The following is a 102,021-nucleotide window of genomic DNA, read 5'->3' as shown; positions in this document are numbered from 1 at the left end:
GCTGGGCCTTCTCCTAAAAGGCACATTTAGCAGAAAAAGGATATTTTATCTAACATGAACCAAATAAAACAGGTCAAGTTTTAACTTTAATTCCCAGTTGGAAGCCGGGCATGTTGGGCCCTTGAAAACATGGGGCCCGTAGCAAATGCTACATTTGCTACTATGTTAATCCGCCATAGCTGGGAAGCCCGTGAGCAGGGCTTGAAGGGCTTTCTCCTATTTGTTGCCTCTCCCCTATCAAAACATTGTTTAAACCCCCTTTAAAGCCGTCTAAATCAGAGGCAATCACCACTAGCCCATTTTCTCAACCAACAGGCCAGTCCTAATTATTTCTTGAGCCTCTCCTGGAGCAGAAAGTGGGTTTGGCGCTGAAGGTAATTGATGACTTGCTAGAACTATGAGCTCATTAGCAGAGCATTTGCTTTGTATCTGGGAGGACGACACGGGCCCAGTTGCTGCTGGCACTTAAAGCATCTCAGGCTGAGGACCGAGAAGAACCTCTCTTGGCCTGAGCCCCTGGAAAGCAGCCACTGGTCAAAGCAGTCAACACTGGACTGGATGGAAGGTGAGTGGTCTGAAGAATACCAGTGGGAAGCAGCTTCCAAGAGAAGAAGCCGGAAGGAAATGCAAGCCTCCGGCAGGAAGAATCCCTGTGAGCATCTCCAAGCATCCAGGGGCACCTGGCCCTGTCCTCACTGTGGGATGGTGCTGCCTCAGGATGCACAGGAGGTCTGAATGCCCCCCCAGCTTCCTCACATGGAGAGACATTTAGCCAGCGGAGCCCTTGAGTCAGATTTCCTCCTGGTGCCACAGTCATGTGTTCTGAGGCCAAAGCTTAGCTCTCAGTGTTCATTGGTTCCCCTGCCCATCACATCAGGGACTCATCCTGTTTCAGAATCCTAGGCCTTGGCAAGGATAATGCCCCTTTGCCTTCCCCACCCCCACTCCCTGCTTTGTTCTGCCTCAGGAAATCCCACAGCCCACCTGGTAGGTCAGTCTTTCCCGATGGGCTGTCAGTTAATTTTGGGAGAGCGTCTGTTCTTGCCTGGGGAGAGGGAACCTATTCTGGGGCCAGGCTAGAACCGAGTCCACACATCTTGCTTCTGCATGGGCCGAAGTAGACAGTGTAATGAGAAGGGGAATTCGCTATCAAGCTTGGAAATACAGAGGAGTGCTCTTTGCTTCTGTTTAATGTCCAAACCTGTTCCCGACAGCTTCTTCTCTGCCTTGCATCACTCCATCCCAGTCCTCCATGCTGATGAATATTATTCTATCCTCAGTTTTGCAAGATGTCCAGATGAAGACGTCTTCAAAGCAACACACTCCCGTTTCTCACATTCCAGCACTGCCTTCCTGCTGGATAATGCACAACCACTGAAAAGATGTAAGCAAGACGATTAATATATTCCACATGGAATTCTCCAAACGATGGAGCAGATGCAGATGCGGGGGAGGGGGGACTGGGGCCAGTAGATGACTCACAATGCACATGGCGCCCTGGAAACTCTCCAGTTGGTGGAGAATGGAATGAGAGTGCAATCTAGAGAATCTTATTCCATCACCAGTTGAGGTTGAGAATCCATTATAGACTGCAGGCTGTATCCACAGACCTTTTTCCTGAGAATTAAATTCAGCACTTGGATAGGTCCTTAGCCTAGGGAGGCAGGCCTGGTGGATTAGGAGTGGGCAGCTGCTCTTATCTCAGTCCCCTCCATGCACTTGCTCCTTTAAACATAATACAATTCAGCAATAACAGCATTGGACTAGAAATATGGAGGTCCAGGCTCGAATCTTGGCTTGGCCATGCTCATTGGGCGATGTTGGGCTGGTCACTCTCTGCCAGGGTTGTTGTTACAAAGAGCAAATGGGAGCGGGGAGCCATGGGTGCTCTCCTGAGCTCCTTGAAGAAGGGCGGGATAGATATGCAATGAAGAACACAGATCATGATTCCTGCATGGAATGGGGGAAAGGATGCATCTACTCTACCTTTGGGTCATCAACAGGGCATGGGGGACAAGAGAGGACCCAAGGAAATGGGGGACACCCCAAATATAAGGAGATCAGTTGGCTTTAAAGTTATTTAATATTTGAATGAAATAATGTTAATTTTTAAATATAATATAACAAGTGCCCTCTGCTCCTCAGTCATCCCAGTGCCTTTATGCTCATTGACCAGAAAGCTGGGAGCCAGCAGCTAATTACTTCTTACTGCAGATCCTTGGGTTCACAGATGAGGTTGGACACAACACCCACCATCCCCAGCTGCAATGATGGAAAGCCACTGAGAACCCCGTCCAACTGTAATGTGTGAAGAGGAAACACACATTTCTTTTGCCACAGGGTACATACTGCCGGGAGCCACAGAAGGTCCTTGCTAACTGCAACTGAAGCTGAATCCAGATAAGACAGAGGTACTTATTGTGCAAGGTCAGAACTCCAGAGACAATCTTGATCTACCTGTTCTAAATGGGGTCACACTTCCCCAAAAGGAACAGGTTCGCAGTCTGGGAGTACTTCTGGATCCACACCTCTCCCTGGTTTCTCAGGTTGAGGCGGTGGCCAGGGGTGCTTTCTATCAGCTCCAGCTGATATGCCAGCTGCGCCCGTTTCTTGAGATCAATGACCTCAAAACAGTGGTACATCTGTTGGTAACCTCCAGACTTGACTTTTGTAATATGCTCTACATGGGGCTGCCTCTGTACATAGTCTGGAAACTTCAGTTGGTTCAAAATGTGGCTGCCAGGCTGGTCTCTGGGTCATCTCAGAGAGACCACATTACTCCTTTGCTGATGAAGTTACACTGGCTGCCAATAGGTTTCCGGGCAAAATACAAAGTGCTAGTTATAACTTATAAAGCCCTAAACGGCTTAGGCCCTTGGTATCTAAGAGAGCGTCTTCTTCGTTATGAGCCCCACTGCCCATTGAGGTCATCTGAGGAGGTCTGTCTCCAGTTGTCACAGACCCGTTTGATGGCTACACAGAGACGGGCCTTCTCGGTCTCTGCCCCGAGATTGTGGAATGCGCTCCCTGCTGAGATACGATCCTTCCCATCTCTGGCAATTTTCAAAAAACACCTGAAAACACATCTCTTCAACCAGGCTTTCCCAGCTTTCAAAAACATGTCTGTTTTTAATTTTATGGCTGTTTTTAAATCGTTACATTGTTTTAACTTTTATATGTGTTTTAATTGTTTTTATGTTAACCGCCCAGAGACAAAGGTTTGAGCGGTAAAGAAGTTTAATAAATAAATAAATTGGTAAATAGGCACCTTTTAACATGGTGATACTCTTTATTTAGCAGCGGGAGAGTAACTGGCCCTATCCACCCCCAGCACAGTATCTCCAGTTACTGTTGCTGGTGTCTATCTTATGTTTCTCTTTAGATTGTGAACCCTTTGGGGACAGGGTTCCATCTTATTTATTTATTATTTCTCTGTGTAAACCGCCCTGAGCCATTTTTGGAAGGGCGGTATAGAAATTGAATTAATAACAACAACAACAACAACAACAACAACAACAACAGACTGACTACAAACAAAGGCATGACAAGGTGGCAGGGATGATACACTGGAACATCTGCAAAAAATACAAGCTACCTGTAGCCAAAAATTGGTGGGACCACAAAATTGAAAAAGTTGAAGAAAATGAAGATGTAAAAATATTATGGGACTTCCGACTACAAACAGACAAACATCTGCCACACAATACACCAGATATAACTGTAGTCGAGAAGAAAGAAAAACAAGTTAAAATAATTGACATTGCAATACCAGGGGATAGCAGAATAGAAGAAAAAGAGATAGAAAAAATCACAAAATACAAAGATCTACAAATGGAAATTGAAAGGCTGTGGCAGAAAAAGACCAAAATAATTGGCAATTGGCACCCTGGGTGCAGTTCCAAAAGACCTTGAAGAGCACCTCAACACCATAGGGGGCCACAGAAATCACCATCAGCCAATTACAAAAAGCAGCTTTACTGGGAACAGCCTATATTCTGCGACGATATCTATAACCATTGACAATACAATTCTGGCATCCCAGGTCCTTGGGAAGGACTCGATGTCTGGATAAAACAAACCAGTCAATAACACCTGCCTGACTGTGTAAACAAGACATATTAATAATAGCTATCCCCCTCACATCATATACATTTAGTACAGGGGCGTAGCAAGGTTGGAGTGGGCCCAGAGACAAGATTTTAAAATGGCCCCCTCTTACTGAAGCTCAGCTCATGAAGTCAAGAAATCTTAAATGAGGCTGAATAGTGGTAACAAAAAGCAGAGTATAATTTATATTTTTATTTATATCCTACGTGCCACAATATAATATCATCCTAAATTATTTTTTGAAGGGTTTTGTCAATTGTGGACGATGCAAGTCATTGAATGGTACTAGAGAAAGACCTGTTGTTCTGGTAGCTCCAGGTCTTAACACTCACATCACTTTCAGAGGATGAATACAACTGAAGGAAGCCCGGGCGGGTGTGCGGCTGGGGGAGTCAGTCATGTGACTTGCCTCTGGGGGCCCCCCAAGGCAGTGGGCCCCCAGACAATTGTCTCCCCTTGCCCTATTATAGTTACGCCCCTGATTTAGTATACTACCAGCCAGTTCACAGGATTATTAGCTGGAGTAGGACACAAATCCTACTCAGTTTCCGGAGCTGTGCACACTCTCAATTGCTGGTTGTGTTAGCAAAAACCTAGGAGTGGGTGTGTGTGGGGTGTGTGAGAGCCATGAGTTGGGTCAGATAGCACTGTCCTACCCTCCACTTGCACCCAGCATTTTATCGAGAGTGGACAGAAAGTTGCTCTGCCCAACTCTGGAATTTGGAATGCTCTCCCAGTGGCCATTCGCTCCTCAGACTCCATCAGAGTTTTTAGAAAGCTGCTTAAATCTTGGCTTTTTACCCAGGCTTTTACGTGACCATTTCTATGCTGCTTCTATGTGTTTTTATTCTTGTGTCTATGTGTTTTTATGCTTGTATTTTATAGTTTTTAAATTAGATGTGTTTTGTATTTTTAGCTTAATATTTTAATTGTCATTTTTATTGCATGTTTTTAACTTTTGTAAACCGCCTTGAGGTTGTTTTTAATGAAAGGCGGTATAGAAATTCAACAAATAAATAAATAAATAAATAAATAAACAAACAAACTAACTCCTGACTCACAGATGATCACTCCCCTCCCCTCCCCCTACCTGGGTTTTTGCTAACACGCAGCTGGAAATCAGAAGTGCACACAGCTCCCAAAGTGGGGTAGGATGCTTGTCCTACCCATTTTACAATCACATGAACCGGCCATACATGTATCCCCCTACCTCATGCTTTACTGGGAACACTGAGCGGATTCTTTCAGCCGCTCTCAGTTCATTCCTCCTCCTGAAGGTATGCAAATTCAGTTCAACTCATTTACAGCACACAATTATAACCACTCCACTCGGATCTTCCTGCCATGGGCATATGGAGGCGGGGCAAGAGGGGGGATCCTCCCCCATTGAGCCAGTTCCTTTTGAATTCAATGGGGCATATTCCCAGGGAGGGGGTATTGGGTTAATGGCTTTGCCCCCACCCCGCTGAAAAGTCCTGCAGACACCCATGCTTCCTGCTTCTTTATTCAGTTGAAGTACAGTGGTCCCTCGACTTACAAACTACTCGACATAAGTATTTTTCGAGTTACAAACGGCAGTTTTAGATCCGGTTTTAGATGCGGTTTTTTCGACTTACAAATTTTTAGATGGGGTTTCCTCGACTTACAAATTTTTAGATGGGGTTTCCTCGACTTACGAATTTTACATGCGGTTTCCTTGACTTGCCTGCCTGTTTACTGCCTGTTTATTCTTGAAAAGAAATGTTCCTGTGCAGTTTGCAAGCCTTACTGGGGGTCTGGGTCTTTTTTTTAGGCTCCGGAACGCATTAATCCGTTCCCAATGCATTCCTATGGGGAACCGCTTTTCGACTTACGAATTTTTCGACTTACAAATGTGCATTCGGAACGGATTAATTTCGTAAGTAGAGGGACCACTGTATAGTTACACAGAAACACAGGCTTGGAGGCTGAAGAACTGGGCCAATTTGAGGTGACAAGAGAGGATGTTCTAAATGGTCCTGAAAAACTAAAAAATAACAAATGGCCAGGACCAGATAGCATCCGCCCATGAGTTCTGAAGGAACCCAAATGTGAAATTGCTGATCTAGCAAATATATGTAACTTGTCCCTACAATCAGGCTCTATCCTAGAGGACTGGCAAGTAGCTAATGTAACTCCAATTTTAAAAAAGGGATGCAGAAATTACAGGCAGTAATGGGCTGGATGAAGGATAACGAATTGAAGCTGAATCCAAGCAAGACAGAGGTGTTCATTGGTTACCTCTAAAGGTTACCTTAGAGAGATTTGGGTGTCATCAGCATACTGATAGCACCCTGCAACAAATCTCCTGATGATCTCTCCCATTGGTTTCATGTATATGTTAAACAACAACAGAGACAATATGGAGCCCTGAGGCACACCATACAAAAGATCAGATTTTGAAGAAGAGCAGTTTCCAAGGGACACCATCTGGAACCTGCCTGAGAGGTAGGAGCAGAACCACTGCAAAGCAGTGCCTCCTGCTCCCAACACCCTCAGATGCTCCAGAAGGATAGTATCTAAAATACTTTTTAGAAGTATTTTGCCCATCTCTGATTGACAGATTTCCCCCCTTTAAGCCTCAGGCCTCCACTTAATGGTTAATGGCTGATAGAATAATGGCTGACTCAAAGTAGCCCCATTGAAATTAAAAGGACCTTTGGCATTCCTTAACATGTTCTTTTAATTTCAGTAGCATAACTGTGAGTAATGTTCCTCATTATCTCAGTCATTATCTTTTCTTTTTTTTCTTCTGTATTCTCTACAAAGCAGGAGAGGATGGATTATTGGCATTTTTGTTTTAAATCTACTAACAGATCTTATGCCCTTTGGGATGCTTTGGCTAATCTATCTATCTATCTATACACACACACTAAAATATACATATGGAAAATATACCTGGATAGCTTTCCCTCCTTCCTTGCTTCCACACAATCACTTCTACCCAGGTTTTCATCCTACATTGCTTCCATACAACCGAAAATTGGGAGAAAACACAGCTCCCAAAGCTGGGTAGAATACAGTTTTTGATTTTGAACATTTTGAACAGTTTTGAACACTTTGAAACCTCTTTTTCAGAGTTAAAAACTTAGGAGTTAAAACTGTGGAATCTCAGTCATTATGAAACAGATTTGCACCAAATGCGGAGGAGTGGTGGTGTCTCTCGTCCCCTAGTTGACGTGTGCATGATTTCAGAGGGATTGGGTGGATACCTCTGACTTGATAAGCAACAGAATGTTCAGGGCTCATCATGGCGGAATGTTGAAAACACTCCGCATCTTAACTATACTGGCACAATTGTGCCAACAACTTGTGGAACCCGTGACAGAAATGTCCCAACAGCTCTGAAATCTCAGGTTTTGCATTGGTGGGGAAGGGACAGAACAGGGCATTGATGGGTAGCGGAAAGGTAAAATGTAAACTTTTGAGAACATTTGTTGAAAAGCAGCGGATAAGCATTTGTAGTAGTAATAGTAAATGTAGGGTTGGAAGGGTCTTGTTTGTTTTCTTGTTTGGTATAGTATATTTTGTTGCTTTTGTGACGGTTTTCTTTTTGATAAGTTTGTTTCTTTTTGTTTTTAGAATGCTGTCTCTTTGTTTTTATGTTTCACATTTAATCCCTCTTTCTTTTCATTATATAGAGACAATGAGGCGCTTCACACGACACACGTGCAAAGCGCCAGGAGGGTTTGTGTGGGGAGAGTGGGCTTAGCCTGCTCTCCCCACACACAACAAGCAGCCTCCAAGCCCTGGGCAGCCGAATTGGCTGCCCACATGGCTGCCGGCTCCGTCACGGAGCCAGCGGGGGCTGCCGGGGATCGGGGGCCGCCTTGCCCCTAGAAGTTCCAGGATGCCCCGCACGAGAGCGTGGGGCATTCTGGAGAGACCCCCGAGGCTGGGAGGCTGGCTGCACCTGCGCGGCGGTGGTGGCACATGAGCAAAAAACAGAGGTCAACAGAGTGCTTGTTCCATTCACCTCATTTAAAGGGAGGGAGAATTAGGCCAGCTAGCCACCTTGGGACCACTGGGCTTGCTTGTGAGCTCTGTGGTCCCCATGATCAGTAGATAGCCCACTTTCTACTGGTCGTGGGAATAGCTTCAATGGGGCTGTTGTTCACATGACAGTGCATAGCTCTGCCCGGGTTGGGCTGGTCGTGTGGAACGCTGGGATTGGGAGAGGGCTAGATCTGATGGGCTTCAGTTTCAGGAGGGGCATGTCTCAGCTGATCATCAAGAGAAACCTCTTAATGGTAAGTACCATTTGATAATAGAACCAATTACTGATGGGGTTGTGGGTGGGAACTCTCCCCCGCTGAAGGTCTTCAAGCACAGGCTGGCCAACCATCTGCTGGGGATGCTTCAGCTCTGGTTTTCCTGAACTGAGCAGGGGTTGACCCTCAGGATCCTTCCAACTCTAGGATTCTATGAGATGTTCTCTGTCATTCCCTGCCTGGACATTCTATGAATTTCTAACTAGCCTCATCTCTTCTGATCCAATGGTCATTTTGACAGTGAATAAACTCCCAGGCTCCAGCCTTTCAGGTGCTGCCAAATACCTCCATTTGGTTGTTTGCAGAAGAAGGGGGGGTGGGTCGCACTGGCAATCACTTGGCCATGTAAGAGAAACCTGAGAGCAGAAAGAGAGAGCTCAGCATCTGAGTTGTTTGCAGTGACCCTCCCTTGGGATCAAACCAGAAAGCAAATGTGGTACTTCAGAGCCACTTAGCAGGATGCTGGGGTTGTGGGAAGGGTGGGCTCTGCTGGAGGTTCCTGTCTCCTCGCAGCTGAGTGGGTAGTCGGTTCCTCCTCCCAACGGAGCAGCTCAGTGCAAGAGGTGCTAAAAGCAAAGCCCTGTACAGGGAGATTCCTTGGCCAAGATTGCTGCCTTCTTGTGTGCAAAAGGACTAATGCAGCCCTTAAGATACATTAACATCCCTATCTAGTGAGGGAGGCAAGGGCTGTGGTAATGCATGGCTGTGATCTCCTGGTGGCTTCTATTCTCAGAGATTCAAAGAAATGAAAAGAGAGTCCAGGAAGAATCAGGATTTGCTTGGGCTGCCGCCACAGAGCAGTGCTTTGGAAATGCCTTTCTCATAAACCTTGTGGTTCCTTGGAAACATGCCAAGGGTTTCTCCACGAGGAGACCAGCAGTGGTGGATGAAGCTCAGTGCAAGACGGTTCCACCCTGCACAGTGCAGCAGCTGGGGGGTGTTCTAGAGCACGGTTCCCAACTTGGGTCACCAGAATAACCAGAAGTTATTAGACTACAATCCCCATCATGGGACTGTCCTTAGGGCGTGGCAAGCAGGGCGAACACCCCGGACCCCGCTCTTTTAACTCCCATTCGAATTAACTGGAAAGGGCCCCCGCACTGGCTGATTTGCCATGGGCCCCACACCCCACCTGGGCTCTCTAAGGACAGCCCTGCCCCATCACCCCAATGACTGAAGGCCATTGTGGCTGGGGATGCTGGGAGTTGTAGTCCAACATCTGGTGACCCAAGGTAGAGAACTCTTGTTCTAGAACACACACTAAGGCAGGAGAGAGTTGCACATGGCTTGAGAGAGGCAGCACTCCCCATCATCACGTACATGATGAGGCTATTCATGCACATGTGCAAAAGCGGGCTGAGGGAGCAGAGCCCGCTTTTGCATGCACGTGTGAACCACCGAGATCAGACCCAATACCGGCAGCAGCATGATGTCAAACCCACCTATGTAGCCACCCTTGAAAACAAGGTTAAGGGAGTGAGAGCTCCCTCAACCCCTTTTTCTTGATCTTGCGGCAGCCGCGGCTGCCACACTGCGGGAAGGCCGGGGCGAGGAGGAGGGGTCCCCATGATGCACTGTGGCTGCCTCTGCTCAAAGAGGTTGGGAAGGTCTTCGAAAGAATGCAAGCGCTGGCAAGGTTGTTTGGCCAAAGGATGAAAGTGCCATTTGCAGCCTCTGGTGGAACTCCTCTCCAATGCCACCTCCCCTGCAGAAGAGTGAGGTCTCACTGGCCGGCCCCTGGCAGCATCACAGGAAGCTGCCGTATACTGAGGCTGTTCTCATGAGTAGCCAAGACCGGGCTAAGGCGGTCCTGGGAGCAGCCGGGAGCCCCGTGGCTCCTGGTGGGGTCACCCCAGCAGCAAACCTGCCAAGGAGCCCACCTCTTCAATGAGGTTCAAGGAGCCGTACTCCCTTAATCCTGCTTACCTGGCTGTGTGTCAGCACCGGCCGCTTTCAGCCAGCTGTGTAACACTGACGGGTGCCTGTCCGTTGAGGGCAAGAGCCACACAATGGACTGTGCACTTCGGCAGTACACTGTGGGATCTCCGGAGGCCAGGACACGTCATCCCGGCCTTTGGAGCTCAGCGTGACGTGCAGGCATTGCTGCTCCTCTGAGAGCACGGTTCACGCACCCAACAAAGAACTAGGTCGTTTGGGGGGAAGGTGAGTTTCCCAAGCCTCCCGCACACAACACCCGCCTGCCCAGTTGTGTGAACGGCCTCCCTGTGTCAGACCCTTGGTTCATCCAGCTCGGTATTGCCTGCACTCGCTGACAGTGGCTCTCCAAAGTTGCAGGCAGGAGTCTCTTCCCAGCCCTCCCTGGAGTTGTTGCCAGGGACTGAACCGGGGACCTTCTGCATGCCAAGCAGAGACTCCAACACTAAGCTGTGGCCCCATCCGAGAGGGCTCACATGTAGTCACCCATCCAAACGGAATCCAAGGCAGACCCTGCTTAGCTGAGGGGCAATTCAAGCTCACTACCACAAGACCAGCTCTGCTCCCCACAAGAACAATGGATGGTCAAAGGGCACAGTGGAGCACTGTGACTGGAAGAGCCGACGTCGTTTTCTTCATGTAAAATCAAGTCCAGAGGATGATCTAAATCAGGGATTCTCAACGTTGGGTCCCCAGATGTTATTGGACTTCAGCTCCCATAATCCCCAGCCAAAGGCCACTGGGGCTGGGGATTATGGGAGTTGAAGTCCACTAACACCTGGGGACCCAACGTTGAGAATCCCTGATCTAGATCAGTGGCTCCCAACCAGGGCTCCTCCAGATGTTGATGAACTACAATGCCCAGCATCCCCAGCCACAATAAATTGTAGCTGGAAATGATGGGAGTTGTAGTTCAGCAACATCTGGAGGAGCCCTGGTTGGGAGCCACTGATCTAGATCAGGGATTCTCATTGTTGGGTCCCCAGAAGTTATTGGACTTCAGCTCCCATAATCATCAACCAAAGGCCAGGGGTCTGGGGATTATGGGAGTTGAAGTCCAATAACATCTGGGAACCCAGTGTTGAGAATCCCTGGTGTAGATCATGGTCATGGTGTGTGGGAGAGTGTCTAACCCCACCCCCTTTTCACTTTTCATTTTTCAAGCTGCTGATAGTCCTGGAAGGGGAAACATAGGCTGCAGTTTCGGCACCTGATGCAGCTAATAACATCTTGGAGGGGGAAGATACAAATCAGGAGGAAAGAGGTTAATCCCCTTTCCCCATGCCAGAGCAGACATAAAATAATTAAAAGACACCAGGAACGACAAACATGGGACTTTCCCAACATGCCTAATTTGACCCTGCGTTTCCATCACAGAACTCCTCCTGTGATAAAGTGTTATTGTTACAGCTGTAACTTGATTAGTACTTCATTTTCCTTTTCATTGTAACCTGCTTTGAGAACAATTGCTGAAAAGTGGGCTACTGATTTGGCAAATGTGTAAATAAACGGATGCCCAGTTAGTTTATGCTCAGGGCATGGCTTGAAGGCAGCTGAGGCAGGGACGGTGCCAAAGCCGGAGTCTGCTCAGGGCTCCTGGTGGGAGGGCTGGAGAGCTGCACGAGGTGCTCAGCAGGTCTAGGTTAGGTCAGCACCTGGATGGGAGGCCCCCTGGGAATGCCAGGTATGCTGCCTTTAGTCCCACAGTGGGATGTGAATGCAATAAGAGGATTTATGCGATAGGAGGATGGGATCAACCCCAAGGGAATGCTGGCTTCATAGGAACAGAGGAAGCTGCCTTCGACCGAGTCAGACCCTTGATCCATCTAGGTCAGTATTGGCTACTCTGACTGGCAGCGGCTCTCCAGGGTTTCAGGCAGGATTGTTTCCTAGACCTACCTGGAAGTTTTCCACACAGAGCTTTTAAAGCCCTTTAACTCGCATCTCCTCCGGAATGGAGTCCACATATCAGCTGGATTTACCCCAAAGTCCCTGTGAGTTATCGGGGAGCAGTGCACACACAATTCGGGTTTTTCACTGCACGTCAGAGTGTAGCCCGATTTAAATCCGGAGTAAAAATAAATAAATCGATTATTTGTGTTGCTTTGGGGGGACAACTTTGAGTCTGCAGTAAAGCCTCCCAACAAACTTGCAGTAAACCTGCTCTGCCACTAAGCTATAGCCCCATCCACCCCCTAAGGGGAATATCTTAGAGTCCCCATCCAAATACAAACCAGGGCAGGCCGTGCTTAGCAAAGGGGACAAGACCAGCTTTCTTTGCTTGAGGTCATGGTTTTGGGAATGAAACTCTTCCAGCTCCAGCCCTTCATCAACAACATAATAAACTCGGGTTGTTGAAAGTGTAAACAGTACTTGTTTGGGATGCAAAGTACGTTCCTCAGATGTTGATGGCCGTTCGCAAAAAAGGAAAAAGGAAAAAGAGCAGCAGCAGAGAAGCCAGAGGCAGGAGCAGAGCGGGACATGGCTGCCTCCCATTTCAGGTGCTCTTAAGGGAGGGGAAAAGCAGGAGGCGGTCAGATCTGATCTGTCGGGCACAATCCTCTCTCCAGGAAGTTCTCCTGCAGAAGCCCCACCGCTGTGAATGGGAACTGCACAAGGCCAGCGTGCTGCATTTCAACACAGCTTGCGCAGGCAGGAGATCTCTCCGGAAGGTTACGCCTCATATTAATGGGGGAAGGTCTCCTCAGGGCCTCCCCCATTGGCCTCTCCTGCTTCAGGCAACAGCACAGTGTCAACGCCACACCCAAACCGAGCACCAGCTGGCTCCCGCTCCCCTGCCAGCACTTGCCTGTCACCTGTTTCACGGCCACCTGTTTGGTCCTTTCTCTTTCCAGTAGCAGTTTAGAGTCATATCCTCAGTTAGGCGAAGTCGGGTCACCCTAACTTCACCGGAAGCCTTTGAACAGCCATCTGGGACATGGTTGCAGAAGATGTGCAAGGGCATCTGCCAAGGCCGAGCTGCAGCCCTCCGGAGCGAGGCTGAGCTCGCCTGTGTGCCCCTCCCAAGTGAGGCGGAGAGCTGTGCCCCCCCCCCCACCAGGCAGGGGGCACAGAGGGCCCCCCTGAGTAGGGAGGGGCCCCCGCCCAGGCTGTGCACACGGCAGCAGAAGGTGGCATCGTCTTGGTCCCCTGAAAGGCTCCACACAACGCTTGCATGTATGCTGTACGTTCAAGGTCATTTGCAGGAGAATGTTGGGCACTCCAAGATGCATTCTTTTCTTCTTTTTCTTCTTCTATCAATGATGAAAATGCAATGTATAATGTAAAATGTTATACAATGTATAAGAAAAATCAGCAGCAAGAATAAAATAAATTAAAATAAACTGCAGAGGAGAGCTGGTCTTGTGGTAGCAAGCATGATTTGTCCCCTTAGCTAAGCAGGGTCTGCCCTGGTTGCACATGAATGGGAGACTAGAAGTGTGAGCGCTGTGAGATATTCCCCTCAGGGGATGGAGCCACTCTGGGAAGAGCAGAAGGTTTCACGTTCCCTCCCTGGCAGCATCTCCAACAAGGTAGGGCTGAGAGAGACTCCTGCCTGCAGCCTTGGAGAAGCCGCTGCCAGCCTGTGTAGACAGTACTGAGCTAGATGGACCAGTGGTCGGACTCAGTATATGGCAGCATCCTATGTTTCTATGTAACTATTCATCATGAATTCATCTGGCAAACTTTACTGGCTATCAAACATAACTAAACTTAGCCACATTATAAGATATTAGGTCATTTTGGTCAGCTAAAAGGTAATTAAGATAAAATAAATCAGTACTAGACTTGGAAAAGAATGTTCTGAAATTCAGTCCCGCCCCCTGCTGAATATTCTGCACCTGCAGCAGCATAAAATGCTAAAAGAATAAAACTGCACCAGTAAATTCTCAACCACAGATATTCTCAAAGAAAGCCAGCGTTCCAGTTTGTGAAATCCGATTGCTTCAGGGCACAATGATGGTTCTGTGAAAGGTCAAATCTGTCTTTTACATATGAATGGGTGCTGATTATTGCCGGCAGTTAGCAGCTTAGCACCAGGAATTAGTTTCTTTCAGCAGGGGAGTTGGGGCCAGGTGATGTAGTGGTTAGAGTGTTGGACTAGGACTAGGGAGACCCGAGTTCAAATCCCCCTTCAGCCATGAAACTCACCAGGTGACTCTGGACCAGTCACTTCTCTCTCAGCCTAACTTACTTCACAGAGTTGTTGTGAGGATAAACATAAAATCATGTGCACCACTTTGGGCTCCTCAGAGGAAGAGTGGGATATAAATGCAAAAATAAATAAATAAATAAAATAGAAAACGCCTTCTCTGAAAAATGCAATTTCTTTTAAGGTATGGAAGTAAGAATGTATATATTTTTATTAGTTTGATTCTGGATTAATCTGAACATGGGATTGTTCATCAGGGTCATCTGGTTAGCTGAGTGCTTGAGAAGGAGAATTGGATGGGAGTTCTTTCCCCGCTGCTCTGAAGACTGTGGCCATGCTCAGATTTATACAAAGAGATTGGTACCTTACGACTCTAAAGTAGTATGGTTTCCCTGTGGATCCCAGCTGCAGCTGGACTCCAGTGCCCATTGCCCAATCATACATTGCAGCAGGGAATGATGAGTTTCGGAGTGATGGGCCTTGGAGTCCAGCCACAGCCGACGAGCTTCAGAATGGCCACCATACCCCGAGCTGGACCATGGCTGCCAAACTTTGCTCCGCCTGCAAGATACCATTTAGACACAGTTCCTCTGGGATATGACGTCGTCCACTCTTCTTTGCACTCTGCGCAGAGACCGGCACAGCAGCCTCTTTCTTTCCCCCACTTATGTTCTGGGTCCCAGCAGTCTTGTCAGCAGCCCTGGCTCCCACCTGTTGTCTCTGGGAACTCAAAGGTCCCTGGGAATGGTGGGGCTGCTTTGCCGCTCCCTCCTGCTGCCAGGAACTTGTTGCCCCCTCCCACCCCTCAACCGCCTGCGCATGAGAAATGGCAGCAGCAACTCTGGGATTTGTCCTCCTTGCGAAATCATGGCAAGTGCTGGAGGTGGGGTGGGGGGGGGTACGGGGGTGGGGGGGCACACCTCTCAAGAGCAAGCAGTTTGGCCTCGTGTGATGGTGTTTTGAGCATTAAATAGCCACAAGGGGCCTGATCAGGATTACGTCCATGGCACATGGGGAGGGGGCACTTAAGCCTTTCTTGCCATACCATGGTCCCGACAAAATATGTGCCCCCAAAGCTGCTGTTGATGCTAATAGATGTCTCAAATGTCACCCTTGGTCAGTGCTGAGGGCCTCACATTATGAGGGGCCTCTGGATTTTTAAAAAAATGACTAAATTTCAAGTTCTGTATTTTCATTGAAAGCTACCATATTTCTAATGCAAATATGCTTATTGCAAGATAGACTCATTCATTCATTCATTCATTCATTTATCATATTTCTATACCACCTGATATGTACATCTCTAGGCGGTGTACATAATGTAATAATCTTACAAAAACAGTTTTCATTGCATCTTTGTGAAGTAAAAAAAAGAGCTTTATTATTTCTATTTCCATTGCCCTTTTTGTTAGAATAATATTATTTTTGAAATGCTATGGGGCCTTTTAAGCTTGACATAGCTTAGACCCTCAGCGCTTCATAATCCAGCCTTGCCCTTGCTGGTGATAGTTCATGTTAAATTAGCACTGGAAGAAGATTCATCAGTAGTTTACTGCAGTTTCCCCTGTAAGTGATGTGAATGTACTGGGAGTGGGGAAAGACTACTTCTGAAGTGAAGTGAACCAACTGGATGGATGTCAGTGCCGCTGGTGATGATGGTGTCTGTGTAGGGGGGTGGCGAAGGAGAGAGGGAGAGAGAGGCCACCTTCAGACGGAATGCGGAACAGCGGGTCCAGTGGTCCTGCGGTTACACACAGATGCTTTCCCGTCCACATTCAGACATTCAGGAGAGCAGTCAGCAAGGCTGCAGAGAGACGGGGAAGCTGGCTGTGAAGGCTTCCTTCTTGACAGAAGGGCAGCCCGCACAGCCAATCGTGCCAGAGTGAGGGAGGAGCTTCCTTCCTCAACTCTGGTTCCACGGGGCTGAAACTGCAGTGCCAATGTTCGGATGTAACGCTGGCATCACAAAACCAGAGTTGAAGGTGCCCAAACTCCACTCTGAACTGAAGGGAAACAGTGGGTCCCTTTTTGTCTCTAACTCCAGTTTCCTGAATTTGGACATACAGTTAAGGAAGAGCAAGAATTCAAATCTGGTAGAATTTTCTGGCTGAATTTGGACATAATAGGAAACCAGAGGTCCCTTCACACCGCCAGATTCCTATTCAGAAACTGAAATCAGCCAGAATTTGGCCAGAAAATCCCACCAGCTTTGAATTCTTGCACCTTTCATTAAAAAAATTAAGCACCACGCCAGAAGGATGCAAGTTCGGGGCAACTGAAATGGAAAAGGTAGAGCAGAGGTGGCCAACCTGAGTATCTCCAACTGCAGAAAGACTACAACTCCCATCATTCCCCAACACCATTGAGGCTACAGATGATGGAAGTTGTAGGCTAATGACAGCTGGTGAGCCTTAGGCTGGCCACCCCTAGGACAGAGTGCCCTTTGCAAAGGGAGCATCCTTCATATTCTTCCTCAGTGCAGAGGCATATGGGAATGCCTCTACTCTTCTCAGTAGGGAGATGAAGCCAAGGAGAACAGCTCTGGTTTGTTTCCTATCAGCGTGGCTGTAAGAATGCTATACAATTGAAGTGCATCAGGGCTCTTCGTGACGCTTGCAGTTTGGAAAAGTCCAGCATTCTCCAGATGAGGTGAGAGAGGTCCAGCTTCCTGCTCAGACCTGCAGTTGCCTGACAGTTTACAGCCAACACATTCCTCTGTGTGTGGAGGCACAACACCCAGGAGGCAGGGCAGAGAGAGGGCTGGAGCTGGGGTCAGGCAGGCAGGCTTGATATAAAAACCTGGGAGCCTGGCTGTTGCTGGCTTCTTTCCTTCTTCCCTGGCCTCTAAGACGGGCATGGCTACCAAAGTCGAGATGAGGGTCCCTGGGCACCCAGAAGCTCTAGCCGGGGCACGGGAGCACCTCCAGGCAGTGACGAGGAACTATAACACCCACCCGAGGCTCAGTGAGTATTCTTGGGGTGGGTAGCTTGGGCTCTTTTGCAGAGGAATGGGCACACTCCCACTGCCCCGCACTTGCATCCTTCTGGAATGGTGCGCTGCTTGCTCACCGATTATTTTATTTGTTCATTTATTGTTAGATTTCTATATTCCTTTCATTAGAATAATCTCAAGGCGGTTTACAATAATTTAAAACAACAAAACAACACAGAACTATTAAATAGTTAAATCAATACAAATATTAAATTGGAATATAAGAAAAAAAACATATCTATTTAAGAAGTTTAGATAGATAGATAGATAGATAGATAGATAGATAGATAGATAGATAGATAGACCCAATAAAACTACAAAACACAGCACAGAAGCAGAAGCAGCCAGAAAACAATACTCATATGATTTTACTTGCTTTCTAAATCTGTGATGGAAACAGAGGAGCAGATGCCCAGTGGGAGAGCATCCCAAAGCCCCCACGGGGGGCTAGGGCCAAGAAGGCCCCGCATGCAGGGCAGCCGAACCTCCCTCCTCGTCAGCACATGGAGCAGCCGCCCCTCTGGTGATCTTGTCGGGCCGGCAGCAACCCTTGGGAGCAGGCGGCCCTTCAGATATCGAGAGCCCAAACCCTGAAGGGCTTTCAAGGTCAAAACCAGCACTTTGAATTGGCAGCCAATTGAGCGATCCCGGCAGACAGCTCCAAACGACTTAACCTTGGCGCCCTGTCATAAGCGCCATCAATGTCAAGATCCTAGTCCTTATGGGTCCAGCTCTCGACCTCCTTCCTGGACTATGCCTCCTTCCTTGTCTTGCATCAATCACTACAAAGACCCATAGCTAGGAATGGTGTGGCAAAGGGGGCCACCACGGTGGTGCAGGGGAAAGGCCAGCGTCAGTCAGGGCAGCCCAGGTAGCCGAATCTCCTCAAGTGCCAGCTCAGAGCAGCCCAATCGTCGGTGGTCCCTTCTTGGCGAGGGCTCCTTCTGACCCTTCCAGGCTGCCCTCAAAGGTGGAAGCCACAGCATGTGTTGTGTGTGTGTGTGTGTGTTTGCATTGTGTGTGCAGACTGCCAGATCCCTGCCCAGAAATTCCAGACAGAGACTGGGCAGCCTCTGCCAGGGATGCAAATGCCAGCACTGAGCAGGGTGGCTGGGCTAGACGGAGCCTCCTGCATCCGATGGCGCTGGCGCTGTGACCTGGCCTGCTGCCCCTTTCTGGGCTCCAGGGGGCTGTGCGAGGAGAGGCTGCAGCGGCTGTGCCTCCTGTCCCAGCTCACCACTGGCCCCTCCACACAGCCCGGATTTCGTTTCTGAGCTCGCTGCTCTGTGACAAGGAAGGGAGGAGCTATGGGGGGGGGAGCAGTGGGGGACCAGGGCAGGAGGCGGCTCAACAGACACGTTACTTATTTATTTGTTTGTTTGTTTGTTTGTTTGTTTATCATATTTTTATACCACCCCAAACCCAAGTTCTCTGGGCGGTTTACAAGACAATAAAAACAACCAATACAAAGATGAACATATTCCAACAATTAACATTGAAAAAGCTAAATCTATTAAAACACAGTTAAGACACGTTAGCTTGCAGCTTGCAGTTACACCTATAAGGGCAGCAAGTAGGATGACGTCCGGGCTGCTGTCTGGCAGGCAGGAGGACCCCCAGGCTTCCCGATGACCCAGACGTGTGCAGTTTGTGCCTCCTTCTCAGGGTCTCCACTGCAGGAGGAGCGAAATCTGGGGGCAAGGAGCCAGAAGCCCAGGGGCAGGCCCGGCTGCTTTCTCACAGGCTCCACTCTCCTCATGCAGCTCCCGTCAGTCCCTTTCCCAGCACATGCCCCCGTCTCCGTCTCTTTCCCCTTTTCTTTCTCCGGGAGACACTGGCAGGGAGGGAGGGAGGGAGGGGGACACCAAGGCAGGATATCACTTGGGAGGCTGGAGATCTTTTTTTAAAAAAACAAACTGCCAGGAGCTGGGAGGCACCACTTTCTAGTGCGCTGGACGACAGCAGCACCCTTGAGGTCTCGGGTTGCCCTTGGCAGCCTGTGTGTGCCTGAGAGAAGGGACATTATTCTGCAAGGTGCGGCTTCTTCCCCTGCCTGGGCAGCCCAGTGATGGGGAAAAGTGGGGGGCACTGACGGAAGTTCTCCTTACTACGCGCTGCTCAGAGCGAGAGGGGTCCTTTCAGGTTCTGCTGCCAGTCACTTGGTTGCACATTGTGGGAGCAGTGCATTCGCCGGCTTGCACCAACACAGAGCTGTTGCATGTGATTGTGCGTTGAGAGGTATACAGAAGGCTGCCCATGCAGCTGTGTTTCTGCACAGGTTTCTGTGTGAGGCGGCGGGGCATCTTTTTATCTCCTGGGTTTTAGGGATTGGTTTCCAGTTGCCTGCCGGCCTGGTGCATATGTGTTGTGTGAAGCATGCCTCCCGCCTGTTTGCCCAAACAGGCTACATAGACGCGCCGGTCTTTAGCCAGCCAGCCAGCCAGACGACCTTTGCCAAGGTGAGCTCGGGCAGCAGCAAGGCCTGCCTTGTCCAGTTCCAGCCTGAAAGATTCTTGGCCTCGCAAGAAAGGAGCTCCTCAGACCGGCCCTTGCCCTGCTCTGACACACCCACTCTGGCTGCTTGCGGGGTTTGATTATTAACGGAAACAACTGCTAGCCGTGGAGGGCGGGTGTGCTTCTGCAGCCAGGTGCTTCAAGTACGGAGCGGCTGAGGTGGGTTTGTCTGTGAAAGGGCCGGGATACAGCATGCAACTCCTGTCACTCGGCGTGTAGGTGTTTCCGTCGGTGGGCTAGGTGCTCTCCGCAGAAATGACGCCAGTTTTGCTCAGAAGGTTAATAGCCTTTAAGTGGAACAGGCAAGACAGAGGCAGAAAGAGAAGCCAGGGACTGAGAGGAGGACTCATTGGGTGGGATGGGATGAGGAATAGAGGAACATAGGGAACTGGCATATACTGAGTCAGAACCTTGGTCCATCTTGCTCAGTATTGTCTACCCAGACTGGCAGCAGCTTCTCTAAGGTTGCAGGCAGGAATCTCTCTCAGCCCTATCTTGGAGATGCTGCCAGGGAGGGAACTTGGAGCCTAGATGCATTTCCTAGAGCGGCTCCATCCCCCTAAGGGGAATATCTTCCAGTGCTCATGCTTCTAGTCTCCCATTCATATGCAATCAGGGCAGGCCCTGCTTAGCTAAGGGGGCAAGTCATGCCTGCTACCACAAGAACAGCTCTCCTCTCCAAAAATTCAAGCATTATCATCTCCTATGACACTCAGGTTTCATGGTGTCCTGATCACTACAAAGCTATCATGCCCAGTGTCTGATGAGTCATAGGAACATAGGAAGCTGCCATATACTGAGTCAGACCACTGGTCTGTCTTGCTCAGTATCATCTAAACAGACTGGCAGCAGCTTCTCCAAGGTTGCAGGCAGGAGTCTCTCTCAGCCCTATCTTGGAGATGCTGCCAGGGAGGGAACTTGGAGCCTAGAAGCTCTTCCCAGAATGGTTCCATCCTTACAGGGGAATATCTTACAGAGCTCACACATCACGTCTCCCATTCAAATGCAACTAGGGCGGACCCTGCTTAGCTAAGGGGACAAGTCATGCTTGCTACCGCAAGACCAGCTCTCCTCTCCCAACCCATGAGAGCTGGGTTGCTGCTGAGTTGTAGGCTAGGCAGTGGGGAAAGTGGCTTGCATGTTGACTGGTCGGTCCTGTCTTGCTTGTTACCAGGCAGGATCTGCCCAGAGAGGAGCTACTCTCAGTGAACTATGCTTCTTCTTGCTGAACCCCTGAGAACAGGTCTGCTGTCCTGCTGCGCTTCCCAACTGGGAGTCACCACAACAGCTACTGTGACTGGGGAGGGCGGGAATTCTAGCACAACAGGGAGGGGCCCCCTGCTTGTGCGGACAGAAAGACCAGGGAGGCCTGGGTTCGAATCCCCGCTCTGCTGGGCGTCTCTGGGCCAGTCACTAACTTCCAGGACAATCTGCTTCATAGGCTTGCTGTGAGGATAAAGTGAGGGCGAAGCTTGTGAATGCAGACTTGATATCCTTGGAGGTCTGACAGGTTCAAAAATATGGCAAGAAGTAGCTTGCAAAAGGGGGAAAGAAGGGGTGTGAGCTTCCCCTCCTATCTGGAACAAACTCTCCCAGGGGTGCAATCTCAGTTGGTGGGCTGCAGGGCGGCAGAAGCTAGTGACGGTGGGGGGGGGGACCACAGCTGCCTCTCCTTCCTGGAGCTCTGTTTGCTCCTCTCTCTCCCACCCCACCCCAGCGTTCATGAGAGCTGCACTGCCTGCAGGCTGGCCATTCATCAGGAACTGCGCAGATCTACCTGATGGATGGCCAGCCTGCAGGCAGCACAGCTCTTCCGGTCCTTAGGAGGAACTTTCCAACTTTCCTGCTGTACTGAAGAGGGGATCTGGGGTGAAGCAAGGGTGGGAAAGGTTTCGCCGGCACTACAAGGCACTCTCCTTCACAGGTCTTAAGGATGCAGAGGGCCTGGCTGCCCTCTTGGGAGCTCTTGGTCCATAGCCCAGTATTGTGAACTCTGACCGGCAGCAGCAGCTCTCCATGGTGTTTCTCAGCACCCGCTACTGGGGATGCTAGGACTGAAACTGGACCCTGCTGCATGCAAAACATGTGCACACACACACACACACACACACCCCTGTGCTATAGCCCCAGCCCTTAGTATAAATTCACCCTAAGGCATCCCTCCATCACCGCCCCCCCCCCTTTGCAACTCTGTCCTGTTTTCCCGGTGCATAACTAGAGCTTCCTTCCCATCACGGATGGGCTTTCAGGAAGAAAGGGGGAGGAAGCATGACTGGCAGAGAAGGGGTGGAACCTTTCGAAGCCAGGTAAGGCCTTCCTGCAACTCGTAATGAATATATGGAATTTATTGCCACAAGATGTGATAGTCACTGGCTTAGACTGCATTAAACAGGGATTAGGTGAATCCATGGAGGACCAGTTTATCAATAGCTTCTAGTCATGAAGTGTAGGTGGAACCTCCAGATTCAGGAGCAGTATATGTCTGGATGCCAGTTGTTGGAAAGCAAAAGTGGGAGGGGGTTGTTTGCTTACACATCCCATGGGAAACAGGATGCTGGACTCGAAAGGCCACAGGCTTTCTTTATCTTCTTATAAGAAAAACCAAAGGCCTGTACAGATGTGGCTGGGAATGGTGGGAATTGTAGCCCAACAACTTCTGAGGACCCACAGCTGGAAACTTCTGGACAATTTGCATCTACCTCTGTCTCAGAGAGTCAACCTCTAGGAGACCCTGGGGAGGGAGAGGTCCTTCGAGAAGCCGCTGTCAGTCTGTGTAGTCAATACTGAGCTAGATAGACCAATGGTCTGACTCAGTATATGGCAGTTTCCTATGTTCCTATGTTCCTATGAACCCAACCGAGTTACAACTTGAAAGACAGTCCCAAAGTGAAAGCAGAAGGATAGGGAGAGGCACAAGAGGAGAGGGAACTGTCCCTGCTCAACAGCTGGAAAGCCAGAGATTTCCCTCCTGAAGCCGCCCCATGACTGCCAGTGGCGGATCTGAGCAGCCGGCCCACCACCCCCTTCCCCCCCCTTCCCTCCTACTCCCCCGTAACCTTGAAGACCCCTCTTCTGCCAGGCGTGAAGGCACACACTGTTCTTAATGGGCACAGGCACGGTGGGGTCAGGGGGTTACCACTGTGTCAGAATGTGTCTTTCCAATTGCGACCCCCCTCTCAAAGGGCCAACTTTCACACTACGGCAAACTAGCAGGAGGAGGGAGGGGGAGGGAGGGACCAGGTACCTGGAGACTGTTGAAAGTGGTATCAGGAGGAAGCATGCAGGCTTTAAAGCAATGCACATGCTGCATTTTATCAAGACCCGTTCAGAGCCATCAAACCGTGACATGTATGTTTTTATTTATTTTGAAAAACCTTGCTGTTACGGTATATGCTTCCAAAGCGGCTTCCAAAAGAGTAGAAGCAAAGCCACTCTAAAACAATCCAAACATCGCTATTAAATAAAGCAGCAGACAGCTGAGCATACTATACGAAGGAGAGCAGCTAATAATCTATGCCAAGGCCAGTAATTGCTGCCTAAAGCTTATAATGCTTAAAATGCACCGCTCTGGGCTCCTTGGAGGAAGAGCGGGATATAAATGTCAAACAACACAAGCCATAACTGGGGTGTCGCCACTGAAGAAGCCCAATCTCCAATTGCTACCCACCTAATTGCCACCTTCAGATGGCAGGAAATTAGATGCAGCTCTCTGCCCCTGGGGGGAAAAGTATCCTGAACTTTTGATGTATGTAGATATCAAACCAGCATCAGATTTTTATTTGAACTGAATGATTTCCCTCTGCTGCTTCCAGCCCCCAGGGGTAGATTTGCGGGTTTGCATCAGAGGGAAATGGAGAATGTGGGAAATAGCTGGACACACAAAGCTTTTCGGTTATGGCCCCTCAGCTCTGGAATGCCCTCCCAGAAGAGCTTCGCCATGCTCCCTCCCTTAAGGTTTTTTAAAAAAAGATTTTAAAACTTACTTGTTTGGAGAGGCTTTTTAATGTGTTTTACTACAGCCTCGTGGGTTTTTAATTTTAATTGGGTTTGCTTTATTTGTTTTTATTCAACATTGTGTTTTATTTGTTTTATTGTGTTAAATTTTATGTTACTTTCATTGTTTTGCCGTTGTGAACCGCCCCAAGCAGTATTATACTGGAGAGGTGGGATATAGATATTTTAGATCAATAAATAAATAAATAAATAAATAAATAAATAAATAAAGCGTACATACATACATATTTATACATAATAAATAATGCAAGTGCAGCATTAGCCTGAGTGCTGCCCATTATTAATACTTTTGCTTCAAGAAAATAAGAATCACAATAGCTAAGTCAAACCAAAGCAAAATAACAAGAGTTAGTAAATGTAACAGTTTTCAGAGTGTGGTTGGGAGAACCCAAGGGTCTGAAGGGCCCCTCAGTGGGAAGACGGGTGATGGCAGAGAAGCTTCCCAGAAAGGCGGCCCTGTGTCCAGCACTGCCCTCCTGCTGACTGTGCAGCTGCAAGGAAGAGTGAGGCATATTCTAGGGTGGGAGTAGTATCCATTCATGCTGAGCTAGAGTGAAGAAGACCAACAAGGTGTATGCCATAGGAGACTCCCCGGAATCCTTTGCGATGCACAGGCATTTCATTAATTTGTTTGTTTGTTTGATTGATTGATTGATTGATATACTGCCCTTCCAAAAATGGCTCAAGGTGGTTTTTTCATGGCAAACACTCAGGATACCCTCAGCCAGAGGCAATGTAGAAAGGTTCCCTGAAAATAGGAGTCCCTGAGCTAAGGCAGAATTATCCCTATATCAGATCAGATTAAGTCATTAAAAATGGTGGAAGTCATTCTCATCACTTTCCCCATTTTTCAAGAGGCATATTTCTTGGCATCACAGTAAGCCAGCATAATTCTGACAGAATTCTTTTTAAAAGCATATATTTTCCCCCATCAATAAAGCTCAGCTATCTAATTCGGCACTTTAGTTTCTGCTTATATTTACAGACAAATCATTCAGTTCAAAGACCCTGGAAACTGCAAACTGCCATGGTATCCGATATTTTGGTTAATTTCAACTGATCTATGGGGGGGGGGGGAAGTCACACACACATGTTCCTTTTCTGTGTATGCACCCTGAAAGGAAAACGGCCAATATCCTGTGTCTGGTTGGGTTTGTAGATTATTGGATCTTGCTTTTGTGCTCAAATGAACAAATCATGCATGTGTGTAGGAAGGGCTGCACATTGGTAACTGGAAACATAGGTTTGTTCTACACTGGATTGGTGCATTTCAAGACAATGTAGTTCTCCGTTTTTTCTTTTTATGGAGGATCAAGGTTAATGCAAGTGTAGTACCCCTGAAGTCTCCTCTGATGGGATTTTTGGGGCGGAAATTGCCCTTCTATCCAGCACCATGTATAGCAGCATTAATTGAGGGGATCTCAACCTTTGGCTGCTGTGGCTGGGGATAGGAAGCTGCCTGCTACTGAGTCAGACCACTGGTCCCTCTAGCTCAGTATTGTCTTCACAGACTGGCAGTGGCTTCCCCAAGGCTGCAGGCAGGAATCTCTCTCAGCCGCATCTTGGAGATGCTGCCAGGGAGGGAACTGGGAACCTGTAGATGCTCTTCCCAGAGCAGCTCCATCCTTTAAGGGGAATAGCTTACAGTGCTCACACTTCTAGTCTCCCTTTCATATGCAACCAGGGCGGACTCTGCTTAGCAAAGGAGACAATTCATGCTTGCTACTGCAAGACCAGTTGTAGTCCAGCAACATGTGGGGACCTGAGGTTGAGAACTCATATGAAATAGCAAGCGTATGAAATGGTTGCTCTTGATGCCTTAGTTTCCCTGTGCATGTTGTGTTTACAATGGATGTGCACGAGGGACAAGATGCACCCACCTCTGCCTCAGAGATTTAATTTCTAGGAGATCCCAGGGAGAGAGCTGAAGCCTGAAGAAGGACAGCAACTCACCTTGACAATGTTTAAAAAGGCCTCCCTGCCAATAAGCGGCAGGGGTGAGGGGGTGGGGTTGACCAGGCGCAGGGACCAGAAAGTAAGGACTGGTCCCTGGTCAAGGGCCAGTTGGAGCCTCTGATCTATAGGAGGGGTGGCCAGCCTAAGGCTCTCCAGCGTTTGTTGGACTACAGCTCCCATCATCAATACATTGCAGCTGAGGATGATGGGAATTGTAGTCCACCAACAGAAAGGGATCCTCAGGCTGGCCACCCCTCCACAAAAGCAGGGAATGCAGGCAGCCATGCTGCCTGGGCAGGGAGAAGAGGGGGCTCTCCTCGGCAGGGAGGGTGTGTTTCCTGTGGAGCTTGCATGCCTTTTGAGGCCCAGAGCCTAGTCAGCTGCTTCCTGCCCCCAAGCCCCACACAGTCATGCTTCCCTAGCAGCCCTCTTGGTGCGAGACGACAGGAGCCGTGGACAACAAGCAATCTGGCCCTTTGGGCCTCGCACCGGTGAGGTTGCAGGGAAGTTGCTAATATGGCCACACAGAGGTGAGACGGATCTCGTGTGCATTAATGGAGTCACAGCAGAGTGGCTCTGGCCTGAAAGGAAGCAGAAGAGTGTGTGAGCTGCAGAGCCAGGTCTTGGGGTCGTCTGTGGGAAGCAGCCCTCTTTCCACTGCAAAACCCCAAAGGAAGGAAGGAAGGAAGGGGGTCTGCACACTTCATCTGCCCCAGGCAGAGGAAGATTCAGGGTGCTTTCCAGATTGCAGGCTGTTCAGCAGTAAAATGCGTCGGCTTGGCAGAACCGTTTTGAAAACGTCAATAGCTTGCGCAACCCTCCTACGACGGGACAATAAAGCGATTTATTTCTAACGCACATGCAACGTTGTCGGACTAAAATGGAAGGCTAAGATGCAAAAGAAGGCACTGGAAATGTGAATGGCACCGTACTGAGAGCAGAGGGACTGCGATGTCAGAACACAGGCAGTACGGACGCACGCTTCGTGGACATGCAGTAGTGACGCTGTGCTAGTGGGCAATCTGGAAAGTGCCCTGGAGAAGCGGACTTCCCAGGAAGACAAGATGATGGGGGAGGCCAATTCCTCTTCCTTGGCCTGCGTGGCTGTGGGTGAGCCAAGTGCCATCCCGGCTTCCCAGCCGCCTCGCCTCCTGGCCTCTCCCATTCCTGCCCCCGGGGCTTCTGAGAGAGCCCTTCCTGGCCGATGGTGTCCTTGGGCTCCAGTGCTGGGTCAAAGGTTGACGTTGTGCTTGGCCTCAGTTCTCCCTCTGTGAAGCAGGCCTGAGAGTGGCCTCTCTCCTTGTGGGGCTGTTGTGTGTGGAGGTGTGTGTGTGCATGCACAATCACAACCACAGCTGCAACGTACTGCGCAGTCTCCCTCTTAATGGCTGCCTCCAGGCTCACCGGGCATAGCAAGTCCACCTCTTCTGTCAGGCCAACCCAAGCAGGAACTCCCAGGGGGGGTGTTGCGTCAGAGCCAGGTGCTGGCAGGCGGGAATCTCCCTCTCACCCCCCCACCTCCCCATCAGAGGTGCCAAGAACACTTTGTCTGCCTGGAAATGTGACCTGGGAGAGCAACAATTTCCTTTTCCTTTTCTTCTCTCCCCCCCCCACTTCTCTCTTTTTTGCAGTCGGGCTCATTTGGTTCACGCTTGGGTAGAGCGGTCATTCTTTGCCCCCCCCAGTCACATGACCATGCAGGTGTGTATGGGAACCCTCTGCTGCAGGCCCTAATTAGTGGCATAGTGCGCGGGCCCCTGCTGAGCCTTTCACAAGGCCCGCTCGGGTTGGCCAGGCCGATGTGTTTGACAGTGCAGCACAAACTGACACATCGCACAATGGGCAGGTTGCATAAGAGAGAGAGAGAGAGAGAGAGAGAGAGAGGGAAGGGGAGAGCAGAAAACTGGACACTCCAGGGACCATCGGAAAAGTTTGTGATGGAGAGTGAGATGGCCGCCTTGGGGCATCGTGGGTGCTTGGCTTCTATGCAGCACTCATTGCTCTGAGGAGAGGTTGAGTGCCATCAGCCAATCGGGACATGGCAGGGCCTCCCCAGAGCCTCAGTTTCCCCCAGGTCATCTCAAACTGGTGCATGTGCATGAGTCTGAACCACAACATGTGGCTGTTTCATGTGCCAAGACAGGTAAACTCTGCTTCTCAGTGTCTGTGGGAAGGTGTTCCTTGAGAGCTCAAAGGAGTGTCCTGGCTCAGAATCCAGGGGCCACTTCACATGATTAAAATGCTCTCTGGTGAATGTTCAATCCTAGATTTACGTAACGCGTGCAATTTCCAGTTGTGTGGACCCAAAGATTTTCAGCAATGTTGGATCGGCACTGTGCCAACCTGATGGTTATCTGGGACCAACGTCCGTAGTTCAGATCTAAGATTCATAATCCTGAGGAAACGTCGGATTTGCACAACCCCCAAACAATTCCAGGTTCACAGAACCATAAATTTGGAGTGTGTGTGTGTTCCAGATGAATCTAGGCTTTAATGTTTACCAGAGAACATTCTAACTGTGTAAATTGGCCATAAACTATGAACCCAGGTGACCTTGGCTTAAATCTTGCCTCACTCACCTGAAGATGCACTAGGGAAACTTAGTCAAGCCACTCTCTTGCAGCCTCCGTTCCCTTCTCTGCAATATGCAAATCACAATACTGGCCAACTCTACAGGGTTGTTGTAAGAATTCAAGGGCTTGAAAGCATGGTCTGAAGGCACATGGTAAACCCAGTTTGCTGAAGCTGAGCTGGTCTAGACCACCAGGAACTCCATACACCTTCTTAAGCTCCATGACGGGGGGAAAGGTGGATATCAATGAAAAAAACAAGCAAACAGAAGTGGTCAAACTATTTGGGGTCTGTGTTCCCTCTAACAGGGATTCCCAGATGCTGTTGACTACAACTCCCATAATCCCCAAGCAAAAGCCGTTGCATCTGGGGAGGGGGCTGTAGCACAGTGGCAGAGCATCTGCTTTGTACGCAGAAGGTCCCAGGTTCACACCCTGGCAGCGTCTCCAGGTGGAGCTGAGAAAGACTCCTGTCTGAAACTTTGGGGCGCTGCTGCCAGTCAGTGTAAGCAATACTGAGCTAGATGGACCAAGCATTATATATATATTCTCTAAGGCGTACCCATTGCTAATCCCATGTGTGGCAGCTCTCGCAAGAGTTTGCAAGCGAGCTGCTAGCAGGAGGAGAGGAATGCAGCAGTGCCAGCGGACAGGCTTGCAGGCGAGGTGGGAAACAAAACGGTGGCAGAGCAGGCAAAGAAAATGGCAGCAGGCGGTGAGCAGGGAAGAAAACGGTGGTGGCAGGCGGTGGTAGGCAGTGGCAGGCGGGCAGGCGGGCAAAGAAAGCGGCAGTGGCAGGCAAGCGGGGGAGAACTAGAGGCACAGATGTTCTGTGCCCAGCCCAGCTGGTTATACATTAAATTACCCAGAGCTAAAAGAATAGGACCAAGGCTCTGACTGAGCAGAAGGCCACTTGCTGTGTTCACTTCCTTAGCAAAAAGCTTCTGGATCCTCTCTCAGTTGCATATCTTCTGCACACGCATAAGGTCTTTTCTGTGTGTACAGGGAGTCCCTTGTATAATAACAACAATGACAACATTACAACTTTATTTGTTAGCTGCCCCATAACAAATTGTTCTCTGGGTGGCTCACAACACATCATTAAAACATGAAATAAAAACACATAATTTATTTATTTAACATATTTATTTAACATATTTATTTATTTAACATAATTTATTATTTAACATAATTTATTTATTTAACATATTACTTACGTCTCTGGGCGTTCTACAACAAAATAAAAACAGAAAAAGTAATATTAAATCATAACAGATCAAAAGGGGGGAAAGAAAATACAAAATACAATACAAAGCAATTCCAAAACTCTAAAATCAGTTAAAAATCGAACCTGAAAATCAAAGTTTAAAAGGCCTGAGTGAACAAAAATGTCTTCACGAGGCACCTAAAAGAACAAAGGGATGAAGCCAGGCGGACCTCACTGGGGAGGCTCTTCCATAAATGGGGTGCAACCACTGAAAAAGCCCTCTGCCAGTTGTAGCCACACGCCTCACCTCTGCTGGCACCTGGAGGAGGACCTCCGAAGAAGATCAAGGGCTGGGTTATCTTAATGCCAAAGAGTACGGAGGACCAAATCATATATTGCTGCAGCAGCAGTGCCCCCTTCGTGAAGAACACATTTATCAACTGTGAAATGCTAGGACAGGTGCTTATTGACTGAAATGTTGCAGAAAATGTTTCTCCTTCCCCTGAAGTTTGGCTCACTTGCTTGATTTATTTGTCTGTTTGTTTATCACATTTATATACTGCCCCATATACAATCTCTGGGCGGTTTACGAATGTTAAAAAATGGAATCCTCTGGAGGGCTCTTTTCTGCCAGGCATGCATGCTGAAACAGGTTGCATGCGCTGTCCGTTGTGCTTGTATGTGTCTATGTGGGCAGAGGTGCTCTTATCCCTGAGCCTCAGGGCCGATGTCCAGGGCCTCCACACACCCCTGGGGCCCCCCAAATCCACTTTAGTCTGTCCTGGGTGGTTTGTGCCCTCAACAACCTATGTGTTAAGAAATTATGCTTAACTTGCAGCAGGGGGCTTCCAAAGGCCTTTAGGTCCAGGCTCCCAAATTACCTAGGTGCACCTCTGTATGGGTGTGTGTGTGCAGGGTTGTCTGCTGAAGGGGAAGAGGGAGGGCAGGGCTGCAGAGGAAAGCACAGAAGTGCCCTGGAAAGGCCTCCTGTGATTTTGCCCAGCACATTGGACTGGATGGGGATGTTTTTATGCAGAGGCACTGATCCAGCCATTCGTCAGCACTTGTCTTTCTCTGCATGTAATTCCCCTGCTCGAAACATGGCAGGCCTAATCAGAGTATTAAAAAGCGCAGTTTCTACAGCACCCTTGAGGATCCCTCTCTTCTTTGTTTCAGAATGAAACAAACTTTCAATTCAGGAGATTAAGTGGAAGGCTCTGGGGCCTCCTCCAATTTTATGAGGACATGCTTATGATCCCTTGGTCTATTTATTTGCTTTGTTAATGGGCTGCTCTCCTACACAGCGCCCATTGCAGCAGACCGCTCCAAAAAGGCATTACAGATACCATCAAGAACAGCCCATACATTATACTGTATGTTTATGCAGGTGTCTGCAGGCATGCGCATGGCTCTGTGTGCATAACTGGATGAGTGTTCATTTTAAATGTGAACCTGCGCACAGGCCCCCGGAAATGCAGGGTACAGAAAGGAAGTGGACTGCTCTACTTACACAGAATAGAACAGACAAATAACTGCACACCTGTACAGAGTTGTACACATGCGCCATATGCATAGATTGTGCATGTGTTTAACATGATGTGTGGATAGGGCTAATAAAGATGACAAAACATCTTAAAATACCAATGAGAGGTATCCTAGTCATAAAACAGCCCTAAGAGAGCCTCTGACATAAAGGCTTCTCCCATCTCGGGTCAGGGGCAGTGCGTGTTCCCTCTAAGGGGTGCGCACATGCCTGTGCTCCCAAGTTTATTTATGTCCGCTCCGTTCATTTGAGATCCCGCTCAGGTTGAATCAGGAAGGCCCCGCTCTGAATGCACATGGTGCGCACACACAGCCTTGATACTGCCGCCCAGAACAACACTCATTCCACACACAGATGGAAAAAAATGAGAGAGCACACTGGTCAGGGGAAATTCTGTTTGCCAACACATCAATGGTGTCCACATTGTCTGTGTGGCAAGACTTGAGGAACAAATGGCTGGCATTCACACCTAACAGAGAAAACATCCAGGGGTACCCAAGCCTGAGTCCCCACATATTGGACCACAACTCCCATCATCCACAGTCGCAATGGCTGCTGTGACTCGAGATGATGGGAACCGCAGTCCAAAAACATCTAGCAGGGACCCAAGTTTGAGAACCCCTGCTTTAATGTGAGATAGCATGGCGATTACATGGTACAGCTCTTCCTGGACTGCCCCAGTTCAAACAGTGGGTGGAAAGTCAAGAACGCAGGAAAAGCTCTGCTGACGTCAGACCAAAATGGGTCCATCCAGTCCAGCATTCTGCTGTCCACAGGGCCAACACCAGATACCTCCGGGAAGCCCACAAGCAGGGTCTGAAGGGCAACAACCTCCCACCCCAACCAGCAATGGAGACTTCTTTCCCTTCTAAGCAAGGTGCTTGTAACCGCAACACCCTCTCCATCGCCTCGTGCACTGTTTCCACTGTGAGAATGTTTAGTGGTGTTACAAGGGAAAGCGCAATGCGGGGAAAGTAAAGGGTGCTTAAGCCTCATTGACTTCAATGGGGCTTAAGTCCTTCTCAAGGACTGACAAAACACCCCTCCAGTACTGAAGAAAGAAGAAAGCTTGTTTTGCACTAACTGGCACCACCACCAACTTCCATGAAATAGCCAGCAACACTTTCAAAATATGCATTTCCTAACACAGAAGCAGGCCACCTAATGGTGCAGTGGGGAAATGTCTTGACTAGCAAGCCGGAGGTTGCCGGTTCAAATCCCCTTGGGAAACATCTCTATTGAGCAGCAGTGATATAGGAAGATGCTGAAAGGCATCAATTCACACTGCGCAGAAGATGGCCATGGTCAACCCCTCCTGTATTCTACCAGAGAAAAACCACAGGGCTCTGTGGACACCGACACAATGGCCCAGTTTACCTTTAACAACTCAGAAAGTGCATGTACAAGGCTTTTATTGCCCCCAAAGATTTCACTGCCCCAAAGCAGAAGATTCTGTTTCCCAAAGTGCAGTGTGTGCTGCTAGCCAGGGCCAAGAGAGACATCAGGCTTGGGGGGCTGCTGGGAATCAAGGGGCTCTCTACTACTACTACTACTACTACTACTACTACAAATATTTCTATCTCACTCTACATCCAGAGTTCTCAAAGCAGTTTACAGAGAAAAATAAAACATACATAAATAAGATGGCCCCCTGTCCTCAAAGGGCATAGTAAAAAAAAAGACTAAACCTGTAAGCTTATATGTGGCACAAAGAAATACAAGGTATTCAGCTCCATGCTTGTAAATGTATCATCTTGCATGAAGGGATAAATCCAGCATGCAGATCATAAAATCTGCCACAATGGCAGTTTTGGAGTTAAATATTTATTGTATTTATTTTACAACAACATTTTACATTTCTATCCTGCTCTTCCTCTGAGAAGGCAAGAGTTGTATGTATGGTTATGTTTGCCCCCACAACAACTCTGTGAGGTAGGCCAGGGCTGAGAGGTAAGTGACTGGTCCAGAGTCACCCAGTCAGTTTCATGGCTGAACTGGGATTTGACCTCAGGTCTCCCTGGTCCTAGTCCAACACTCTAACCACTATACCATACTGGCTCTCTGTTGCTGGAGTGTCAAATTTCTGTGGGAAAATGGCACAGAAGTATTGGATTAATACCTCCTATCTCCACTCTGTGGTCCTGAACAAATTTCAGCCTTGTATGGTTGCTACTCATGAGTAAATTCAGGCCACTATGTACACAGTGACACGTGTTGTTTGGCCCAAAAAGCCCTGAAAGGGACTATACATGCAATACAAAAAAATTAAAAACCCAACAAATGATGCTTCCCATCTGGGGGGCTATTGAGCAGGGTCCCCAGACAGTGTTGGACTACAACACCCATCATCACCCTCCACAACATCTGGTGACCCAAGGTCGGGGGCTCCTGGCTAAGGCTAGTGCTGTCGCTAGCCAGGTTTCAAGATCCAGTTTGCAAGTCAGAAAAGGGCATCTCAAGGGGCAATGGGCTCACTCCACTCTTATGGGGCCCACAATTTCCCCTCCATTTCAAATTGTGTTGGCTAATTGCTGTTGCTAAGATAGATTGAAAGTCAGTCTTGCATATTTTCTGAAGCCAGGCTGGCGTTGGTATATTACTGTAGCAGAGAAAAGAGAAAACAAATCTTTAAAATGGACTTTCTCTACATTAATTAAATTAAATTAAATTAAATTAAATTAAATTTATATACCACCCATCCAGAAATAGCTCAGAGCAGTTCACAGTCTTTTAAAAAAATTGTTTAAAATATTAACATAAAACATAAAATAAAATCATTTAACTTTAAAATAAGACTCATTTCAAAACCACTAAAACCACTTAAATATTACTAAAAGCCAAGCTGAAGAGGTGGGCCTTCACAGCTTTCTTGAAGGCCTCCAGGTGGGATGATAAACCTTGACTGTGTTCCACAATCTTTATCATGAAAAAGGGCAGATCTTGCATATACAGTTGTAAATTACTCCCCATTTCTTTCGGTTTAATCAAAACAGCATCTATCCTGAGGTTTTGGCATTATGCAACTTTATTTAAATTTAATTGCCTGGTTAGAAGCCAGACAATCAACAAACACCTCCCCCCCACCCCAAATTAGTGAGCTGTTCTCATTATATCCCATATGATCCAAAACTTGCCAGTAATCTGGACACACCATTTAAAAAGAAAGATGAAGGACCTCTCTCTGGCCTGGGGGTTGGGACGAGCAGAAAGCAGATCCTTTGGCGAGGGAAGCCAGCACTTTGGAGAGGAGCCCTAAAGGGGCTCCTTGTCCTCCCACCCCAGTCGGAGTTGCGGGACCCACCCAACAGATGCCAGAGGAAGGGAAGGGAGGGGGCTGGCGGAGTGGAAGCAATTAGTGAGTTAGTGTAGTTGGGCTGGTTGTCCCCTTTGTCAGCACGGTCAATTTCCTCTGCTCCTTCGCCCGCCCCCCTGCCCCCTCTCCCCCCTGCCCCATGGGAGTTAATAGTGCACAATTGTCAGGGTTAATTCAGATTGCCAATGATGGGAGCCGTGAATTTGAGGCAGGGGCTGCTGAGAGGCCAGGCTCAAAGTCTCCCCTCTTCCTTGCAAACAGCCTCTCGCTCTCTCGCGCTCTCTTAATTTGCGGAATCAGCAATCATGCCCAACAGCTTTTCATCCACCTTTTCCCCTCTCCCCCTGACTCCCTTCACCTCCGCAAGGAAGCCACACAGCCCACCCACTCTGCCCTGCCTAGGAGGGGTTAAGGCCCCCCTGCCCATAACAACTCAATCCCTTAATGATCTGAATTAGTGTTTTCCGGTGGTGGGCCTTTCCTTTCTCCATCTTATTTTCCCTTTTCCTTTTCTAGCTGTCTTTAAAAAAATATCTCCAGCCTTCATTGCACAGAATTCACTCCAGCGGGGCAACTCTATCTCCACCCACATTGGCTGTGGGATAATTGGCACTGGACGGTAACTTCTGCCTTGTAGCTCTGAGAAGCAACGTCCACTTTCTGTCTACATGGCAGCCTTCACATCTTTGTGAGTTGCTCATGAAAGTGGGTGAAGACATTCTGTAGCTCTCTGGCCCGTTTCTGCTGGGCCCTTGGCACCAGAACCCTGGGTTCTTGCAAAGAATGCTGGGTGAAGAACATCTTGCTTCCACACTGCTTATGTTTGTAATCGAGAAGGTTGCTTTAATTAGTTATGCTTAATTGCCCAAACTTCCAAGTATGAATTCTTGCTTCATAAATGGAGAACATATTGGTGACTTTGCTGGGTTCTCCTAAAACAACTTAGCTTTTGTTTAGTGCCAGTGTGGTGTAGTGGTTAGAGTGCTGGACTAGGACCGGGGAGACCCGAGTTCAAATCCCCATTCAGCCATGAAACTAGCTGGGTGACTCTGAGCCAGTCACTTCTCTCTCAGCCTAACCTACTTCACAGAGAAACTTAAGTATGTAGTATACCGCTCTGGGCTTCATGGAGAAACAGCGGGATATAAAACATAATAATAATAGTTTTTCCAGATGTCCAGAGTGCTCCAGATCTATTATCTAATTGCAGTCCTTTACAATAACCCTGTAATATAAGTATAATTATAAGTAAGTATATAAGTATTATTAGGAATTACAGTATTTTATCTATCGATCTATCTATTTAACTTTTTTATTTTATTTTGGAGCATCCCCTAAACTAGATTTTATATTGACTTAGTTTGATGTGGTTTCATTGGTACAATAAAATAATGTTAATAGGAACCTAGGAAGCTGCCTTCTGCTGAATCAGATCCGTGGTGCATCTAGCTCTGTATTGTCTAGCAGCTTTCCAAGGTTGCAGGCAGGAGTCTCTCTCAGCCTTATCTGGAGACCCCAGGCAGGGAACTTGGAACCTGCTGCATGCAAGCAGGCAGGTGCTCTTCGCAAAAAGGTCCCATCCCCTAAAAGGAATATCTGATAGTGCTCACATGTAGTCCCCCATTCAAATGCAAACCAGGATGGAACCTGCTTAGCAAAGGAGACAATTCATGCTTGCAGCCACAAGGCCAGCTGTCCTCTGTGCATGATTTAATAATAATCTGCACTGGAGAGAATCTATTTATGTGACTTAACGGACTGCGCAAATCATCGCACAATATCCTTAATTTCATATGCTAGCGAAATAATGCTCAGGATCATCCAACACAGATTAGAGCCCTATGTGGAAAGGGAAATGCTGGATGTTCAAGCTGGTTTCAGAAAAGGCCAAGGAACAAGAAACATCATTGCTGGTGCACACTGGATAATTGAGAAAGCCAAAGAATACCAGAGAGAAGTCAATATGTGCTTTATTGACTACAGAAAAGCCTTCGATTGCATCAACCATGTCAAGTTGTGGAATATCCTTAGGAAAATGGGCGTCCCAGAACATCTCATTGTTCTCATGAGAAACCTAGACACAGAGCAGGAAGCCACAGTCCAGACGGAACATGGTGAAACAGACTGGTTCCAGACAGAGGAGTAAGACAAAGCTGTCTACTTTCTCCCTCTTTATTCAATTTATATGCTGAACATATACTGAGGGAAGCTGGATTGGAAGAAGATGAGTGTAGTTTTAAACTTGGAGGAAGTAACATCAATAACCTGAGCTATGCTGATGACACCACTCTGATAACTGAGAATGAGGATGATCTGCAAGCTCTAGTAATGAAAGTCAAGGAGCACAGTGAAAAAATGGGACTACGACTAAATGTCAAGAAGACTAAAGTAATGACAACGGGTACAGCAACCAGTCTCAGAACTGACAATGAAGACATTGAAGTGATGGATAGCTTCTGCCTTTTAGGCTCGACCGTCAACAGTAAAGGATCCAGCAGTGAAGAACTACGCCGCAGACTAGCACTTGGTAGGCTTGCAGTGAAGGCCTTGGAAAGGATACTTAGATGCTGTGATGTGTCTACACCTACAAAGATTAGAATAGTTTAGACAATGGTTTTTCCCGTGACACTCTATGGATGAGAAAGCTAGACTTTGAAGAAGCAAAATAGAAAGTATTGAAACTTTTGAACTTTGGTGCTGGAGAAGCCTTTTGAGGATACCACGGACAGCCAGGAAAACAAACAAATGGCTCATAGAACAAATCAATCCATAATTTCACTCATGGCACAAATGACCAGGCTCAAACTATCATACTTTGGACACATTATGCGAAGACCCAGCTCCCTTGAGAAGTCCATAATGCTGAGAAAAGTTGAAGGAAAGAGAAGAAGAGAAAAACCAGCAGCAAGATGGATGGACTTGATTACGACAGCAATGAATGCACCACGGAGAGAGACCTTAAAGGCCAAGCTGAAGACAGATCATCCTGGAGAGAATCTATCTATGTGGTCACTAAGAGTCGACATCGACTTGACAGCACTTAGTCAACCAACCAACCAATCAATGAATCAAAGAGTTGACACTGATTTGATAACACTCACTCACTCACTCACTCACTCACTCAATCAATCAATCAATCAATGAAACAGTCACATCTATCTGCAATTCTAGAGCAACTTCACACAGCCCACAGCATTTTCCCTATTGTCATATCTACTCTACAAGCATGCATGGCTTTTATACCACTTTAGCTGCCATGGCTTTCCCTAGGGAATGTTGTTGGAGCATATGAGGTTACCATACCCTGAAATTAATAATTGATCCAACTAGCCCCGCCTTGTCTGCTCTGGCTCGCAATGGGTATTTGGTCTCTTTCCCAGCCCTGCTAGCGAAGAAAGTGAACGTGGGGCATGCAAAGCTGCAGCTGCTCAGCTCTGTCATGGCCTCCTGTTTGCTGAGGGTGCTGAGAATCCTGTTAGAAATTCTCTGCATCCATCCACCCCCATGGAACTACAGTTCCCAGGATTCCCAAGGGAGATGAATAACTAGTAGACTAGTTTAAGCCCATTGCGTAAATGTGCCCTATGCCACTAGGGACACATTAACTATGGTTGGCTTCAGGGGTTGCTGGTTCAAATCCCAACCACAGCCGCACCTTTTGTGCTTCTGCTGGAAAGAGGTTTTGTTTTTGTGGCTGCATTTCCTCAATGGGCAAGCTGCAGATCGTTTCACCAGATGGCTTGGGAGGGAGTTATGTGGGGGTGCAGACAGGAAAGGGTGGGCAGTGTTGGATGGAGGCGGGTGCATTATGTGGGAGGCAGCTAAAGGCCTTCAACTGCCAAAAACTGGCTTCAACTTGCTGGGGGAGGCTGGGGGCCCAGTGTGGTCCCAGCTTCTTCCCCCAGGCTACTCTGTTGAGGAGCGGGTGAGGGACCGTGGGCGGGGAGGTGGAGTGGCTGTGGTCTATAAGGATAACCTTTCCCTTAACAGGATACCTGTTAGAGTGTCGGACCATATCAAATGTGTATACTTAAGTCTGGGGACCAGAGATAGACTGGGACTTCTGTTGGTGTACCGATTGCCCCGCTGCTCAACAGAGTCCCTAACTGAGCTGACGGACTTGGTCTCAGACTTGGTGTTGGAGTCCCCCAGGCTTGTGGTGCTGGGGGACTTCAATGTTCACTTCGGGACCAATTTGTCCGGGGCGGCTCAGGAGTTCATAGCAGCCATGATGACTATGGGACTATCCCAAGTGGTCTCGAGGCCAATGCACATTGCTGGTCACATGCTTGATTTGGTCTTTCACTCTGATCAGGGTGGTGTTCTGTGGGTGGGGAATCCTGTGATTTCCACATTGTCATGGACGGACCACCATCTAGTTAAGGTTGGACTCACAATCACTTCCCAACTTTGCAGGGGCGAGGGACCTATTAGGATGATCCATCCGAGAAGGTTATTGGATCCAATAGGATTTCAAGAAGCCTTGGAGGGATTTAGTGTTGGCTCTGCTGGTGATCCTGTTGATGCCCTGGTGGAGAATTGGAACAGCAAACTCTCTGGGGCAATAGTCATGATTGCTCCTAAGCGTCCTCTTCGACCCACATCAAAATTGGACCCTTGGTATGCAGAAGAACTACAGGGGCTGAAGCGGTGAGGTAGACGACTGGAGTGCAAGTGGAGAAAGACTTGGCTTGAATTCGACAGATTGCAACATAGAGCTCATTTGAAGACCTATGCTCAGGCCATAAGTGCGGCAAAGAAGCTATTCTTTACAGCCCATATTGCATCCGCAAGTTCACGTCCGGCGGAGTTGTTCAGGGTTGTTAGAGGGCTAGTGAGTGCCCCTCCTCCCTTGAATCAGAATCTCGAACCATCGATTACCCGCTGTGATGTGTTTAATGAATTCTTTGTGGGGGGAAATCTTTCGTATTCGGGCCAACTTAGACTCTGTCTTCACAATTACTTCAGTGTCTGATGTGGAGGTGTCCAGCGACTCCTCTTGTGTGATTAGTCTGGATCAGTTCCAGTTTGTGACTCCTGAGGATGTGGACAAGCTGATTGGAATGGTGCAGCCTACCACCTGTTCTCTTGACCCTTGTCCGACATGGCTTATATTATCTGGCAGGGGGGTTGTTGTAGAAGGCCTGGTAGAGATTATAAATGCATCTCTGAGGGAAGGTAGGATGCCTCCTTGTCTTAAGGAGGCAATCATTAGACTGCTTCTGAAGAAGCCTACCCTGGATCCCTTGGACTTGAACAACTACAGGCCTGTCTCCAAACTTCTGTGGCTGGGCAAGGTAATTGAGAGGGTGGTGGCCTCCCAGCTCCAGACAGTCTTGGATGAAACTGATTATCTTGACCCATTTCAAACTGGCTTTTGGGCTGGCTATGGGGTGGAGACTGCTTTGGTCGGCCTGATGGATGATCTCCTATTGGCAATTGACAGAGGAAGTGTAACTCTGTTGGTCCTTCTGGACCTCTTGGTGGCTTTCAATACTATCGACCATAGTATCCTTCTGGAGCGTCTGAGGGGGTTGGGAGTTGGAGGCACTGCTTTGCAGTGGTTCCGCTCCTACCTCTCGGGCAGGTTCCAGATGTTGTCCCTTGGAGACTGCTGTTCTTCAAAATCTGAACTCTTGTATAGTGTGCCCCAGGGCTCCATATTGTCACCAATGTTGTTTAACATCTACATGTAACCGCTGGGAGAGATCATCAGGAGATTTGTGCAGGGTGCTATCAGTATGCTGATGACACCCAAATCTATTTCTCCATGTCAGCATCATCGGGAGAGGGCATAACCTCCCTAAATGCCTGCCTGGAGTCGGTGATGGGCTAGATGAGGGATAACAAACTGAGACTGAATCCGGCTAAGATAGAGGTACTCATCGTGTGGTGTTGGAACTCGAGAGATGATTTTGATCTGCCTGTTCTGGATGGGGTCACACTTCCCTGGAAGGAACAGGTACGCAGTCTAGGGGTGCTTGCTAACCTCCAGACTGGATTACTGTAATGTGCTCTATGTGGGGCTGCCCTTGTATGTAGTTCAGAAAATAGAGTTGGTTTAGAATGCGGCAGCCAGGCTGGTCTCTGGGTCATCTCAGAGAGACCATATTACTCCTGTATTGAAGGAGCTACACTGGCTGCCGATATGCCGATAAATTTGTTGTTGGCGAGCATAGCCACTGAAGATTGGAGAACTGTCTGTAAACAAGAAAGAAACCTTATTAGGACTGCAGAAGAATGTTTGACATTAAACCAACTTTCACACAGGGTGGTGGTGACTGACAGCCACTGTAAGAAAGGTCTAGATGCTTTCATAGAGCAGGAGAAGAGATAAATTGCTGGCTGCTAGCCATGATCAGTGGCTGACATCCGGACTAAGGTACTCTACTCAGGAGTTACACAAAAGGACAACTTCATTTAAAATAAGCTATACCTAATGGCGCAGCGGGGGAATGACCTGACTTGGAAGCCAGAGGTCGCCGGTTCGAATCCCTGCTGGACTGTTTCTCAGACTATGGGAAACACCTCTATCGGGCAGCAGCGATCTAGGAAGATGCTGAAAGGCATCATCTCATACTGCAGGGGAGGAGGGCTCTGCAGGCGCCAGGAGTCGACACTGACTCAACGGCACACTTTACTTTACTCGGGGGCAGTTTAGTCTGGATGTCAGCCACTAAATGGAGTCTGCATCTGCAGTGGAAAAAGATTTCTGAATTTCAGCTGCTGGGAGGACTCATCTGGTAGACCAGTGGGTTCTTTGCTCCGATCTGTCACCTTCTTACGTGGAACCTGAAATGCTTAGAGTCCGACTCTGTCGCATCTTCCTTTCTGTTCTCCTGGCACGCAGCAATCCCCAGCACCCCACTTTGGGCTGTTCCTGTGTGGGGCTGCTGGCCAAATGCCTGGGAAGCAGGCAGGAAGGCCCCGCAGCTCCATCCCAGCCACAACGCCACGGCCACCCTCTTTCTTGGCTGATTGCAGGCAGAAGAGGACAGTGGCATTTTGCCATGTGCTCAGCTCACCTCCCACCCAGTCACTCTGCTGTCACGGCAAATGATGTCACTAGAATCCTCTGTGCAGCTGGGAGCATGTGCTGGGGGTGGGGTGGGGAGAAGAGCAGTAATCCCACGATAATTACACATTAGGCTCTCTGTGTGTGTGTGTGTGTGTGTGTGTGTGTGTGTGTGTTGGGGGCGGGGCTCGATCTGTGGCTAGGGGGTGGTTGTGTGACTGGGTGTATGGCGGTGATACGGAAGCTGGCATAACCTGACTCATGGGGTTGCCAAGGAAGAACAGGAGCTCTTGCAAAGCATGGGCTAGCAGAGGTCTTTGTTTTGAAAGGGGAGAAAGAGGGACTCGCAGCCTATTTAGGACACACGCACAGACCCCCAAGCCCCCTCCCCCTGGGCCTGCCCTCTGTCCCCTCCCAGCGGGGGCAGGCTAGGCCCCAGCGCACAGATGTGTGAGCTCAACAAGGTCGGCCTCGCTGAGGCCGACTGGGCAGGTTGCGACCTTTACAGAAATGGTGGCTGTACGTGTCAGGCCTAATGGAGTTGACGCCACCAGACGTGGGGTGCGCCCCTCTCGGGAAGCAGGCAGAGGCTGCCGGAGGAGGGATTTCTGACGCGGCTGGAGTGGGGGGTTGTGCACGAACGGAGAGTGGAGGCAGAAGCGCACATTTCTAGAAACACAGTTGGAAATCACGACGTTGTTCCGCCCGAGAGGAAGTATTTCATGGATCCCCAACCCCACCCTGCCCAGTTCTAGATCTTTTCCCTCATTTCTCCCCCGTCCCCACCTGAATAGAACATGGGGGAAATTGTGAACAAAGTAGAATCTTTTTCCTTCTGGGAGATTAATTTCCTCCCCAAGGCCTTGGGCAACGCATTTTGGGTACAAAGTATGAAATAGGAGGAGGAGAGTGAAGGGAGATAAATGATGTCAGAACAGTGGTACATCTGCTGGTAACCTCCAGACTTGACTACTGCAATGTACTCTATGTGGGGCTGCCTTTGTATGTAGTCTGGAAACTGCAATTGGTCCAGAATATTAATCCTGTATTGAAAGAGCTACACTGGCTGCCAATACGTTTCTGGGCAAAATACAAGGTGCTGGTTAAAACCTATAAAGTCCTAAACAGCTTGGGCCCTGGGTAGTTAAGAGAACATCTGTTCACCATGATTCCCAACACCCATTGAGATCATCTGGAGAGGTTCGTCTGCAGTTGCCACTGGCTCATCTGGTGGCTACTCGGGGAAGGGCCTTCTCCACTACTGCCCTGAAGCCTGCTGAAATAAGAGCCTAGCCTCCCCATCTCTGGCAATTTTAAAAAAATCTTCAAGGACGATTCTGTTCATCCAGACTTTTAATTAAATACTGTTTTAATAGTTTTAACATTGTTTTAAAACATTGTTTTAAAATTTTAAATTGTTGTAATGTTTTAACTTTTTCTGCTGTCATTGATTTTAACTATCGTTTTAATTTCTTTCTGTTGTCATTTATTTTGTTTTGTTGTAAACTATCCAGAGACGTAAGTTTTGGGCGGTATAAAAATATGTTAAACAAACAAACAAACAAACAAATAAGCAGAAACATTTCCACTCACCGCTTACCATATTTCCTTCTCCACGCCCTGCTCTGTCTCTAAAACACAGGTCCCACCCAGCTTTCTGGCTCAGGTCACAGCCATGCTTGGTGTAGCGCAGGTTGGCAGTGTGTCAACCACAGCACCCGGGACAGCCTAAAGAGGATTTGGGGACCTCCAGGGTGTGAGGAGGCCCTGGGTTTCCATGTGGAAGTCCAGGGCTGAGCACCTCTGCCCCAATATGTTAGATGGAAGTTGTGGTCCAACAGCATCTGGGGACGGGACCCCAGTTTGAGAAGCCCTGCCTTACTTCGACCTCCAGCCTGGTCCTTTATCCCCCAAGCCACAAAAGGTCCATGTTTTCCTTTTGGCTGCATCTCTCTTTGGGTGTCACCACAATAATTCCCTCTTTCCTTCTTTCCACAGCCTACTGGACGGTGTGCGGTGTGAATGGGCCACTGGTGGTACTGGACAATGTGAAGGTACTGGATTGCGGGTTTTGATCCTCTTTTTCAAAACAAAACAAAACACGGACTCACAATAAGGAGGACTGGCTCTAAACCAAAACAGACGTCCTGAATTATCTCTTGAGGAAAGCTCATAACAGAAGCTGCCAAGGCTGCAAAAGGAAACCTGCTGCTCCCCCCACCCGGCACATTCCAGCCCCCCCCCCCCGATGCTGCTGCTGCAGACAGTGAAGCGTCTCCTCGTGCAGGAGTGAGCACCCAGTGGCTCTGTAGCTGTTGTTAGACTACAACTCCCATCAGCCCCAGCTGCAATTGATTGTGGCTAGGGGTGATTGGAGCTGTAGTCCAACTACAACTGGGTGGCTATTCCTGATCTAGTGAGAAACACAAGAGATACGTCAACCAGCCTGAAATCTCTGGGGAGTGATGGGCCTCAAGCAGTGCCTGTGTATGGGTGGGGCATTCAGTGCCCAAATACTAGCCTGGATGTTACCAGCATATGCACCACTGTTTAACGTGGTTTATCTCCAGAAATGGATGTAGCTGGCAAATCAGCCAAAGCTGATAAAAAGCACTCCTGGCCACTGTCTCAAGCTGAGAAATCAGGGAGAGATTTGGGTCCAGAAGTACTCCCAGACTATGTACCTGCTCTTTCTGGGGGAGTGCAACCCCATCTGGAACAGGCAGATCTGAACCAGTTCCTAAGTCTTGACCTTCCACAATGAGCACCTCCATCTTGTTTGGATTCAGTCTCAGTTTGTTCTCCCTCATCCAGCCCATTACCACCTCCAGGCAGGCATTTAGGGACGTTAGGCCATTTTCTGATAAAGTTGACATGGAGAAATAGATTTGGGTAGCATCAGCATATTGATAACACCCTGCACTAGATCCCCTGATGATCTCTCCCAGTGGTTTCATGTAGATGTTTAAAAGCATTGGAGACCCTATGGAGCCTTGTGGAACTCCATATCGGAGCTCTTGTTTCCAGTCTCCAAGGGATACCATCTGGAACCTACCTGAGAGGTAAGAGTAGAACCACTGCAAAAGCCGTGCCTCCCACTCCCAACTCCTTCAGGTGCCCCAGGATACCATGGTCAGTGGTACTGAAAGCCACTGAGAGATCCAAAAGGATCAACAAAGTCACACTCCCCCTGTCAATTCCTAATTGGAGATCATCCAACAGGCCAACCAAGGCCATCTCAACCCCATAGCCTGCCTGAAATCTAGTCTGAAATGGGTCCAGAGAATCTGCTTCCTCCAAGACAGCCTGGAGCTTTCTCCACCGTCCTCTCAGTCACCTTGCCCAACCATGGGAGGTTGGAGACAGGTTTATAATTGTCCAATTCTGGGGGATACAATCTAGTGCCGGCCTCTTCAAGAGTTGCCTCCTTGAGGCATCCTGCCCTCCCTCGGTGAAGCTGCTGTTAAAGGCAGAGAGACCCCGCAGGGAGGTCCTTCCTTGCGATTTTTACTTCACTCCCCATTGGTGCCTGAGCCTCAGCTCTGGGGAAGAGAAGGCTCCATCCGTCCCTTCCTGTTATTGCAGAAGTTCTCACCCTGCCCAGTGTTTTAATCTTGGCAACTGTCTATTCAGACTCAGCTAGTGTTGAAACTCTGGGGTGTTAAAGTGTAGGGCCAACCTTCTCTGACAGAGGGATTTTCCTCTTGATTTCTGTTGGGATAGCATTAGAATCCAGGTCCTCAAATTAAAGCACTTCTGTAGCAGGACTGCTGGCCATTTCTCCTAATCTGCTGGTTTCAGTACAGGCAAAGATTTATCGAAAGAGTGACCTCTAGTGGCCAAAGATGTCCTCGTCATTAGAAATGTAGAGCAAGTAACACCCGCTGGCACTATAGGCCAGCAGTGATATAGCAAGATGCTGAAAGGCATCATCTCATACTGCGCGGGAGGAGGCCATGGTCAACCCCTCCTGTATTCTACCAAAGGAAACCACAGGGCTCTGTGGGCACCAGGAGTCGAAACTGACTTGACGGCACACTTTACCTTTTAACCTAAAAGAGTTATACACAGCAGTTTTCCATCTTGGGTACTCAGATGTTATTGGACCACAGCTCCCATCATGCCCATCCCCATCTGAAGACTCAAACTGGGAAGCCCTGATTTAGATAAGCATTCGCTCAAAACACTCCCTGGAGTAAGTTACCCAAATTGGTTTCCTCTGGATTGTAATTATTTTTGGCTGTTGTAATATTCTGTTTCTTGAACATTATTTTATTTAAATATGTTTTTAGGCACTTTCCTTGTGGATGTGTTTGTGATGATAGCTGTCCTGATAGTCTAATTAGGGATGGAAAGGCAAGAATATTTTAATAAGATTGAGTTAATTAATTACACACATTTTCCTAAGTGTAAGAAATTTACACTCTTTTACATACCCCCCAAAAGGCAGCTTTATTGAAGTTTTGAAATTTTGCAGGTTTATTTAAATGGAATCAATTAACAGATTAATTTTGCTTCGTTTCTTTTGCTATGTGAACTTCTGCTGTGTGAACTATTCTTGTTAGGAAGCAGTACATAAATATTTAAAAATAACATTTGCAGCCAGATGATTAATTTTTTTTGTTTTTTTAAAATTAGCCAACAGCCCTAATAGTCTTTAATTGTGAAGAGGGCCTTTAAACAGAGGGTGTCTTGCCTGCACTCCTAACTAAACAGAGCCAGACACTCTGCATCAGGGATGAGCAGTCAGAGGGTGTGGCCTCCAGAAAGGTGGAATCCTGGCACCTAGGAATCTGTTGCAAGCTCTGAGCATTCTCTTTAATCAGCCTTAATCAGCCAGGATCCAGCAGTTTACATAGCAGTTTACGTAGCAAAAGAAATAAGTAAAAAAACCTATTAATCAGCTGGAAGCCCTTATTTTAAAAAAACAAAAACAAAAACCAGGGGCTACCAACCTTGGATCCTTCCCCAGCAGAGTCTTTTTAAGACTCTGAGAGACCCAAGGGCCGAATGTTCATTTGACACACACACCCTACCTTCTTTTCACTGCATCTTGTATCAATGTGATTTTTTCTCAATGGCTGACATACTGCACAATATGGTGCAGGCAGAGGAAGGCAACATTTGTGCAGTTGTGCAAGAGCACTGTTGCACAAGCTCAACATTTTCAGAGTTGTGCAACAGTGCAGCCATTATATATAAAGGCCACACTGTTGTGCAACTCTGCTTGTGCAATTTTTGCACTTGGCACAACAGCATTTCTGAGCAACTGTGAGATGTTCCACGCTGTGTGTAACGTCAGTCAGACTTTTCAAAAGCCACCCATATTGACATCAGATTTAACACAACAGCAGCAAGACAACAATATTCGGGCCGACTTGGACTCCACTGTTTTTGCAGACTATTAAGGTGGTGTCCAGCAATCCCTCTTGCAGTATTAGATTGGATCAGTTTCAGTCTGTGGTGCTTGAGACCTGGACAAGCTGCTTGGGGCGGGGCGGCCTACCACTTGTTCTCTGGATCCTTGCCCGACTTGGCTGCTTCTATCTAGTAGGGCAATTGTTGGAGATTGCCTAGTTAATATCATAAACACATCACTGAGGGAGGGCAGAATGCCTCCTTGTTTGAAGGAGGAAATGATTAGACCACTTCTTAAGAAGCCTTCCCTAGATCCCACAGTGATGGATAGTTATAGGTTCTCCCATGGTTGAGCAAGGTGATTGAAAGAATGGTGGCTAACCAGCTCCGGGCAGTTTTGGAGGAAACAGATTATCTAGGCCCATTTCAAACTGGCTTCTGTGCAAGCTATGGGGTTCAGACTGCCATGGTCTGCCTGATGGATGACCTTTACCAGGGAACCAACAGAGGGAGTGTGACTCTGTTGGTTCTTTTGGATCTCTCAGTGGTGTTCGATACCATCAACCATGGTATCCTTCTGGATCGCCTGGGGGATTTGGGGACAGGAGGCACTGCTTTGCGGTGGTTCCGCTCCTCTCTCTCAGGCAGATTCAAGATGGTGGAGCTTGGTGACAGTTCCTCTTTAAAATGGGAGCTATTATATGGAGTCCCTCAGGGCTCCATTCTGTCACCAGTACTTTTTAACATCTACATGAAACCGCTAGGTTAGGCCGTCAGGAGATTTGGTGCAGGGTATTATCAGTATACTGATGACACCCAAATCTATTTCTCCTTATCATTATCATCATCATCATCATCATCATCATCATCATCATCATCATCATCATCATCAGAAAATGGCATTCAATCCCTAAATGCCTGCCTATGGGCAGTAATGGGCTGGATGAGGGATAACAAATTGAAACTGAAACCAAGCAAGACAGAGCTACTCATTGTAGGGAACTGGAATTTGAGGGGTGAGTTAGATCTTCCTGTGCTGGATGGAGTTACCCTCCCCCAGAAGGAACACGTATGCAGCTTGGGAGTGCTCTTGGATCCAGGCCTCACCATAGTATCTCAGGTGGAGGCTATGGCCAGGAGAGCTTTCTATCAGCTTTGGCTGATTTGACAGCTGCACCCATTCCTTGAAGAGAACAATCTCAAAACAATGGTGCACCAGCTGGTAACCTACAGGCTGGACTACTGCAATGCGCTCTACGTGGGGCTGCCTTTGTATGTAGTTCGGAAATTTCAGTTAGTTCAAAATGCGGCAGCCAGATTGGTCTCTGGGGTAACCCCGAGAGACCATATTATGCCTGTCTTAAAAGAGCTTCACTGGCTGCCGATATGTTTCTGGGCAAAATACAAAGTGCTGGTTATTACCTTTCAAGCTCTGAATGGCTTGGGTCCAGGCTACCTTAGAGAACGCCATCTTTGGTATGATCCCCATCGCTCGTTGAGGTCATCTGGAGAGGTTCAGACCTGACTACTGGTCAGGGGCATAGCAAGTTTGGAGTGGGCCCAGAGATAAGATTTTAAAATGGGCCCCTCGCTGATACACATACACAAATACACTTCACAATATATAGTGCACTCACACTCAGATCCCCATTATGAATACGGTGAATATCTTGTTCACATTGACTCTAATTCACAGAGGCGGATCCAGCAGGAAATTACAGGGGGTGCAACAAGAATCCCCTCCCATAAAAGATCCCTCCCCTATAAATATTAGGGCTTGGATTTTCTTTCTCTTGCAAATGCCAAGGGGTGTCAAACTAAAATTTGGTGGTGGGCCAGATTAGATCCCGATGCACCTCTGGTGAGCCACACATAGCCTTGCACCCACCTCACACCACCTATTTTCCTCCTTCTCTCTGCTCTTTTTCTCATTCCTTTTATCCCCCACCCACTTAAATTAGCTCTATTCACTACTTTTTACACTAGCATATACTCAGGGAAAGATTGGTTTTTGGAGGGAGACTACCAGCCCAACAGCCAGCTTCCTCGGCTCTGCAGTTACGTACAAATTCCAAGCTGGGGAGGAGCACAAGACGCCAGGAGAACCAATAGGGCTGGGAGAAAAGTTAACCCTTTTTTTACTGTCTGCTAGTGCCTATCTCCATGAGACTCAATATTAATTCATAGGGGGTACAACACAGGTGGGTGGGGAGTCATGTGACGTGCCTCTGGGAGGGCCCCGAGACAACTGTCTCCTCTTGCCTAATAGTAGTTACGCCCCTGCTACTGGTACATCTGGTGGTGACTTGGAGCCAGGCCTTCTGTGTAGCTGCCTGGCCTATAGAATGCACTCTGGGCAGATATCCATAGTTTAGGGTGGTTGTTGGCCTTTAAGAGAGTCCTAAAAGCTTACTTGTTTGGCCTGGCTTTCTGAGATTTTTAAATTGTTTTAAAGTATTCTAAATGGTTTTAAATGGCTCTGGACTGTTTTAAAATGGTTTTTATATTGTTTTAAGCAGTGTGTTTTTATGTTTTTTAAATTTGTTGTGCATCGCCCAGAGCCATTGGATGGGATGGTCTAGAAATGTAATAAACAAACAAACATGCAAACAAACATACATACACACAAACAAACAAGGCTCATTCTGTCCAAAAAAGAGCAACCAGCAGCAGCACAGGTCCTGAGGGGAGTTTTTGAGAGGCCTGCTTAAACCTCACCTGTTCTCCTGTTGCCCACTATGACACGGGCGGCAGCAGCATAAGATGCCGAACAGGAGCTTCCAGAGGGGTTGCGGCTGGGCATCAGCAAATAAAGTGATGAGTTTGTGGCACCCCAAGGAGTACAGATTTACTGTGGCAGAAGCTAGATCTAGTTCCACGAACTAAAGCCCACTTTGAGCTAGGACTGAGTCTAGAACTGAGAGGTGATTGCAGAATTACGATATCTCAGGCTCCCTATCCTGGCTTTCCCCACACCTCACAGAAAAAGTGTGGGGTGGTTTGGAAGACCCAGTGGCTATTTTTGGAATAGTTGAGTCCACTTACTTTGGAGTGGGGAGTGGGGGCTGTTGTTACTTTAGTTGCTCAGTTGTGGGAATCTCTGGGCGACTCACAACACAGGTTTGAAACATACAATAAAAACACATCACATATTAAATCATAAAAGAGAGAAAAGAAAATATGAAATACAATACAAAGCAGTTTAAAAACTCATTTTAAAGTTAGTTAAACATCAAATCAAATCAAATCAAATCTGAAAATCAGGATTTAAAAGGCCTGGGTGAACAAAAGGGTCTTTACCTGGCATCCAAAATAACAGTGATGAAGCCAGGCAAACCCCACTGGGGAGGCTATTCTATAAACGGGATACAATCACACCAAAAGCCCTCTCCCGAGTCCATAGTAGCCACCCGCCTCACTTTGTTTGGCAGGGGAACCCGGAGGAGGACCTCAGAAGAAGATCTTAAGGGACATATGAGGCAAGGTGTTCTCTTGGGTAACCTGGTCCCAAGCCATGTAGGGCTTTAAAGGTTAACACTAGCACTTTGAATTGGTCACGGAAACGGACTGGGAGCCAATGCAGCTGATGAAGCACTGGCGTAATATGCTCCAAACATCCAGTCCTGGTCAATAATCTTGCAACCCTATTTTGAATCAGCTGTGGATTCTGGACCGTTTTCAAAGGTAGCCCCATGAACAGTGTGTTGCAGTAATCTAAGCGAGAGGTTACCAGAGCCTGAGTAACTGGGGCCAAGCTCTCTCTGTCCAGGTAAGGTCGCAGTTAGCATATCAGACAAAGCTGATAAAAGGCACTCCCAGCCACATATGCTCCATTTGAACCAGGCACCTGCAAATCCACTTGCCATCTTGCCAGTGGTGAGTGCCCCTGGCCCAGTGGCAAGCAGGACACCCAGCAGCAGCACCCAGACCTCCTCCCCCCCTGAGGTCTCATTTCCACGGTCATTTTTGACAAGCTGAGAAACAGCAAGACGTTTTTCACAGCCAGCCTCCTCCGAAATAGAGGGGGTGCGTTCACATATCAACCAAATTTAATCCCAATCCCAATCCCTGCTCCAAAGTCCCTACGAGCTATCGGGAAGCACTTCACACACAATTTGAGTTTTTCATTGTGCATTAGAGTGTAGCTTGATTGATATCCGGGGTAAAAAAAAAATCCGCTTCTTGCGTCAGTTAATTTGGGCACCTTTGAACTTGCAATAACAGTGGGGTGGGGAGGCCAGCGGTGGTCCCGGTTCAGCCCACCGCCAGGGCCACCCTCCAAGCCACACCCCCTGCATCTGACGTCAGACACTGGGGGCATGGTTTTACTCACAAATGGGGCCACGCACCCCGTTGGTGAGCAAATTCCCGCTAGCGCCACATTTGCGGCATGGCCAGGAGCAGTTCTCCATTTTTTAGCAGCTGAGCCAGCGCCAGCTTCCCAGCCTGGCCGAGAATGCGTTTCCCTGCCTTTTAAAGCAGGGAGAGCCGCTCCCAGCCACGCTGCGAACATGGCACTGGCTGGAATTTGCTCGCAAAACAAGGTGTGCAGCCGTTGGCAAGTGAAACCATGCCCCCTGCAACTGATTCCAGGGGGTGTGGCTGGGACGTGAGTCACGGCCCCTGAGTGTGGTGGCCCGGGTTCCTTGAACCCATTTGTGCAATGGTGGCTCTGCCCCTGTGTCATAAAGCCTCACAGAAAACCTGCAGTAAAGCCTGCTGTCTGGGAAAGCTCCAGGAATCCCTTTTAAGCAGTAGGAGAAGGCTCCCTGCTGTTTCTTACTCTCTTCATATCCCAATGCAAATAAAAGAAGATGTGCTTTTCTCCTAAACACTCTGCTTATGGGAAGAGAGGGGGTTGGTGGTGAGCTATAATGGCTGGCTAGTGACCTAATCCCAAATTTGTGGACCCCTGATTAGGGATGTGCACGGAACTGGCTGGCCCAGTTCGGTTCAAGTTCAGACCAGACTCAAACCCAACTGGGCCAATTCGGTTCGGCATGCCTTCTAACTCCTCCCCTGGTTTGGTTTGATCTGGGGTGTGGGGTTCACAAATGTTTTTCTGTTTTTAAATTTTTTTCCCCCTTACTCCCTTCCGGGGAGTTGCTGGAGGTGGTGGGGATGTGTGTTTCTGCGGAGGTTACCCCTCCCCCCGGCTTTATATATGCCCCCCTCCGGCTGATTCGGCTGCTCTTCAGCCAGTCTTTGGCCTTCTCCTCTTGGCTTGATGGCCATTTTGGAGGCCTGGTGCCTGCATGATTGGCCTCTGTGTGGCCCAGGCACGTGGCCTCCAAAATAGCCACTGCACCAAGCAGGGAAGGCCGAAAACTGGCCGAAGAGCGGCCGAATCAGCCAGAGGGGGGTATATAGAAAGCCGGTGGGGGGAGGAGGAACCTCCACAGACACACACACACACCTGCCACCACCAGCAACTCCCTGGAAGGGAGTAAGTTTTTTTTAAAAAAAAATTGTTTATTTATTCATTTATTTATTTATACAGGAAAATGTTCGCGAACCCTGCCAACAATGGGGATGTGTTCGATCCAGGGTCGGACCGAACAGGGGGTGGTTCGGTTTGACCCCGAACCGTCAAACCAAACCGGCTTGATGTCGAACTGGCTCAACATTGAGCTGGTTTGCACACCCCTACCCCTGATCTGAACAACTGGGTTTCATTAGGTAATGTAACTAATGTCTGTTGATTGCCACTAAAGGATCAGAATGAGGTTCACTGGAGTGGATGCAAATTTAGCATGCCTACTTGGAGGTAGCTTTCATTAAAATCAAAGGGACTTACTTCCAAATAAATCTGTTTCGGCTCGGAGTGGCAAGCAGCCGGAATGTGGAACCGAGCTAATGCCTGGCATCCGCTGCTGCCCAAAGCAGCCAGGGTGACAGGTCTCTGAGTGGGCTACGATACAGCCAGTTAAAAAGGTGCATATGCCACATCCAAGCAGGGAACGTGCTCCATGACGAATTAAGGCACACTCGGGGCTTTGTTGGGCACCACCCGCCACAATGCATCATTTCTGCAGTGCCTTTTTCATTCTGATGCGTGCAGGAGGGGGATTAATAAGATCAGTTCAAGAGCCAGATCACAGGCATTTCCCCCCACCCCCACAGTGGTGCAGCTTAAAGTCCAAAGTACAGGCACAGCAGAAATACAGTCACGTTTGCCTGGAACTGGGCTGAACTTGTGGGCATGGACTGATGTGGAGAGACAGATGGCTGAAGACAAATAAAGCCTCCATGTTCAGGAAGTATACTCTGAGTCCTGAGTGCTGGGGATGCGGGATGGCGACCCCCTTCATGACCCCCATAGGGACATAGGAAGCAGCCTTATTCGACCGAGTCAGAGACCCTTGGATCTTCTAGCTCCGTGTGGCCTGCTCTGGCTGGCAGCTGGCAGGGACTCTCCAGGATTTCAGGCAGGAGTCTCTCTCTCCCAGCACCCCCCCCCCCCGCCCCCCAGAAGATGCTGCTGCCAGGGACCGGAACTGGGGGCCATGTAGAGGAGATGCTCTGCCACTGAGCTCTGCTTCTTGCCCTGCTTGTGATGCCAGGGGCTTCAACAACCTTTTAGAACCTGTGGGGTAGCAGCTAGGAGGTTATACGCCTGAACTCCCAAGGTGCTTCCCCCAGAGCCCCTCACCTCACCCAAGGCTCCCAAGTACCCTTGGCCACCTTGGGATAAATGGACAGGCTCCCTTGTTTTATTTTATATTTTATTTTAGTTCATTTCACTTATACACTGCCCCTCCAAAAATGGCTCAGGGCAGTTTACAACAAATAAAAACAATTAAAATCAACGAACAGTTAAAATAAAAACGAAATCAATCAAACAATTAAAATCATTTAAACATTAACAAAATTAACATTTAAAATCATTTAAAACCCAGTATTAAAATTATTTAAAACTATAAATCGAATCAAAAGCCTGGGTGAATAAATGTGCCTTCAGCACCTTTTAAAAGTTGCCAGTGATGGGGAGGCTCTTATTTCAACAGGGAGCGCATTCCAAAGTCCAGGAGCAGCAACGGAGAAGGCCCTTTCCCAAGTAGCTGCCAAATGAGTTGGCGGCAACTGCAGGTGAACCTCTCTAGATGATCTCAACAGGCAGTGGGGCTCATGGTGAAGAAGGCGTCCTCTTAAATACCCAGGGCCCAAGCTGTTTAGGGCGTTATAGGTAACGGCAATGTTCTTCACTTATGGCCGTGTTCATCACTGTAAGCCCCAGAAGGTAGTGGCAGCCGCTCCCATCCACCCCCATTGCTTCTTGAACCTTGTGAAGTCTCAGCCAAGGCGGAATACTCTGCACCATCCCCTGGCACCACATGGAGTGCTGCCCTATGCCCAGCCCAAGAGTGGGGGCACCTTGAAGGGAAATGGAGCCCTCAGGAGCCCTGGCCCCATCTTGGTAGGCACGCACCGGGTGTGTGGGAAGTGCATCCCTTCCCAGCACTTTCCTCTCTAGCGAGGGTCCCCTCTCCCTTCCCAGCCCTGAGAAAAGGGAAGTGCTAGGAGGAGGTCAGTGCAGTGGGAATGGCTCCCACTTGCAGCGTGTTGGTTGAAGTGGCCCCCACTTGAAAAATAGGGGAGACCACTGCCTTGTGATTAGTCGCTGGCGAAAGAATGGGGGGATGGGACTGTAGCCCAAGGGAATCAGCTGCCTCGATGCAGAAGGTCTCCCAGGTTCAGCCCCTGGCAGCAGTTCCAGGTAGGGCTGGGGAAGACCTTTGCCTGGAACCTTGGAGGACTGCTGCCAGTCAGGGAATACACCGCTGAACTAGATGGACCAAGGATCTGACTCAGTGTAAAGGCAGCTTCCTAGGTTCCTGTGGAGGATCTGCCCCGCTGTGCTACCAAGAGACACAGATGATCTCCCTGGCAATGACCAGTTTAACCGTTGCCACCAAGTATACTTTTGTGGCTGAGTCTACCACAACAGCCTTTCAACGTCCGTCACAAAACCAACTTTGGTAGAATGGTAAGGCCTAGAGGTGTGGGGTGGAGAAACAGGAGCTACAATTTTCCCTTAAAGGTATACGGGAAAATTTTACTTTGCAATTAGTTCAATTAAAGGTTGCTTCACAAGTTTAGTATATATAAAACAAAACCATCAACCAATCAATAATGACTAAGCAAAATGTGGTCAAAATCTCACCCACTAACCTGACTCTCACTGAGCTCTAACTTAAGACCATAAGAACAGCCCAAGAAAGCCCATCTAGTCCAGCATCCTGTTTCACAAAGTGGCCCACCAGATGCCTCTGAGAAGCCTCCAGGCAGGAGTTGAGGGCAGGCCCTCTCTCCTGCTGTTACTCCCCTGCAACTAGTATTCAGAGGCATCTTGCCTCTGAGGCTGGAGATGGCCTATAGCCCTCTGACTAGTAGCCGTTGATAGACCTTTCCTCCATGGAGTTATCCAAACCCCTCTCTAAGCCATCCAGGTTGTGGGCTGTCACCACATCTTGTGGCAGAATATTCCACAAGTTGATTATGCGTTGTGTGAAAAGGTACTTCCTCTTGTCAATCCTAAATTTCCCAACCTTCAGTTTCACGGGGTGACCCCTGGTTCTAGTGTTGTGAGAGAGGGAGAAAAATTTCTCTCTGTCCACTCTCTCCACTCCATGCATAATTTTATACACCTCAACCATGTCTCCCCATAGTCACCTCTTTTCCTAGGTAAAGAGCCCCAGGTGTTGTAGCCTTGCCTCATAAGCAAGGTGCTGCAGGCCCCTGATCATCTGAGTTGCCCTCTTCTGCACCTTCTCCAATTCTACAATGTCCTTCTTTAGATGTGGTGACCAGAATTGTACACAGTACTCCAAGTGTGGCTACTTGATGATCACCTTTAGTAACTCTGGCCTTTCCGTTGTTCAGCCTCAGGTCTTGTTCTTTCCAGTTCTTAGTGATTCCTGCTCTGCAGAGATTACACCACTCTGCCAGTGATTCAACAGCTCTGTGCTGTTGGAAGTGAAGGACTTTGTGCTGTCTCTTGTCTCAGTGACAGTGGAGGACAGACTAGTGAGTCAGAGGGCTAGAGGGTCAAGACATTGGTCATCCCTTCTCTACTGCTCTGACGCTATCCCTTTGGAATGTAGATTGCTAAACTTAGGGACACTTCCTTCCTTCCAGCCACTTCCTTCTTCTCTTCCTGTTCCTTCTGCCTTGCAACATGCAAGCTCCTCTTCCCTGAACCATGTGTGCAGAGATGCAGAATCCATCTGCATCCAGCTAGCTAGATAGATTAGAGATCCTAACTCCTCACTTTCCTATCTAGAATGGAGTTCTTTAATGAATGCCATATATATTGATTTGAAACTATGAATTGGCTCCAAGTTACTTTACTCTCAGCATACACGCATGCCTACTAAATTCCGCTGTGTTGTGCCTCTGTGCACTCTGCTATAATGAAAAAGGGATTCTCTTACCAGAGAGAATTCCCAACATGTGCCAGCAATTCTTAAGCTCTGTTGTCTCTCTCCAGACTCTCTTTCTTCAAGTTTTCAGCTTTGACTGCAGGGCAAGCTGAACTCTTCTCTTTTCACTCTCCTGGAATCCAACTGACTCCAACTCTTGTCGCACTCAGACTCCAACTTCAACTAACTTGTCTCACTGAACAACTCTTCCATATATACCAATTTTTTGCTCCAACAGTTTTTAAACAACCCAATCAGTGCAACTCAAAGTTCTGTCTATTTTTCCAATTTTCCTCCATCTCTCACAACATTAGAACCAGGGGCCATCCCATGAATCTGAAGGCCGGGAAATTTAGGACCAACAAAAGGAGGTACTTTTTCACACAGTGATTGATTAATCTATGGAATGCTCTTCCATGGGATGTAGTGGTGGCTACTAGCTTGGATGGCTTTAAAAGGGGCTTAGACAAATTCATGGAGGACAGGTCTGTCAATGGCTACTGGTCTGATGGCTGTAGGCCATCTCCAGCCTCAGAGGCACGATCCCTCTCAATACCAGTTGCAGGGGAGCAACAGCAGGAGAGACAGGGCCAGGCACACCTTTGCCTATGGACTTCTCAGAGGCATCTGGTGGGCCAGTGTGGGAAGCAGGATAGTGGACTTGATAGGCTTCCTTGGGCCTGATCCAGCAGGGCTGCTCTTATGTTTAGGAATATAAATGTAAATTACAATTCATTTGCAATGCAAGGGCTTATTTACAAAAACCAAGAGGTCTAGGCCTCGTTCCTCCACAGTTCCTAAATGAAGACTCCTCACAATGGAGGGAAGAAGTGAGCCCCTCCAAGGATCTGGACTGGGACTTTTTAATTCATTCATAAATAACCTGGAGCAAGAGAGGAGCAGAGAGGTGTCCAAGTTGGTTTGCAGGTGATGCCAAACTATTCAGGGTGGAAAATGCCTATATGAGTAGTGAGGAACTCCAAAAGGATTTCTCTGAAGAGGGTGAATGGGCAGCAAGATGGGGGTGGGGTGGAGAAAGATTCAATGTGATACCCAGGACGGTGGCAAGTTTTGTTTGCCATATACCTGATCTGCTTCTAGCTGATCTTTCTTTTTGTACTTGGCAACTGCGAACAAAATGCATTCAGATGTAGGGCTGGGCCCGCAACTGGGCAAAGAGGCACCTTTTACCGTGGTGATTCTCTTTATTGAGCAGGGGGAGAGTAACTGGCCCTCTCCACCCCCAGCACAGTACCTCCAGTGGCTGTTGCTGGTGTGTGTCTTATGTATCTTTTTAGACTGTGAGCCCTTTGGGGACAGGGAGCCATCTTATTTGTTATTTCTCTGTGTAAAGAGGCCCTGGTGGCGCAGTGGTAAAACTGCCACCCTGTAACCAGAAGGTTACAAGTTCGATCCTGACCAAGGGGCTCAAGGTTGACTCAGCCTTCCATCCTTCTGAGGTCGGTAAAATGAGTACCCAGAATGTTGGGGGCAATATGCTAAATCATTGTAAACCGCTTAGAGAGCTTCGGCTATAGAGCGGTATATAAATGTAAGTGCTATTGCTATTGCTATTGCTAAAGCACCCTGAGTCATTTTTGGAAGGATGGTATAGAATAAATACAAATACCTGTTTTGCATGCAAAACATTCCCAGGTTCGGCCCCTGGCAGCATCTCCTGCTGTTAGCCAGCATAGACCATCCTGAGCTAGATGGACCAAGTACCAATGCAGTATCCCTGCTAACTGAGCAAAGAGACACCTTTTGAAGTGGTGATTCTCTGATATGTAGCAGGGGGAGAGCAACTGGCCCTATCCAGCCCCAGCACAGCATCCCTCCAGTGGCTGTGGCTGGTATCTGCCTTCTGTTTCTTTTTAGATTGTGAGCCCTTTGGGGGCAAGGGACCATCTTATTTATGTATTTATTTTTCTGTGTAAACTGCTTTGAGAACTTTAGTTGAAGAGCTGTAGATAAATATTTGTTGTAGTAGTAGTATCTGGCATCTGCCTATGCTCTTAAATGCCATCACTGATGAATGGCAATTTGCACAAATTGCTAAGAAAATGAGCATGTTATAGCCCCGTAAGGCTCAGACCTTTGCTTGCTTGTATTTTGACTGGTAAACATACATAACTCTTTGCACAGTCAAAGTACTGATATGCAGCATTTTCCACAATATATTGTGCTCAAAGCAGTTCACAGGAAATAAAAATGACAACACTCTGGATACAATGGCATCACACGCCGTGCCACGAGAGGATATCAATATAGCTGCACCACATTAATATAAAAATGACAATACGTTTCAATATAATATTGACAGCTGAACAACTCATTCATGGTTCATCATTAATGGTTCGTTTAAAACATGTAACAACAATTTCAAGGGGCATAAAACATACCAATAAGTCAGTAAACAATACCTAATACACCTGCCATAACTATTAAAGTAAAAGCCGTCGCCTCACCTGAATGTCTCCTGCGATAACAGCCAAATGACTTTGACCAAAAAGGTGGGAGAGAAATGCAAGCATTGCCTGCCTGGATCAAGCTTGTCCAGCCCAGTATTCTGTGTCCAGCTGTGGCCAAGCCAGACTCACTCAGGAGCGAGCAGCAGGGCAATTTACTTGCTTTCTTTACAATATACGTGCAATACCACATCTCCATTCAAAGGGGCTTACAATAACAATCCATAAAATAATTAAAATCAACAGCCTTTAAACTCCCTTCTAGGATATCTTTCTATCATGGGCGCTTTCCAGATCAGACCCTGCAATGGGGTCACATCAGATATTGAAAGGTTGCTTTCAGACTTCCTGTGTTGTGACGCCGCAGTCCCTACGTGGACAGCAGGGGGCCGTTCGCATTGCCAATGGCTTGTTTTGAATTTAATCGTGCGATGTAGTGTTATGACGTCATCTATCTGGCATAAAGAAGTTGCTGTTTTTCCGGGTTGTTAGTTTCCGCGAGACTGCTGCTCCACCTGCTGTTTACGTTTCAAACGCGATTTGCCTGAACGGAGGCATTTTGCTGCTGTTGAGCAGCTAGTCTGGAAAGTGCCATGTTCATCTCCTGCATCTGGAATGGTCAGATATAATGGTCAGAGACGTAGGTTTTGGGCGGTATACAAATATTTTAAATAAATAAATAAAAATAAATATATAGGCTCTGGATGGGGAGGTTCCATTTTAATTGCCATCACTAATGGCGGTTGATAAATGTATCCCTCATGAATCTCTACAGTCCTTTTGGCTCGATAGCAATGAGTTGGAGGCAGCAGCTGCATCCAGAGGACCCTCACCTGGATTGGGCCACCTTTTTTTGTCCTCTTGATGTGCTAATGGTTGCTTTCTTCTTCCCTCCTTGCAGTTTGCCCAGTATGCTGAGATTGTCAACTTCACCCTCCCGAATGGCACACAGCGGAGTGGGCAGGTCCTGGAAGTGGTGGGGTCAAAAGCCATCGTCCAGGTGGGTGAGAGAATTTGGAATCTGATTCTCCAGAGGGGTGGTTTGAACCCGGGCCGATGGAAACTCGGGGAGCATCCAGGAGGGGCCATAGCTCAGTGGTAGAGGATCTGCGTTGCATGCAGAAGGTCCCCAGTTCAATACCTGGCAGCAGCAGCATCTCCAGGTAGGGCTGAGACAGAGCCCCGTGAGCCCCAGGAGAGCTGCTGCCAGTCAGTGTGGACAATACTTGGACCAATGGGCTGACTCAGGATAAGGCAGATTCACCTGTTCATATGATGCAGAGAATCTCTGCCCAAGCACTTTTGGGAAGCTATTGAGCAGGGACGGGGAGAGAGAAAGATTCCTGCCTGCAGCCTTGGAGAAGCTGCTGACAGTCTGTAGACAATACTGAGCTAGCTGGGCCAAGGGTCTGACTCAGAATATGGCGGCTTCCTATGTTCCAACTTGTGCTACTATCTTGACTTGCACCCCCTTCAGGGCACTGAAATCTTAAGGATTTCACAGGGATTTAAGCTATGTATACATAGGAGCGGCCTTCTACTGAGTCAGGCCATTGGTCCATCTAGCTTAGTATCGTCTACACTGACTGGCAGCAGCTTCCCTAGGGTCTCAGGACAGAGTCTTTCCTAGCCGCACCTGGCGGTGCTGCCAAGGATTGAACCCAGGACCTTCTGCATGCAAAGCAGAGGCTCTGCCACGGAGGATATGGTTCTTCCCCTAACTGTACAGGATTTTAAGTCTAGGCTCCTAAAACTATATGAACATGTTAGGAGCTGGCTGCCTAAGAGTGAGAGTGTGTGTGTGTGTGTGTGTGTGTGTGTGTGTGTGTGTGTGTGTGTGAGAGAGAGAGAGAGAGAGAGAGAGAGAGAGAGAGAGAGAGAGAGAGAGAGAGAGAGAGAGCCCTGATCCATGGAGCAGTGAGGTCAGTCTCTTGCCGGGAGAGAGTGGCAGAGAGGCTCAGGGTATTTGCCTCTTCCAACTGCAGTTCAGCGACTTTTAGGATGTCTCAAGGAAGGGAGTTAATATTTGATGCTCTTGAACTGCAAGCAAAGGGTCAGTGCCAAGTCACTGGGGCAGATTTATAAGCCAGCAGCCTCTAGTTGGAGACGCGGCGCACCTGAATGTGCAGTGGCCATAAATATATAATGGGCTAGAGACGGTGGCCCAGCAGCAGAGGGAGGCGGAGAGAGAGACTGACACGAGACTCTGCAAGCACAGCAACGCCAGACCGACCTGAAGCGCAAGCTCCTGGAAGTGCGGCCCAGCTGGGTGAGGAAGGAGCCCGGCTGAGGGCAGCATCTGGGAGGCAGGAGAGTGCTGCTGCTGCTGCTGCAGCCTCGGAGAGACTGGGGTGCAGGGGCCGAGATCAGCTCCTTGAGACCACGAGCCCTTCTGGCTCCCACCCTGCCTGGGCCTTCTTCCCAGGGGCATCGGATTGGGCCCTGGCTGGGACCAAAGCGTGAAGAGGGCTCCTGGCCCTGGCCCCCTGCAGAGATAGCCCCCCACCCCGCCCCATATCTCTGCTGCAGAACAGGGGGACCCAAACACACACGTGTGCATGCATCTCCCTGGCTCAGAAACACGTTTGAAACCTCTATCCCTCCGCTTGCAGCTGAGAGGAGTCCTGCTGCAGCCTGCCAGGGAAATGGGGGCGGGGGGGAGCCAAGAGCGCTCTGCCCCCATGCTGGTGGGCCCCCCTCCCTGCCCCCCTCTCGCCCTGCCCCTGCTTCTTCCCACTCACTGGCCCAGCCCTGCAGCCTCGGCCCCACCACACATTCTTAACTTGCTCCCTCCATTCCTTACCCACCTGACTGGGGTTGCCAAGCATTTCCCAGGCACTGCTGCTTTGCCTTAAACAGCAGCTTGGCATGCAGAAATCTGACCGGGGAAGCTGGCAGGGAGTTCCGTTCCATCAAATGCTTCAGCTGCTAAATCCCTGTCTGCTCGGCTGGTGTTAAAGGCACTGGAGTGGTGCTTATTAAAAAGTTGGCAATCTTAGATACCTGGATACCACCGACAGCTTGTCTTCCAATCAGACTGATCTTTCACAGCAGCAGCAGCAGCTGCTGCTGCAGCGTTTTATCAACAAGTACTATGAGTGACCCTTTCCCTCCACCACCACCACCACCGCAGCAGCAAGAATGACGGTGAACATTCCCTGACATCACAGAAACTTCGGCTATGAGCCGGGGGGAACGGGCCTCAGGGAATAGCACCCATCCAGTTTGATCCGTGGGCCTGGGGGCAGGTGGCAAGCTAGTGCTCCGAAGGGCAAGTCAGGCCTTCTCACTTGGGGGGCGGCCCTGGTACAGGCAGGCCCACATGTGTCTGTGCAGAGAAGCAGGTGCCCCCGGGAACGCTTGTCTCCGGGAGTGCCCTGACCTTTCGTCACCCAGCCTGCTGCCCCCTGGAGCCTTGCCCTCCAGTCCGGGGCGGAGGTGGGCGTGCAGTTGACCTGCCGGGGACCTCTGCTGGTGAGCCGCCAAACTTCACTCCTCTAATGCTGCCGAGACCTCTCAAGTGCCCTTCTAATCCCATTAGGGAGTCCGCCTCAGCAGCCCCCAGCTCTTGGCAGAAGCAGCTTAGGGAAAAGCCTGATGCGATACGCTGAGCTGGGCCAGCCGGGGAGGATGGCGGGGAGCGCGGGGGGGGGGCTCATCTCACCCTTTCTGCCCCTCCTCCAGCGCAACAGCTGGCAGATGTGTGAACATTCTTTTGCAAGGGGCCACACAGATCTGATTAAAGCGGCAGCCCGGAGGTCAATTAATTCCAACGGTGTCAAATATGATTCCAATCAAAGAGCCTTGGGGGCCCCCTTTGGCAGAGGTGTGATCCACTCTGACAGGGTCCAATTAGAAGGCCTCCTTGATGCCATCTGACCATTGCCGCCCTTGCATTCATATGCAGTTTGGACCCTTCATCGGATTAGTTAATTTATTTAAGAGACGCATACATCCCACCCCTCAGGCCCAGGCCCCACACTTGCTTTCCCATCTCTACAGTTGCCAAGACAGTTGTGGCCCAGCCCAGCACAAGCCTCTCTCTGAGGGATCACGGCCTCCGGCTGGGATCATCTTCCCAGGAGGATCTCGGGTCCTCAGAATCGGGTAGATATGAGGACAGGGACTACTCTCAGTAGACCTTTCAGAGGAGGGGCAGGTCTATCACTCCAAATCTGGGAATGGCTGCCCACATCTTTGGGGAGTGGGATCTGAGTTGGGTCGCCCACGGGTATCCACTCTTCTTGGGAGCAGTGTTCCCTCTAAGGTGCGCTCATGTGCGCATGCTCACAGGTTTTTGGATGTCCGCTCAGTTGATTTTAGAGCCTGCTCAGATTGAATCAGGAAGATGGCCCCACACTGAATGCACACGGTGCGCGCGCACACTGCCTTGATACTGCCGCCCAGAACAAAACTCATTCCGCAGACCAATGAGAACAATGAGAGAGTACACTGTTTGGGAGCCCTGTTCACATAACCAACCGGGAATATGGAATGTGGGCAGTGGAGGAGACTCTGCACCCCACCTGCAGCTCAAATTCCACAGCTCCACTCCTGCACCTGCCCTGCATGCATTCAGACTTCCCTGGTGCAGGTGAGAACAGAGAAAAATGGCATTTGGCCATTGTGGTTGGGGATGATGGGAGTTGTAGTCCAGCAGTGTCTGGGGGCCAAGCTTAAGAACTCTGGGTCCCCAGATCACTCAAGTACATCAAGATTACTCTTGACATAGAGTAAGCATACACATGCAACAAGTGCCTTTTAGCTACTGTTCCCTGTTCCTGGGATCCAGGGTCAGTTCTCCTGTGCACAAGAGATCACAAGCGACACTCATGTGCTTTCATATGTTCAGGGGCCTCTCAGTCCCGTCAGCAACATGGGCTCCTCCCGCAGTCACTGGGCTCCTGCTTCTGATCGCGCTTGTCTCTCCCTCCTCCTGCTTGTGCATATAGAAGATGTCATCAGGAGCTCAGGAGCTCTGAGTCTTGCCGTTACTGAGAAAACATGCAACACACGTAATCCCACTTCTCTCAGCTTCTAAAACTACAAGTCCTAGAGTTCCTTGTACAAACCCATGCAAGCTTGTTTTCCCACCTTGGGTCTGGGCTGGCAGCTGCTTGTTGCGTTATGCTTCCGCAAATGTCTCAAGATCTTATGCGATCTGGACACCCCCAACAGACACCAGGAAATACGTCTGCCCAAACATCCTCAAGCATCGTCTCTACAGCTTAGCCTCAGTTCTTTCCTCGCGGTAATGGGTTTTCAGCCCAGGCTGGATGTCTAGGCCCATGTCAAGTATCCCTTTCTCCATCGCATTGGGCCCTGCTGCTGCCAGTTGTCAAAACCTCAGCTGTGGATCTTTGGATATTTTCAGAATCCACTCCTGCTCTCCAAGGGAACTCTCCGAGATCCTTCAGAACCTGGCATGGGAACCTGCCTGAAACTCACCCTTTCTCTTCTGTTCTTTGTTGCCCTCTGCTGGATGCTCTAGGAATTCACTCCAGGAAGTTTTTCACATTGCCTTTGAGTTCGCATCTCCTCCGGAATGGAAGTGTATGTTCACATATCAGCCAAATTTACCCCGAAGTCCCTGCAAGCTATCAGGGAGCACACAATTCACACACAATTCAGGTTTTTCATTGTGTGTTAGAGTGTAGCCCGATTTATATCAGGGTAAAAACACCCGCTATAACTAGCCAGGAGCAAGGTGGATGGACTCGATGATGACAGCAATGAAGGCACCACTGAGAGACCTTAAAGGCCAAGTGGAAGACGGATCATCCTGGAGAGAATCTCTCTATGTGGTCGCTAAGAGTCGACACTGACTTGACAGCACTTAATTAATCAATCAATCAAAACCACTCACTTTTTGCGTTGGTTTTTTTGGGCAACTTCGAACTCACAGTAAAAGCCTTGCAGAAAACGTGTGGTGAAGCCTGCTGTCTGGGAAAGCCCCAGAGCTCTCATAGCACCCTTGTGTTGTTGGGCCAGTCAGAATAAAACAAGAAGGTCGTTCACACGGCAGGGTGGCAGGTGGGCAGGAAAGCTGGTTAAACTCACCTTCCGCCCAGACAGCGCTCTCAGATGATCTGCATTGCATGCCGCAGCACGGAGCTCCAGAGGCTGGGACGATGCGTCCTGGCCTCCGGATATCCCATAATGCACCACGCAACATGCGCAATGCATTGGGGGAGTCCACCAAGAGACAGGTGCTCTAGGCGCCCGCCTCTGTGTCTGCTGGAGCTGAACATAACCCCAGCGAACACACAATCTCGGAGCTTTTGTGCCGCCAGGATCAGGCCCTATCCCGGCGGTCCTCATGTGCTGCCTAACCCCTGCTGGGCTTTCGCCGCCTGGGTCAGGGAGCACCTGAGAATTGCCTCAAGATTTCAGAGGAACTAACAATCTAGTGCCCGCCCTGAAGATCAACATCCTGTGCCTGCCCAGAAGATGCTTGGAAAACCTCCAAGGAAGGAGATGCAACAGCTTCCTTAGACAGCTGGTCCTGCTGTAGGGAGAAAGAGACCATCCTCAATAAACAGCTTCCTCGGGAACCATGAAACAAACATAAGAATTACCGTGATGGGTTGGGCCAGAGTTCTCCGTCTTGGGTTCCTAGATGTTGTTGGACTACAGCTCCCATCGAAGGATGTTGTGCCTGGGGATGAGAGGAGTTGTAGTTCAGCAACAGATGGGGTCCCAAGGTTGAAACCAGGGTTACACACCAGGGCTGCACAACTTTGGCTATTTTTGGACTACAGCCACCATGATCACCAGCCACAGTGGCCAGTCGTCGGGGTGATGGGAGTTGGAGTCCAACATCTGCAGGAGGGCGGAAGTTGTACACTCCTGGGCTAGACCAGAACTCCTACCTGGTCCAATACTTTTTCTCCAACAGCAGCCAGATGCCCTCCACTGGTGAGCATCTGAGGCCTCAGCCCTCCTCATTGTTTGTCCCCAAAGTTCAGAGATATGCTGCCTCTGAACATGGAGGCTCCATTGTGGCTCATTGCTGTTGATGGACTAATCTTCAGTGAACCTGCCTAATCATTTTGTCAGTAAGGGGATTCAGAGGCAAAGAGCCCCACAAGAGCTGTAGGGCTCAGCAGGGAGTTCTCCACACAGCACTGGCTTTACCACGGGTTTTCTGCAAGACTTTACTGCGAACTCAAAGTTATCCCCAAAACCCAACACAAAAAGTGGATTTTTTTTAACCCTGGATATGAATTGGGCTGCACTCTAATGCACAGTGAAAACCCCAAATTGTGTGTGAAGTGCTCCCTGATAGCTTGCAGGGACTGGTGAGTGTGTGTAAATCTGCCTGATATGTGAATGCACACCAACCATTCCGGAGGAGATGCAAGCTAAAGGGCTTTAAAAGCCCTCTGTGAAAAACTCCCAGGGCAGATGAGAAGCTTCCCTGGCTGGTCTCCAGCAAGGCTGAGCAGCAGGAAAAGGGGGAGCCCTGGAGAACCAGGGATCAAACCTAGCCTTGTTTTTCTTCCATTCTGTCCCTTGTCTTTCACACACACACACACACACGCGCACACAGACATCACCCTAGTGGTCATTTTAAAAATTTTTTATTTTATTTTATTTTATTTTATTTTATTTATTTACACATTTTTATACCGCCCAAAACTTATGTCTCTTGGAGGTTTACAACAGTTTTTGTTGCTGCTGCTTCATTTAAAGGGCTTACAAGTTAAGATTGTTTGCATATTTGCAATATAATGAAAGATGAGGCCTGTTAGGAATGGCAGAGAAGGCAGGTCATCAGAAAGGAGTGAAAAACCAAGCCATGTCTTATGGAAGAAGCACTTGAATGTTTCTAGGAGCTGGATGTCAGGTGGAGGAGCGACCCAGTGGTCAGCATCTTCAGGGGGCAAAGGATGCAGGCAAGGAATGGAGAGAGAGAGGAGGTTAGAACCCATAACCACCGTGGCCAACCAGAGGATCCCCAGGTGCTGCTGGACTACCATTCCCATCATCCCCCGCTGCAAGAAACTATGGCTGGGGATGATGAGAGCTGTAATGGCCCACCAAGTGGCAGTTCCGGAGAGAAGCAGACAGAGAAAGAAGAGGAGGAAAGAGCAGGTTTCTTTCCCCATAATCTCGTTGGTGGAAATTCTTCAAAATGCAGATCACATGAACGCACAGGCCTCTCCCGACTCCCTTCCCATCTAAACTTGCCTTCTCGTTTGCCATTCATCCTCCCTAATTGCCGTTAATTGGGTCCTTGCCCTCATGGCCCTTTCTTGGCAGGTGTTTGAAGGAACATCTGGGATCGATGCGAAGAAGACCTCTTGCGAGTTCACTGGGGACATTCTCCGCACACCTGTTTCCGAGGATATGCTAGGTGGGTATTACGTCCCATCAGGAGGGAGATGGACAGAAAGCAAATTTCAATAATGCGGTGATACATTTTCAAAATGAAGTGCGAGTTAATCCTCCCCTAAAGAGGATGAAAGAGCCATTAGGATGGCAGGAGATTGCTTGGGAAGAAAGGTCAAAGGGCACCCAGAAGTGGCCTTTGCGTTAGGGAAGGTTGAGGCGGGCAGTAGGGTTTAGGGGCCAGGGTGGGAAACAGCAGACCTGAGCCTGGCAGCTCAGCCTGGTGGTGGAGAGTTCTCCTGCACAGTCTCCATGGAAATAAATGGCAGTCTGTTCCAGTGCATGGTTCCTGTTCAATCCAAAGAGCCTTGAGCAGAATGCTCAAGTGTTAATCAGTGGGAGGAGGCTGTCCTTTGGGTTTTCAACTACAAGCACCTCAAGGGTTACAGCAACGATGGCCAAAAAGCCAGGAGAGGAATCCCAAGGTCCTGTAGATGCGCTGTATTATAATGCAAACTAACCAACACATTTTGAGTGATGCTCTTTTCCAGGAGAAATGTCCGGTGGAGAAAAGTTGGATGTTAGAATCAAGAGCATGTAATCCATTCCTGGGCCTCTTTCCTTGCAGCTAGCTGTGAACTGATGCCGCCTCCTCCTCTTTCTTGTGTGGTGTGTCTTCAGTGGCTCAGTGGAGACTGTCTCTTCCCTGCTACCTGACTGTAGGAGCATAGGAAGCTGCCATATACTGAGTCAGACCATTGGTCCATCTAGCTCAGTATTGTCCACACAGACTGGCAGTGGCTTCCCCAAGGTTGCAGGCAGGAGTCTCTCTCAGCCCTGTCTTGGAGATGCCTCCAGGGCGGGAACATGGAGCCTAGATGCTCTTCCCAGAGCGGCTCCATCCCCTGAGGGGAATCTCTTCCAGTGCTCACACTTCTAGTCTCCCTTTCATATACAACCAGGGTGGACCCTGCTTAGCTAAGGGGACAAGTCATGCTTGCTACCACAAGACCAGCTCTCCTCCTCTTTGTGGCTGTATGTCATGAGGATACACTGTACGATGCTATCATGGCAAAAGGAGGATGGGTCTAGGGGACCTTGCTGGTCACCCTCTTAGATGCTTAGGGGCATTTCTGCATAGTATGGTTTTAGCCTGGAAATGAAAGAAACCTATCCTCTGTCAAAGCATTGCACCAGGTGAATACAAGCAACCATTTATCAAGTGGCAGTTTATCTCAGTGGGCTTGAGTAAACCCGATGGTGGTATCTTCTTGACAAGCGCCACAGAGCTGCCCTGCTCCCCCAGATTTCTGATCTGGGTTGGAAGTGGCAAGAAGGTTCCAGGCACCTGCCAAAACAACATACTGGCCTGCATTCGGGGCAGGGTGGAGGATATGCCAGAATAGTCATGCTGTTTTTACTGGTGCCAGAGATGAGTTATGCTCACCTCCCAAAATACACCAGAGAATTGACCCACAACTCTTAAATCAGGGGTTCTCAAACTTGAGTTGCTAGAGCTTGTTGTTATTATTGTTATTTATTTAATTTATATACCACCTGACTCCAACAATAAAGACAAAACGACAAACCGTTAAGACAGCAATTTAGAACAATTTAAAACATTCAAAGATTACTAGAAGCCAGGCTTTAAAAAGAAGTGTCTTCAGGGCTCTTTTGAAGGCTGGTAAAGTGGCCACCTGATAGAGCAGCAGGAAAATGCTTGACTAACAGGCAGAAGGTTGCCAGTTCGAATCCCCGCTGGTACTCTATCGGGCAGCAGCAGCGACATAGGACGATGCTGAAAGGCATCATCTCACAGTGAGCGGGAGGAGGCCATGGTCAACCCCTCCTGTATTCTACCAAAGAAAACCACTGGGCTCTGTGGATGCCAGGAGTCGAAATCAACTTGACAGGACACTTTACCTTTAAAGATGTTAAACCATGAATATCCGCTCCTTAGTCACTGCCGGACCCTGAGTCACCACCAGTTGTTGGACTACAACTCCCATCATCCCAGGCCCCAATGGCCCAAAGCTGGGGATGATTGGGAGTTGTAGTACAGCCATATCTTGGGGACCCAAGGTGGCGAGCCCGTCTTCAATAAGAAGTGGATACAGGACTGCCTGAGCTGGTCCCAACACAACTCCTGACCCGTCTGTGCTGAGTTCCGTGAGTAGGTCACACATGCAGGGTGGGATCATGGTCGACAACACGTGGATTTCTGCTCTTGCAGAAGGCATCTGTAGGGGTCAGGAGAGGAGGCTGGTGGTGGGGACGGGAGCCGGCAAGGGGTGACGGAGAGCCAAGCAGCTAAGCTGCAGGTTATTAGGAGCATGACACCAGCCCTTGTTTCCCGCAGGTGCCTCGGTTTAGCAAAGGTTCCCTCCTCCTCCACCCATGCTCTCTCTCAGCTTCTCCCTCGCTTTTTGTGCTTCAGTGATGTGTGTCTAAGACAAATAGAATGCCTCGTGAATACCAAGGTTACTGGCCTTTCATGGTCCGTGGCTCCTTCTTCCCATTTCCATCTCGGCATTGATCTTCATTTGCTGTGACAACAACAGTGTTTTTCTCCCGTCCCTCTTAAAGGACCAGAAGAAAGTAGCATATTGGGGGACGACTTGCCATGCCAGGGAGGGGAGGGGAGGGGGTGAGTGCAGCTGTATTGATCTGTCCCCAGTAGTGGCTGATAGCCAATCTATAAAGAGTGGGGGGCCGGGGGGATGGGGATGCTCAAGAGAGAACAAGATGGATGTGGGTAGAAAGGTTAATTTGGCCACCCAAAGAAAGGGCTTGACAAGCAGCTCCCTTGCCCTGCTTTGCATGCTGGGAAATGCTTGGAGTTCCACCCCCTTAGTTTGCCTCGCGTTAAGAATGGAGGTTGTGGGATCAGGTCAAAGGCCTCCTAGTCTAACACACATGGTCTCCAGCAAGGGCCAGCTGGATGCACCCACAACTCTTGGAAGGGCAGAAGCAGGGCAGGGTAGAGATGGGCATTCCCTGCTTCGGAACATGGCAGCTCCATTTGCAGCCATCATGGCTAACGTAAACCATTGGGAAATCTTTCTCTCATGAATATATCGAATCCTCTTTTTAAACCAATGAAGGACTTCCAAAGGCTGGTGTGACGCATGTCATTTTAAAACAACCCCTCACTGCCTGCTTCGTATTGCCCACTAATTCTCCCGGGAAGATGCACTAGTTCTCCCTAATGCCTCGTTCACCAGAGGAAGAGGAGAGCTGGTCTGGTGGAGGGGAGAGCTGGTCTGGTGGCAGCAAGCATGACTTGTCCCCTTAGCTAAGCAGGGTCCACCCTGGTTGCATTTGAATGGGAGACTTGATGTGTGAATACTGGAATATATCCCCCTTAGGGGATGGAGCCGCTCTGGGAAAAGCAGAAGGTTCCAAGTTCCTTCCCTGGCAGCATCTCCAAGATAGAAGGCTGAGAGAGATTCCTGCTGCCCGTCTGTGAAGACAATACTGAACTAGATAGACCAATGGTCTGACTCAGTATATGGCCGTTTCCTATGTTCCTATGTTCCTGTTACAGGAACTGTCCACACTGAGCGGCAGTCCTCTGTTGCGTATACAAGAGAACTGCTATTGTGGTAGCAAGCAAGACTTGTCCCCTTAGCTAAGCAGGGTCCGCCCTGGTTGCATATGAAAGGGAGACTAGAACTGTGAGCACTGGAAGAGATTCCCCTTAAAAGATGGAGCCGCTCTGGGGAGAGCATCTAGGTTCCCAGTTCCCTCCCTGGCAGCATCTCTAAGAGAGGGCTGAGAGACATTCCTGCCTGCAACCTTGGAGAAGCTACTGCCAGTCTATGAAGACAATACTGAGCTAGGTGGACCAAGGATCTGACTCAGTATACAGCAGCTTCCTATGTTCCTATATATTGGATACGCTGGTTGAAGTGGGATTGCATCCTATGACTGGATGATCTGTGGTCAGCTGTGATATGGTCCAATATCTGGAGAGGAGAATGATCCCTCATCGCTCCCCATACCACACCAGGGCCCCTTTCCGACAGACCATGAACAGTCCTTTCTCTTTGCAGGGCGGGTGTTCAACGGCTCCGCTAAGCCCATTGACAAGGGGCCAACTGTTATGGCAGAAGACTTCTTAGACATTAATGGTGAGCCACTCGCAACGGATTCTCCTAGTGTTGCTGATGCAGGTGGGAAGGCAAATGCTCTGGGCGGATCGGCTGGGCCACAAATCGTGACAAGCCGCCTCCAATGAAGTATTTGGGCCAGCCCAGAAGGATCCTAAGAAGGAGAGGGGGAGTTCACACATTCCCTCCTTCAGAAGGATCTGTCCTTGCACAGTGGGAAACCCCTGTGGTTCTCCAGAGTGGGGTGTTCTTCCAAAATGCACATTGTGACACTGAGGCACAACTACAAATGAGAATGGTGCATTTTTTCCAAAAAGAGGAAAATCATGGTTCCCCCTGTTTTCCTGCAAAGAAAAGGAGTAGGATTCCACCTCTAAGACTCTCAGTCATGAAAGAATCACAATGGTGTCAAGTGTTTGTCATCCTCAGGCTGTAGAGAAAAGCTTTCAAGAGTTGATGCATGTGCTTTGTGTGGGATTTCCCCCTGGGCAGTAGGTGGGACTTGGAGAGAGCACTTCTGGCTATCTACTGTCTCTGTCTCTGTCCTATCTGCGTATTGGCTAGTACCACAATATCCTGTTGCAGTCAGTTCCACAGGTGAATGACGTGTCCTGTACTTCCTTTTGTCTGTCCAGATGATGCTGCCTGTCCAGTGGGTAACCCTTCCTTCTCTATCCTCATTCACCCTCCCAGGACATCAACCTCACAAGCTCCAGGCCTCTCACTTAGCTATGAATGGAGGAAGTGCTGATGGAAGACAGAGAGGCTAGGCAGGCCCTAGTGAGGGATCCCCACTCTTGCCATGAACACAGCGACTCACAGAACAGATCCCGCTTCCACAAAAACTCATCGCTGTTGAAGGCCTCACACAGGAGGAGGGCAGAGTGGAATCATCACTGACACATGAATTTCTGCTCTTGCAAAAGTAATCTGTAGGGGTCAGAAGAGAAGAAGGCTGGTGCTTCAGACTCCAAATGGGGGCTCAACAACCACCTGTGCTCATAGAAAACAAGGAGAAGGGCTTTTGTTTAGCCTTTGCCCTGACCGGCCAGCTTTCTATGTTGAGAGGGTTTTGTATGGAGCAGCATGCAGCCCGAAGTGCAAGAGTCCAGACACAGCACTAGGCCTAAGCCCACGCTTCCCTTCACCTGCTAAGAGTCAACAATTAATCTCCCCCTACCATCAGGGGATGGGGCAGTAGCTCGTGAGAGACCTCCTGCTTAGCATGAAGAAAATCCCAGATTCAGTCCCTGGCAGTGGGGCTGAGAAAGGTTCCTGCCTAAGCCCTGGAGAGCCACTGCCAGTCAGAGTAGACAGTACTGACCTAGGCGAACTAATGGCCTGACTCAGCAGATGGCAGCTTCCTATATTATTATTATATATTATTTTACACAGTCAGACAGGTGTTATTGACTGGTTTGTTTTATCCAGACATTGAGTCCTTCCCAAGGACCTGGGATGTCAGAATTTTGTTATCAATATTGTTCTTGTTGCTGTTATAGATATTGTCGCAGAATATAGGCTGTTCCCAGTAAAGCTGCTTTTTGTAATTGGCTGATGGTGATTTCTGTGGCCCCTATGGTGTTGAGGTGCTCTTCAAGGTCTTTTGGAACTGCACCCAGGGCGCCAATTACCACTGGGATTATTTTGGTCTTTTTCTGCCACAGCCTTTCAATTTCAATTTGTAGATCTTTGTATTTGGTGACTTTTTCTATTTCTTTTTCTTCTATTCTGCTATCCCCTGGTATTTCTATGTCGATTATTTTGACTTGTTTTTCTTTCTTCTCAACTACAGTTATATCTGGTGTATTGTGTGGCAGATGTTTGTCTGTCTGTAGTCGGAAGTCCCATAATATTTTTACATCATCATTTTCTTCAACTTTTTCAATTTTATGGTCCCACCAATTTTTGGCTACAGGTAGCTTGTATTTTTTGCAGATGTCCCAGTCTATCATCCCTGCTACCTTGTCATGCCTTTCTTTGCAGTCAGTTTGTGAGATCTTTTTACAACAGCTGATTAGGTGGTCCACGGTTTCATCTGCTTCTTTACAAAGGCGGCACTTGCTGTTTGTGGTGGATTTTTTGACTTTTGCTCTTATTGAATTTGTTCTTAGTGCCTGTTCTTGTGCAGCCAGTATTAAACCCTCTGTTTCTTTCTTCAAGTTGCCATTCTTAAGCCATTGCCAGGTCTTGGTGATGTCTGATTTTCCACTTATATTGTGCAAATATTGACCATGCAGTGGCTTATTTTTCCATTTTTCTGCTCGGTTCTTGACTTGTTCTTTCTTGCAGGCCTGCTTTCTTTCATTGGTGTTGAATAGTTTCTCATTATTGACCATTTGAAGTGCATCTTCTTCACTGTCCTTGATATATTCTTAAGGGCCTCTTTTCTCCTCCTCTACTGTTTGATGGACTTGCAGCATTCCTCTTCCACCTGAGCTGCGAGGGAGGTAGAGCCTATCGACATGACTGCGGGGGTGCAGAGCATGATTGATGGTCATGATTTTCCTGGTCTTACTATCTAGCGTCTCTAGCTCTGCCTGGGTCCAGTCTATTATTCCTGCAGTGTATCTGATAACAGGTATAGCCCAGGTGTTTATGGCTTGTATGGTGTTCCCGCCATTGAGTTTGGACTTGAGGATTTTTCTAACTCTCCTGATGTATTCACTTCCAATTTTTCTTTTAACTTCAGTGTGTGCGATGTTATCAGCCTGGAGAATGCCCAAGTATTTGTAACGTTCTTTCTCTTCCAGGTTCTTGATCTTGCTTCCATTGGGCAGTTCTATTCCTTCTGTTTTTGTTATTTTCCCTCTGTTCATTATTAATGCAGCACACTTGTCTAGTCCAAACTCCATTGCTATATTGCTACTGAATATATGGACAGTGTTTAGCAGTGATTCGATTTCTGACTGGGACTTTCCATACAACTTCAGATCGTCCATGTACAGCAGATGGTTGATTTTACTTGATGTTTTCAATGTTTGGTATCCCAGGCCTGTTTTGTTTAGTATTTCTGAAAGTGGAGTCATGGCGATTTCAAACAACAGAGGGGATAGTGAGTCGCCTTGGAAAATGCCTCTTCTAATGCTAACCTGTCCAAGTGTCTCGCCATTGATTGTTAACTGTGTACTCCACACGCTCATTGCTTTTTTAATAAATATCTGAATGTTTTTGCTGACACCAGTTGTTTCTAAACATTTTAGTATCCATGTGTGAGGCAATGAGTCGAAGGCATTCCTGTAGTCAATCCATGCAACACTTAGATTGTTTTTTCTTCTCTTGCCATTTTCTAAAATCATTTTGTCAATCAGCAGCTGGTCTTTTGTGCCTCTGGTGTTCGGGCAATTTCCTTTCTGTTCAACTGGAAGCTGTTTGTTAGTTAATAAGTGTTGCATGACTTCATCTGCTATTATTCCAGTTAATAATTTGAACATGGTTAGCAGGCAGGTTATCGGTCTATAATTACTTGGAACTGCACCTTTGGCTGGCTCTTTCATGATGAGATGAGTTTTCCCAGTTGTTAGCCATTGTTCAATATCACCTCCTTGCAAAATGTGATTGAGCTGTTTTGATAGTTGTTTATGAAGGCTAGTTAGGTGTTTAAGCCAAAAGCCATGCAGTTTATCGTCGCCTGGCGCAGTCCAATTTTTAATTTTCTTTGCTCTTTCACTTATTAATTCTGGTGTTATTATTAGATCTTGCATTTGTTGGTTACATTTTTTGACCTCTTTCATCCAGCCTGCTTTTTTATTATAATCTATTGGATTGTTCCATAATTTTCCCCAGAATTGCATTGTTTCTTCTTTATTTGGTGTTTCTACGTTTCTTGTAGTTTCTCCCTCTATGCTTTGGTAGAAACGTCTCTGATTCGACTGGAATTGGAGATTCTGCCTGTGTTGTGTAGTTCTGGCTTCATAACTGCTAATCTTCTTTGACACTGCTGTTATTTGCTGCTTTATTATTTCCAGGACTTCTCTAATTTTCCTTGAATCTAGGTGGTATTTTAGGATCATATACTGTTTGGTGTTTTCATTCTTCAGCTTCTTGTCTTTCATATCTTTCAATTTACTAGCATCTGATCTAAGCCTGGAGATTTTATTTTCTAATCTAACCTTCCATTTAGGTGATGTACTGCTTTCTTTTTTTTACAGGTCCACTGATCTTATATCCGAGCTCTTGTGTTGTTATTGTTGCTGCACTGTACATTAGTTGGTTTGTTTCTTGCAAATTCTTGGTTGTTATTTCTGCAAGTGCAGCATTGACATCTTTTAATACCTGAGCAAGTTGTTTTTTGGTAACTGTTTTTAGAGCTGGAAGTCGAACCCTGGTGGTTGTTTGGTTCATGTGCTCAGTTATTTTTTGCTTTAGTTCTTGTTGCTTTTCTGTTAAACGGCATTTGGGTTTTTGAGGTGAAGGCAAAGGGGAGGTTGCCTGGTTTTGATTTTGAAACAGTTCAGCAACAGTGGCATCCTCGATTTCCAACACCTCCTCCACCTGCGCCTGAGCAACTGCTTCAGTTGGTGGTAATTCTTCTTCCATATCTTGAGCCCGTGTTGCTCTTTGCAGTTCTTCCAGCTCAACTCCTGTGAATACTTTATTTCTTATTATGAATCTTCTCTAGTCTGCTAGCCTTTGTTCTGTTATTTCTGTATCTGGATGCTTCTCTTTCCAAATTTGGTCCATTCTTTTTAAATGTTTCTGGGCAAAATACAAAGTGCTGGTGATTACCTTTAAAGCCCTGAACGGCTTAGGTCCAAGTTACCTTGGAGAGCGCCTTCTTCTGCACGATTCCCACCGCACATTAAGGTCATCTGGGGAGGTTCGTCTCCAGTTGCCACCGGCTCGTCTGGTGGCGACTCGGAGGCGGGCCTTCTCTGTGGCTGCTCCGGGGCTGTGGAATGCACTCCCTGCGGAAATCCGTAATTTGAGTTCTCTGTTGGCCTTCAGGAGGGCCCTTAAAACACATTTGTTTGGCCTGGCCTTTCAGGGCTTAAAAAAAAAAATTTTTTTTTTAATTTTTAATTTGATGTAGGGTTTTTAATTACTTAACACACACACACACACCCCGGCCTTGTGCAGATGGGAGGGAGTTTGTCCCAGCCTGTCCTGCACGAAGACCAGGAAGGGTTCCGTTTGACCCTTTTGGTCAAGGGGCGGGGTTTCGGCCAGGATTGGCCGATCCCCGCCCCATTCTTCATTCTTCATCCATTCTCCATTCTCTCTTCAGTTGGGACCAGGCAACCACAGGAGAAGGAGCTCTCCCCTTCCTCCCCCCACCCCCCCGGTACAGAGCGGGTCTAGCGACTGGCCGCCTGAAGGGGCCGAGTAGGAATTTTTTGCGCCCAACGCATTGGCCACTGTTGGGGTTTTTTCCGCCTACTCCGTTCTGTGTCCTGGGTGCGTAGTTAGAGTTAGGTCGGCCACAATGGCAGGAACAGTGCGGGCGGGGTGGTAATTTGAGGGTTAGAACATCGGTGAGCACCCTTGGATATGTAAAAGGGGTGATTGGTTAATTGCTCCTTTGTAGCCTGTGCGGCATGGGGAGAATGATTGCCATGAACCCTGCTTCAGGACTTCTCCAACCTTTGGGCTGTGCGGTCCGGGGTGGACGAACGCCTAGAAGTATCCAGATCCTCTCTTACAGAAGGGGGGGGTCGGCTTTGAAGGAATTGGGTGGGGTGTACCTGCCCATTCCCGAGCCAGGGTGTGTCGCCCAGTAGGGCGCTGGGTAGGACTTCAGAGTTCTGACCTGCTTCTATTGGCCCGCACTGTTCTCTAAGGGTGATTAATCACCTGGTGTTCCAGTCTGCCATGCCTTGTGTAATAGTTAACAAAGTTGTGGCCCTTTTCTTCCATACTAAGTCTACATGTCTTCTTGAGCTGGAGTCTGGGGACAATGTTTAATTTTTGTTTTAAAATGTTTTTAAATTGTTAGTTGTTTTATTGTTTTTAATTTGTTTTAGCTTTTCATTGTTTTATAAGTTGTTTTAATTGTAAACCACCCTGAGCCATTTTGGAAGGGCGGTATATAAATCAAATAAATAAATAAATAAATAAATAAATAAATAAATAAATAAAATAACATAACATAACATAACATAACCTCTTCTAGTTAGACTAGACTTGTAATAGCAGATCATTATTTCCTTGTTGGCATTTTTCGTATATTTTTTTCGGTTAAGCGACGTTTCTTTCAGTAACTTTGCTGTCTTCAGCCCTGGTTGCTCAACTGAAGATCCTGAGTCCTGTTGCCCACTTGCCACCAGATGTCCGATCCGGTATAGATTTATTAAGGTTCCCTCTCACCATATTGTTGATGGGAGAGGCACTCTTTGTCTGGCTCCTCTGGTGAGACCTATCCAGTATGGTTGGACCTCTGGCATAGCTCTCACCTTCCTCAGAGCACGCAAGCCCCACAACCACGCCAAGGTAGTGCCTCACTGGGGGTATTATTATTATTATTATTATTATTATTATTATTACATTTATATCCCGCTCTTCCTCCAAGGAGGCCTGAGCAGTGTACTACATACTTGAGTTTCTCTTTCACAACAACCCTGTGAACTAGGTTAGACTGAGAGAGAAGTGACTGTCCCAGAGTCACCCAGCTAGTTTCATGGCTGAATGGGGATTTGAACTCGGGTCTCCCCGGTCCTAGTCCAGCACTCTAACCACTACACCACGCGGGCTCTCTTCCAGCTGCTCATCTTCTTCTACGTTGGCAGTCCTCACTTCACCACTTGCTCCTGCCTTCCTCCTCCAGGCCAGCCCATCAACCCTCACGGGCGCATTTATCCCGAGGAGATGATCCAGACTGGAATTTCACCCATTGATGTCATGAACAGTATTGCCAGGGGACAGAAGATCCCCATTTTCTCTGCTGCCGGTCTCCCCCACAATGAGGTGAGTCTGACCCCAAGGTGCACGTGAGACAGGGTGCTCCCCCCCCTTTTGTGCTCCATCTGTGGGGAGGCTTTGCCTGGAGACAGATGCTGGTTGTTTCCGAGAGTTACATAGGAACATAGGAAGCTGCCATATACTGAGTCAGACCATTGGTCTATCTGGCTCAGAATTGTCTTCGCAGACTGGCAGCGGCTTCTCCAAGGTTGCAGGCAGGAATCTCTCTCAGCCCTATCTTGGAGATGCTGCCAGGGAGGGAACGTGGGACCTAGATGCCCTTCCCAGAGCAGCTCCATCCCCTAAGGGGAATATCTTGCAGTGCTCACACTTCTAGTCTCCCTTTCGTATGCAACCAGGGCAGACCCTGCTTAGCTAAGGGGGACAAGACATGCTTGCGACCACCAGACCAGCTCTCCTCTCTTGAGGATGGCCTGAAAGGAATGCTCACATCTATTGACGAACAGGGCAAATATTTATATACCACTTGTCAACCAAAGTTCCCTAGGTGGTTTACATAAACATGAATGGATGTTATTGATTTAAGCTTTTCCAGGCCTGAGGCCACCCTGGCACAAGAGTGCTTCTTTGGGCTTGTGTGCTGAACTCTCCTTCGGGATGTGGCCCCGTGTTCCAGAGAGCCCACTGACACTCAGAATGGTTCCTGGGCTTGAGCCTGGGTTTCAGACAAGGCCCGGCAGAGAGACCTGTGTGCCTTTGCCTCCCTCGGATCACCCTTTAAAAGTCATGTGTAGGAGGGACTCTCTTGCAGAACACCCCAAGTACAGGCAGAAGGTCTCCTGACTGTGTGTTGAGTGCATCGAGGCTATCAGAGCTGATCAAAGCAGAAGCCGAGCCGAGCTGGAAACATCAGGTTCAGCTGAAATGCCAGCCCGTGTCAGCCCAGAATGCGGCCGCTGAGTCGTGCCCTTTGCTGAACCTGAAATATCAAGGCTGATCTATTAATGCATCTGGGGACAGAGCAGGGAGGTGCCCCCAATGACCAAACAGGCGCATTGTTGTTCCTCGACAATAGCTATTAGCGCATGCGCATGTGCGCCAAGTTCCACCAGGTGGAAAACCAGCCCTGACAAATCTGGAGTGACAGATGAAACGGAAGATGATAAACTCCAGGCCCGGTGCGATGGATGCTGCACTGCTTGAGAGGAGGAGGAGGGAGAAAGCCAGAAAGGCCTCTCGTCCTCACGGTGATTCAGAGATCTGGAAGTCCTCTGCCATTTCAAAATAAGGAGATTAGCTCTGGAACCTATAAAGCAACAACCAAGAACAATAAAGGTGGACCATGTCCAAGCATGTGCAGGGTGCTTCTTTCCACTATTGGGCAACCATGGGTTCTCCATCAAACCGTGGCATTTGGAAGAAGGACCAGAGGATGAAAGCAGGCTTGATCTCCAGCAGGTCACTCATAGGAATGTAGGAACATAGGAAGCTGCCTTGTACTGAGTCAGACCATAGGTCCATCTAGTTCAGTATTGTCTACACAGGCTGGCAGCGGCTTCTCCAAGGTTGCAGGCAACAGGAATCTCTCTCAGCCCTGTCTTGGAGATGCTGCCAGGGAGGGAACTTGGAACCTAGATGCTCTTCCCAGAATGGCTCCCTCCCCTAAGGGGAATCTCTTGCAGCAGTGCTAACACATCAAGTCGTCTCCCATTCATATGCAACCAGGGTGGGCCCTGCTTAGCTGAGGGGACAAGTCAGGCTTGCTACCACAAGGCCAGCTCTCCTCTTCAACTGTGATCTGTTGATTTAGGTTTAGGGGCAGGGCAAGACAGATGAACATGGTTGAGGGTTGCCAGAATGTTTGAAGTGCCAGAAAGAGATCCCAGTTGCAGCTGAGATGAGATACCCAGAAAATTTGCAAGTTTTAAAATTTTGGCATGATCATGAAATTCAAACCTGAGGGATGCTTTTAAACCATGTAACCCCTTTATATCATTTTTAGTCTGTTGTCTTTGTTATCAGCTGGCCATATCAATAGTCTTGCTCATTTTAAAAGGCAGTCTGTCCAGCTGAGAACATAGGAACATAGGAAGCTGCCATATACTGAGTCAGACCATTGGCCTATCTAGCTCAGTATTGTCTTCACAGACTGGCAGCGGCTCCTCCAAGGTTGCAGGCAGGACTCTCTCTCAGCCCTATCTTGGAGATGCTGCCAGGGATGGAACTTTGCACCTTCTGCTCTGCCCAGAGTGGCTCTATCCCCTGATGGGGAATCTCTTCCATTGCTCACACTTCTAGTCTCCCATTCATTTGCAACCAGAGTGTACCCTGCTTAGCTAAGGGGACAAGTCATGCTTGCTATCACAAGACCAGCTCTCCTCTCTTGCCTTCACTTGCCCTGCTGGAGGTGTTCCTGGGGGTGCTTCTTTGGCCACACTGTAAGAAACAGGAGGCTGGACCAGAGAGGCCTTTGTTTTGCTCCAGAAGGGTGCCTCTTCTTCTGTCCATAACTGAGAGTGGTGGGGATGGCAACCTTCAATAAGGCGATATACATCTGAATCTTTGCAGGGGAAATTGAGAGAATCGGCTTGACTCTGCGCATGTGCACACACATGCGCACACACAATTTCAGCTCTACTGCATCCTCAGTCAACAGAGGTTTATGTTATGTCTGCAAATGCAATAAGACCATCATGTTCTTTCCCCCTTCCATTGGTTAAATTTGAGCCACTGGCCGCTGTGAGCAAGGGAGGGAAATATGGGCTTGGAGGCTGACAGCTGGACTAATGAAGTGCTTGCACAAATATGCTGCACTAGTGCAAGGTTGAGGTGCTCAGTCTGGAGCAAACCCCAGGCTAGTTTGCAGTCATGCAACAAGGGCAATTTCCAGACTAGCTGCTCAGCAGCAGCAAAATGCCTCTGTTCGGGCAAGTCGCATTCGAAATGTCAACAGCAGGGGGAGCAGTCTCACGGAAACTAACCCCCCGCATCCCCAAAAAGCAGCAACTTTTTCATGCCAGATATACAACATCCGAGCTCTATATTGCAGCAATTAAATTCGAGACAAGGCATTGGCAATGTGAACAGGACCCTGGTGTCCGCGTAGGGACTTCAGTGTCAAAACGCAGGAAGTGTGGAACTGACGCACACTTCCAAGATACATCCTGACCCCGTTGTAAGGTCTAGTCTGGAAACAGCCAAGGTGTGCAGCCCGTAGCATCTCTTATATGTTTTGCAGGGAACCTTTGCACAATTTCGAGCATCCTTGTGATTGCACAGCTACACAATCCTCTTGCTGCATTAGTGCAATATTGTTTGTTGTACAAGTACTTCGTCTAGATGCCAACCTCTGATATTTCTCCCTACAAATATCCCTCCTTAGTTATTTCTCCCTCCAAAGATGAGCTACTTGCTGGAGAGGCCAAAACGGCGGAGGATTTTTGATCCTTGGGTGACTCACTAGGAATTCCTGCCTTGGGCTCTTCTGTCTCTCCTGCCCCCATTCCCTTTTCTCTCCCGTCACAGATTGCAGCTCAGATCTGCAGGCAAGCGGGGCTGGTGAAGAAGTCCAAAGATGTCATGGATTATCACGAGGACAACTTTGCCATTGTTTTTGCTGCCATGGGGGTGAGTCGTCATAGCTTCAGTCGGATGCCATCTCCAGTGTTTCCAAAATAGCCTTGATAAATAACCAGTTGCATTTAGGTTGGGCCCATTCTTTGCCATCACTGGCCAAGAGGAGGAAGGGTTCTCTTTCACTTCTCACAAGCTTTTAAATTTTGATGACTCTCAATTCAGCTTTTTCCTTCTGCTCCTCCAACATCCAGGCCAAGTCCGGGCATTTCTTCCACTTCACTATCTGCAAAATTGGTATTATTTCTCCGTCTCTGATGTTAAAGCATTGTCTATGTTCTGCGCACCTCCCCAAAACTCTGTTTCCTCCTACCCCCAGCCTTCTCTCTGGCTATACCAGCTCTCTCCTCACTGTGACCACATCACTCCTCTCCTGATGGCTCCAGTTGCTGCCTGCACCCCACCCCACCCCATTCCACACAATCAGAAAAGATGGGATATGAGTTTATGGACTTGTATACTTCAAGCCACGGGTTATTTTTGTATTCCTATAGGAAGACATTCATAGGAACATAGGAAGCTGCCATATGCAGAGTTAGACCCTTGGTCCATCTAGCTCAGTATTGTCTTCACAGACTGGCAGCAGCTTCTCCAAGGTTGCAGGCAGGAATCTCTCTCAGCCCTATCTTGGAGATGCTGCCAGGGAGGGGACTTGGAACCTTCTGCTCTTCCCAGAGCGGCTCCATCCTTTGAGGGGAATCTCTTGCAGTGCTCACACATCAAGTCGTCTCCCATTCATATGCAACCAGGGTAGACCTTGCTTAGCAAAGGGCATGTAGTCATGCTTGCTATCACAAGACCAGCTCAATTTTGCACACACACCCCAACCTGTGTCTTGAAGTGGTACAGACCTGAAGGACTGCGCCATGTACTTTTTCAAAACATGTAGATTAGCTCTGTGTCTCCTGTCCTCTATAGCTTCCCCTGTATTTTTCTCCTTTTTTATTCTGCACAGACCCCTGCTCATACTCCTGGGACCCCTCTGCCTTCTGTGGTTGTGCTCCCTGTGCCAGTGGCCGGCCTTCACCTCCTTGAGCGCCTTCCTCAAAAAACCCACTTCTCTAGCAAAGCCTTCCTTCACCTGGTGGAGTGCATCTCCACCTGGCACTCCGCTAGCCCACCCATGCCACGAGTTGCTTATTCTTGGCTTTTCCCACTTTCCCTGCCTTGTCCCCTGAGTTCAGGTCATCAGCCCTGGGACATCTCAGTGTTATGTGTTGTACACCTAGCCCAGGGGTTCTCAAACTTGGGTCCCCAGCTCTTGTTTGATTAAAACTCCCATCATCCCCGGCCACAGAGGCCCCCAGCCACAATGGGGATGGTGGGAATTTCTGGAGAAAGCAGATCTGGACACAGTTACCCATGCCTTAGTCCAGGCCTGCTCAACTTCAGCCTGCCTGTAGATGTTGGCCTACAACTCCCATAATCCCTGGCTATTGGCTACTGTGGCCAGGGGTTATGGGAGTTGTAGGCCAAAAACAGCTGGGGGGGGCTAAGTTGAGCAGGCCTGCCTTAGTCACATCACAGCTGGATTACTGCAATGCACTCTATGTGGGGCTGCCCGTGAAGAATATTCGGAAACTTCAGTCGGTGCTGAAGGCAGCTGCCAAGGTTCTCTCTGGAATGGCTCAATCAGGGCATATTGCACCTATTTTGAAAGAGCTGCCCAGGCTGCCAGTTTGTTTCCAAATCCAATTCAGGGTGCTGGTTATTACCTTTAAGGCCCTTAACAGCTTGTGTCCTGGATAGCTGAAGGACCGCCTGCTCCCAAGGATTTCTGTCTTCCCAACAAGGTTGTCAGAGGGGTGTTTGCTCCACGTGCCGACATTGAGAGAGGCTTGATTGTCATGTACGCAGGACAGGGCCTTCTCTGTTGTTGCCCCCAGGCTCTGGAATGCTCTCCCAGTGAACATCCATTCTTTGACATCTGTGGCTGCTTTTAAAAAGCAACTAAAGGGCTTTTTATTTGCCCAGGCTTCTACCCCTTAAGGGGCTGCCAGATCTCTCAACTCTCCTGCTTCGGTCTGCCTTTTTTATGGTTGGGTGGTGTTTTTTGGGGGGGAGGGGGCAGGGGTAGGGAGTGTTTTGTGATTTTTACTGTGTAACTGATTTTAAGGTTTAAATGTGATTTTTATGGTGTTTTTATTGTATTTTAACTTTTGTAAACCACCTTGGATGTCTTATGAAAGGCAGTATAAAAATGGAACCATAAATAAATAAATAAATTGTAGTCCAATGACATCTGGGGACCCCTGGTAGAGAACCCTTGGCCCGCCAATGATTACTGTCAAATGCCTGCCCTCTGTCCAGAACATCTCCTCTGTCTGTGATCTCCAGGAAGGGGAGTGCTGCTCCTGCTGCTGCCGCTGCTACAATTCCTGCAACAAGAATCCATCATGCTTAGTTCTGTGCCAGGACACTCTTGGCTCCGTCTGGATAGTCATCATGATGATCTCCCCAGAGAATTGACATTTTGGTCCTTTAAACAGGACCTTTAATTTCTGCACACCTGTCATCAAGTTAGAAAGTTGAGGTTTAACATCTTTAATGGCCTTTAAAAGTGTCCCAAAAACACTTTTAAAAAGAAGAAGCCTGGCCTTGGGTGGCTTTTAAATGGTTTTGCACTGCTTTGACTTGTTAATGTTTTAATTGCTTAGTTGTTTTAATTGGTTTTTTCCCGTTTGTTTTATATTACTGTAAACTACCTAGAGCCATTTGGATCAAGCAGTATAGAAATATAGTAAATAAATAACTTTTTTCTATAGCCTTTGAAATAAAAATGACAGCTTCTCATGCTCCATTAAGCACATTCACAAGTTCAGAAATACAGCAAGTGTGTTAAAGAGGCACAACAGGCTTGCTTAATGCTTGGAGTCACTTGCAAGAGCACCCAGGGATTTAAAGCCCGGTCCAAAGCCGTAGCCACCCTCTCTCCCAAGCCCAAGGAAGGCTTGCTGAGGTGCCCCTGAGGGACGCTTGGCCAAGGCAGCAGGTCAGCAGACTGGAGAAGAGAGAAACAGGTTGGCTGCTGCCGCAGCCTCAGGCCTTGAGCATCTCCCAGGCAGCCAGGTGGGTGAATCCTCAGCAGCACCTTGCTCCCCCTGGTGGACAGTCACATCCTTGCAGCCGGCAGCTCCTCCTCACGGGCACCCTCCTCTGCAAGCTGACTGGTGCGTTATTCTGCCGGGTTTTCACATCTCTTCCCTCTTGATGGCTGAGTGCAGACAGAGGCAGAGTGTCCTTTGCTGGGGGCGGGCAGTGGGGTTCGTGCTTTGCTTGTGGGCTTCCCGGAGGCATCCAGCTGGCCATACAAGATGATGATGATGATGATTGAGTGATTGATTGATTGTGGTGGTTGTTAAAAATATTTATACCCCGCCCCTCCAGTGCCCTACTGCTCGGGGCAGCTCACAACAATAAGATAGACACAAGAGACAATAAAAGTAATAAAATTAACTAAACTGAACAAGAAAAGGTAAAAAAAAAAAGGAAAAAGTTGTCAGATTAAAACCACAATCATTAGGTTCAAATTAAAACTGGAAGTTATAAAAAGCGAAAGAACCTGCAGGATGCTGTCCTGGAGGGGCTTTGGGTCGGATCCAGCAGCAGGCCCTTTCCTCTGCTTGTCACTGTTCTCTTCTTCTCCTGGCAGGTGAATATGGAAACTGCCCGCTTCTTCAAGTCAGACTTTGAGGAGAACGGCTCCATGGAGAATGTGTGCCTCTTCCTCAACCTGGCCAACGACCCCACGTGAGTGAGCTGTCTGCCTCTCGGACCTTGTGATAACTGGAGATCCCGTGACAACTTCCCCCATGTTGCCGAGTCTTGAGATGGGGATCCCTCTCCTCATTGATGCAATTCACCCTTTTCTCCAGGCCAGAGCATTTGCCAAGAAATAACCTAGAATTGTCCCCACAGCTCTGAGTTCCATATTCTATTGTATACGCAACATGTTAGTTGTATCTTGTACACTTCCAGGATTCCTTCACAAGACCAAAATCTAATATTTTGTGCTGAATCCTCCATTCAGACCTTGTCAGCTTTCATTTCATTTTGTAGAGAAAGTGGTCCAGCCCTCACAGCTGTAGAAATAAGCTTGAAAATGTATTTGCAGTTCTTGGTTTAAGAAGACAGCAAACTCTGAAGCCAGGGAGATGTTGGGCAGCAGGACTGAGTGTGGCCAGAGAGCCAGAATTCAGTGCTCTGGAACCGGTTCCTTGCGGGAGGAGAGCTGGTCATGTGGCAGCAAACATGAAGTGCCCCCTTTGCTAAGCAGGCTCTGCCTTGGTCTGCATTTGGATGGGTAACTACATGCAAATGTTGTAAGATATTCCTATTAGGGAATGGAGCCATAGCTGAGTGGAGAGACTTCTGCATGCTTGCATACAGAAGGTCCCAGGTTCGCTCCCTGACAGCATCTCCAGGTAGGACTAGAAGAGACCCCTGCTTCTAACCTTGGAGAGTCGCTGCCAATCGGTGTAGACAATACTGAGCTAGATGGACCAAGGGTCTGACTCGGTATAAGGCAGCTTGCTATGTTCCTATGGCCCTCCTTTCCCCCTAGACCCAATTTCTTGACTTTAAAAAGGCCCATTTGTTGAGCAGAAATAAACAATGAAAGCTAAGCTTATGGTTTGCAAAGACTGGAATCTTTTAGCAAGTGCAAGGAGAAGGCATGAGAGGAGGCAGGGATGAAAGAGAAGGAGGAAATGTAGACTGTAGTGATCAGGGATGGGTATCCCTAGAGAAATTCACTGGGAGCTTAAACAACTAGAGAGGGGCATTCATTGGGTGGTTGCCCTGCAAGAATCCGCCACCGACACACAACCTCCCTGGCTGACACCTTTGTGTCCCCAACAGGATTGAACGCATCATCACGCCCCGTCTGGCCTTGACCACGGCAGAGTTCCTGGCATATCAGTGTGAGAAACACGTTCTTGTGATCTTGACAGACATGAGTTCCTATGCTGAGGCCCTGCGTGAGGTCAGTGAGAGTGGGACATCACCTGGCTGGCTCGGGATGGGGGTGGGCTAAGGGCAGGGAACATGGGCAAGTGGTGCCAGCAATCAGAGGCGCTCTCAGCCTTGGACTTCTGGGCCAAGGTCCAGGGCCGCCACACCCCCTGGGCCCCCCAAACCCTCTTTAGTCTGTCCTGGGTGGTGTGGTTGCTGTGCCGCGGGTGTGACTGTGACCTATGCTGGGCAGCTGAGGATGACCTCTGCTTTGGAGACAGAGGGGAGAGTGGGGGGGTGGATATCATGTAGGATGGGAGTATGTTAAGTTGTGTCTTGAAATGTTTCTGCTCATGCCTATTTGTATAAATGCAGTAATTCCTTGCCAACCGCGGTTTTCCCTATCTCAGTTTTGAGTATCTGCGAATGGGAAACTGTGACTAGCCTCGCCAACCTGAGGATCAGTGGTTTGCAAGATTGTTTAGTGATCTGGGAGCTTCCCCCACAATTTTGGGGGGTTCAGAAGTTCAATCCGCTCATTCCTCTCGCTGACCCTGCCAACTCCTCGCAATTTAAAGTGACTTTGAGTGGTTTTGGGGGGTTCAAAATTTTCCAGAGGTTCAATTTGAGCACTCCTATTGTTTATACTATGTTAAGGGATTCTGGGTGATTTTTGGCAAAAAATAATAATTAAATTTTCTTTGATTTTTCGGTCTTTTCACATCCACGGTTCCACTCACCCTCTGTTTCCCAATGATTTCAATTGCTCGCCAACCACAAATTTGCCAACTGTGAGGTTTTGCTGGAATGGAACTCACGCTGTAGGCAAGGGTTGACTGTATACTTGTTTTATATTCTTACATGCTTGTGAGTTCAGTTGCTGTTTGTGCCCTCCAGAACCCACGTGTTAAAGATACTGCATGTGTCACGGTGTGTGCGTGTTTATGTGTGTGGGGGAGTATGATGCTTAACTTGAAGCGGTGGGGTGGGTGGGCTCCAAAGGCCTTTCAGTCCAGGCTCCAAAATTACCCAGGTACACCTCTGCCAGCGAGGGTCAAACACACAACACACAGGCATTGAAGCTGGCAACTTAAATTATCGGAGCTCTGGGCTCATTGCCACATCTGATGCTCATGCAAGTGCTGGACAGGTCTGACCGGCATAATAAAAATGGCCTCCTTGGATCAGAGGCCGGGCAGCAATTATTTAGCTTTAACCACAACAGCAGCAACTTGGAGACAACAATGGAATTCAAAAGTGTTCAAAAACACTGCGGAGTAATTTGAGTTTTAACTAATATAAGATATATGTGAAATACTGAAGCATAGACAAAAATGGCATAAAATGAGATGATAAAGAAATTCGAAAACAAAACAGAACTGACAAAGTTTCACATAACAGTGAAGCATCCTAAAGTTCTGAGCAAAACAGAATACCTAATACACGTGTATAGAGGAGCTGAATGCAGAATAAGTTAAGAGAACACAACTAGCAAACAAAGGTAAGGAGCAAAAATGGCAAGACACGATTGGCTAGTTCACACCATCAACATCCAGGGAGGAGGAGCACCCAGGGCAGGAGAGCCAGGGGTAGGGGAGCCAAGGTAGGGGAGCCAGGGTGGGAGAGCCAGGCACACTCCCAGTGGGTGGCTGTGCAAACTCCAAGATCAGGGTCGGAAGGAAGTGGGATCACTGGAGAAGCAGCAGCGGGGTCAGGCGGTTTCCTCTCCACCCTCAGTAAAATGCTGGGGAGAGGATCTGGGTGGGGTGTGCCTCCCTGGCCCAGCTCCCACCTTGCACATGATCCTGCTTCCCTCCTCCTACCTTGATCTTTAAGTTCCTAAAACTGCTGTCCATCAGAAGAGTGCCTGGCTCTCTCCTACCTGGATTTCAATTGTGTGAATTAGCCTATATACAGGATGCCACACCATCCTGATCACTGAACAATCTGCAAAAACAAAATGAGTTCAATAATCAAAGTTCTGCTCTTCTTCTTCTTCTTCTTCTTCTTCTTCTTCTTCTTCTTCTTCTTCTTCTTCTTCTTCTTCTTCTTCTTCTTCTTCTCCACCCATCTTCTGTCATACTACTACTGTACAAAACTGTGAGCTGGGCGCTGGCACAGAAAGTACTTGTTGCGCTCCAAGGTGGAGGCTCCAGGTGGTTGAGCTCCAAGAGGCCACTTTCTCCTCACCTCCCACATCCACATACATCCACTCAGTCCACATCTGCATGCTCCAGCCAATCTGCTTCTGTGAATTGGCCCCAATGCGTGGCCTTAGAGGAGCCCATAGGCAGAGGCATCTCTAGGGAAAATAGCGCCTAGGGAAAGCACTGAAATTGCGCCCCCTGTCCAAACATCTGACACCCAGCTTTCAGATAACTTTACCATAATATCAGCTGAAAAATGCAAGTCAGGCTCGTTAATCTTTTAAATATTTTTAATATTTCAAAAACTATTTAGCAGTGGACGTAGCCAGACCAAAAAATGCTGGAAAAGGACAAATTTCAGTATGTTGGGGCTCATGAAATAGCCAAATACTAAGTGGAGGTGTACTTGGAAAACTAAACAGAATTGCCTGTCTAATTCTCTACTATGCATTGTAGCATCACTATTACATAAGTTTTAAACATCAATGGAGAATTTGACTTTTCCCAGATACTCTGAAAATAATTAAAGGATCTGCAGAGTAAACTGTGTGACTGCTTGGAATATATTCTAATATTTCAGAAAGACAGTTAAAATGAGAGAAAGAGAGCAAGAAACTCCCAGTGGGCCTTAATACTAAGGATTTCACACGGATTCAAAGACAAACTCACCATTAATGGCCATATTATTAAGACATCACATTTAACTCACTTATCACAAGAAGCAAAGTAAGAGCAAATGAATGCAATCCTAGCTCATAAGCTTCAGCTCAGTATTCACAAGGCCTGATTATCTGTACATCGTGCCAATCTGAATGTGTGTACAGTGACTTATAGTATATTAAATTAATTTTTTTTAACCTGTAGCCCCTTCGGGGGGCTTCCTAAAGGCCATGGGGGGGGAGTGTCTGCAGAGGTTCCCCCTCCCCACACCAGCCTCTTAATTCACCGCTGCAGCCCGTCCCGGGCTGATTTTCAGGGCTGTTTGGGCCTGCAAAGATCAGCGTGGTGGCTATTTTTGAGGCCACCATGCATGCTCATATGGCCTCTGTGAGGCCTGGCAGGGACCATTTGAGCATGTGCAGTGGCCATTTAAAAAAATATATTTTTTAAACAAAATGGCCGCTGAAAACAAAATGGCCACCACGCATGCTCAAAAGGCCTTTGCGAGGCCTAGCATGGCCTAGGGCCTCGCAGAGGCCATTTGAGCATGCATGGTGGCCATTTTGTTTTCAGTGGCCTTTAAAAAGATTTCTTTCATTTAAAAAGATGGCGCCCCCCTTCAAGTGGCACTCGAGGCATGTGCCCTGCCTGCCCCACCCTAGATACGCCCCTGCCCATAGGCATGGCAAGCAGCTTCCCCACCCGTGCCCCCTGGCCACGAGCAGGCAGGAGAACTGATCAGGACCCTCCGCCCAGTCACTCTTCCCCGGTGTGCTTTCCCCACTAGGTCTCAGCTGCCAGAGAAGAGGTACCTGGCCGCCGAGGGTTCCCGGGCTACATGTACACCGACCTGGCCACCATCTATGAGCGTGCCGGACGTGTGGAGGGCAGGAACGGCTCCATCACGCAGATTCCCATTCTTACTATGCCCAACGATGGTGAGGAAGACTGTGGAAGGAGGACCCATTCGATGCCAACTCCGTGGGGAGTGGGGCTTTAAATCCATGTCTGTGAATGTGAGAAGAGTGCCAGGGAGTGAGGCATGGCTGGCGGCAAAGTGAGGCTCAGTAGGGGTCCTTTTTGTCACCCAATCAGGCACTGCTGTGACTTGAGACAAGATACTGGCTGGTGTGAAGTTACGGCCAGTAAACTTCCCTTGGAATGACTGGGTGGGCAGGATCTCTTCAGCTTCAGTCTGACTGGTATGAACTGGTCTGACTGGTTTGATCTCCCTTTTCAAACCGGAAGCTTTTCGCATGGGGCTTTTGAAGCCTTTTAGCTTGCATCTCCTCTGGAATGGAGGGGGTGCGTTCACATTCAAAGTCCCTGCGAGTTATCGGGGAGCAGTTCACACACAATTTAGGTTTTTCACTGTGCAGTAGAGTGTAACCCTAGAGTGTAACCCTGTAAATTTTTATCCGGGGTTAAAAAAATCCCACTATTTGTGTTGGTTTTTTGGGACAACTTTGAATTCGCAGTAAAGCGTCCCTGTAAACCCACGGTAAAACCTGCTGTGCGAAAAAGCCCAGGTCCCTGCTCCAAGGAGCTTACAATCTATATTTCAACAGTGTTGGGGGAGGGAAGAAAGAGGAGAGGGGTTATTTTATTATTCAGTTGTATACGATAGGAAAATCTTTTCCTCCAAGGTCAATTGGCTCATAATCGGGGGGGAGGGTCACAGTGCCTCCCCCAGCACAGAATGCTCTGATTTGCTTGTCCAAGTCATCTGAAACTATTTTCTTGGCAGTTCTCTTTCTAAAGTGGTTTCAGTTGAATACCTTCATCCAGGGGCACAATTAGGTCTTCAAAAGATCTGGGACCTGGGCCCACAGCCCCCCACCCTTGATAATCAAACTCAATCATCCCCCAGAATAAATATGTCTGACTCCTCCACAAGGGAAAGTGGAGGAGGCAAAGGGGCTGTCTTGGGGGCACAGGAGGGTCCGTTTTGTCCCCAACACAGCTGCCTTTTTGGAAGGAGACCAAGACGAGAAGCGACAGTTGCTGCTGGAGGCAACTGCCCACCCCGCCATTCGAGAAGGAGGGGGCTGGTGAGATTCGGGGCTCTGAGCCACCTCCGAGTGAGGCCCCTGCCTTCATCCCCCACTGAAACCAAGTTCAAACTCATGTAACTGCACTGGCTCACATTGCTGCCCCCGGCTCTTCTCGCTCCTCTTTCTTTTTCCGCACACTGCGGAGATATTAGATTGTAAGCTCCTTGGAGCAGGGACCTGTCTGATAATGGGTGACCTTATGAGTGACCGCTTGATAACCCTCTGCTTCAAGGTCATGGATGTTTAAGGGCACAATGAGAAGTTACAATGATGGGACCCAACTCAGGTGGTGCCAAAATTCCTATTAAGTGTGGGGAGGGGTGTGATTTGACATGGGTAGGTGGGAGGGCAAGTGGAATCCTTCCCCGCTCCTGTGCTTTCCCCAGAAAACTGCTTCTCCCCCAGCCATTCTCTCTCTCACACACACACACACACACACACACACACACACACACACACACACACACACGGTTCTTTCCAGACTTGGAGCCCTACCAGAAGAAAAGCTGCTCTAAGGCAAAGCAGTTTCAGAAGGCTGCAGGTGGGGCGGATTGTGTGTGTGTTCAGCTCCTCCCCCCTTCCTGCCTATGCTGCACTTGACATCATCCGTCCCCTCCTTTACGTGCATTTGGTGGTATCCTGGCCCTTACATATACCGGTCTGCCATGGGAAAGTCTGGCTTGGCCAAATGCGTTCCCTACACCGACCCAGTTATTTTCTTTGGGGTCCAGCTGCCAGAGGGGGGCTGCCAAACTCACCAGGGCAACAAGGAGGATTCGCCGACAAAGCCAGCCCAGCATCGAGCTGTCTGCACCTCTGAAGGGCAGTAGTGCTCCAGCTGCTTCTCTTTGGTGGGTCACGTTGTTGGGGTTTGTGGTTATTTAGCAAAGCACCAACAACAGAAGCTGCCCACTCCAGTCACAGCGCAGAGGGCAGAGTTAGCTGTTGCAGCTATTTCAAGAACACACATGGAGATTGTTGCGCCATCTAAAGACGAAGCTGATTTGTTGGTGAAGTACATTTGGGACAGGAAAGACCTAGTCTGCCTATCGGCTACATAATGACTAGGTAAGGGGAGAGAGATGTTTCCATCTGCTCTCTAAGAAGAAAGGAATGGGACTGACTCTCTAGGAAGTCCCTGAGGAGTCAAGGCAGGGGTCATAGAGTAGAGGCAGAGCAGCGACAGGTAAGGAGACCCTCGCTAGCTACCTCTGCTCCCAATGCCCCTGGTGGTCATTAGGATTGTTGGTGCAAGACGAGGTCCATGCACTGGAATGCCATCTCCAAGACAAAGGCCTTGATTGGGCATGGAGCTGTGAGAAAGGGAACGAGACCACTGAAAGTGAATTTCAGTTCCTTCTTTATCATTCTTCAGGAGGCCTCAGTCACCAGAGTAGAAAGCTGAGGGTGTGGATTGTGGGTACTTCTGCAGAGGAAGGAGTTGGGTGGAGAGGGGGGTTAAAGAAGTCAAATACTGCTCATGGAACTGAAACTGAAGGTGGGCAGACAGGCTGGAAGCTGGGTTCTTCTGAGAGTGGATGGATCTGCCCATTGTGTGTGTGATCCCAGCACCATAGCGGAAGACAGGGGCGGAGCCACCATTGGGCAAACGGGTTCAGAGAACCGGGGCCACCGCCAATCAGAGGCCGCGAGCCCCAGACACACCAGACACACAGCCCGCGTCTGGCATCAGACATGGGGGACTTTATTTCGGTTGCCACACGGCCTGGTTTGGAGCTGAAATCGGCCTGCGCTGCATTGGCAGTGTGGCCAGAGTTACTCTCCGTGCTTAAAAGACAGAGAGAGCCACTACTGGTCTTGCTGCCAACGCAGCAGGGCCGATCAATTTCCTTCCCAAATGGGGCCGTGAGGCCCCATTTAGGAGTGAGATCAGCCTGTGATGCATTGGCAGCGTGGCTGGAACGGCTCTCCCGGCCTTTAAGGCAGGGAGAGTCGCTCCGACCCACGCTGCCCAACACATCCGCGACAGCACGGGCCGATCTCCCTTCCAAACGGGGCCACACAGCCCCGTTTGGGAGGGAGACCACGTCCCCCATGTCTGACATCAGATGCGGGGGCATGGCTAGCTGATGTCAGACATGGGGGGCGGGATCAGGGGGCCGTGGTGGCGGCTGCACATGGGCCGCCGCCAGCCTCCCTACGCTGCTGGGGGAAGGCGGCCTTTGGGTTCTAGGCAGGAGTCTTTCCCAGCCAGGGACTGAACCCAGGAGCTTCTGCAGGCCAAGCAGGTGATCTGCCACCAAGTCACTTCCCAGCCTAAGGTTCTAGAGTGGCCACCAATTGCTCCAGAATAGCATCTGGTCCCTGATTTTTGTCAAGATCCACCAGGGTTCAGAATATAGTATGTGAACATTCCATGTATGCAGCGCTCTTCTGCAGGTTAGATGTTAAACAAAAAACACCCAGCAGAAGAAAGTAGCTGCTTCTGTGCATGGGCTAATATGCGAAGGCTCGTCTGCAGCATGCTTGCCAGTCCTAAGATGGGAGGAAGTATCTGCAGACCAATATCAGCTGAAGCTAGGCCACATGGGATTGCTCCAAGTCTTCTGGTCAAGGCAGTTGGGGTGAAGCATATGGAGAGAGGAAATGGATTTCTCCAGGGCGCTTTCCAGACTAGCTGCTCAAGAGCAGCAAAATGCCTCCGTTCAGGCAAGTCACATTCGAAACGTCAACAGCAGGGGGTGCTGTCTCGTGGAAACTAACAACCCAGAAAAACAGCAACTTCTTTACACTGGATATATGACGTCCTAGTTCTATATTGCAGCGATTAAATTTGCAACAAACACTGGAAATGTGAACGGCACCCTGGTGTCCGTGTAGGGACTGCAGTGTCACGACGCAGGAGGTGTGGAAGCACATTTCTGAGATACGCCGTGACCCCATTGCAGGGTCTAATCTGGAAAGTGCCCTGGAGGAGGCACTGGGAAGGATGCATGGCTGTTGTGGTGGGAACCTGAACTGTTCCAGAGGCAGAAGTGAAGCCTCAGGCAGTGCAAGCATAACTAATGGCTCATCTCCATCATCCACTCTGATCCTCTGCAGACATCACTCACCCCATTCCTGACTTGACCGGCTTCATCACTGAAGGGCAAATTTATGTGGACAGGCAGCTCCACAACAGACAGGTAACTTGCCCTGCGTTTGCCTCCATCTTTGACCTGGCCTTTGGCTGGCTGCATCAGAGCTCAGCAGCAGAAGGGTGGGAGCCCCCTGGAATAAAACCCCTGCCCTGCCCCTTCCATAACCTCTCATGGCTTTGATTTCTCCACACATTCCTTCCTCATGGGAAACTTCCAGAGGGATTCCTTCTGTTCTATTGACCCTTCGTCCTGCACACTTACGGAGAAACACACATACTCATTATTCTCCATGCCCTTCCTTGTGCTGCAGATCTACCCTCCCATAAACGTCCTCCCTTCTCTCTCCCGTCTGATGAAGTCTGCTATTGGAGAAGGCATGACTAGGAAGGACCACGGGGATGTCTCCAACCAGCTGGTAAGCACGTCACCGTCTGCAGGAAGGCCGCCCCCCTCCCACACACACGCACACACATACACACTTTTTTTAGGTGGTCTCTTGGGGATGTCATGGGCAAGGATAAAAACATGCAGCCCCTTAAAATTTATAATCAATCAATCAATAAATAAATAATAACTTTATTTGTTGGCTGTCCCATAACAAATTGTTCTCTAGGCAGCTCAAAAAGTAAAACTATTAAACATTTGAATAAAACATACAATGAAAATACATTAAAACAAAAGAAAAGATTGCCACAAGATACAAAAACAGTTCTAGCACTTTTAAAGCTTTTTCTAAAAGTCCTGGGTGAACAAAAGGGTTTTTACCTGGCATCTAAAAGGACAAAGTGATGATGCCAGGGGAGCATAACTGGGGAGGCTGTTCCATAAATGGGGTGTCACCACCAAAAAGGCCCTGCCTATGAGCCACTCACCTCACCTCATATGGCAGGGGCATTCAGAGCTGGGCCTCCAAAGAGGATCTTCAGTTCTGGCTAGGGACATAGAGGGCAAGGCGCTCTCAGGTAACCTGATCCCAAGCCATTTCGGATTGTATAGGTTAAAACCAGAATCTTGAATTGGACCTGGAAACGGACAGGGAGCCAGTGCAGCGCCAGCATGAAATGATCCAAGTCCCCAGCCCCAGTGGGCTCCAGTTACTGCAACTCCATCTCCCTGCTTCTCACTACAAGCATGCCCTAAATGTTGTGTATTCCCCAGCATCTTGTCCAATGAATAACTTGTTCCTGTTTAAATATACAGCATTGTAATGTGAAAATAACTTTGCAGGCAGCTTATTAACAAGGACCTCTCAATAGACACCTCTAGAGATAAAACTGCATAGGTCTATTTCTGCTGGTGGTTTTGGATCCATGGCCTCCAGCAGAGAAAGGCTTTTCCTCAGTGCAGCCTAGGGCAGGATCCAGAATCATTTGCTTCTTGTGGTTTTGTGCACAGTATGCCTGCTATGCCATTGGCAAGGACGTCCAGGCCATGAAAGCTGTTGTTGGAGAGGAAGCCCTGTCTGCAGATGACCTCCTCTACCTGGAGTTTCTGCAGAAGTTTGAGAAGCAATTCATTGCCCAAGGTACACAGGGGGAAAGCCGGTGGGGAACTCTGACCTAGCAGTGGTGGGGAGGAACCTTGTCTTCTGGACTTGTGACAACGGGAAAAGAAAGAGGTCAGTTGCCTCAGGGCATCTGTGAGTGAGAGTAACCAACCAAGATCCCCAGTGCAATCTCTGAGTTGTTCATAGGTGGCATCCATCACACTAGGACTGGCTAGCCATGTCAACATTTATTACAGTCTGTGACCAGAACTTAATGAACAGAAACACCACAGTGCATTCTCCCCATATGTCATAAAGTTATACCATGTGTTCTGTGCATCCAATATATCAATATAAATATATTTATACTTTACTAAAGTGTTACCATCAGCTTAGCTGGAACTTAACTAATTCATGGGGAACCTTGTAAGCTACTGCACAAAACTGGGTAATGCTATCAGTCATAGGTGCATATTTGTCTGAGAGAGGAAATGAAACTGAAAATTCACCTGACCATCCTGGCATACGTAATAAAAAGGGAGTAATTAATTTATTACCCTGGGAGGACGGTGGGTCTTGGCCTCATAGTCACCCAGAGGCAAACTCAAGTTTACAAGTCTGTGTGAATTGGCCACTATTACAGAGACTCTTTTTCAACATTGCCTTGCTTTTCAATCTGATTTTGAACAGCAATTTCATTTAGCAATGTACCAAGGCAGGGATATGTAGACCGGGAACGACAGAAAGCAAACAAAACCCCAAGCTCACTCCAGAATGGAGGCAGCAGCATCCCTGTTATTCCAGGAGAAAGAAGTGTGTGTGTGTGTGTGTGTGTGTGTGTGTGTGTGTGTGTGTGTGTAGGCAGGATTCAACCTGCAAATCTCACAAAGCCTGATTCATTAACAAAACAGTGTCTGGGGACATAGAGGGGGAGATGCCTGATGAAATGCAGTGCTGAGGGCTTCCAGGAAGGCACAACCACCGTACCGATGCTTCTGGGCCCAGGAGAGAAGCCGTTCCTGAAACCTTAAATACATTCCTCCAGGATCTGTTCTTCACAAATTCCATACCTGTGAAAAGAGTGCAGGAGGGTTCTTCCCTTCCCTCCTGCCTTGGAGAATGTTCTCCTAAGGCCTGGGTGTCTAGAACTGGACCAAATATGGAGAAATATTGGCTAGGAACACAGGAAGCTGCCTTACAGCGAGCCAAACCCTTGGTCCATGTAGCTGAGTTCCAGGCAGGAGTCTCTCCCAGTCCTACCAGGAGATGCTGCCAGGGATTGAAGGAACCTGAGACCTTCTGCATGCAAAGCAGATGCTCTGCCACGGAGCTGTGTCCCTGTCCCCTAAGGTGAGTATCTGACAGTGCTCACATGTAGCCACCCATCTCAGGGGAGACCCTGCTTAGCCAAAGAGACCATTCACGCTCACTACAAGAAGACCAGATCTCCTCCTCGGTGTGAAACCAACCTTGGCATTTTTAGTTGCACTGATCATATTTTATTTATTTATTTCAATGTGTTTGAAGAGCGACAAGCCTCAGCCATGAGCAGTCTTGCATCTAAGCTTCGATGCTAGGAGGGCAAGGGTTCACCGCCACAGTGGATGCAGCCAGTTTAGCCCCTGGCGCAGTTTCAGGAGGGGTTGAGAGCAAAGGAGTCAAGTCAGAAAAAGCTCACAGACAAGGCGAGTTCTGAGGAGGCATTTGCAAGACGAGAGAAACGAGAGGGCATCACGCTGGGGCTCTGAGGCCTCCTCCATTCCAGGCACAAGGGGGCAGAAAGGTTTGATGGAGCAGGAGACCCTTCGGATGGCTGAAGGGGTAGAGCAAAGGTTTTGGGAAGGGATGCTCAAGTTATGAGGGCAGCAGAGAGAGAAGTGGGTCAAGGCCATGAAAGGTTTTGGAAGCAGGGACAAGGAGTTTGCTCTGGTTCTGAGACAGAGGGTGCCCTTCGCTTTTCCCCCAGAACTTTCTGAAGGAGACCCATTTGTTCTCTGTGGCTTTCCAGGAGATTCCTCTACCACTTCTCTAGAAATGTTTGAGCTGATGGGCACATCTGTTTCTTGGCCTCTCCTTGGGCATTTCTCTCTCTTCTGGAACCTCATCAAGGAACGATGTATCATTGCCAGTTCCTTGTTAGTTGCTCTGTATAGCCCTTCTGGGAGAATTGATGTTTTTTTTTTCACATTTCCAGAACCTTCTGCCATGCCCTCCTGAATTTCCTCTATAACCTTGGAGGCGTGAGTCTGTTGACCCTTTTCCCAGGTTCCCCTGGGGCATGGTGGTGCCTCTCTCTCTCTCTCTCTCTCTCTCCCGCCTCCACCGCAGCATTTTCTTTCACTAAGGCACGGACATGCTGATGGCTCTTGTTTCTCCCAGGGCCATATGAGAACAGGACTGTCTTTGAGTCCCTGGACATCGGCTGGCAGCTGCTCCGCATCTTTCCCAAAGAGCTGCTGAAACGGATCCCAGAGAGCATCCTCTCGGAGTACTACCCGCGGGAAGCCAAAGGGGCCCAGAGTGCCGACACTGCTCTGTGAACTCCCCCAGGCTGCCCAGGTGCTCGGAGAGGTGCGCGCTGCAGTGTCCAGGGGGGCACAGCCGGCTACAGGCTATGAGGGCCGTTGCGCTCAAGAGACCGGAGGCACCACCTGCATTTCATGGCAAGACACGCTCCTCCTCTCTTCACATGGGGCATGCCGTCCCCATGTCCCGCATGTTGCTCTTACATTGCCTTAAAAGGATGTCAGTTGTACACCGAATCTTGAGTCAAAATAAAACTGGAATTAATTCAACCAGCACCTCTGGAACTTTCAGTGGGTGAGCCTTCTGAGGGTGCAGGCGGAGTCTGGTTTTTAAGACATGTACACCTAAAATGGAATGAGTGTCTGGATTTACTTTAAAGGTCAGATGGTCTTTGAGCAGAAGTAAACCAGACTTAACCTGAACTAATAAGCACTCTCTCTTCTTGAGGAAGGGTGAGTCAAACTGCACCAAGCACTGACCCTTCTTCAGCCCTGTGTCTGTCCCAATCACATATAAATGGGGGGGGGGGGGTGTCCAGCAGTTCTTTGCACAAAAAGAGCAGGCAGGCCGGGGGGGGGCACTAAAACCTACCTCCTCGTAGTCTGTCCCTCGGGACAGTTGTCTCTTCAGCACAGCTCTGATGAGAGAGGTGAGTGTGGCTGGGAGAAAGGCACTCGAGGAGGTACGTCAAGTGGCAGGCAGGAGGACTTGACTCCCTTCCGCCATGGCGGCAGGAGGGGATGGTGGGAGTTGTAGTTCAACAACATCTGGGGATCCACGCTTGGGAACCCCAGACCTACTGCCTGGCCTCTTGCCCATCTCCCCACTTTGGGCCCTAAGAATGCAGCCCTTACACAGCTTCCAATCTTTGCAATGCAGCTTGCTCGGGAAAACTTCCCAATAGATTGCATATCCCACTGTCCTATGCTTTAACAAAGCCCAACACTTTGGGGGGAAAGCACAGTTGCTTAAGTCAATCAAATTTCTCATGAATCCCCTCGGCTAATACCCACTAGGGTTATTCACACCCGCAGGGAAAATCAGGCTAAGGAAGCCCTGCCCAGTTTTGCCAGTGCATGCGAACCTCCATGTGGCTCCCAGCAGCAGTGCAGCAGCAAACCTGTTTAGGGAGAGCGCCAGTTAGCCTGGGTTTGAGAGCTAACAAGAGCACCCTTAAACTGGGCTTAATGCTCTTGCGTCAGTGCCACACACCACCTACACATGAGTAGCCAGTGCAGTGCATTATAGGTGTTCCCGGGACTGGGAAGACACATCCCAGCCCTGGAATCTCCATGCTGTCGGCCTGGGGCGTAGCCACTATCGGGCGACTGGGTTCAAAGAACCCAGGCCGTGTCCCCGACACCACCAACCCCCACATCTGATGTCAGACATGGGGTGTGTGTGGTTTAGCTCCTGAATGGGGCTGTGCAGCCCTGTTCGGGAGTTAAATGGCCAGAGCTACGTTTGCAGTGCAGCCAGGAGTGGAAATCCTGCCTTTAAGGCAGGGAGAGCCACTCCTGGCCACGCTACGAACACAGCGTTGGCCTCGATCTAACTCCCAAATGGGGCCGCACAGCCCTGTTCAGGAGCTTGACCATGCAGGGCTAACTGCTTGTGTCTGATGTCAGACGCAGGAAGTGGGGCAAGGGGGCCACCGTGGTGGCCAGACATGGGCCACCGCTGGCCTCCCTCTGCCAGTGCTGTCAGCAGTAGCTGGCAAGCGTCTGGGCAGGCAATCCGCCCACCCAGGAAGGAGCCCTCGGTTGTCTGCCAGGGAGGTAAGCATTTTAAGGCTCTCTCCCATACCGATCAGAGCCCTTTCTCACTGATTGTGAGAAAGGGCTCTCACTCCTTCTAAAATTGTCCTCTTCTGGAAAGTCTGAAGAGGAAGTGGTGGGTTTCGAAGGAAGTGATACATCATGCCGAGGAGTGGGAAGCCCACGACTGGGCTAAGAAGCAGGCAGACATTCTACTTCCCAGTTTTTTAGAATCATTGAAGTTACATCTCTGAGGGAGACCTGCGATCCCAACGGACAGTTGTCTCAGCAGGAAATACCAGTTGGTCAAAAATTGTTCTGAATTGTTCCATGAGTGACTGTAGGAAGAACCTTGCAATATTTACGAAGGACTGAAACATTATTCCTTGGCAGCACCGGCCAGGTACGCAAATGTCCAGGGCTCCAGTTCCTTTAATGGTCCCATGCCAGAGAGGGAGTTTCAGGAGACACCCTTCTTCTGGGCTGGCGTCTACTACCACAAGCTGTAGGGCTGGCCACTAGCTCCAGTAGCCTGAAGGCTACTCTGGATCCAGGCCCTTTAAACAACCTTCACTCATTTCCTAATTTATTGTTTGGGGGAAAGGTGGTGGAGGCAGAAGAGAGCAACCCAAAGGGGGCTAGAGCACCTTCCTTACAAGGCAAGGCTACAACATTTGGGGCTTTTGGGGAGGGATGGGGGAGGCGACTAAGGGGAGACATGATAACGGTTTATGAAATTACTAGTAAAAGGCCTTGCTGTTTGCAAGCATTCTTCCTGTGCCACAAAATGACCATGCACAGCACTCTGCCTCCACTCTGTGCCCAGCTGATGACTGGCAGGTCTGCTTTGTTTTGAGCATGTACGAGTGTTGCTTCTGCCAAGAACCCTGAAAAATACAAATTCTAGGAGACTGAATGAGATAGACAAATAAAGATACCCCGTGCAATTTTTTTTGGGGGGGTAGCTTGTTTGTTTGTTTGCTTGCTTGCTTGCTTGCTTGCTTGTTTCTCAAGAGAGTTTCATGGAAATTGGACATGGATTGAAATGCAGTGAACTGGAAAAATATAGCTTGTGTATTGCTTCATCATGCTGTGAAAGTCCGGACTTTCTGTCTCTGCAAGTACCTGAGAAAACTGCTAAAGTTTGTCAGATGGCATCATTTTCCATGTTTTTCCAATGGGATAACTTTCCCACAATTTGGAGGGAAATAATGATTTTTTCCCCGGAGGGAGGGCAGGGGGAAGATAAAGCCCAAGCAACTTTATATATGTAGGGGTGTGGTGTAGAGATAGAGGGAGAATAACTTGTCCTTATTCACTCTCATGACACTAGAACCAGAGGTCATTCCATGAAACCTAGGACCAGGAAAAAGAAGTACTTGGTCATTTCAGACAACACATAATTAACCTATGGAATGCCACGGGATGTGCTGATGGCCACCAACTTGGATGGCTTTAAAAGAGGCCGAGACAAATTCATGGAGGTCAAGTCTGTCAGGGCCTATTAGCCTTGATGGGAATAGGCTTCCTCCAGGCCAGCCGTG

At 48.6% G+C, this 102,021-nt stretch overlaps 1 protein-coding gene across 1 annotated transcript; it reads left to right on the top strand.

The window, feature by feature from the left end:
* Positions 1 to 17,332: 17,332 nt before the first annotated feature.
* ATP6V1B1 (ATPase H+ transporting V1 subunit B1) lies at positions 17,333 to 98,989 on the top strand. Its single transcript, XM_053253830.1, has 14 exons — positions 17,333 to 17,448; positions 43,607 to 43,662; positions 59,758 to 59,856; positions 67,122 to 67,215; positions 71,246 to 71,323; positions 78,066 to 78,205; positions 81,686 to 81,787; positions 85,446 to 85,543; positions 86,654 to 86,777; positions 90,341 to 90,491; positions 94,671 to 94,753; positions 95,019 to 95,123; positions 96,104 to 96,233; positions 98,574 to 98,989. Exons 1-14 carry the CDS (start codon positions 17,340 to 17,342, stop codon positions 98,732 to 98,734), a joined length of 1,530 nt encoding a protein of 509 aa, XP_053109805.1. The 5' UTR covers positions 17,333 to 17,339; the 3' UTR covers positions 98,735 to 98,989.
* The last annotated feature ends 3,032 nt before the right edge of the window (positions 98,990 to 102,021 follow it).

Source organism: Hemicordylus capensis, chromosome 5, assembly GCF_027244095.1.
Source record: "Hemicordylus capensis ecotype Gifberg chromosome 5, rHemCap1.1.pri, whole genome shotgun sequence".
In the NCBI taxonomy this organism is placed as follows: domain Eukaryota; kingdom Metazoa; phylum Chordata; class Lepidosauria; order Squamata; family Cordylidae; genus Hemicordylus; species Hemicordylus capensis.
The sequence above is the reverse complement of the archived record's forward strand: the minus strand, read 5'-3'. Positions and strand labels throughout refer to the sequence as shown.

What these genes read in the sequence shown, in the direction of transcription:
- ATP6V1B1 (XM_053253830.1), top strand. Translation starts at nt 17,340, where the DNA reads ATGGCTACCAAAGTCGAGATGAGGGTCCCTGGGCACCCAGAAGCTCTA. An exon ending in CCGGTCTCCCCCACAATGAG is followed by an intron (nt 78,206 to 81,685) that starts GTGAGTCTGACC and finishes CTCCCGTCACAG; the next exon opens with ATTGCAGCTCAGATCTGCAG. An exon ending in GGCAGCTCCACAACAGACAG is followed by an intron (nt 94,754 to 95,018) that starts GTAACTTGCCCT and finishes CTTGTGCTGCAG; the next exon opens with ATCTACCCTCCCATAAACGT.